The sequence below is a fragment of the Rhinoderma darwinii genome, chromosome 1, assembly GCF_050947455.1.
Source record: "Rhinoderma darwinii isolate aRhiDar2 chromosome 1, aRhiDar2.hap1, whole genome shotgun sequence".
In the NCBI taxonomy this organism is placed as follows: Eukaryota; Metazoa; Chordata; class Amphibia; order Anura; family Rhinodermatidae; genus Rhinoderma; species Rhinoderma darwinii.
Genome location: NC_134687.1, coordinates 38,810,308 through 38,932,301, shown reverse-complemented (window position 1 = coordinate 38,932,301; position 121,994 = coordinate 38,810,308). Strand labels below are relative to the sequence as shown.

Genomic DNA, 121,994 nt, shown 5'->3' with positions numbered 1-121,994 from the left:
ATTCAAAAAGGGATCTGTCATCTATAAAACCAGTAAACCCCTATTGTTCGAAAGATGTTCGAGGAGCTAATCAAGGACTACATACAGGACTATATGACCGAAAATATTTTGAGTAATAGCCAGCACGGGTTTATGATAGACTGAAGTTGTCAAACTAATTTTAAGTTGTTTTTTTTTTTTTTCCTTAGGTGGTAAGTAGAAGCAGCTGTGCACATAGTATTTTCGGACCTGTTGACACCGTCCCTCAGATACTTAAATTGGTAAATTTAAGCTCTACAACTTTTAGCCAGAAAAAAAAAAATCTGTCAAGGACTGTAGCTAGAGTGTTGTGGTCCATGATTTATATTCTGAATAGTCCACTGTTATAAGTGGGCTACCACATGGTTCCGTGCTGGGCCTGCTGTTAAATTTCTAGATGATTTTAAAAGGGATTAATAGCACTCCTATTTTTGCAAATTAAACAAAGTTATGTAATGACTATGAAAGATATTTATACATTACAAGCTGAGACACTGAGTGTTTGGGCATCCTCTTCGCAAATGAAGTTCAATGTGGATGAATGCCAAGTTGTGCACCTGGAAACTAATATTCTGCATGGACCATATGTCCTTGATGGAGTAAAACTAGAAGAGTCACTTGTTGAGAAGGATCTGGGTGTACTTGTAGATCATATACTAAATAACAGCATGCAATGTCAATCTGCTGCTTCTAAAGCTAGCGGGATAATGTTGTGTATAAACAGGACCTAATCTTACTGCTTTACCATGCATTAGATCATCAGAAGTATGCCGTTTAGTTCAGGGACAAGATTCATACAAAGAATGACCTACCTAAAGTTGGGAAAAATTAAATGCACCAAAAGAAAAAAAAATTGTGGAGCATGGTGAACCTGATTTATGGGGTAGGATTATGAGATACTTGAAGAGAGGAGAGCATAATCGAATTACTAGCTTTCCATAGAGTTATGGCCACATGTTACAATATTCTCAAATTGCAATGGTTGTCCTGGAACAAATTTGTATTGTAACTTGGAGGACCATTATATTGTGTACAGTGGGCACCAGTGTACAAGAAGGACATAGCAGAGCTGGAATGAGTTCATACCCACGTAATCTCTATGTATGAATATACAATATTTGACCAAATGCATGTGGACACGCCTCATTATTTATCGCAGGTGTTTTAGCCACCCCCAAGTGCATAAGATCCCAGCCATGCAATCCCCATAACTGGACATTGGTTGTAATGGTACGGGGTGGGGAGACGACAGGTGAGCCCTAATCTACCCGCAACACAGTCCCTGCCTACTTGCACGGCGTACAACTGGGCGACGGTCCCTACACTCGGTAAGTGCAAAGACAGACAACACAAGACAAGGGCACACAGAAGCAAAGGGGAGTAAGGGCAGTTGCCCATGGAAAACCGTGAGCAACAGGCAGTGGTGAACGAGCCAAATCAAACCAGGAGAGTACGTAGTAGCAAAACAGAGCAGGAGAATAGTCGGGCTAGCCAGGGTGAAAAAGTTACAGCGGTCAATCAGGTAAATAGCAGGAATAGCAGAGCAAGGAAACAAGAGAATCACAGGCAAGGAAAATGCTGCAAGTGAGGGTATAAATAGACCAAGGGCGGGAGCTAGAACCGTCAGGGCAGGCTGTGATAGGTTCTCCCTCTCCTCAGCCTGCAAGCCTGAGTGGTAATAGATCGCGTCACTCTAGCAGACCTTGGAGCTGATGAAGGCTGATTAACCCCGGGCGTCAACACAGAACCTGTGTCAGGCAAACCCTTTACATTAGTATTATGAGTCGTACTGAAGAGCTTGGTTTGGGTCAATTCACACAATGCGTATTACGTGCGGTTTTTCCATGTGGCAAAACTCCAGCGTAATACAGTACCAGCATAGCCAATGAGATTCTAGGGAATTTCATGGCCACGCTGCGGTATGTAAATTTGACACGCGGTGCGTGTTTTTGGAACCGCGGCATGTCAATGTATCCCCCGATTCCGCTTGCGAATTCAATCTCCCTAGTTATGCAGAAATACGCTGCAAAATAAGCATAGTGTGCATGTAGCCTGAATTTGGCACTCTCATAGGATGTCACCTTTGCCACAAGTCAATTCCTAAAATGTCATCTGCCCTGGTCATCTGTAAGTGCTCTTATTGTAAAGTGGGATGATTTGGGTGTAACGGTTCAGCCACAAAGTGGTAGGCTACACAACGCCTAAAGCGGTTCGGCTGAGTACTGAAGCATGTGGGGCATAAAAAAAACAAAAAACTATCTTCTGTTGTATCATTAGAACTGTGCGTCAGGTAAAGGATATGGGTTCCACTTGTTTTCTGAAGCGATAAATGACATGTTATTATCTGGCAGTGTGGAGGAATGTGGGTTTGACTGGAGGATGTTACCTCCCTGAATGCATACTGCCTGCTGTAACGTTTGAAGGAGGGATAATGGGCTGGGGCTGTTTTTCAGGGCTGGATCCTGTGTTTCCAGTGAAGGGTAATGTTACAGCATACCAAGACCATTTTTAAACCATTGTAAGCTTCCGAATATTTCACAACACTTTTTGGAAGTGGCTTTCCTGTTCCAGCATAACTGTTCCCAATGTGCAGGGAAAAGGGAGCTCCAGGAACACATGGTGTGATGGTCAGGTGTCCACACGGTTTTTTGCCCATACAGTGTATCAAGTCAGTACAGAGATCTGTCTATACCTAGACCCGTAAATTTACCAAGGGGGCATCCAATATGTCTAAGGGAAAGAAGGTTTTACAATTCGCACAGAAGGGGCTTCTTTACTATAAGTACGGTCAGACTGTAAATCTGGCATTGGCCATTATGGCCCATTCATTGAAAGTGTAACAAAACTCTTGACTACTCTTATTCTTATTATATAAATATATTTGCGTATCACGTATATTTTCTACTCATTTATTATTTGTCTTTGGTTTTACCTTGTATATTCTCATATGCCATTGATGCCTATTTAAACCTAAAACGACCCTATAATTACATCATTATGTTAATAGAACTACCAAAATATGATGAACACCTTTATGTTCTAATCCTGGGATCCTGATTCTCTCATCTTTTGAACCCACTTACCTCCTTGATGACGTGCGCTTGCTCGGTGATGCGGCTTGCGGCGACTCCTGCTCCCTTCGGCTTAGATACATGCACTGCGCATGTCCGGAACTCCTGTCACGCGTCGGGAATCCGGATGTGCGCTCCAGCATGCGGGGCCGGATGTGGGGCATGCCTCGCTTCCGGTCGCGTCATCGGACAAGCGCCGATTCTTGTCTCGGCGCTAATGTGGATTCATTTCATTGCACACACACACTATAAAAGGACCACACACACTATGGGTTTGATGTACCCTCTGAGGAAGCGACCAAAAACAGCGAAACGCGCGTTGGGGTTTTTTCTGTGGACCGTTCAGCACGGACGTATGTTGATACTCTCGTTTTGAAGGGTAAGACTGCATTACCACAACTGCTCACCGTTTATTTACTGATTCTCCCTATGTGACTCCCTTGTGACCTGGTAATATCCACTGTATTTATATATAACTGATAGGACACTGTGGATTATCAGTATATAATCCACTTGGATGAGATACATTACATATCTAACTGTGTGGGTAGCATATATGGTTTTGCCCTATATACCATTTCATTACGTAATACTGTCCTGTGCTGTATGATGTATCACGGTATTAGTACTAGAGTCTCCTTATGAAGTGTTTTTAATTGTATGTTATTTTCTAAAAATAAAATTGATATATTCTTGTATACTCAGACGTTATGCTCTAGTTTTTTTCTTCGGTATAGTTCGTAGAGACATGTCAGAAGTTAAGACCACCAGGATCGCGAAAACAAAGCGGCAGAAGCACCTGGGTGAGTGCTTGTCCACTTAGTTTATGATGGTCTTTCCTTGGAGCGGTGTACGGGCTCAATAAAAAGTCTGAGTCTACAATGCCGATCAGGAACGAAACGGCACAGTGCTCACCCGAGCGATTGTCTTCGCTTTAGCGATTAGTGGGGTACCCAGTGCTCGGACACCCACCGATAAAAACGTATAACATGTCACTGTCATGTTAAAAGTTTTTTTTAAAATGTTTACTTGCCCATTAACCCCTATCCGCACCACAACGTAGTATTGCATCGTGTGGGGGTGATGTTTGGAGCGAGCTCGCCCGCTTCGTATGAAGCGGGTGTCAGCTGTGTATTAGAGCTGACACCAAGGATGAACAGCCAGGAACAGCGACCGCGCTGTTCCTGGACATTTAACCGCTTAGACACTGCGATCAATCACTATTGCAGCATCTAAGATGTTAAAAAGAGCGGGGCACCCCTCTCTGGCAGCATAACCCCCCCACAATGCAATGGGTGGTGCCAATGGTGGTCATGACAACCCAGGGGCCTAATGAAGGCCCCCAGGGCTTCCTTTCTTCATCTGTTAAGCCCTGGAATGGCTTAACAGGAGCTTGTAAAAATTACTATATACTGCAATGCACTAGTATTGCAGTGTATTGTACCAACGATCAAGTCCCCTAGGGGGACTAATAAAATTAGCAAAAAAAAAAGTTTAATATAGTTTTTTGTAGTGTAAAATAAAGCCCAAAAAACCCTCCTTTTCCCATTTTCCCTCTAAAGTGATGTAAAAAAAGAAACAAAATTGGTATCGCTGCATCTGTAAAAGTCTGAACTGTTACAATACACCATTATTTAACCTGCACGGTGAATGCCGTAAAAAATGTAAACCGCCAGAGTCGCTGTATTTTTGGTCACTTCATATGCCACGAAAACTGAAATAAAGTGATCAAAAAGTCTTGTGTAGCCCAAAATAGTACCAATAGAAACGACAGCTCGTCCCGCAAAAAATAACTCCTCGTGCCGCTCAATCGACAGAAAAATAAAAAACTTATTGCTCAGGATGTGGTGACAAAACGCAAGTTTTATTTTTAACAATTAGTTTCTTCCTTGTAAAATTAGTAAAACAAAAACTAGATAAATTTGGTATCACCATAATCGTATTGACCCGCAGAACAAAGTTAACATGCCAGTTTTACTGTACAGTGAAAGCGATAAAAACGAAATCCCTCAAAACATTGCGGAATCCACGTTTTTTTTTTTTCCCTATTCCACCCGACAAATATTTTTTTTCCAGTTTGCCAGTATAATAAATGGGGCTGTGAAAAACTACAACTCGCCCCCCAAAAACCAAGCCCTTATATGGCTCTATCGACAGAAAAATAAAAAGTTATGGCTTATGGAAGGTGGGGAGGAAAACATTAAAATCCAGAAAATGGCTGTGACGGGAAGGGGTTAATAATAAATTTATAAGGGCTCTGCATTGCTGGAGAACTTAATTTGCACCGGGTAAGGCTCCATAATACAAGTGTGGTTACCTTCCGCATCATCAGAATCACCAGGGGTTACAATAGTTTGATGTTACCGAAGTGTCAGGATTCTGAATAGACATCATGTCCTGGCTGGTAGTGATGTCTATTCACTGTCAGGACACTTCAGTAACGTTAATATGTGAGTATGTGACTGCACATAGTGATCTAGTAAGATCACTTTGTGCTGTGTAAATGAATGGAGAGAAGTGTATGATGCTGATTGGTCACTGATTGGTCAGCGTCATACACTTCTCTCCACAACGCTCACTTGGTCAAAAAGTAAAACACGCCCAGTTGGGCATTAGGAAAGTAATTAGCATAAAGCTAATATAGGTCATAACTCTTGTCAAAAATGATTGTTTTTCTAAATAAAAAACAGTGCTGTAATCTACATTACAGCGCCGATCACATCATGTACAAGATAGGCCACTCATAATGTGGTGACAGAGCCTCTTTAACACTCTATGGGCAACTTCTAGATGCCGTTGTTTAAAGTGCCTATGTCTCGTGGCATCATTTTATGGTCCTGACTTCAGATTTTGGTGCCAAAAAGCAGACAACCTCTTGCTAATGCCTACAGAGGTTCTGCTAATCTAATGGAGAAGGGTCCCTAGCTAATCGATAATGGCCGATATACAAAAACACGCAGCACTTCCCACGTGTGTGAACTTCGGGTATGTTAACACAGGGCAGATACGCTGCGGAAAACAGCACTTAAAATAAATATCCGTAGCCATAGGGAGGTTTCCCTCTAACGTCCTGCAGCAGTCACATGGGATGAAACGTCATCCCTGGATGCCGGGCTGGACGGAGAAGCAGAGAGTTCTGGGTAAGTATAATTTTTCTTTTCCGCTGCAAAAATAGCAACGTTTGCTGTTTATTGTGGGTTTTACATCCCCCATTGAATTAAATGGGGAAAACCAGTGATTCCGCAGCACAAATGTAAACATGCGGTTTAAAAAAAAAAACACGCTGCAGACTATCTTATGGACATTTTTTCAGCAGGTTTTTTACACAGCGTGTGGATGAGATTTGTTTCAATCTCATCCACTTTGCTGCTACTGTAATACTTTGCAGATTTTCTGCATTGAAATCCATTGTGGAAAATCCACATTATTTACGCTACGTGTGACGCCGGCCTAAGGATGGCCTAGTAGTCCATTGGTTGAGCTTCTCGTGCATTGTTTTACCTGCAGCAATTTAGCTGAAATCACGCAAGTAGTTTTAAGAGCCGAATACATGAGTGGAGCCTAAAAGAAAGAAACGCATTAAAGAAAGACTGATACACTATTTGGACAAAACTATTGGGACACACCTCGTAATCCTTGAATTCAGGTATTTCATTCAGTCCCATTGCTACAGGTGTAAAATCCAGCACCTCGCCATCCAGTCGCCTTTACAAAAATTTGTGAAAGAATGGGTCGTTCTAAGGAGATCGCTGAATTTTAGCGTGGTCCTGTAATAGGACAACACCGTTGTAACAAGTCAGTTCCTGAATTTTTTGTTCCTCCAAAATATTCCACCATCAACTGTGAGTAGTATTATTGTAAAGTAGAAGCGTTTAGGAACCACAGAAACTCAAAAGTCACAAAGTGAAGACCGACCACGTAAAGTTACAGAGCGGAGTCACGCGTTCTGAGGCGCAAAGTGCATAGAAGTCACCAACGCTCTGCTGACTCAATAACTCCAATTCCAAGCCTCTGGTAATTAACATTCACACAAAAACTGTGCCGGGAGCTTCATGGCACGGGTTTCTATGGCCGAGCAACTACATGAAAGCCTTATATCACCAAGCACAAGGCCAAGCGTCGGATGGAGTGGTGTAAAGCAGCCGCCACTGGACTAGAGCAGTGGAAACGTGTTCTGTGGAGTGATGCATCACGCTTCCCTATCTGGCAGTCTGATGGACGAGTCTGGGTTTGGCGAATGCCAGGAGTAAAGTTTGGTGGAGGAGGGATAATGCTATGGGGTTGGTTTTCAGGGGTTGTCCTTGGCCACTTAGTTCTAGAGAAGGGCAATCTTAAAGGGGCTGTCCAGTCACAGGAAATCAGGATCAATATTTGATAGGTAAGGCTTCATTCACACGACAGGGTTTCCCGTCCGGGTGCCGGCCGTTCATAAATCGGCCGGCACCCGGCTGCATTAGGAATAATAGACCCCTAATGGGGCTATTCACACGAAAAAAATAGGACATGCTCTATTTTCGGCCGGGTACCCGGCTCCCATAGAAGTCTATGGGGCCGGGTAATACACGGCCATCACCGGAATGTGTCCCGAGTGATGGCCGGGTTTTCCGTGGCTTGCGCTCTATCTCCTCCTCACAGCGCAGAGTGCATGTGAGGAGGAGGAGTTGATGCCATTCGGACGAATGGCTACGCTGTACAATGTGGCAGGGCCGGGGTGTACAGCAGGTGGAGGGAGCGCTGCGCTGGCTCCCTTCCCCTGCTTGTTAAAAGCGCCCTGGCCCGGCGACAGCTTCCATGGCGCCGCTAGCAGCTGCTGCTGCTGCGGCTGCTACTACTGTAGCGACGCCACTATAGCAGAGCAGGGAGGTATCTCCCCGCTCTGCTATGTGCTAGCTCCATTTTAGCTCCCGTGTGTTCGGGGATTCCGCTCCTTGACAGAGCGCTTGATGTCTCTCTACATATCTGGGCAGTGACATCAGGGGAAACTCCTGAAGCGGAATCCCCGAACACATGGGGATTCCCCTTCAGGAGTTGCCGCTGATGTCACTGTCCAGATCTGCCCGGCCCGGAACGGATGCAAAACTTTATGCAAACCGGCCGGGCAAAATGGCCGATTTTACCGGCCGACACTCGGGCTCTGGCGGGACCCGGTCGTGTGAATCCCGCCTAAGGGTCCGATTACCGGCACCCCCGCCGATCAGCTGTTATTTATCGGTGGTAAGATATGTGACTGAGAAGAAAACAGCAAAAGTGAGGTGGTATATCATGGTAACTGCACAACAATGTAGTTGCATTAGACAAATCTGTATATTACTACTTCACTTCTTCCGTCAGGTAGATCAGACAGCAGCAGTATATTTATACGAATGTGTTTTGTCTGTGGTTTAAACAGTTAACACATTAGAACGCTTTTTTACCGGTCAGCTGCAATTATTATAAGCTACGCATGACTATAGTGCACACTAGCGGTGGAAATGTAATATGGCAATAAGTCAGAAGTTCCTCCCGCGCATTTTTAGATTGTAGAGCTGTGATCCGCAATCTATGGCTCCCCAGCTGTGGTGAAACTACAACTCCCAGCATGCCATGATAACCTAGAGGGACATTTAAAGTGTCTTATCATATTGTGACAGCATTATCTGAAGAACAGTCGGGGGAAACTTATCAACTTTTCTACACCAGTTTGCTGGCGTGGAAAAGTTGCAACAGAACTTTTTACGCGCACTCACTACTTTTGGGAATAGGGGCATGGCTTACCAAAACCGACAAATCTCTGATCATTTATGCCAGAAAACGAGTGTAAATTAAAGCAGAGATCTGATGCGAGCTCCTAGCTGGCGTAGATTACACTCTGTGTGGCATAGCAAGGTAGAGATCTGTGCCAGGCCCCATGCATTGCCCCCCAAATTAGACAAGCCCCCATCGGACAATTAATAAAAAATGGATACTCACCACACCAATTCTCCCTTCCGTGTCCCCTCAGCCTCTCTCAGCATATACAATGTGCTGACGCTATGTACGGGCAGCGTCTGGACCTTGTATGGGCCGCAGCATGCTGACCCGAAGGGGAGGAGCTAAGAGGAGAGGTAGCGTAAGAATAATTTTTTTACATTTTATGTCCGATGGGGGAAAATGGATGGTTCACAGCCGGGTAAAAGATGCAAAAGATTTATTCAGAGCCGTCCGCCTTTTAAGGGTAAGTTCACACGTAGCGTAAATACTGTGGATTTTCCACAACGGATTTTGTTACGGAAAATCCACAGAATAATACAGTACCAGCAAAGTGGATGAGATTTGAACAAATCTCATCCACACGCTTCGTATATGATAAGCAGAAAAAAAAACGCTCAGAAATTGACCTGCAGTTTTTTAAGTCCGCAGCATGTCAATTGTATTTGCGTAAGTGCTGCTTATTTGTTGCAGGTTTTCCCGATTGAATTCAATGGGGAGGTAAAACACACAACAAATAGCAGATGTTGCATTTTTTTGCAGTGTAAAAGCTGCGATTCTGTGGCAAAAAAACGCAATTTATAAAAAAAAAATCTTATACTCACCCAGAGTTCTTTGTTTCTTCATCCAGGCCGGTCTCCTGGGATGACGTTTCATCCCATGTGACTGCTGCAGCCAATCAAAGGCCACATGGGATGAAACCTCATCCCAGGACTGCAAAGCGTTCTGACGTCGGAGGGACGCGTCGTCATGGTAAGTATCCATTTTTTTCTGTGCAGTTTTCCGCAGTGGATATTCCAGCCTAAAAACTGCACCACAATTTGGTGCGTTTTTTCGGTGGAAATTCCCAGCGGCGCTGTAATGACAGGGGGGTGGGGAAACAGACAGTGAGCCCTAATCTACCCACCACTCAGTCCCTGCCTACTTGCAACGACCCGCCCTAGGCGACGGGGTACAACTGGGCGACGGTCCCTACGCTCAGTAGGTGCACGACAGACAAGGGGACACAAGCAAAGGGAAATGGGGCAGTTGCCCACGGCAACACCGTGAGCAACAAGAGAGGTGAACGAGATCGAGTCAAACCAGGAGTGTACGAGGTACCAAACGCAGAGCAGGAGAGTAGTCAGTAAGCCGGGGTCAATATGAAGCAAGGTCAAATAGCTAGAAGCTGCAGCAAGGCCAGGAAACCAAACGAGAAGAATCACAAGCAAAGGAGGAACAGGAAAGGCAGGTATAAATAGACAGGGCGGGAGCTAGCTGAGTCTGGACAGGCTGCGATAGGCTCTCCCACTCCTAAGCCTGCCATCCTGAGTGGTGGAAGATGGAGTCAGTCTCAGAGACATAGAACCAGGTGCAGACTGATTACCCATGGGCGTATACACAGAAGTTGTGCCTGGCAGATCCTTTACAGGCGCACAGGGTGAATACGTTGTGTGCTCTTACGCAACATATCCACCCTATGTGAACATATCCTAAAAAATCTGTTGCATCTTACTCCAGTGGAGCAATCTTAGTAAATCTGCCCCTAAATGTATGACCAAAATAGGGTGCTAGTGGTGCAGCCTCCGTTCACATGGCTGTGCAGTGTGCATGATGCCTTACTTCTCTGCAGTGGCTGTGGTCTGTAAGTGTCCCTCCATACTATTATGTTCAGCAATTTCACTGGGGACTCCCGGCTGGATTACTGTGAAATCGGTTGCCAGTAGTGTTGAGGCGTCAGGTGCTGGGAAGGAGAGAAGCAGCAGGTGCACTTGTGACAGATATAGCCGCTCGGGGACATTTCTTCTGTATCCATAGACCCTGAATACTGTTAATTTCTACATTTATGTCCTACTCACAAAAGACGGGGGATGCATTCGCTTACAGCTAATCACAAGTATTTAAGTTTCTTTTATGGAACAAAAGGACAAAATAAAGTATTGTAGAAAAAACACACACACAAAGGACAAAAATGTTACACCCAAAACATTCAATTCCCCATTAATTAGTAAATTAAAAGTTCCAGAATTGTTTGTCTTACATCCAGAGATATTTCAATTTTTTGGTTTTTGTTTTCCCAGTAATTTTTGTAAAAGTGACAAGATGAAGTGCAGCCATATTGGTTGTGATCTTTCAATTATCTTCTCAGAAACCGGTGATAAAACGGTCACCTTATTATGTTTTTGATTGAACATGAAGACGCCATTACTTCAGTTACATTACTGTTTTTTTTGGTAATTGGTTTGGCCTCCCGAGTAGTAGCGTCATGTAAACATCAGATAATCGTCGGCAGATGCCGCTGATGTCAACAGGATCTGACCACGATGGAGGTTTGGCATGTTATGTTTTAACATGCCAATCTTTTGTTCAACCAGGAATAATTCGTGCCACAGGTATCTGACTGCTGCTTATCCCCCTCTCCACAGGGCAATAAACACACATTTCTTCTAGTTACAAGAGCAGGATAATGGAGCTTCTTCAACCTCTAGTAATAAATATTATTATTAACCCCTTACCAAAATTTGACATACATTTACGTTATAATCCTCAGGAATGGGGTGTATGGCTCTATATGCTGCAGGTGTTAGCTGTGTATTACAGCTGACACCCATCTCTAACAGCCGAGTTCAGAGATAACTTCGATCCCGGCTGTTTAGTTACAACAGTCAATAGTGTCCGCAGCATCTAAGCCGTTTGACAGAGGGTGGGGGCACCATTTGAGACTCCACGAGCGCTGCTTCCCCTTCATTACTGTCACTGCTGACTCTGAAGCGTTGACACACCGGTAGTGGCAGTACATCCTTCTCTCATTCACTTCAATGGGAGAAGGCTGTAATACTGTAAACCTCCACTACAAGCGTGTCGGCGATTCACGGTACGAGCAGGCAAGGAATGAAAGAGAAATAGCGTTCGTAGGAGCGTCGCGGCCCCTTCAAAACAGCTGATTGGCGGGGGTGCTGGGAGTCAGAGTTTATTTGTGTGCCTAGTCCTAAGAGTGAGGTAAGTCTCCTATTGTACAGGTATAATGTTTAGTGTGGGGACCCACTTAAAAGAGGTAATCTTGTCATGGCTGGTGGACTCGCACAATTTTATCAAAATGAGCGCTAAGAACCCCACATTTATAAGTATAGAAAAATTCTAACTAATGCAATTTAACCCCTTATAGATGCGGCTTATGGGCCTTCAGGATGCGGCAATGTTTTAACATTTTTAAGCATCGCATTTCAAGAGCCATAACTTTTTTATTTTTTCCATCGAAATGTGAGCCATATGAGAGCTTGTTTTTTGTAGAAAGAGTTGTATTTTTTAATGGGAGCATTATATATTCTATTGGATAACTTAATTTTTTATTTTTGGGAGGAGATAGAAAAAACCAGCAATTCCGCCGTTTTTTGTTTTTTTTATGTTGTTCATCGTGTAGTATAAATGACATGTTAACATTATTTTGCGGCGATACAAAATTTATATAGTTGTTTTTATGTTTTATTACTTTTGCACAATAAAAAGACGTAAAGAAAAAATTATTTGTTTTTGTGTCACCATACTCTGAGAGCCGTAACTTTTTGGAATTTTTTTGCCGACATAGCTGTGCTAGGGCTTGTTTTTTGAAGGATAACTTTATGTTTTTATTGGTACCATTTTGGGGAATTTTTGAACAATTTATTTGTGAGGTGGTAAAAGCAAAAAAACAGCAATTTTGGCATTGTTTCTTCTGTGTTTTTTTTTTACAGTGTTCACTGTGCGGGTTAAATAATATAATATTATTATAGTACGGGTCGTTACGTACGTGGCAATACCAATTATTTAAGTGTATTATACGCCTGTCATTATAACACTGACTGGCATCCTATTAGGCCTAATAGATGTGCAATGATGGCAGACCTTGGGGCCATTGTTAGGCCCTGCCATTGCACTGTGGGGAGGGCTTAGGCAACATCTATAGTGATAAACAGCCGGGATCGGGGTTAGAGCGAAGTGTCGGCTGTGTACTACAGCCAGTCCCTGCAAGTGATGGTGCGGGCACAGCTCCTGTTCCCACGCCATCACCATGAAATACTATTACATTAATCCATGGGAACTTCTTAGTTCCTATGGAAAACAGTACGTCATAGGGCGGGACATTGTTAAAATAAAAAAATACATATATATATGTTTATATATTAGCGCCAGCAGTGTGCATATTTTGTGTTTGATTTTCTCACCAATTAGACCAACAGGCAAATTAATTTACATATAGCAGCAGCTTTAAATTGGCATCCCCGACTAGGATTCGAGGAACCATTCATTAGATGCAATTACACATGTTGATTAATTTCCTATACCCTAAGGTCCTTCAAGCCAAAACTAGGATTGTATCCAAAAATAAAACTTTCATCTTCTCCCTTTAGGATCCACCCCTGGTTTTGGCTGAAAAAAAATAAAGCAAAAACTGCACTGTGTGAACAAGGCCATCTAGTAACTTATCCCAGGGAAAACACTGGAGTACGAGTACAATTATTTTGTTTAAGCTTTTGGCTACCTTAAAAACCTCCTTCTGTTCTGTTCTTATAACCATGAAAAAAACAAAAGCTGGAGGTAGTAATTATGGATTAAATACCATGACTACCTTTGATGATGACCTAATCTCATTTTATTCTTTATCCGACTTTCATGACTCATTAGGGATGAAGCTGGAAGTCATGACCGACCGGCAAAATAAGCAATCAACCGAATGACATTAGATTACAGTAATACATTGTGGAGAGTTGTGGCGGTCTAGTTAATGTCTGTGGTTGGCAACTGTGTGATGTCTTACAATTGACAGTTCTCAATGTAGTTGTAAACATTCATCATAATGACCTAAAACAGATGTGAATTTAAAGTGGGAGATTTTAGTATCATAATAGTCAGTGAACAGAAATGTCACCCTATTAACTAAGATCTGAGGACAGAAACCCCAATAGAAAGACAGAAAGGAGAGAGAGAGAGAGAGAGAGAGAGATCAGATAGATAGATAGATAGATAGATAGATAGATAGATAGATAGATAGATAGATAGATAGATAGATAGATAGATACACACACAGATAGATAGATAGATAGATAGATAGATAGATAGATAGATAGATAGATAGATACACACACAGATAGATAGATAGATAGATAGATAGATAGATAGATAGATAGATAGATAGATAGATAGATAGATAGATAGATATGAGATAGATAGATAGATAGATAGATAGATAGAGTGAAATCGATAGAGATAAAACATATAAATACACATAATGTACATGATTGCCCACATTTCATTGTTTTCATACTGTATGTACATATCTACTTTAGCAGGTGACCTTTTCCCCCCAGAGCTGCCTATAGGCACAATCCTAGCGACCCTGACAGTCTGAGCCTTAGTTCATATGAAAAGCAAAGAAAATGTAGTCAAGGAAATGCATCTACCTAAAGTTTACCTCTCAACTTTCAGGTGCTGCAAAGAGGGCCAACAGATGTGGTGCACTTCACGCTGTGCAAATGTATTCCTTGTTAAACCACGCCTCTAACCCCACTCAACCCCGCCCATACACACTCAGTTCAGCCCACACAGTATCATGCTCACATAGTGAGGTCACACATAAAATCCTTGAAGATTCTACTATTTTTCTAGAGTTGTTAAAGGGGTTGTCCACTTTTAATAAACCGTTATTTTAAGTCGGGCCATTTAAATATAAGCTGTTCACAGGTTGATGCGCTGATGAAATTCCTCAGGGACCAGCTGAAATCTGCGGGGAATCCAGGCAGCGTCTGTAAGTCCTCTTCACTGCCCCTACAGGTGAAATTAAGAATTACACCGTGCCTATTGAAATGCATAGACATGCCAAGTACTCCATTGTGGGAAATGCTACTTGAACTCAACTTTAATCACAATTAAAATAGTTTCATATGTTCAACATATACCCAAATTCACCAGAGTATTGTAATAATAATAAACATAAACTCACCACATCAATTAATACTGTGTTCAAACTTTAGGGGGTGCCCCATGACAACAACCCCTGACCATATGCCCAATTAGCTCATATGGTTGTACAAGAGGGGGACCCCTGGCTCCGGTCTACCCCCTATGTGCCAGAATGGAGAGCTGCTCTGTAAGAGCATCTCCTGCTCTGTTGTACCTGGCACGTCCATTTATTTTAATGCCCGCCATGTAATGCTACATCATAGCTGCAGAGGAAATGTATGTGTAGATGCGGTTCCCCAGAAATAACAGCTGATCGCCAGGGGGTTAGAAAACCTTATCTCCTCACCGGCTTCTTTCTGCAACGGCGTTGTCTCCCACAATCGGTATAAACTATATGGTATATTACAGGCTAACACAGGGCAATAATCACTCAAAACATCATCCACAATTATTGCCCAGTGTAAACGATCCATTGCCCAGCGATCGAATGACGAATGATAATTTGCTTGCTCGTCCTTGTATATTAGAAATGTGACTAAATTATTTGATTACTTAGACTCGTGGTCTGTTATATAACGCTGCTGTGACTGAATTAATTTCCATAAATGTTCAATGTTACTCTTCTATATAATGTTGCTATATAATTTGTTTGAACATGTTGAGTGTTGCCTGGGCGTAGAGCCAGCATTGTTCTGGACTAAGTCTTGTGATTTTGATTCTGCCAATGTCTGGGGATGGCCACTCCAGGTTATGAGGGGGAATCAAATAAACAATACGTACTCTGATTTAAAGTGCGCATGCACTGGCTCTTGCCATGTTGCATAATGTGCCAAAGGTATAAATTGGGGACTTTCTCAATGCTGATTAGAAGCTCTTGTACCTGCAACTCGGAGGGACGCCTCTATGCAGTGTGGAGTTTCCCACTTGAGTTCTCCGATCAGCACCGGCTTCCCGGTTGATGACCTGTTAGATGAAGCTTCACTCAGTGGTGATGTAACCTTTATCCTTCGCATGTCTTTACAAAAGTAAGGCATTATTTCACCAAAGAATATTATTGCTTAATTTAAATGTAATAAACTATAACTAATTTACTATAAGTGTGAGTTTCTCTTTTTAAAGGGTATACAAACCCAACTTCTGTAGTAGTTGGCAAAACACCTTGATCGCATCTTTCATGGTGACATAAAAATCATCATTTGTCATCAGCACATTCCTATGTGTGAACAGGTATCTGCCGGTCGCTTGTAACGGACTCTGTATAAGAGGGTGGAAACGAACAAGTGCATGAACGAATGTGTTTACGGAAAAAACTCACAATAAATTTGCCATATGAATGCAAATGAACTAGAGCAGATAGACTTGGTTACGGGCAATTTATCTTTATCTGCCTGTGTAAAAGATTCCGTGGTACGTCAGTGACTCCACTTTGACATGTTCTGCAGGGAGCCCTGTTTGGGAACATCTTGCGACATAAGAAGAGAAAAGTCCTGACCTATATCCTGAACCTTTCACAATCAGGACTGTCACGAAGGGTCTGTGGACCCACTAGGCCGTACCGCCTTGGCGGTAAGACAGCTGGCCAACAGGGCGCAGGTCTGAGTCTATAGGATATATAGGGTACCTGTGGCAGCACGGACAGTAGCTTGGCAGGAACTAGGCAGCAGGTGGACGTCAGGCGTGGAGATGCAGACAAGCGTGGTATCCAGCACAGCACGACTATAGCAAGCCCGGCACTAGATCGGGATACAGGTACAGGAACAGGAAACACTGGGAGCAGGAAACACTAGGGTACTCACGGGTCAAGGTTCGTCCATGAGGTCCGGTGCGCGCACTGCCCCTTTAAGAGCAGGCATGAGCGTGCGTGCGCACCCTACGGGATCCGGCAGAGGTGAGTGGACGTGAGCGCAGGCGTCTCCTGAGGAGGAGGCTGGGGCCAGCGCTTGCCATTACAAGGAAATTACAATTGCTGCTCCAAATTACCACCATAGACTTAAAGTGTAGCTAAACGTTTGACAAACTTCTGACACGTTATAGTGACATGTCAGAAGTTTGGATTGGTGGGGGTCCGAGCACTGAGACCCCCCCCCAATCGCTTAAACAAAGCAGCTGAAGTGTTCGTGTGAGCGCTCAATCAATTCGTGTCTGTTCGGCTTTTTTCCAGAAAGCCGATGTATCGGAGTACAGGCTCATAGACTTTCTATTGAGTCCGTACACCGATACATTTATTTCCGGAAAAAGCCGAACAGACACAAAGCAGCTGAGCGCTCACACGAACGCTTCAGCTGCTTCGTTCTAGTGATTGGTGGGGGTCTCAGTGCTCGGACCCCCACCAATCCAAACTTCTGACATGTCACTATGACATGTCAGAAGTTTGTCAAACGTTTAGCTACACTTTAACTCCTTAACGCCGAAGGACGGATATATCCGTCCTCAGCAGCTGCTAGTTCGCGCAGGAGGACGGATATATCCGTCCTGTGATGGCGCGGGTACTGTCACTGTACCCACGCGATCAGCGGCAGGAGCACGGCTGTTATACACAGCCTGGCTCCTGCTGCAACTGCCGGAATCGAAGCGCGCTCCGATTCCGGCAGTTTAACCCATTAAATGCCGCTGTCAATAGTGATAGCGGCATTTAATGTGTTTGACAGAGGGAGGGAGCTCCCTCTGTCACCCGATCGGCGTCCCCGCAAACAAATCGCGGGTCGCCGTCGGGTTTCCATGACAGCCGGGGGTCTAACAAAGACCCCCAGGTCTGTCTTCAGCATCTGCCTGTTAGGTGATGCCAGAGGCATGACCTAATAGGTTGCCTGTCAGTTTTACACTGACAGGCAATAATGCTTCGGTATACTAAGTATACCAAAGCATTATATATGCGATCAGCAGATCGCATAGTGAAGTGTCCTGATGGGACTAAAAAAAAAAATGACAATCAGTTAAATAAAGTTTGTGAAAAAAAATAAAAATAAATTACAGTCAAAGTCAAATAAAACTACTTTTTTGGCCCAAAAAGTGGTTTTATTTAGTAAAACTGTCAAAACAAATCACACATACACATATATGGTATCCCCACGATCGTAACAACTTGACCAATAAAATTAACACATTAATTAAACTGCCGGATGAACGGCGTCCAAAGAAAACGCAAAAAACAACGGCAAAAGTCTCTCTTTTCTCCCATTCCCCCCATAAAAAATAAAATAAAAGTTAATCTATAAGTCCTATGTACCCCAAAATAGTACTAATGAAAACTACACATTGTCCCGCAAAAATCAAGCCCACATACGACCACATCGACGGAAAAATAAAAACGTTACGGCTGTTGGAATGCGGCGATGCAAAAACAAGTAATTTTTTTCTAAAAGGGTTTTTATTGTGCAAACGTAGGAAAAACATATAAAACCTATACATATTTGGTATCCCCGTAATAGTGCCGACCCATAGAATAAAGTTAACATGTTATTTACGCTGAATAGTAGACGGCGTAAATTTATAACGTGAAAATTAATGCTGGAATAGCTGCTTATTTTCAATTCTCTCCTAAAATAAAGTTAATAAAAGTTAATCAATATGTTATAAGCATCTAAAAATGGTACAATTACAAAATACAACTCGTCCCGCAAAAAACAAGCCCTTATACGGCGATGTCGACGGAATAAAAAAAAAGTTATGACTCTTGGAATGCGACCGTGAAAAAGCAAAAAATAATCCTTGGTCATTAACGTGCAAAATGGCCCGGTCATTAAGGGGTTAATATGTCGTTTTCAATACAGCATTATTTACATTCAGTAGACGTGCAAGATTTACATACGATATCTTCCTATCTTTTCCTATATGATCATGGTAATATTGATTCGGGGGGGGGGGGGTGGAAAATTTCTTAGTATTTGTTGATAAAGGGAAGATTCATATATTACATGACGTGCACAACTCAAAACTGAAATCTGATTGGTTGTCATGGGCTACACTAATACTTTTTATTATGCATCAAGACCGCTAAATGTAAGTCATTAATTTTTTCTCTTCTGTCAGGGTGTTAAAAATTATATTAACCAGGTCCATGCTATATCTGTTTCTGGCAAGGCTGGATGACCACCAGTATGGCTATAATTATGGCTCAAACAATGGTTGTCACCCCAGACTTAATTCTGCTTTTGCGGGGCAGCTACCACTTCGGTGGTGGACAGATCATGAGACACCAGGGAATTAAATCTTAGCAACCAATAGGGAAGGTATGAGGTAAAACCCCCTGTACCTCTTGTAACGTCTATGGCCGGGGGCTGTCGTTCAAACTTACCCTCTGAGGGCCCCGGCCATGGACTTCTGTCTTCGCGGCATCAGCTCCCTCCAGGGAGACGCCGGCACTCACTTCCGGGTCCTCGGACTGTTTCCCGCAGGGAGCGCGCCCGCGTGTGCACTGCCTTAAAGGGCCAGTACGCGTCCAGCTGTCACCCATCAATAATTAGCCCAAATGGCTGATGGACTATAAAAAGGGGCTCTGCCCACTTGTTCCTCGTCTGAGCATTGTTGTATACCTACGTTTGTCTTGCAAATGGTCACCCAGTGTTTTCCAGTTCCCAGTGTTACCCATTCCTGCTGCCTGTACCCTGTATCCCGTCCTATCGTATCTACTGAGAAAGTCAAGTCGTGTCTTCCGCTGCATCCACGGTGCCACCTGCTGAGAAAGTCAAGTTGTGTCTTCTGCTGCATCCACGGTGTCACCTGCTGTGAAAGTCAAGTCGTGCCTCTGCTACTGTCTACATTGCCTCAGGTACCCGTTCCGAACTATAGACAATGTTTTGTGTAACGTCTATGGCCACGGCCCGTCGTTCTGACTTAAATCTCAACGGCCATGGACATCTCACCTGTGTGCAGCGTCGTCCTCCAGTGAGGCGCCGGCACTCACTTCCGGACATCGAGACTGTCTCCGGGGGGCGCGCGCGCCCGCCCGCGCGTGCACGGTCTTAAAGTGCCAGTGCACGCATTTTGCAGGAAGTCTGCAATCTAGCCCAGGATGCCCTGGGCTATAAAAAGGGCTCTGCCCTCTTGCTCTTTGCCAGAGCATTGTTTGTTACCCATAGTTTGTCGTGCTAATGGTCTCCCAGTGTCTTCCAGTGTACCTTGTTCCTGTATCCCGTATCCTGTTTCCGTGCCATCCTGTTCTAGTGCCGTGCTGAGCTGTTGCTGTGCTACAGTCTACGCTTGTTTTGCTACGCCTCACCTGACATCTTCTCGCCGCCTGGTCCTGGACGTGCCTGCCTCGCTACTATCTACGTTGCCTCAAGTATCCTCACTGAACTATTGAACTCTGTACCTTACCTGTTTGGCCAGCTGCCATCCCGCTACGCGGTACGGCCCAGTGGGTCCACACCCCACTTCGTGACATTTTGTACCTTGTTGGCCAGCTGCTACCCCGCTATGCGGTACGGCCCAGTGGGTTCACACCCCGCGCCGTGACAGTACGCTCAGGCCATGGACCCCGCTTGCCAAGTCAAGGGCCTGTCAACCTCCCAAGCCATGCAGGCGGACCTGCAGGATCTGCAAGCATGACAGGATCAACTCTTTGTGGCAGTAGACTCTATGGTACAGCAGCTAGAGGCGCTAGAAACTTCCTTCACCGCTCCTATTCAAGCTCCTCCAATCGACCCTCCTGCTACACCTCCTGGCAGTCCCAGTTCGGACCCTCGGTTCTCGCTGCCATTGCCACCTCGGTTCCATGAAGGCGCAAGTTCGTGCAGGGGGTTTCTGAATCAATTCCAAATCCACTTCAATCTGCACGCCCGAGCATTTCCTTCAGACGGAGCCAGGATCGCCTTCATTATATCTCTACTTGCCGGCAAGGCCCTGGCATAGGCGAATCCAATCTGCGAACGACAGGGACCCGAGACCCGAGACTTCCAGTGGTTCATGCGGTTGGTCCATTCCGTATTTGAGGTGCCTGGACGAGTCTCGTCGGCAGCCACTGCTATCTTTAACCTGCGTCAGGAGGACGCCTCCGTGGGCGAATACACCATCCAGTTCCGGACTCTGGCAGGAGAATTGTCCTGGAACAATGAGGCCTTGGTAGCATCCTTCTGGCATGGCCTATCGCCCGAGATCAAGGACGAACTGGCTGCTCGAGATCTCCCAGCTACCTTGGACGACCTGATTCTACTGGCTACCCGTGTGGACATAAGGCTCAGGGAGAGGTCTCAAGAGATTCTACAGGAGAGACGGCTTCCTAGACTGGTGCCCAAATTCCAGCAACCCCTCTTGCCTTGTTCTTCTGCTGCGCCTGAGGTCCCGATGCAGGTGGATCGGCTTAAACTGTCCGTTCAAGAAAAACAGAGCAGGCGCACCTCTGGACTCTGTCTATATTGCGGCCTCGCTGGCCATGTCGTGCGTCTGTGTTCCCAGAGGCCAAAGAAACCCCAACACCTGGGTTTGGTTGGAGAGACAACCCTGGGCGCTACGACGTTTAAAGGGAATGTGTCGCTAGAAAATTTTTAATTTTTTTTTTTAGTTAAACAGTTAGTATATACATGATTAGACATTGTTATAATTTTTTTAATTTTTTCACAAGTCAGGAAATATTATAAATTAGATACTAATTAATAACATTCCCCTTGTCTGGTCACTAGAGGGAGCAATTCCCAAAATTGCAGCATTGGCATGTGGTAAAGCAACCACATTGCTTTATGCTGCAAAATTTGAGAAGACACACTCGCTCTAGCGTCCTCAAACAATCCCCTCTCCTTTATCCTGGCTAGTGCCAGGAGAAAGGAGGGGATTGAATGTTCAAACCTCCTACACTGTGTGCCACCATTTTTTGAGGGAATACACAGTGTAGTAGGCTTACATACAGTGGTAATCACACACTAAAACACGAACATACACAGACATAACTTACCTGCTCCTGCCGCCGCCGCTCCCTCCGGTCCGTCCGCACATACAGAGATGAAAAAAAAAATGGCATACAGAGATGAAAAAAAAATGGCAGCCCCCACAGTGAAATAAAAGGTAGAAAAAAAAAAGTTAAACACAAACACACAAATAAATCAAATTAATTTTAATAAAACACTAAAATCAACTTGATATATAAAAAAAAAAATTTGCGACACCTGTCCTTTAATAGAGAACTCTCTTCCAAACTGTTTATTCCTGTGACCATCGTCACTAGTGGGAGACCTCATCCAGTCTCTGCCTACCTGGACTCTGGCTCCACAGCCAATTTCATCTGCCAAGGATCTTCTTCAATTGCCCACTGTTTTGCTGGTCTGTTGATCGTTGCCTCGGTAGATGGACTGCCTTTGCCTGAAGCAGTATGGTCTGTGACCAAGCCATTAAGACTTCAAGTGGGAGCTCTTCATTCTGAGCTCATCTCCTTGTATGTCCTGTCCAAGGCCATCAACCCCGTGCTGCTGGGTTTGCCTTGGCTCTGTCAACACGCCCCAGTCCTGGATTGGAACTCCAGAGAGGTTCTCCAGTGGGGCCCCAAGTGTCTCGACCGCTGTCTGGTGCATGTCCATCCGTCCCAGCCTTCTCCGCATCAGTCATTGGCAGGGTTGCCTCCTTGTTACTCTCAGTTCGTTGATGTCTTCAACAAAAAGGAAGCAGAGACATTGCCACCACATCGAGCATACGATTGCCCTATCGACTTGGTTCCTGATTCGTCTCCTCCTCGCGGTAGAGTATACCCTCTCTCCTTGCCAGAGACCCAGTCTATGTCGGCCTACATTAAGGAGAATCTGGAGAGGGGCTTCATACAAAAGTCTTCATCCCTGGCCGGAGCCGAGTTTTTCTTTGTCAAAAAGAAGAATGGATTCATTCGACCCTTCAAAAAATTTGCGCCTTAAAGTTCCATCCAAGAAATTTGCTCCCCGGTATATAGGGCAAAATCATTGAGGTCCTTAACCCTGTCTCCTTCCGGCTGGAGCTACCCCCGTCTTTTCAGATACACAATGTGTTCCATGCCTTCCTCTTGAAAAGCTGCTCCCCGTCCTTGGCTACATCGAGGAAACCTCCGGTCACTGTTCTCACTCCGGATGGGGTAGAATTCGAGGTAGCCAAGATTGTGGACAGCAGGATGGTCCAAGGCTCCCTCCAGTACCTGGGCCATTGGAAAGGATACGGGCCAGAGGAGAGGACTTGGGTACCCGCCCGAAATGTTCACGCCGGTATATTGCTCAGGAAGTTCCATTTTCGGTTCCCCATTTTCGGTTCCACCTAGGAAGGGTCTAGTGGCCCCTCATAAAAGGGGGGGGGGTACTGTAAAGGGTTTGCCAGACACAGGTTCTGTTTCGACGCCCGGGGTTAATCAGCCTTCATCAGCTCCAAGGTCTGCTAGAGTGACGCGATCTGTTACCACTCAGGCTAGCAGGCTGAGGAGAGGGAGAACCTATCACAGCCTGGCCTGACGGTTCTAGCTCCCGCCCTTGGTCTATTTATACCCTCACTTGCAGTTGTTCCTTGCCTGTGATTGTCTTGTTTCCTGGCTCTGCGTTTCCGGCTATTTTCCTGATTGACCGCTGTTTCATATTGACCCTGACTTGACTGACGATTCTCCTGCTCTGATTTTGCTACTACGTACTCTCCTGGTTTGACTCGGCTCGTTCACTCTGCCTGTTGCTCACGGTGTTGCCGTGGGCAACTGCCCCAACTTCCCCCTTCACCCTTCTGTGTGCCCTTGTCTTGTGTTGTCTGTCTTGCACCTATTGAGCGTAGGGACCGTCGCCCAGTTGTACGCCGTCACTTAGGATGGGCCGTGCAAGTAGGCAGGGACTAAGTTGTGGGTAGACTAGGGCTCACCTGTCCGTCTCCCTACCCCGATTCATTACAATCTCGATGATATCTTGATTTTTTTCTCCAGATCTTGTGACTCATCAGGGCCATGTCCGCCAGGTGTTGCTTCGATTAAGGGAGAATCATCTTTACTCCAAGTTGGAGAAGTGCGTGTTCCAAGATAAGTCTCTACCCTTCCTGGGCTATATCATATCTGATCAGGGTCTCAAGCTGGACCCTGAGAAGGTCAAGGCTGTCCTGGAGTGGCCACGTCCCCAAGGCTTAAGGGCCATACAACGCTTCCTGGGATTCGCCAACTTCTACAGACTATTCATTCCCAACATCTCTTCTTTGACAGCCCCCCATCTCCACCCTCAGTAAAAAGGGTATGAATGCCAAGGTATGGACTCCAGAGGCAGAAGTCGCATTTAAAACCTTAAAAAAGGCCTTCATGTCAGCCTCTATTCTTCATCATCCTGATGTATCCCTACAGTTTTCGTTAAAGGTGGACGCCTCCTCTGTTGGTGCTGGTGCACTTTTGTTCAAGAGAAGTTCGAAAGCCAAGATGGTGGTATGTGGTTACTACTCCAAGCTGTTTCCTCCCGCAGAGTGCAACTACTCGATTGGAGATCGGGAGTTACTGGCCATCAAGCTGGCCCTGCAGGAGTGGAGACACCTACTGGAAGGCACAGCTCATCCTATCCTGGTCTTCACGGACCACAAGAACTTGACCTATTTACAGACGGCTCAAGGGCTGAATCCTCGTCAAGCCAGGTGGTCATTGTTTTTTGCACGGTTCCGGTTCGAACTCCACTACTGACCTGCCGACAAGAATCTGAGGGCCGATGCCTTGTCTAGGTCATTAGAGACAGAGGACACTATGGAGTCCCCACAGAATATTATTGATCCTTCCTGCATCTACTCTGTTAACCCTCTGCAGGTTAGAGACATTCCTCCGGGAAGAACTTTTGCACGTCTGACTGACCGAGGAAGAATCATTCGCTGGGGTCACAGTTCCAAGCTGGCAGGTCATGCAGGTGCCCGTAAGACACGAGACCTAATTGCCTGTCAGTTCTGGTGGCCGACGCTGCCCAAAGACGTCATGGACTTTGTTTCCTCCTGTACGGTGTGTACAGCAAACAAAATTGCCCACTCCAGATCAGCTGGTCTGCTCCAACCACTGCCTGTGCCCGATGTCCCCTGGTGGCATATTGCTACGGACTTTGTCACAGATCTGCCTCTCTCTGCGGGATGCAGTGTGATCTGGGTGGTGGTGGATTGTTTTTCTAAATTGGCTCATTTTGTTCCCCTGACTGGCCTGCCTTCTGCTGCTCGACTGGCTGACCTCTTCATACAACACATCTTCCGTCTGCACGGCTTGCCCCTGCATATTGTCTCGGATCGAGGGGTCCAGTTCACCTCAAAGTTCTGGAGAGCACTCTGCGGCCTACTCGGTGCAAAATGTTGCTTCTCCTCAGCTTATCATCCTCAGTCCAATGGAAAAGTCGAAAGGGTTAACCAAATTATGGAGAACTATCTGCGGCACTTTGTCTCCAGACGACATGATGACTGGATGCATCTGCTTTTCTTATAATAACCATACCAGTGAGTCCACCACCTCCGGTCCGTTCTTCATAGTCTACGGCCAACATCCTCAAATATCCCTGCCTGGCTCTACTATGTCCCAGGTGCCTGCAGCTGACTCTACCTTCAGGGACTTTCTGCAGATATGGCAGCAGACACGATCTTCTATTCTGCTGGCGGTGGAACGCATGAAGAGAAAAGCAGACACTAGAAGACGAGAACCTCCCAAGTTTCTTCCAGGTACAAAGGTCTGGCTGTCTTCCAGGAATATCCGGCTGAGGGTGCGATCTTGCAAGTTTGCCCCCAGGTTCCCTGGACCCTTCGGGATTCTGCTACAGATCAATCCTGTGTCGTACAAGCTTCGACACAAGATCCCTAACTCCTTCCATATCTCCTTGCTGAAACCCGTGGTCCTGAACCGCTACTCCAGGACTCCTAGTTCTGCAGATGCTCCTGGCGGTTCATCCGGAACTTTCGAAGTGAGGGAGATTCTGGCAACCAAGAAAGTGGGAGAAAGGACGTTTTATTTGGTGGATTGGAGGGGATTTGGTCCAGAGGAGAGGTCTTGAGAGCCAGAGGAGAACATCGATGCCCCTGTCCTCGTGAATAATTTTCTTTCCCGCTCTGGTCCCAAGAGGAGGGGGCGTAAGAGGGGGGATACTGTAACGTCTATGGCCGGGGGCCGTCGTTCAGACTCACCCTCTGACGTCCCCGGCCATGGACATCTGTCTTCGCAGCGTTAACTCCCTCCAGGGAGACGCCGGCACTCAATTCCCGGTCCTCGGACTGTTTCCCGCAGGGCGCGCGCGCCCTCGCATGCACGGCATTAAAAGACCAGTACACGTCCAGCTGTCACCCATCAATTATTAGCCCAAATGGCTGCTGGACTATAAAAAGGGGCTCTGCCCACTTGTTTCTGGTCTGAGCGTTGTTGTACACCTAAGTTTGTCTTGCAAATGGTCTCCCAGTGTTTTCCAGTTCCCAGTGTTACCCGTTCCTGCTGCCTGTACCCTGTATCCCGTGCTATCGTATCTACTGAGAAAGTCAAGTTGTGTCTTCCGCTGCATCCACGGTGCCACCTGCTGAGAAAGTCAAGTCGTGCCTCCGCTACTGTCTACATTGCCTCAGGTACCGAACTATAGACATTGTATTGTACCTTGTTGGCCAGCTGCTGCCCCGCTACGCGGTACGGCCCAGGCCAGTGGGTCCACACCCCGCGCCGCCTTGACACCTCCCTAGTGCCCCTTCATTTCTCCCGCCAAATCCTAAGAGCTGAGATGACCTTCAAGACATGATAGAACTAGTAATGTTCATGAGACATTACTAGCCATAGCAGCAGCTGACAATAACATAAGGCTCTGTTCACATCTGCATTGGAGGCTTCGTCAGGAGCCTCCATTGTAGATTTCAACATATTTGACGGAAAGAGCACAGCAGGCAGCGCTACTCTTCCCATCAAAACGACAGACACCACGATGGAACTTGATGGACCCCATTAAAAGGCAATGGAGTCCATCGGGCACAGGTGTGAACTTAGGGTATGATTTCAGGTAACACTGCATTTTTTGCTCTGGGTGGGCAACGTATAGCAATCTCTAGGCACTGTTTTTCAGGGAACCATTAACCCTTGAAGGGCACTATTTGGCTCTATGTGGGCACAGCATAGCACTCTCTGGGCAATACAGGATGTGGGCACCATTGGCCCCTAAAGGCACTATTTGACTCTATGTGGGCATAGTATAGCACTGTGTGGACACTGTTTAGCTCTATGTTTACCAAGAATGGTGTACTCTGGGCACAGTTCAGCATTATGTGAGCACTATAAGAGTGCACATAGGTAACCCCCATCCTGAAAAAATCCTATGTACACAACTGCAGCCATCCCAACCTTTTGATTGGACACCACCAGGAAAACGTACCCTCCACCCTTGCTACCCTTGACACAGGGATGGCATATCCCCATTACAGCATACAGGTAAAATAATCTAACCTTTATAATCCCCAGAAAACACCAGGAAATATTTCCTACCCGACTGGGCAACTGGAAGTATCACTTACCCCTACGACAGCGAATATTACTTTGCCCCCTCTACACATCAGGGAATTATAATCCCTGGGGAATATTACCTACCCCAATACCGATATCCACTGGACACCAGGAAATATTACTTCTCTAATCTCACAAAAAACACAGAACTGGGAATATTACCAACCATGAAGTGGACCTCGGAAAATGTTGTAGAAATGTCTGTGATGGAAAATCCGTTCCATACATCTAAATGGAGCTGTTTCTACAGCAAGTGCGTTCATTTTTACAAATCCCCATTCAGATATATGGTACAGTAACAGAAATATTTATGCCATATGGGAACATAACCATCAACCGATCGTCAAGCGTTTACATGGAGCAATTATTGTACTATATGGGGACAAACGAGACCATTTGTCCCCATAGTTTACACCATTGTTGGCAACACATTCTGTTTACACTGGGAGATGTATTGCCGACAACGATGGCTTTTACTGCCGCATAAAAGAAGCGATAACCCGACAAACCATTCTTTTCCTCCAATCATCGCCCCGTGTAAAGGCCCCATGCACACGACCGTGCCCGCAATCACAGCCCGTGATTGCGGGCACGGCCGGCCGCTGACTGACAGCCGCATTTTCGGGCCGTGCTCCCATACAAAGTATGGGAGCACGGCCCGCAAAATGCGAAAGAACGGACATGTTCCATAATTCCCGGAACATTTCCACGGCACTGACACCCTTCCGTAGTGCTACGGAAAGGTGTCAGTGTTCAATGAAAGTGAATGGCTCCGTTTTTGCGGACCACAATTGCGGTCCGCAAAAACGGAGGTTTTTTACGGTCGTGTGCATGGGGCCTTAAGTGTACCAGACACCCCTGAAATATTATATATATATATATATATATATATATATATATATATGTTACTGTGAGCAGGAGTCATCTGGTAATAGAGCTGTGGACAATCCAAGTCATTCGCATCCCCTTTTTTCAGACACGGGCTGTTTTATAGCAACCTGTGACTTCTAATGCGCAGAATACAGGTTGCCGTACCTGGCTCTCTGTATTCTGCTGACGGACTGGCCGAACAGTGGCAGGAATTTAATTTCACCCATCTACTATTGCTTTTCTGCTTGTAAACAGAGCCTTTCAAGCAATAAACCTACATTAGGGAATTGATATTTATGCAAAATTTACAGGGACCGCCACCTACAATCTATGTACAGTTTACCCATATGGTAAATACTGTAACTGAGGTAAAGGGCCCTAACTACCCAGGGGCCCAAATCACTGCTCCAGCAATAACGTATATTATGGAATTGCTATTTATGCAGTTATCTAATATAAGATGCCTTCACTTAAAATTACCACAAAATCATAGGCTGCCATGCCTGCCTGTAACATATACTGTGTAACATGCGGAGAGAGCAAGCCTGTATAATATTACATAAGCTGTGCTCCCAGACAAGACCATAAGGTGAGAGCCCTCCCTCCATGCTGTCTGTATGTGAATGGAATGCACAGCTCTTTATTATGAGGCAGGCATGACATAGAGGAGGAGGTAGATGATAGCACAAGGAAGGAGGGAGGACTGTGGAGGAGGCGGTTACACACGCTGAGGAGGCACCTCCTATCCAGGAACAAGAGAAGCACCTGCAGCGCCGGGCTCACAAGCAAAGGAGGGGGACGCTGCGCTCAGACCCCCCTGCCAGGTCAGTGTGGTGTCGTCTGCTTGGGTCTCTAACCTGGGAGGAGGTCTAGTGCATTCCGCGCCTCGGGGAGGTCGGGTTATTTATGAGGGAGACAGGCGGTATGTAGGTGTATATAGGAGAGTCTGCACGCCGTGTCACAAGGGGCTGCAAGGTTTAGAAGTTGGGGCCTGTGGACAACTTTTTACCTGTATTGTAATGGTGTGTGATGTGGGTCACGGGGGAATATTTGTAACTGAGGAGACTATAGCGAGTCGTGTGTGTTGTAGAATTTTGGTGTTTTGCAAAAATTCTATTTATTTTGTTTTTAACTATAATATAAATATATAGTGTGTACATGCATTATATCTGATGTGTAGGTGAAGAGATCTCCCCATATTAGGCGGAGGCGCAGGTGTAGTTTTCGCACCTGGTCCTGGGACATCCACCGTCCCCTCCTGTGTGTCCTACATTCATAGCACAATTGTGCCCAAAAAAGTATTCAAACGTATGTTGTAACCTTTCTATGGTTGTATGTCTGCCAAGGGATTATTGCGTCTTTGGCAAGTGTTTAGTATTTTTATTGTGTGTGTGTGTGTGTGTGTATATGTGTGTATATATATATATATATATATAATACACCGTAATGGCAGTTGTATCTTAATGTATGGAAAATATTTGAGTATACAGATAGGTGACGTTTATCATCGATCAACATGAGCGCAGCGAGGAGGACTGGGAAGATGAGCACGTCGCTCCATTTAAAGTCCATGGGACTGACTTGTGTTTGGACTGTTTTGACCATTTTTGGGACCGTAAAAAAACATATATCCTAGTGGCTTCCATGTGCTGTCCGTTAAATTTTTGTATTTTTTTGCAGACCCATGCACTAGGGACGGACCGCAAATATGGATAATAGGACACGTTCTAAAAAATGGATGTGTGCACGGCCCTGTGGAAATGAATAGCTCGTTATGTTATCCGGCCAAAAACACCCCAGATAGGACACACACAAACGGGTGTGTGATGCCTTAATAAAAAGGGGAAAATTAGATCTGACTGCATTGGCCATTTTTGCAAAAATAAGTGGAGGAAGTGCAGCCGTGTTCGTTTTTAGCCGCTCAGAAAATGATTTAAAGTTGTCCCTCTGTGAAGAAAACTCAAAGGTGACAACCAATATGGCGGCACTTCCTGTTGTCACTTTTGCAAAAATTGCTGCTGCAAAACTAAAAACAAAAAATGTCTATCTAGAGCTAATATAACGTATGTAAAGTTTGACTATTGCTCTAACATCTGATTTAGACATATACGGACATTTTTAGGTTTTCGGTGAAAATACTGTTTAAAAATGAAGCGTATATTTCAGCTGTGTGGCCCAGACGGCGTGTGTAGTCTGACGTCACAGCATTTCTATAGAAGTCAATGGAGAAAATTGTGCAAGATTTAGGGCCTGTTCACATCAGTGTTGAGGGCTCCTCTCCGATCCGGCCAAAAATTCTATGCTATTGTTTCCAGTGAAGCCATGGACACCCTGATTGAAACCCGCCGGAATCCATTAAAGTCAATGGGATCCGTTGGGCACCGATATTGTCTGTCGTACAATGGAACCCGCGCTCCTGGTATTTTTGTTCCGCTCCTCTGACAGTAGAGCAAGAGGATTAGACTATGCACATGTCTTGTTTGTCATCTGTAACCATGGAGACCTACGGGTCTGCATATGGAGATGTATACACAAAATAATAGGCTATTTTAAACAAAGCTATTTGCAAAGTTGCTTCATTTTATATTTTAGATGCACTGAAGCAATAAAAATAATGGTTGCAAAAATGGCCATATCCTTCAAATGAAACTTGCTACACTTGAAATGCAGCTTTTGGATTATTTTGTGCCTAGGAAGTATGCGCCTACCTTTATGCTAAGTTGATATTATAAAAGATAAAAAATTATACTAAAAGCTTGTAATATTTCTTACCTTCTATCTTATTGTTTTTTTTTCTTTTTGCAGAGTTTTTGAGATTGTGAAGAAATGGCCTAGCGTGACATGACCGGATCACGCTGCCACTGTCACGCTTCCTCTACACTTTGTTACTTCGGCTGACAATGTCACAGCATGAGTTACAGAGGAATGGGGGTCACAACTACCAAGGTAATACCAGCTTACTGCATATACACTTCACCTGCCGGGCACAACATGAACAACCTTGCCAGGTTCTGGAATGTGTTTATAGATCGAGTTTATTTTGACTCGGTTTTTTGCATCTGGTAAAAGTCTATGTTGTCATGTTTGAAGACGTTCGAGGCTTATTTGCTCCTCCAGCTGTTTGTAGCTGCATCCTGTTATTTTTGCAAGGTCATGGTCCCTCTGCAAATACCTTCCCCTTTTAAAGACGCTTCTGTTTTCATCCTTAACCTTCATCACACTGCAGACTTATTCCTGCTGCCAAGATTAGTCTGTAAAGTAGCATGCCAACGTTCTCCGTGCTCCTTCCCGGTCACATGCTTTGTTTCCTTGTTTTGGCTTTTTCTATGATTACTTTTCTCGACCCGTTTTTTTTCTTTTTTTACTTAATGGAACTTTATATTTTCACACAACTTTCACTGTCTTTGAGGTTTAGGGAAGTCGTTGTAAATGATGATCTACACAAATTTTTGCATTTACGTTATCTTTGGACTTCTTTAAGAGGATTTCCCAAAATTTAGTTTTATGACTTGTCCGCAAGACATGTTGTAAAAGTCAGACTGTTGAAGGTTTAGTTGCTGGGATTCCCATCATTTACAACAAATAAAATGTCCAGCCTCCATGCATGCACAGTTCCCCTCAATTATAATGTATGGGCGTAAAAGCGTACCCCCAGCGATCCGCTTAGGATGTTCACCTCATTGTGTAAATTCAAGTTTCTAATCAATCAAATATTTAATAATGAGTACTCTATGCTGTCTATTATGCAGCCCTTTACTTCTGCCCTGCTGATGTCCGTTGCAGGATTAGATAGAGATTCAATAGACTGGAACTTGCTGGTTAATTGCTGTGATTACAGCAAGCAGTGTACAAAAAAAGGGAAGGGGAGAAGTGTCATGTGAGAAGAAACGGTGACCATGACCGGGCTGCTGCTCCAGTGTATCTGTAATATGTCAGACAATGATACCCACTTTTTGTGAGAGAATTCAAGGGAATTTGTCAGCAGTTTTGAAGCCTCATAAGTGCTGATGCTTATAGGGGGGAGGGCATTGTAAACATACTTTGTCTCAGTCACGCAAGACATTTGATTTCCCCCGGCGTGGCGGTCTCAAGAGTCGCTCTGCTCTGAGTGACGGCTGTATCGGTCAATCCGGAGACCCCAAGAGGTGTTGCTCAGAGCAAGGGGCTGAGGCTAGCAATTTGCAGTGCAGGAGCACTTGCACATCAAGTGCCAGCCTTAGGCTCTGTGCACATCACTTTTTTTTTGGCCTACGTTTAACGTATACGCTGGGAAAAGCTTTAGCCACATACACTAACTGTAGGCTGTGATTTGTGCCTCAATAGTGGGATCCGTTGCCATAGTTTAATTTTGTAAGTTAAATGTTTACATCATGAACACACGTGAACCTGTTCATGATGTAAACGTTAAACAGACACCATTATAGATACCATAGACTGTATAACGTATAACCCCTTAATGACCAGGCCATTTTTTTAGTTTTTCCATCGTCGTATTCCAAGAGCTATAACTCTCTTTTTTTTATTTTTGCGTTGACATAGCTGTGTAAGGTCTTGTTTTTTGCGGGACAAGTTGTACTTTTTAATAGCACCATTTTGGGGGACATATTTATTGATTAACTTTTATTAACTTTTTTTGGGGGGGGAATAGAAAAAAACCTGAAATTTCGCCACTCTTTTTCGCGTCTTAAATCAACGGCGTTTACCGTGTGATCTAAATAACACCATAACTTTATTCAGTGGGTTGTTACGATTGCAACGATACCAAATTTGTATAGTTTTTGTATGTTTTACTACTTTTACACAGTAAAAACGCTTTTTTTTCAAAATTATTTGTTTTTGTGTCTCCATATTTGAAGAGCCGTAACGTTTTTATTTTTTCGCCGATGCAGTTGTATGAGGGCTTTTTTTTTTGCGGGAAGTCTTGTAGTTTTTATTGGTACCATTTTTGAGTAGATGCGACTTTTTGATCACTTTTTATCACATTTTTTTTAAAGTCAGTATTCACAGAAAACAGCAATTTTTCCATAGTTTTTTATTACATTTTTTACGGCGTCCACCGTGCGGGTTAAATAATGTTATAGATTTATAGTCGGGGTCGTTACGGACGCGGCGATACCAAATATGTGTAACTTTTTTACTTTATTTTGGTTTTTTAATAGTAAAGCATTTTGTAAGGGGAAAAGCTGGGTTTTTCATTTTTTTTTTTTCACATTTTTTTTTTTCATTAACTTTTATTAAACTTTTTTTTTTACTTTTTTACTAGTCCCACTAGGGGACTATAATATGCGATTCTCCGATCGCTATTGTAATACACTGCAATACTTTTGTATTGCAGTGTATTACTGCCTGTCCGTTTAAAACGGACAGGCATCTGCTAGGTCATGCCTCCGGCATGATCTAGCAGGCAGTCGCTCCAGGCAGACCTGGGGGCCTTTATTAGGCCCCCGGCTGCCATTAGAGACACAGACACTCGGCGATCGTGTCGCCGGGAGAGAGAGGGAGCTCCCTCCCTCCAAAACCACTCAGATGCGGTGCACGCTATTGCGCACCGCATCTGAAGGGTTAAACGGGTGAGATCGATACTAATATCGATCTCACCCGGCAGAGCAGGGACGCCCCCAGCCCTCAGCTGCCTCCAGCAGCTGAGAGCAGGGAGATTTGACAGCTCCATGCTCTGTTTACTTTATCCTGATGCAGTGCCGTAAAAAGGCATATGCACCAGGATAAAGCCCGTTAGTGGCCGCCGTTAAAAGGCGTATTGGCGGTCACTAACGGGTTAATGTATATGTCACGAAGCCTATGACTTGTGTGTTTAAAAGTATACCTATGACGTGTGGCATACATCTCTCATAGGCTCCTATGTTGAAAAAAAACATACAGCGCTGTATACTTTTTCTGCACAATCCCTTGGCTTGGGAAAGTATAGTCTACTATGCTTTTATCAACGTAAACCGGCACAACAGAGGCCAAAAGGACGTGCTTTTAACCTCCGTCGGACTAATGGAGCCCTATGGACACATTTAGTGTGTGCATCTGGAGCTTTCATGACGTACGCGCTAAACGTAGGACCAATGTGTGATGTGCACAGGACCTTAGTGGCACTTGCAACCGTGGCGCTGGGGAATTAAACCTTTCTCTGTTATCCAGCTCGCATGACAAAAGGTATTTTTTTTCGATGCCTGGTTTTAAATTTCAGTTCCAAGTCCTAAGTAGCAACACATTTCGACCCTGCACTGGAAAAATAAATAATAATAATTAAAAAATAAATAAATACGGGGATCTGATTGGCTGCAATAGGCTCAGAAAACTCCACATTTTAGCTACTAGTTTTTATGAGGGGTCCATTGTTATTTTATGGTGACTAAACAGAGGAATCTTCTTGCAATGAAGTCTTTGAGCTGCTGCCTTTACTATGACATATGGACTTTGGAGAAGGGTGGTGACTTTGGTGGTATCGTTGCATACAGCCCCTGCTTTATGACACCCTGCTGCAAAAGCCCGGATCGAACAGTGATTGCAAAATAAATGATGGCAAAAGCAGCACCGTCGTGGCTTTACAAAGAGAGGTGCCCCCTGTGTTAGCCATTCGGTGGGCTTTCGATGCGATCCGGGGCTAATAAAGGCCCCTGGGTCTGCTATGTACGTAAGCCTAATAGGCTGCCTGTCGATTGCCGTAAAAAGTAGTCCCAAAACTAGTGGCGGTATTGCTATTTTTTTTTTCCAAACCCACCCCCCAATGAAAAATTATTCCACCTTTTAAATACATTAAAAAATATACAACTCCTCATACAGCTTTGTGGATGGAAAAATAAAAAAGTTACGGCTTTTGAAATCCAGTGAAGACAAGAAATTTCTGTATCCTTAAGGCCCAAACTAAGTCTTGCTCTGAAGGAGTTAAAGGTACATTTCAGGATTGTATATTTATATAGTCATTGTTATATAGTTATGTTCCAAATATCCTACTTATTAAGGCCCCATGCACATGACCGTAAATACGCCTGTAATTACGGGCCCATAGACTTCTATTGGCCACGGGTACCTTCCCGTTTGCGTACAGGAAGGTGCCCGGTCCGTTGTAAAATATAGAACGTGTCCTATTTCGGGCCATAATTACGGCATGGGCAGGCCCATAGAAGTAATTACGGGAACGTTGCTAGGCTACGTCAGGGGATTTCAATTTTTGAAGAAAGAGAAGCAGCGAAAATGGCGTCTGAGCGATCATGTGACCCTTTTGAGGGGTTTGGACATGATTGTGACATAATTTCCAGCCCCCCTTTTTTTACGGGTCCGTAAATACGAGTGACTATGGACCCATATTTACGGGCATGGGTCTGTAAGTACAGGTTAAAAACGTGTGACAAAGGGCCCGTATTTACGGGAGGGAAAAAACAGTCGTGTGCATGGGGCCTAAGGTGATGTTTGTGGTAGACCTGTAATGTCAGCTGAAGCCTTCACCATCACTGTAGAACCATCCTGAAGATTCCTAAGAAAAGCATTGGCATTTCGCTAGTATAGTCTATCTGATCGTGGGGGTCTTGACCTCTGGGACCCCCGCTGACTTTTAGAATAAGGGGCTACAGCACTGGACTTGAACCACCAGAGCCTGAGGCCCTAAGTAAATCGCAGCGTTTTGTTGAGAAGTGGCTGTCTGCTCCTTATTTCCCCTGAAAATGAGTGGCCAAGACTGGCACCGCGAGAACCGTGGCTTCCTAGCGGCTCTCCACTCTAGCTCAATAAGGGAAGTTTCTAAGTGGTATGGGGGCATATGGAAAGACGTTGGCACTGTCCTAGCATTTGTTTTTAAAATGTAGGTTTTTAATTCATGGTACAAGGCTGCAAATGTTTCCGACACAGATATTTTGACTATTGCAATTGAATGGGTAAATCTGTATCTGAGTTCTCGTAGCCTTGAAGATACACAAATTGTTAATATTATTGCAGACGTTCTCATCCCAGCACCCGGCTCATGTGTCTGTATAGTAAAACACCGGCAGTGATCTACACGTGAGAACATGTCGGAGCGCTATTGCTGGAGAGATCTGAGCCTTTGCCTCCAGCCTCCTGGCTTTGACTTTGTTGACTCCAGTCCCTTCCAGGCGTTTACTTTGGAGTCCTCTGCGCAGCGTGGCGTCTTTCTAGTGATGTTTATGTGTAGTTTGCCTGGAAAGACATAAGTAATCCTCTCTGATGTGTTTATAAGGAACATATACTGTATATTGTATACAAGTCTCTGAGAAATGTGAGAACTACAGTGCTGGTGGTGCGCAGCCGCTTAACTTTCGGTTAAAAAAAAACAAAACGGATCGAGCATGTTGAAATCCATTATGCCCTGACTTAGTTTCCCTCAACAATTAAGGAGGCCCACATACAATTAGATTGTTGTTGGATCCCACCAATATTTAAATAAAATATGGGGAGCTTTACTCTATGCCTAATGTGAAGTAGAGGTTTTGGAACTCTGTATCAGAAAAACTCCAACCCTTATAAATATATTATCTAGAACCGATCATTGCTGACGGCAGCATTCAAGGGGAAAATTAAAAGGGGGGGTGCCCCTTGGATCACGTCACAGGGAATTCCTGTGACGTGATTGAGGGACATACCATATATGGGCAGACAGCCCAGGGTCCATTGAAGGACCGCAGGGCTGTCTTACCATATTTTCTGTTGTTGGGGCATACTTAGGTATGTCCTAACAACTGCCCGTGTACTATCCGTGCACAGGCTAATGTACTGGCATATAGATGTATGCCAGTACATTATAGTTTAAAAATAAAAAGTAAAAAAAAAATACATACTCCTTCTTTTTTATATATATATATATTTTTTTTTTTTTTAAAAGAAGTCTCAATACATAAAATATACACATTCAGTATTGGCGCGGCCGTATTAACCTGCACAACAAATTTTTTGCATCATTTATGATGTGTACGCTGTAAAAAAAAATGCTTCTTTCACTTGTGAGGCACGAGGTGTGATGATGAATTTAACCTCCATGTGCCTCACATTAATAGTAATTAACCCCATCATGTACCTTACACATCCCAATGTTCATTATGACTGAGAAACATGATGGGGTTAATTACTATTAATGTGAGGCAAGTTCAAAATTCATCATCACACCTCGCGCCTCACATCAGAAAACGGAAGAACGTATTTTTTTTCTTATTACTGTTGGCAAAGTATCGTTTTGGTATGGAAAATCGCAATATTACACGAAGTATCGGTCTCGAAGTCCAAATTCTGGTATCGTGACAACCCTAGTTTAATGAACGATTCTTTAGGCCACACCCCTTTTTGCATGCCACGACATTGAATTTATATTTATCCCCTGAGCCTGCTGTATACTACTGTATATAATATACCCCTGACACTGCACACAGTATAATGCCCCCCCATAGCTGCCCTCCACACAGTATAATGCCCTCCACACAGTATAATGGCCCCCATAGCGGTCCCCCACACCTCCCCAATAGTGCCTAATAAAATACATGCTCTCCTAACCCCGTTCCAACGATGAGTGGAGGAGACCCCTCTGTTACTCTGGTCTGTGTGTCTCAGCGCAGACCAGCTCAATGACCTCACTGCCTCGTGCCTGTCTGTGCCGAGCTGTGAGCGTCCAGCGATACATAGTGAATGGTAGAGCAGGGACCTTACGGTCCCCTGCTCTACCATTGGGTTCAACTGTATCTGAGTCCTGAGGATGCAGATACAGTTGAAACCGGGAAAATATATATATATATATATATATATATATATATATATATATATATATAAAATCCTTCGTGTGATACGACTAGGGCAGGGCAAATATATATATATATTTGCACTGCCCTAGTCGTATCCGAACGAGGACATCGTAAATACCTGTGTTTATTTACTTAAGTCATTGTTTTTTGTTTGTGGCTTTTTTTTTGCCCCAGTTTTCAAAATCTACAATGTATTTTTGTTTTAACTCAAACACGAAAATCGTTGCAAAAATGCAACAAAAAAACCCAAAAAACAACTGAGGCCCCATTCACACGAACGTAATCACGGCCCGTAATTACAGGTCCACAGACTTCTATTGGCCACGGGTACCTCCCAGTATGCTTACGGGAAGGTGCCTGGGCCGTTGAAAAATATAGAACGTGTCCTATTTTAGGCTGTAATTCCGGCACGGGCAGGCCCATAGAAGTCTATAGGGCTCCCGTAATTACGGGTGACTACGTGTGTGTAACTCTTTCAGCACCCTGGACAGTGACTTCCGATCACAATATAAATCAAGGTGTAAAAAAAAGAAAGTGCAAGCAGGTCAAAATCCTGAAGGAATTTTGAGTCAGATATTTTTTTTTCTGCCTGCAAAATCCATCGTGTGAACAGGTCCTAAGAATGAGCAGTACAGCATGCATTGTATCTCAACAAGGTGCTTGCACTCTGGGTTTATGGTCTGTGCTCCTGAACAACTCCAGCGACATGTTAATAGTTGGACTTGGTGTGACACGGTCACAGTCTTCTAGGGTGTCTTCAGATGTTGAGGTGCAGTTAATATTCCATCCAAAAACCGCATGCGTTTTTATAGCAATCTGATGTACTTTCGATGTGGTTGAAGTAAAAAAACAAACAAATGCATCGAAAAAAGCACCAAGTCGCAATAAAACGCATACAGTTTTTTTTAAAAGCATCAAACGTAATGTCTGATTACACCCTGAATGACTGCGTCTGGGCTGTACCGTAAATAGTGTAAGTTTTTCTCTAATGTTCCTGTGTTTAGGGTGCATTCTGTTATTTGGCTACAAACAAATCATCAAATTGTGTGAATAGTCTTCTTGCACTAGTGAATCTAGTACGCTGTGTATATGGACCCACTCCTGAATACTGCCAAAAATACTTCTTTGTGAAAGGGGTCTAAAGTAACTTGGTGATGGTAGACGAGCAGGGGCTGAGAAAATAAGTGTGACACTCAACCAAAGTTTCTCGAGTTTTGGGGCCGGTGGACATGCTATTCTTACCCATATTTGTCAATTACTAGCCTTTCATTAGGGTAAGGCCCCATGCCCACTTAAGTTTTTTCCTTCAGGGAGCTATCCGTTGTTGTCACGGATAACACCCTGAACCCATTCATTTCAATGGGGCCATGCACACATCCGTTGTTTTAATGGAACCGTGCGGCTGCTCCGTCAAAAGTAGCGCAGGTCCTACTCCTGCCCGTTTTTGACGGCACAGTCTCGGCCTTCTCATTGAATTTGGTCCGTGAAACAACGGGCTGCACACGGAAGCCATCCGTGTGTGACGGGACCGTCAACAACGGCCGACGGAATTGCCTGAGGCCTAACTCCAAACCAACTTAATCAGGTTTTTTTTTTTTTGGTTTTTTTCTTTTCCCTATCCTGTTCTTTTCTGTATAAAAACATACACCTCCGCTGTATGCCATCCATTGCCCATAGATTCCCATGTTTAAAAAAATTAATTAAAAAAATACATATATATCGCATAAGCTTTTCTTATTGTATGGGTATGATGCCTCTGTCAAATGCCACCAGGTAGGGGCTCCCCCTAGGTGTGGCTGCAGGCATCCAAAATTCTATTATGTAAAGCGTAGCTCCACTGATGAACCACACCGGAGATGCTGCTAGGGAGACAGGTCAGGCCGATTCCAAGCATCTACGCAGGTGGGGTGTCTTTCACTGCAGGGAAGGTTTAAGATTTGGGCCCTGCGGAGACTTTGTCATGTGATGGTTACGGCAAAATGTATTCCCTGTGGGTGTAAAGCTTGCAAAAATGAAAACGTAGTAATTCTTGCGATCGTCTGGAGTAATCTGTGACTTTTTGCCCCATATGAAAACGTGTCGCAGTTGGCAGTAACTCGCAGTGGTGGCGTCTTACACTTCGGACAGGTGATCCGGCGTGCTTTATAAGGGCGGCTATGTTTTAGCTCTATGGCTGTGAAAACGGAAACTAGGAATTTTAAACCTTATCAGATAAAAAGTTCTGTATAAAAATATTTTAGGTAGTCTGCTGATTAATTTGCTAACTATTGAAATTAAGAAAAGTACATCTCAGAAGCAAGCCTTGGTTTACCCAGCCCCGTTTTATGAATTCCTTCGTGACATTGGTAAATACTTGTCAGTTTTGCTGAAAGATGGCTTTCAATAGCAGGTTTGCCATATATTGATTTAGTTCATAGTTCACAATCATTCTTTCCATAATGGAAATCTGCTCTCCATTCACTGACTTGGTGAGCTGCAGTGTAAATAGGAGAGAGCAGCAGCCCAAGCCTCTGAAAACCACATCTTGTCTCCATCAGAGTATGTAAATGATACTCCAATACAGCACCTACATAATGCCATATAGTATCCACATAAAACCGCCACACACGGTTACATAATGCTGGGTAGTGTCAGGACTGCTTTGTAAGAAAGGGTTCATGGTAAGGGGGTTAACGAAGATGCATTCTTGGTAGGCTAAGGTGGTAAAGGGGTTATTTGATAAAATCCCCTGGTGGTCTAGGGCATATTACCTCGTTCCAGTGGCTACTCTCTTCTCTAGCGATCTCTTGCTGTGAGCGGAAGCAGAACATGGTGCGGTTGACCGTGAATTGTGAGCACATACTACGTTTAGTTCAATAAACATTGTGTAAAGGTTTAAGCTGGTCATATAAATTAGATGGATGTTGGCCGAATCTGCCGATTTCGGCAGGACTGGCCAACCATCTATTGTGTATTGAGGTGTCCCGACTCTCCCCCGACCGCAGATGTCGGGGGAGAGCAGAATCGGGCATAGGAGAGAAGGATTGGGCAGATTGAATTACAATATGCCCGATCCTATTGTTCGTAAGGAGAATTGTAAACGTATGAACGCTCGGCCGAGGGGGAGAAATAACTAAGGCCGACTGCTATCTAAAGTGTGTGACCAGCCTAAGACAAGTCTATATGAGTGGAAAAAGCAGTTAACGATCCCAATATACACTGATTTATACTTACAGATTGTTTTTTATTTTCCTATATAGTTTCCTCTTGGTCGAACATGAGTAAAGACTTGCCATCTAACATCAAAAACCTGGAGTTTATCGAGGTCCATGACATTACTGTCGACAGTGATATTCACAATCTTGGCAATTGGAGTCGAAAGAGTTCTCACTCTCATGCTCTTCCAGACTTCGACCATGGCCATTTTGTTTCAATGGGTGAAAGCAACAGCGTCACTTCAGTGGACTCTGGCATCCCTACCCTCGAGATCGCCAACCCGGAACCCGTCCATTGCAGCTCCCGGTCTAACTGTTTGAATGGAGATGAAAGGGTCATTCAAAGCTCCAAAAATATACCCAGTAGTGGTACTCCATCTCTGAGGAACTCTGACCATGATCACATCGTCTGGAAGTCCTCCACGTTTCCGAGATCCGGCTATGACACCGCAAAGCTCTATAGCCCGACTTCTCTTAACAGAAGTGATGATGTCTCTGACTGCAGCGTTTCCAGCCTCAGCACAGACTTTTCCACCACTTTATCGGTGAGCAATGAGGACATTGTGGATTTCTTGGTTACCAGCCACTCAAGTGCAATTGTCAACTTGGAAAATGATGAGACGCATTTTTCAGATGTTACTTTGAACTCTGCAAAGGACAACTTGGATGCAACTCTTAAGGGCAATATGCAGGAGGGGGAAGCCAACAGTAAAATAAGAATATTGGGACCAATCAGTAACTTCTTCAACAGGTAACGCTTATATAATAATCCTTTAACGTTATAATTGTATCCATTTTCCATATCTATTCTCCGTGGAGAATTTAAAAAGGGGCATTCTGTTTGGACCACCCCCATTAGTGCATATTGAGTTAGTTAAGAGGGTTCCTCGATCTGACCCTCCATCTATTACGCTTAGTGAAGAGCAAGGCGATGCTCGCTGTGCAGGACTACTGGTATCTGTGCGTTAGTCAGATACCTATCGCTGTCACTGGATCCTATAAAACGCTGAGTGGTTGAAGGCCCCAGAGTTTGGACCCTTTAGACTGGGTTCCCACGTAGCGTAAACGCTGCGTAATTTCTGCAACGGAATTGTGTCCAGAAATGCCGCAACATTTACAGTAGCAGCATAGTGGATGAGATTTAGAAAATCTCATGCCCACGCTGCGGAAAAAAACCGCAGCGTCAATGTTTATAAATTGACCTGCGGTGTGGAATTTAATTTTGCAGCATGTCCGTTTATACTGCATTTTTGTTTTTCTGTTGTGGGTTTTCCCCATTTGAATTCAATGGGTATGCAAAACCTGCAACAGAAGGCTTGCGACTTTTGCGGCGTAGTTGCAATGATTAGGTTGCAAAAATCGCAACTCGGGGGAAAAAAAATAAAAATCATACTTACCCGGTACGCCCCCTCCTTCCTGCAATCTAGCCTCCTGGGATCCCATGTGACCGCTGCAGCCAATCACAGGCTGCAGCATCACATGGCCTGCAACGTCATCGTAAGAGGCCAGTGCGGACTCCAAAGGAGGGAGAGGGAGCAAGTATAGGCACTTTTTATATAATTTCCGTCCGAAAAACCAGAAGGTGCTGCAGGTTCCAGGTCTGATATGCTGCGTGATTTTTACGCAGAGTATCTGACCCGTGGGAACCCGGCCTTAAGGTCCGCTATTTGCTGTGGTCCTTAATAAAAGGGGCAGAAAAATCTTACTTTTTCTGGCTTTCTTCTATGTTTTACGTCCTTTTATATTGATATCCTCAGATTTTCTTTCGTCATCTAAAGGCTATGAACATGATTCAGATCCTTGTTCGAGTCCATAAAACACCACTACTGATGTTAGCGCTGGTCTAGTAGGATCTTCAGCTTATTCGGCCCAAGCATTATGACTGCTTTTCTCAACCAGGGATGTCCTTGGGACATATTGGTTTGTTTGGCACAGTACCCACATCTGAACCCCTCTGAGAGGAGATGAAATGCGTTGTGCAATGTGCACACACAATACTGAAACCTTGCAGCACTGGAGTATTATCTGATTTTGTCTAACAATCCAAAAATATACTGGTAAGGCTTCGTTCACATCTGCGTCAGGTCTCTGTTGCGACGGAGCTTTCCGTTCGAACGGAGCACTGACTGACCCAAACAGAAACCAGAGGTTTCCATCACCATTGATTTGGGTAATGGTGAGTAAATATACACAAGGCCCGTAAATGTAGCGTATCAACAGCTATCGATTCCGTCAAAATGACGGAACTCTTGCACAACTGAGACCAATTGAAACCATTGGCACCGGATCTGTCACCGCTCCGACAGAAAGCTCAGATGGAACGGAGTCCTGACGCAGATGTGAACAAAGCCTAATATGTTATGCTGTTCTATACGGTCTTCATATGAGACTGACCCTATACACATGCGGCTGTGTGTGTGTGAACGAGGCAAACTGGAAAGCCAGACTGAATGGGACAGTGACTGGTGTTCGTGCTCTGTCTGCGGTTCTGCGCTGTATGTTGCCGCTTAACAAAATAGTATATACTGTGAGATGTGATAATTTTTATGGAGGGTGACGTCACATGCGGCAGATTTTGTTGCAGAAGTCCTTGCACCTGCTGCAGAAACAACCCAATTCAGGTGAATGGAACGGTTTTTCATTCTGCAACAAAATCTGCCGCGTGTGACTGCGCCCCTAGGAGCATCTGGATCAAATTCTCCAGTCTTGAATGGGGCTAAACTGTAATTCCAGATATAGCCCAAGGATAATGGAGGCGCTGTTTTTGGAAGATGTTGCTTGCTCCAGGGTTGTCCAAGTCGTGTATGACCTTACAATGATGCAGTCGCAGTTGTCTAGTACTGGTGCGATCTGGATTTTAGTCCGTCTTTGTTTTATCCTGTGCTTCCCCTGTTAGATCTGGAAACCAAAATAGTTTACAGTCCTTGTGTATATTTACTCACCATTACTCAAATAACTGGAACGCCGTCAAAACGGAAATCGAGTCATGTATTCTCCCTGTCATTTTCCAACACTATCTTGGTGGTAAATATGCCAGTAAGAACTGGCAAAGACTAAAAAAACCCTACTGGTATACCCCCCTCCCCTCCCCCACCCCACTGTCCCAGCACAACTGCATTATTAAAAAATTAATTTTCTTATTAAAAAAATCCATTCTGGTTCCAAGCACCATCCTTCTCTCCCTGACTGCTGAGACTGTAAGTACAGGAGGCTTGTTACACGATGCCAACGCGCCTAGTCTATGTGGGTGATCATGTCGAATCTCCTAATGAATGTTCATGGAAGGATTCTCTGTACCGGAGTTTCTTTTAAACTTTTATAAAAGCATTAATTGCATTACATATTCTGGGAAAGTTGGTTGATAATTTGGAATGGGATGAAGAGTAGGCAGTAGGCATCTGCCTAGGGCGACATTGATAAAGAATGGTGCAAGTTATGTATTTAAAAAAAATTATTATCCGTCTTTCAATTTTTCAGTACAGCAAGTCGGATGTCACAGAATACTGGGCACGATACAGGGGGATTTAGGGCTGTTGGTTGAATGATTCACCGTCTAACGGCTATCCCACTAAACCGGGATGAATCTAGGGGTGAGGACTTCCTAAAACCTTTTGACTTGCTAACTAAGAGAACTTGTCCCATCCATGGTGACAAAATCTTGACATTTTTTTGCATAGGGAGCTGAAAGTGTTCACGTAAGACGTAGGTACACCTGGGATTAGAAAAACATGGCTGCTTTCTTACAAAACAGCGCCCCACCTGCCCATAGGTTGTGTGTGGAATTGCAGCTCAACCCCTTTCACTTCAATGGGGCTGAGCTGCAATACCACACACGACCTGTTGACCGGTGTGGTGCTGTTTTCGGAAGAAGGCAGCCATGTTTTTCTAATTCTGTACAAACCCTTTAACAATAAATTTGGGTTGGCAAAAAATAAATAAAATTTAAGCTCTTTTAATGGCGTCTTAGAATGTGACTTAGGTTGTGCATCCGTAGCCCAGCGTCAGACAGGCACTTTCTGCTCCTCGAGCGACGCAGATCTGGGACTCAGATTATCATAACTCGTAGAATCCCTCTAAAAGTTCATTTGTGAAAGCTCATAAACTGTCAGCACCTAACCCATGACCGTGGCCCTGCTGTAGATGGTGTCATCAGGGACCCCATTATCCCTTGCCGTCCAGCCCCCGTCATGAGTTCTGTTGCTGCCGCCGTCTTGCACCTGGCTGATTTTGCTCCACAACAGACTAATAAATTATAAATTAACTTTAAACCTGATCTGTCACATTAATCTTGGCTCCTAGTGACGGGTATTGTAATCCTATGGTAAAGACCATAAACTATTCATTATATGGGCCGCTATCTCCTTACTGGTCTTTTCCACCATTCCTTTCTTTAATCCCAATGAATACCTGTCCCTCTTAGGCCCCATTCACATGACCGGGATATAGTCATACGGCCGCAGTAAGAACGATAGGCCCCAAATGGGGCTGTTCACATGGCCGGTTTCTTGACAGCCCGGTAAACCAGGCCGTCAAAAAATGGAACAAGCCCTATTTTGGGCTGTTCGCACGGCCCCATACAAGTCTATGAGGCCGTGTAAAGCACGACCGTCACTTGGATGTGATCCAAGTGACAGCTGTAATTTGTGCCGCTCGCTCGCCCTCTCCTCCTCCCCAACAGTGCGAAGTGCATGTGAGGAGGAGGACATTATTTTTGCTTTAGGTAGCGCCACAACATGTTTATTCCTGCTGCGGAAAGTGGACTTAATTGCGGCGTTTTTCAGAGGCGATGTCACCATCTCCCAGCATTGAGAAAAACGCAGCACAATCCGCACCATTCTCTGCAGCAATTCCGTTACGTGTTGACAAGCCTTTACTCGATGGTAGTGCATTTCTCCATATTTAGGGGAGATTTATAAAAAAAAATGGTGCAGTCGCCGATAGCAACCAATCAGATTGCTTCTTTCATTATTAAAACGGCCTCTGTAAAATGAGAGCTTGGACCTGATTGGTTGCTGTAGGCAACTACTCCACTTTTCCTGTGCACTAGTTTTGATAAATCCCTACCGATAAGTATTTTTTTTTTTCTCTGTGAATTAGAATAAATCCAAAGGGGGTGATTGATTAGAACTGGTGCACACAAAGTGGAGCAGCTGCTCATAGCCAACCAATCAGATCCATTTCTCTATTTTTTTTTTTATTTTTTTTTAAATGCGCAATATGGTTGCTATGGGCAACTGCTCAACTTTTCCTATGCAGCAGTTTAGATTAGGCTACATTTACTCCACTTTCGGCAGGTCTATTTGAAACCGTCCTGTTTAAAGATGCCTATGCACTTACATATGTCTCATACAGACTGCCAATAAAAAAAAATATATATATACTGCGTGGTATCTTTTGTAGTAGTGGTAGTACTATTATTAGGCTGTGTTCACATCTGCGTTATGGTGTTTCTTTATACTGCTCTGTCATGAGAGAAAAAAAACGGAAGCGCTGGATCGGTCACATGACTGACACCAGCGCTGCTTGACGGAACCCATTGACTTTAATGGGTTCTATCATGGTCTCTGTTATTTTGGCGGGCAAAATAGTTCAGCATGCAGCGCTATTTTGTCCGGCAGGAACGACAGAATCTGGGACGGAGCCTCTGACACAGATGTGAACAATACCTAGGACTATCTTATTTTTTAGGGGTTCCTCCACAGTAACAAAAATGAAACTTGAAGTTGCTCTGTTTTGGCTTGCTAAACAAGGTTTGTATATCAAGTGGAGTTACAAAACCGGAGTTAAAGCCCCTGTAAGTACTCTTCTTTTACTTTAAAAATTATTCAGTTTTTTTGTAACTGGGATAATGGACAGCAAGATTGGAGGTTTTCTTCAGTGCACAGTTTGCCATATGTATGCACGACTGGAGCCGGAGTTCCAGGGTGAATATCTCTGTGGCAGATGTGAGCATGTTGGTCACCTGGAAGCTCGTATTAGAGATCTGGAGGAGCAAAATGCAACACTGAGGGCGATAGACAATCTTGAGCGGAGCTTGCTGCTCACGGAGAACGCAGTTAGTGGGGTAGAACTGGAGGGTGAAGACGTGGATGAGCAGGATCAGGTAAGTAGCTGGGTTAATGTAGTTAGGGGCAGTAGAAAGGGGTCCAAGAAAAGGAAGGCCAATCCTGTTTCTGATATTCCAAGCAAAATTGCCAGGTTGGGTGATGATGCGAGGGTGTCAGTCTCAGAAATGGCAGCCCTAGTGGATACTGATCTCCCTAACAGCCGGGAGAACAGCCCAGCTAGTAGTCGGTGGGATGGTAATGCAGGTAAAGCAAGACCATTGGTAGTTGTAGGGGATTCTATAATCAGGAAGACGGATAGAATAATCTGTCTCCAAGACCACCTCAACCGAATGGTTTGCGGTCTCCCTGGTGCCAGGGTTCGGCATGTGGTGGAACGGGTGGACAAATTGCTGGGAGGGGCTGGTGATGATCCAGCTGTTGTGGTCCATGTCGGTACCAACGACAGATTAAATGGTAGGTGGAGGAGCCTTAAGAATAATTTTAAAGAACTAGGCTACAAGCTGAAGGGAAGGACCTCCAAGGTTGTATTCTCAGGAATACTGCCTGTGCCATGCGCATCACAGGAAAGACAGCGGGAGCTCAGGGAGTTAAATGCATGGCTTAAAGAGGCTCTGTCACCAGATTTTGCAGCCCCTATCTGCTATTGCAGCAGATAGGCGCTGCAATGTAGATTACAGTAACGTTTTTATTTAAAAAAAACGAGCATTTTTGGCCAAGTTATGACCATTTTCGTATTTATGCAAATGAGGCTTGCAAAAGTACAACTGGGCGTGTTGAAAAGTAAAAGTACAACTGGGCGTGTATTATGTGCGTACATCGGGGCGTGTTTACAACTATTACTAGCTGGGCGTTGTGTATAGAAGTGTCATCCACTTCTCTTCACAACGCCCAGCTTCTGGCAGTGCAGCACTGTGACGTCACTCACAGGTCCTGCATCGTGTCGGCACCAGAGGCTACAGATGATTCTGCAGCAGCATCGGCGTTTGCAGGTAAGTCGATGTAGCTACTTACCTGCAAATGCTGATGCTGCTGCAGAATCAAGTGTAGCCTCTGGTGCCGACACGATGCAGGACCTGTGAGTGACGTCACAGTGCTGCACTGCCAGAAGCTGGGCGTTGTGAAGAGAAGTGGATGACACTTCTATACACAACGCCCAGCTAGTAATAGTTGTAAACACGCCCCGATGTACGCACATAATACACGCCCAGTTGTACTTTTACTTTTCAACACGCCCAGTTGTACTTTTGCAAGCCTCATTTGCATAAATACGAAAATGGTCATAACTTGGCCAAAAATGCTCGTTTTTAAAAAATAAAAACGTTACTGTAATCTACATTGCAGCGCCGATCTGCTGCAATATCAGATAGGGGCTGCAAAATCTGGTGACAGAGCCTCTTTAAGTCTTGGTGTAGAGGAGAAGACTTTGGGTTCCTAGAGCACTGGGCTGACTTTTCATTGGGGTACAAACTGTATTCTGCAGATTTGCACCTAAATGCAAGGGGGTCTGCTGTGCTGGGGGAGAGAATTGTAGCTGGGGTGTTTTTTTTTTTTTTTTTTGGGGGGGTTTTTTCCCCGCGAGCGGTAAAACCGGCTCGCGAGAAAGAGAAGGGACAATCCCTATCTTCGGGCGTTTACGCCTCTGACATCCCATTGACCTCAAGGTCAATGGGAGGCAGAGAAAGCGTATTTCGCGGCGTTTTATGCTCAATGGCCGTGGGTGAAAAACTCTGCTAAAATCGGCGTGCAGGCAGAGGAAAATCTGCTTAAAAATTCCAAACGGAATTTTGAGGCAGATTTTCCTCCTCCAAAAAAACTCTGTGAACATAGCCTAACAGTGATCACAATATAGTTACATTTCACCTATACTGTAAAAAACACAGGCTGGGAGGGCAAAAACACTTAATTTTAAGAAAGCCAATTTCCCCAGGATGAGGGCTGCAATTCAGGATATGGACTGGGAAGAACTAATGTCAAATAATGGGACAAATGATAAATGGGAGATTTTCAAATCTACTTTGGGTAATTATAGTGCAAAATTTATTCCTACAGGTAATAAGTATAAACCACTAAAATGAAACCCCACATGGCTTACACCTTCTGTGAAAGGGGCAATACATGACAAAAAAAGGGCATTTGAAAAATACAAATCTGAGGGTACATCTGCAGCCTATTTAAATTATAAAGAGCTTAATAAAATCTGTAAAAATGTAATAAAATCAGCAAAAATACAAAATGAAAGGCAGGTGGGCAAGGATAGTAAAACAAATCCCCAAAAATTATTAAATTCTATAAATGAAAAAAATCCAACGTCTGAACATGTAGGACCCCTAGATAGTGGTAATGGGGAGTTGGTCACAGGGGATCAAGAGAAGGCAGAGTTACTAAATGGGTTCTTTAGCTCTGTATATACAACTGAAGAAAGAGCAGCTGATGTAGCCGGTGCCGGTGCTGTTAATATATCAGTTGATATACTGAATTGGATGAATGTAGAGATGGTCCAAGCTAAATTAAATAAAATAAACATACACAAGGCCCCGGGACCAGATGGGTTACACCCTAGAGTTCTTAAAGAGCTTAGTTCAGTTATTTCTGTCCCCCTTTTCATAATATTCAGAGAATCTCTAGTGACTGGTATAGTGCCAAGGGACTGGCGCAGGGCAAATGTGGTGCCTATTTTCAATAAGGGCTCTAGGTCTTCCCCGGGTAATTATAGACCAGTAAGCTTAACATCCATTGTGGGGAAAATGTTTGAGTGGCTATTAAGGGACTATATACAGGATTATGTGACAATAAATAGTATTATAAGTGACAGCCAGCACGGTTTTACTAAGGACAGAAGTTGTCAAACTAACAATCTGTTTTTATGAAGAGGTGAGCAGAAGTCTAGACAGAGGGGCCGCTGTGGATTTAGTGTTTTTGGACTTTGCAAAGGCATTTGACACTGTCCCCCATAGACGCCTAATGGGTAAATTAAGGACTATAGGTTTAGAAAGTATAGTTTGTAATTGGATTGAGAATTGGCTCAAGAACCGTATCCAGAGAGTTGTGGTCAATGATTCCTTCTCTGAATGGTCCCCGGTTATAAGTGGTGTACCCCAGGGTTCAGTGCTGGGACCACTATTATTCAACTTATTTATTAATGATATAGAGGATGGGATTAATAGCACTATTTCTATTTTTGCAGATGACACCAAGCTATGTAATATAGTTCAGACTATGGAAGATGTTCATGAATTACAGGCAGATTTAAACAAACTAAGTGTTTGGGCGTCCACTTGGCAAATGAAGTTTAATGTAGATAGATGTAAAGTTATGCATCTGGGTACGAAAAACCTGCATGCATCATATGTCCTAGGGGGAGCTACACTGGGGGAGTCACTTGTTGAGAAGGATCTGGGTGTACTTGTAAATCATAAACTCAATAACAGCATGCAATGTCAATCAGCTGCTTCAAAGGCCAGCAGGATATTGTGGTGTATTAAAAGAGGCATGGACTCGCGGGACAGAGATGTAATATTACCACTTTACAAAGCATTAGTGAGGCCTCATCTAGAATATGCAGTTCAGTTCTGGGCTCCAGTTCATAGAAAGGATGCCCTGGAGTTGGAAAAAATACAAAGAAGAGCAATGAAGCTAATAAGGGGCATGGAGAATCTAAGTTATGAGGAAAGATTAAAAGAACTAAACCTATTTAGCCTTGAAAAGAGACGACTAAGGGGGGACATGATTAACTTATATAAATATATGAATGGCGCTTACAAAAAATATGGTGAAATCCTGTTCCATGTAAAACCCACTCAAAATACAAGGGGGCACTCCCTCCGTCTGGAGAAAAAAGGTTCAACCTGCAGAGGCGACAAGCCTTCTTTACCGTGAGAACTGTGAATTTATGGAATAGTCACCGCAGGAGCCGTCACAGCAGGGACAGTAGATGGCTTTAAAAAAGGGTTAGATAATTTCCTAGAACAAAAAAAAAAATCCGCTCCTATGTGTAGGAATTTTCCCTTCCTTTTTCCCATCCCTTGGTTGAACTTGATGGACATGTGTTTATTTTTTTTTATTTTTTTTTTCAACCATACGGACTATAACTATGTAACTTGCAAATTCAAGGTTGCTTACATCTCTGGGCTGTCGAATTTGAAAGTCATGCCCTTTTGTGTCCACAAGAGTGCGCTAGTGCAGCTGGTAATTTCATAGCAGGCAGTAGTGTGAACAACTAAAGGTTCCTGTAAATAGTTCTGGTGCGCAGTCTTGTGTAGTTGTCACTATATTTCATTGGATAGTCTCATTAACTTTTATCTCTGAGTTAATATACTGACACAGACCAATTACAGCTGTTCACATTTCTAAAATTGTGACCCGCTCCATGGGATGCCGTATTATGGAGGTATTCTCCCCTACAAGCACTGCTGTTCAGGGGGAGAATCTCTGTGATGTGGAGGCTTAGTACTACAGTATGAATGCCCTCTGTTTGGTCTCAAGGGGGGTTTCCTTATGAGTTGCAATACCAAATTACCGGAACCTGAAATTTGTAAAGCCTAAGGTCCAACTATAGAACTCTGTGGAAAGCATTGCATCAGTCTTTCATATGACAACACTTCTTACAAAGTAATTGGTATCCTGTCCTTTTAAGAGTGGAATGGAAATGTAATTCCAGCCCATCCCTGACCTCGTGTTTGCAAACATTCTAAATGTCTTTGATTGTAATAGTTTAGCAAACGTTGCAGGGAGATGAGATGATGACTTGTGTAAAGTGGCGATGCTGCGACCTGCTTCTCGGTTGTATAGTCTGCAATAAAGTGTTCTGGGGGATAGGAGCGTTGCTTTGTGCAAATTGGTACAAATTTGCTCTACGATCCTGCACAGGACTCGCCCTCTTACCCTCTCCTCACATCACAGAACTGTTCGCAAAAACAATGTGTTGATGCCCCTTCTCCTAAAAGTGATAGGAGTGGGCGAGAACAACTAGCATTGGGCCAGTCTGTCTCTAGGTGGATATAATGGTATGTACCAGCAGGGGGCCCCATTCAGATGGTCAGAGTCCTTTTCTTATTTTGAAGGTGTTTTCTCAGTACAGATACTGGTGACCTATTGCTAGAATATGCAATCAATGACCAGGGTGGTTAACCCGCCCACCCCCGTATCCTCGAACGATCACTAAAATAAAATGACCGTTTCGTCTCCACTGTGCTTTGATAGAGCACGTGTGGTCGGACAACCATGTGAACTGTAGAAAAAGCTGTACATTCGACAAGTTACTGGGAGATGTCACTTTCCAAACCTGTAGGACCCCCACCAATTTGACATATGCAGGTGATCTACCATCATCAAAACCTCTTCAATAAACAGTCTGCTGCTTTAAATGTTTGCGGAGAATACTCTAACTCCCATAGTGTGCCGGCATAGGTTGTTGGGGTCAGTTCACACGTTGCGTAAATACCGCAGGTTTTCCACAACTGAATTCGTTGTGGAGAATCCGTAGTATAATACAGTAGCAGCAAAGTGGATGAGAGAAAACAAATCTCATCCACACGCTGCGTAAATAGTGAGTGGGGAAAGCTCAAATTTATCTGCGGTGCGGAATTTTATTCTGCAGCAAGTAAATTTTATTTGCATAAAAGCTGCTTATTGTTGCTGGCTTTCCTTATTGAATTCAATGGGGAGGTAAAGCCCATAACAAATGGCAGTTGCTTTTAATGCGGCGGAATCGCAGCGATTCCGCCACAAAAACGCAACTCCAAATAAAAAATAAAAAATCATAGATATATATCTATCTTTATCTCTCCAGAAGTCTGTGTTCTTCCTCCTGAGATGACGTTTCATTCAATGTCACCGCTGCAGCGGCAGTCACCATACCTCCAAACTTTCAAGTATCACAAAGAGGGACAACAGATGCGGCGTGCGCAGCGGCAATTTTATTTATTTTAATCCACGCCTCTAATCCCACCCAATCCTGCCCACACAGTATCATGCAAAATAGCTGCCACCATACAGTATAATGCCCCCATAGACTCACCCATACAGTATAATCCCCACACAGATGCCCCCAAAGCTGGCCCTAGTCAGTGCCCACATATAAAGTGCCAGTGCCCTTGTAGATGGTGCCCCTATATAGTGCCACAGTGTCCATGTTGATAGTGCGATACACACAAAGGGGAGGACCCCTATAGTTGGTGGGCGTATTGGTTAAATTGAAATAGATTTATTGCCTACCGGCAACAGAAGCCCTGTTTTCCAACTAACACTTAGAAAATAACAAAGTATTTATTTATTGAATTTATGCAAAGAAAAGACAGACTACATATAATTTAAAAATTAGAGTCCATTGCTGACTGCAATCAGCTTAGTGCAAGGTACAGAAAGCCTGGAGCTGACGGCTGCAGCACGCAGCACCAGACCAAACGTTCAATACCAAGAGTCAGCAGGACACGTGTTTAAAATTTCAGACTAGAAGCCCCCCCCGACATGTTTCGCTACGATGTAGCGTCTTCAGGGGTATCGGGGCTAATGACAGCGCGCGGCGAGATGGCCCTGTTTAAATATGTAATGGAGTTGCTCCACACGTTCTATTGATTGGCCGAGGGCCAATCACAGAGGGAGCAGAGAACGAGCCCCCCGTTCTGTGACGGGCATACCACACCACCAATAAGCAGCCACTCTATGTGACCAATGAGGGCATAGCAAAGCGCGCATGCGTATGAGGGCAGAGACGAGTGATAGAGTGATTTGCCGTGGAGCTATTAAGCTCGATGCGCATGCGTAGTGGGAAGAAATAAAGTGATAGACAGATTCCCAGATGTCAGGGGCTGACATAGTAACAATATTAGAGTATTTGTGTGGTGGGAAATGAGTGGAGCTATTTAGTGATGATAACACAGTGGGGGCCCCGATACCCCTGAAGACGCTACATCGTAACGAAACATGTCGGGGGGGCTTCTAGTCTGAAATTTTAAACACGTGTCCTTCTGACTCTTAGGATTGAACGTTTGGTCTGGTGCTGCGTGCTGCAGCCGTCAGCTCCAGGCTTTCTGTACCTTGCACTAAGCTGATTGCAGTCAGCAATGGACTCTAATTTTTAAATTATATGTAGTCTGTCTTTTCTTTGCATAAATTCAATAAATACTTTGTTATTTTCTAAATGTTAGTTGGAAAACAGGGCTTCTGTTGCCGGTAGGCAATAAATCTATTTCATGTTGATAGTGCCACACCCCCTGTAGAAACTCCCTCTAGGAATGGAATCCCCAGCCAGAGCATACGCCTGGGATTCCGCTCCTAGAGGGAAGCCCTGATGTCACTGTCTAGTGTCCATATATGGACAGCGACGTCAGTGGCGGCTACTTGAGCGGAATCCTCGTTGCCGACTCTGGCAGGGGATTCCGCTCCAGGAGGATGCCCCTGACCTCATAGTCCATATATGGACAGTGGCCCCAGGGGTTTCCTCTAGGAGCGGAATCCCCAGTCAGATCATCGGCAACTGGGATTCCGTTCAGAGTTACACTGACGTTACTGTCTATATATGGACAGTGACATCAAGGGCTTCCCCCAAACACAGCGCTTAAAGTAGCACTGTGCCCGGGGAGTACTCCGTGAGCGGAGGAGCTCCCTCTGCTACTCCGCTCTGAACGAATTCTGAAGCAGGGAGCTAATGGTTCCCTGCTTCAGAATTGGGTTCGACTGTATCTGCGTCCTAAGGACGCAGATACAGTTGACAGCGGGACACAGCCTGGAATATGGGCCTGTCCCGCTGAATCTGGGACGGCTGGGAGGTATGGCGGTCACGTGGGATGAAACATCATCCCAGGAGGCTGGCTTGGATGACGTCAGAGGGCCAGCCTCCTGGGATGACGTTTCATCCTATGTGACTACCGCTGCAGCCAATCAGACTGCAGCGGTCTCCTGGGCTGAAACGCCATCCCAGTAGGCCGGCTTGCTAGCAGGCCCGCTAAATGCTCAGCAGTTTTCCCAGTGGTTTGGGATCACTGCTATTGACTATATGAAATTAGAAACGAACGGTTGGCCCATAGTAGAAGCATACAGTGTTTTTTGTTTTGTTTTTTTTGCAGAGTCCTGGAAAAAAAACATTCTGGGCAAGATCCAACACATGCTGTATAATCCACACACCTCACAATATGGTCCCAAGGGGTCTCCATGGACTGCTGTAAAAGGTTTGTCTACACAGCTTTTAACCCAATGTCCATTTTAGGTCCACAATTTCACATTTTGAAGGCTAATTATGAGTCCTTTCTGGACAAATTCAAACATTTATGACAATGTGCCCGGCTGAGGTTTATACTTTCCTCGCAATCCCGTTAGGGACCTAATCAAACATTGCAGTAGTTTATAAATGGATCAGGCCTGGACAAGTCTTATCCACGTGTAGGAGCCAACTTATAAAACTAGGATCCAGCAACGACACTCTGTAGCACCATGCAAATGAAAAACAAACATCAGTCATAAGCACTGCATTATGCATTAGTTGAGGTATTGTGCCTGTCCCTCCCACTTCTCCAGTAGTCAAAGCAGGTCCACCAACTTGTCACTGCTACCTTCCCCACTTCCGTAGTACATAGAAGCTCTTCCTCACACTTTCCCAATAGTCATAGTAGAGGATTCCCACTAGCCCCTTACCAGTAGTCACAATAAGTCAACTCATTACAGCCCTTCCTCCCAGTAGTCCAAGCAGGACCTTACCAACGCCTCCCGCCATGTGGCCTCTGTTAGCTGGAAGATACATGTCACATTCTGAATTGGCCTCTGATAAGTGAGGATGATGCAGGACCACACAACATTGTCATTATTTGAGCACAGTCTGTAACCACTTCTGCCTGGAAAGATTTTTCTAGACTCCATAGTGACGAGGTTTTTGGTCAATCTGCTACAGAATCCATCATCATTAACAATCCTGTGTGGGTTATTCATTTATTGAGTAGATTAAAATGTAAAAAAGTAATGAAGTTCTTTATCTCTACAACTTACCATTAGTACGGAGGTTATTTATGCTGAACTATGAAATGCAGATGATTGACCCGACATGTAAGGTGGCCACTTTTTTTTATATATACATATATGTCACATCTAAGGGATTTATAGTGGGGCAATATTACATTGGGATCACCTCATCTAACTTTTATACAACCTAAAATCTTTAGTTTTACAGCTGCTGCTTGACATTGAGTTTTTGGCCTGTGTTTAATGTATAACCGGGAAAAGCTCTGACCTATACATTAAACATAGGCTGTGACGGCTCGATAAGTGGCATCAGTCACCATAGAGACTATTTTTGTACATTAAATGTATAGATCATTAACTCTCGTGGCCATTTTTATAATGTATACATTAAACGGATACCGTTCTAGTCCACGGATGCCACTAATAGCCATTTGTTTCATTTATACGTCGTCCATAGACTATAATAGCATCTGTTCCATCATGAAAGGCTATTGAAAAGCCCATGACATATACATGAAATGTACAATTGTGACGGGCCATACAGTAGCAATTGTCACCTAGAGGCTCCCATGTTTATAAAAAAAAAACAAAAAAAAACTATTGCGTGCCTCTGTTTTTTTTTGTTTGGATTCCTCTGGATGGAATAGCGTGGTCTACTACTCTATTCCATCTTCAAAACTAATGTATACCACTTTACATTTATCAACATTAAATATCATCTGCCCCCGTCTTGCCCAGGCTGCCAGTTTATCAAGGTTTTTCTGTAATATCTTACTATCAAGCTAAGTTTTAAGTATCCTACAAAGTTTTGCATCTGCAAAAATTTATCCTTTATTTTCAATCCCATCCTCCAAAAAAGATGAATCCGGCTTAAGGCCCCATGAACACGTCCGTAGATTTCGTCCGTAATTACGGACCCATTTATTTCTATGGCCGACGGACACCTTCCCGTATATTTACGGAAGGGTGTCCGTGGCGTAGAAACCTTCCGTATATAATAGGACACATCCTATTTTATTTTTCCGGACTGTGCTCCCATACTTTATAATGGGAAGACGGTCCGCAAATGCAGATGTCTGGACTCGGCCGGCCGTGCCTGTAAACACGGACCGTGATTATGGGCACGATCATGTGCGTGGGGCCTAACACAGATCCTTGTGGTACTCCGCTGCTGACTTTAGCCCTTTTTGAGTTTGTACGATTAATCAATTCTTTACCCATGTGCACCCACCCACTTAGTCCCTGCCTATGTAGCTTCAGTACTAGGCTGTTGTGAGGCACGGTAATAACTTAGGTCATTAGGCACAACCTGTTTTTCATGAATCCATGCTGATTATCCGTTATTAAATATTCACTGCTATATACTTTTTTAGTTCAACTTTTAGGCCACATGCACGCGACCATAGTGGTGTGCACGGCCCGGGATTTGCAGCTCGGACGACTGCAGAGTCACCCGCGGGGCGGCCGCAAATCGCGAGCCGTGTACATTCATTTCAATGAGCCCGGACCGCAAAATGCGGCCGTAATAAGACCTGTCCTATCTTTTTTGCGGTCCAGGCTCCCAGGCAATGCACGCACTGTGGAAACCACGGTCGTGTGCATGGTCCTACAGAAACTAATGGGACCGCAATTCACCTGCAGATTTGTGGGTGAATTGCGGCCGCAAAAACACGTTCGTATGTATGAGGCCTTAGCTTTGTTTTAAATACCAGAGATGTCAGAAAATATTTTTGATGTACCGGAGATGTCAGACTTGCAGGACGGTAGTTATGGGATTTGTAGTATTTGAGCAGGCGCTGAAGTCTCGCCGCAATACTCTAAGTAAAGAAGCAGCGCAGCCGTCAGAACAGGGACCTGTAAATAATACATTATTCAACTTTTTCATAACTATACATGGGACTATTCTACATCCTGTTTGATTGTGCTATGAAGTATTTTTTTATACCACCATATTATCCTATTCGCTTCAGTTAATATACAACTTCCAGGTTTGCAGCCTTTTTTTCTGGGATTGGAGCAGAAGAACAAAAGTAGGGATATGGGTCACTATATCTAATTGTCAATGGCTGTTTTAGCTCTTTAAATACACTATTGAGTTGCTGGTATGTAACCTGAGCAGTTGCAGAACGAGATATCTGTGGGCGTGTTTGTAAATTGGCCGAGCACTGCGGTCCTGTGATTACTATTGTCAACTATGTGCCCTTCCCTGTTGACACAGCAACTGGGACTGTGAAGCCCAGCGCTCCCTCTCGCTCTCTCCCTTTCCCCCGCTGGAGCCTCCAGGCAGCAGAACAAACTAGATGTATAATGCTACTAAATGGATTATTATTTTGCTAAAACCTGGACATGTTGACCCATGAGAAGTAGTGTCTGAATTCTTTCAAGTCCTCGACAGCTGCCGGAGTTTGTTCCACCATGGCTGCACCTCCTTTACTTCTCCTAGTTGACAGGTGAGTTAATAAAAATAACATTTATTTTTCTTTCATTTCTAGATTTTTATTATGAAGTTATTATAATTACCCTGATTTACATCTCGGCTCGCCTTGCTGTATTTATGTAAGGCCCCATGCACACGACCGTAGAAAATCTTCAATTACGAACCCGTTCAGTTCTATTGGCGCCAGACAGCTTTCTGTAGCTCTACTGAAGGGTGTCTCTGCCGTAGAACTGCGCCGTGAATTATGGAGCATGTCCTACTTTTTATATTTTATGGGCCGTGCTCCCATACTTTATGGGAGAACGGCCCGAAAATGCGGAGGTCGCCGGCCGTGCCCCGCGATCGCGGGCCGTGATTACGGGCACGGCCATGTGAATGAGGCCTTAGGCCCCATGCACACGAACGTGTTTTTGCGGCCGCAATTCCCCCAAAAATCCACGGGAGAATTGCGGCCCCATTCTTTTCTATGGGGCCATGCACACGACCGTAGTTTTTACGGTCCGTGCATGGCCCGGGAACCCGCACCGCAGAAAGAACGGGCATGTCCTATTACGGACATCTTCTGCGGTCCGGGCTCATTGAAAACAATGACGGCGGCCATGTGCATGTCGTACGATTTGCGGGCGGCCCGCGGCTGACAGTCCGCTGACAGTCCGCAGCCGCCCGACCCGAAAATCACGGCCGTGCACACGGCTACGGTCGTGTGCATGAGGCCTTACTCTTTCCAAATAATTTTTTTTGGTATTGGAAAGTCTAGTTACGTTTGTTAGTTATAAACGTAAAATTTTACTTCAGTTTTTGCATCTACAATTTTCGATTTTTAGTTTTGATGTAAACATAAATAAGGGACAAGAGAGAAATGTAAAGTGTCGCCTACTTATCGGTGCAGCTGATCCTATGGACGAGTCATGTACGTTTATCTCTCCCTCCGTAGTTTTACCACATTCATATGTGGATATGCTACTTGCCTAGGAAGTTAATCCGAGGATTTGCAATTTTTTTTTTTTTGTACAATTTGTCTTTAATTGTTATAAGGTATTTTTGTCTGCCTTTGCTCTTTTTTTTTTTTTTTTTTTTTTTTTTAACGTTCTTGAAACTTGAACAGAGTCCTACTAATCTGCTGGAGCTTGCATAATCCTATGTGGGGAAGTTCACTTCTATTACAGAAGTTCAAACCGGTCAGCAATAATCACTGACAAAGTTTACTCCAGGTCAAAGTAGTTTGAGGTCTTTCTGTCACAGGGGGTTGTCTTGGGATAGTTATGCAAGTTCAAGGTGCTGCTATAAAGGGCGTTACTTTTATGTCGTTTTGCATTTAAATGTATAGGGTTTTTTTTATTTTATTAGCGGAGTGCTAAATGAGGAGCCTCTATATGTTAATAACACAGAGGGGACTCGCATGTTGACTGCTCTTGGATGTGCAGTCTGGTTATATATCGAACTAGCTTTTATTTATCTGCATATAGAGGCTTGTAGTAAAAGGGTCTGTTATGTTAGCACCAAGTTTGATCGATCAATTTTTATTTTAGGGAAAAACGGTGTTAAAAATAATTGTGGAGATGTAGTTTGAATAATCTTTAGAGCTCACTCACATGACCGCATTATGGCTCCATACAATCTTTGAGTTGTACTATGCACAATGGCACTCCTAGAAGTGTATGGGCCCCAAGGTAGCTCTTTTTACCTCCCAATTTCTGTATTAATCCAACAAAGACAAAATGTAGCGTGCTGCATTGGATACCATGTTGTGGAAGTGTTCCATCGAATCGATGCTTTAGGGGAGAATACCTCTGTAATACAGTGCAATGCATAGGAACATACAGCGGCACAGAGCGTGTTCTTCCATGTGTGTGAGGCTTTATACAGTAGTCTAGCTTTTTTAGTAATTCAACCGCCTTCTCTGCCTGTAGTTTTTTAACCTATTCAAGGGTTGGCCAAGTGGAGCAATTGCCCATATCGGCCACTTCAGATCACCTTCTTTGTTTCCTAACCTACACTAAAAGAAATTACATAAAAGCTGGAATATGATTGGCTACTTTGGGCAAGAGCTCAGCTTTTTGTCTGCAACAGTTTTTGCCCAGTGCTGGCTACAAAAACCTGCAGGGATCAGTGTGCCCCATTGTTCGTAGATCCGTAACTGCGTTGAGTGGTCCAATAATAAATCATTCATCTTGGTTGGTTACGTAAACATTTGATGATTTTCCAAGCGGCAAACTTCATTTATCGGTCTGCGCTGGAAAGGTGACAAAGTTCATTTGTTGTATAACTTAGACTTTTACCCCATGCACTTGTGTTGTAGATGGATCTGGGAGCACATCTGTACTAGGCCATATTTATGCAGACCACTTTTCTTTGTTTTTAACTTGGCCATTCCTCGGACTTAGAGCAGGAATTTATTAAGACTGGCCTTTTAATACTAGGAGCTGACCTTGATTTGCGCCACAATTAACGCCACTTTCTGGTGTACATTATGGTAAATTTGTCAGGCAATGGGTGGCCCATCCCCTACCGCTAAACTCTGCCCGCTTTTTAGTGCCGTGAGCTGCAGATATAGCACAAAAGTCAAAATTGTTCCTTCAAATTGCAACTTTTGTGCCGTTTGCATCTTCTCTACACCTTCATTATGGTGCCAGGGTTTGTCACCCATGCCCAATCCAATCCATGACCCTTGGGCCAACTACCACATACCTTGTTTGCTAACAATGCGCCTTCTCTAGTGAGGGAAGTCCTGCACAGGTTCCCAACGCCAAGTAGCAAAAGGTATTGGAATAGCCAGGCCCAGTCTCTCTAATGGCCTCATAGCTGCCACATGGTCGTCGTCTTTGTTATGTATGTCCTTGAAGGAGAAATACCAAAAATATTAAATATAAAAAGCCTTGCAAATTGTGAAGTAAACAAGCTGTAGCTCCAGTTTGTGGCGGTCGTCAAAATTTCCAGAATTTTAATTGCATCTAGACGACACAACTGGAAGAGCAGACCTCAAACTGTATGAGACTAGAAACCTCTCCCGCAAAGTTCCTATTAATTGTGTGGTGAATATTCAACATAGCTGTAAATCTGTGGTGTTCTAATGTGAGCAATTGTAAAGGAAGCAATTCCAATAATATTTCTCACCAGCTCCTAGGAAAGGTGCTAAATATTAGATGTCCAACCGCCAGGGTCTCCACCGATGGCTAGGCAGGGGGACCCAGATAAGGAGGTGTTGTGTTTAGCTGTGGCCACGTTTCTGCTCCAGGGAGGTATGGAAACAGCTGAGTTATAGGAAAGATGCATTTGATTGAGAGGGGTTTTGGACAACCCCTTATGTACCCCATTATGGGGGGACTATTTTAGCCAAAGTTGGCAGCACGGGACTTTGTGGTTAGTACTGGGTTCGAATCTGACAGCAACCTGAATCCTCCCCCACTGCTTTCTATACTTATCACCTAGGGGGATCCATATTGTGAAGTGGGGTCCAAACTAAACACTTTACATATTTCATATAATTTGCATAATTATGTATAATTTTTTCTTAGTAATCGTTAGCAAATCTCAATCCATATAATGAATGGACGCAGTGTTCTGCATAAATATACGTACAATATATATTTCACGTCACGCTGATGGATATAAGCCCTGTGGATTGTATCTGCTGTAGCTGGAGTAATAGCAGTAGAGCGCTCGCTGTTTCCATACACACGGCTTGTTTTTAGCGCTTGGCTTGGGAGATTATCCACTCTTTACTGAACTTGTATACGTGACTGGAGCTTCACTGGTAACTAAACATGGTATTTACCTTTCTGTTCATTTTCTATTGAGCGTGCTTCCACGTGGAGGTGGGGATTCTGGAAATACTTGTACCATGTGATGAAATACACATCCTCACATAGGGTTCATGCTATAGCTTGTCTGTAGTACAGTATGGTTATAATATATTCAAACATATTATTCATAATGTAAGGATTCGTTTACCCTGATGGTGGTGAAAAGTCGCTGCTTTTTTAGAAATAAGTTGACATTACTGCTATTATAAGGGCATTCCCTGATTAAAGGATGGCAAAATCTCCTAGTAATATCTTGCCGTTGAGTCTTGAAAATCTGAATGCCAACCTATAGCACAGCTGTAGTGGCCGTCATATGACCAAGAAATAGACGTATGTCACTTTTCTTTTACTTGTCTCCTAGGCATTTTGAGCTATGAATTTTATTGCCCATTCACAGCCAAAGTAAAAGTTTGGCCCCATTTACATCACATTTTTGCCATATGTTTGGCATATAAACCTGGAAAAGCTACCGATGTAAAATGTAGGCTGTGACGCATTCTAGGTTTAAAAGGCATTCCGCGCGGGGTATGGTTTTCTACTCTATTTTGGGGTATGGCTTTACTGTTTTTTTTTTGTTTTGTTTCCCCCCCCCCCCCTCTTGGTGACACATACATACATACATACATACATACATACATACATACATACATACATACCACACCCGTCAAAATGCCAGGTTTTTGTCATGTCAAAAAGTCAGTCCAAGATGAATAATTTCAGAACATTTAACCTATAAGCTGTACAATGGTATTGAAGAACAAACTGAAATCTTTTTAGGGTGGAAAAATAAAAAGAACAAAAATAATGTGATTGCATAAGTATGCACACCCTTAGGCTATGTTCACAGGCTTAGTAAAAAATGTCTGAAAATGCGGCGCCGTTTTCAAGGGAAAACGGCTCCTGATTTTCAGTCATTTTTTTAAGTAGCCTTTTTCGCTCCGTTTTTGGAGCGTTTTTTTCAAAACGGCCGAGTAAAAAAAAAAAGTGCCCCTTCTGAACAGTGCAGTTTTTTACCATTGAAATCAATGGGCAGATGTTTGGAGGTGTTCTGCTTTCGATTTTACGGCCCGAAAATCCGCAATGTGAACATGCCCTTAAACGAATACTTTGTTGAATTACCCTTCGACTTTGAGAGCATTCAGCCTTTTTGGGTAGAAGTCTATCAGCATGGCACATCTTGACTTGGCAATCGTTGCCCACTCTTCCTTGCAAAAGCGCTCCAAATCTGTCAGATTGCGAGGGCATCTCCTGTGTACTGCCCTCGGGTCACCCCACAGATTTTCAATGGGATTCAGGTCTGGGCTCTGGCTGGGCCATTCCAAAAATTTGATCTTCTGGTGAAGCCATTCTTTTGTTGATTTGGAGGTTCTGCTTTGGGTCGTTGTCGTTCTGAAAGGTGAAATTCATCTTCAGCTTTTTAGCAGAGGCCTGCAAGTTTTGTGCCAATATTGACTGATATTTGGAATTGTTCATAATTCCCTCCACCTTGACTAAAGCCCCAGTCCCAGCTGCAGAAAAACAGCCCCAAAGTATAATGCTGCCTCCACCACGCTCCATAATGCTGCCTCCACCACGCTCCATAATGCTGCCTCCACCACGCTCCATAATGCTGCCTCCACCACGCTCCATAATGCTGCCTCCACCACGCTCCATAATGCTGCCTCCACCACGCCCCATAATGCTGCCTCCACCACGCCCCACTGTGGGTATGGTGTTCTTTTGGTGATGTACAGTGTTGTCTTTGCGACAAACATACCTCTTGGAATTATGGCCAAAAAGTTCAACCTTGGTCTCCTCAGACCATAACACGTTTTCCCAAATGCTTTTGGCAGAGTTGACGTAGGTCTCTGCAAAACATAGCCGGGCTTTGATGTTTTTCTTTGTTAGAAAAGGCTTCCGTCTTGCCAGCAAACCCCACAGCCCAGATATATAAAGAATATGAGAGATTGTTGTTACATGCACTACACAACCAGTACCTCCCAGAAAGACCTGCAGCTCCTTTATTGTTGCTATAGGTCTCTTGGTAGCTTCCCGGACTAATTTTCGTCATGTCTGCATCAAGTTTTGAGGGACGTCCAGTTCTTGGTAATGTCATTGTTGTACCAAATGTAATCTACTTCTTGATGACTGACTTTGTTCCATGGTATATCCAATGCCTTGGAAATTCTTTGGTACCCTTCTCCTGACTGATGCCTTCAACAATCCGATCCCTTTGACAGAGTTGTCAGTTTGGTGCCCCCCCCCACAACCTCTTTCCCGACATCTCCTTCCCCCTCGCCATGTTTGTTTTCTCTACCAATCGACGTGTTATTTCTTTTCCACATTTCTTTTTATGTAACTCGGGCATAAAAACATTTGTACATTTTACAAGCAATATATTTCTATACAGAACACCAGAATAGTGCTCAGTAAATAAATACAGCCCCAGAACCAAGCTCAGTACATATATACAGCACTAGCACAAATACAGCTCAATTTAGTGCAACCGCTGCCGTATGTGTTTGCACTAAATTGTTTCCAGCTCCCAGCATGGCCTGAACAATGGTAAAGATATGCTGGGAGTTGCTGTTTCACAAAAAAAATCATATCATAATCATACCACCCATCATCTCGCTGCAGATCATACAGTGACTACAGTACTGATTAGAGGCAGAATAAAAATTTACATTCAGTGACTCACCGGTGACGTCTCAGATTCTAGTTCTTTTTCTCCATCTGGTCCAGACCTCTATGATGACTTCTCCCGGTCACAGCCCATTTCTGCAGTTTGCCGCTCAGATGTTTTCAGCTTCTCACTTTTCCAACATTTCTACACCTATGAACAAAGATAAAGTTCTCATTATACCACACACTAGACACCTAATTATAATCGTGCCATACACTGCACCTCTAACTATAATAGCACCATACTCTGTGTCCCACACACACACTGTGTCCCCTGTAGATAGTGCCTGCCATAGAGCCTCCTGTAGATAGTGCCCCCATATAGCCCACCTCTGTATATAGTGCTCCACATATAGCCCCCCTGTAGATATAGCCCACCCCTGTATGTAGTACTCCAGATAGCCCACCCATGTGTATATATAGTGCTCCACATAGGGCCAGGGCCCCCCCGGTAGATAAAACCACCCCCGTAGATAAAAATAACAAACTATTCAATGTCACCTTAATCCTGTTCCCACGCCGTCCGGCAGCAATGGAGGCCTGCTCTCTTCTGCGCAGGTCTCCTGGGGTTGAACTGGGAATGACATTCCCTGTCAATCGGCGCTTTTTAACTACGCAAGCGGCACAAAGTATCGTGCCGCTTCACTCCTAGAAAGGCGCTGAAGGGCCGGGCACAGAACGTACCCGGCCATTTATTGCTTCTAGTTGTACCTGTATCCTATAGACGCAAGTACAATTATAGTGCAGGAGGGGTAGGTGCTGGCGCCCCCCTCGAAGTTGCGCCCCGAGCACATGCCCCAGCTACGCCCATGCGTTTTGATGTGTTGTAAGCTCTTTACAGACCATGGCTTTTCTGTCACATGCAACAAAGATAATGTCTGGAAAATCCTAATAGAACATCTGAACTTTTATATGGGGTTACTCAATCACTTTAAATAATGGCAGCTGTGTACTGACTACTATTTAACATGAGTTTGACTGGATAATTCTAAACACAACCACATCCCCAATTATTAGAGGGTGTTCACACTTATTCAACCACATTATTGTAGTTTTGTTTGTTTTTTATTTATACTCAATGATTTGAGTGTTTTTCAATGGAATTGTACAGATTATGGGTCACGTTAAAGGTGGAAAAAGTTCTGTAATTATTACTCTTGAACTGATATTTTGACGTGACAAAAACCTGGCATTTTAGTGGTGTGTGTGTGTGTGTGTGTGTGTGTGTGTGTGTGTGTGTGTGTTTTAACTATATTTAGCTAAAAGCACAATCTTTTGCCCTGCATCTGTATAATTGACTCTGTATACATTTTAGCATGTACATTGAGAGCTTTGATTTGGTGATTTGTTGTGGGATTCTCCCTTTTTAGACTCATTAGCTCACATTTACGATGACTGGTTTATGTTCGCATGTCAGATTTGCTTATGGCAAATTCGAAGTGTATTTACAAGAGGATCCACGACACAAATCTGAGGCTGACACTGATTTCTGCCATGGATGTGCAGTTGATGTGCTGCAGATCCGCACAAGGATTTGCCCCAGTCAAATGTAGCATAGGGCTAATCCTTGGCCTTTCTACGTGGAGTTTTCTAGAAGAATGAACATGCTTATTCTTGTGGGTTTTTTTTTTTTTGGTTTTTTTTGTGTTTTTTTTTTCCTGCAGTGCGGACAAAAAAAGGTGCAGATTTTTTTTACGGAGCATGTGAAGAGGAAATCCATCCTGAACTCAATGTGTGAACAGGGTTTAAAGGAGATGGTGTAATTTTCACTGTCTGAGAGGCAGAAAAACGGATCTTTACTCGCTATGAGCAGATGTAGATTTGCGACAAAATGTGATCTTTAGGCTTCGTCATCCTGGAGACTACACCCAGTTTTCTTGTGCAAACTTTGCAAGTAATGAAAAGTCGCAAATATGTGTGATTTACAACTTGTTCTGGTCAATGTGGGCCAATAACTTTTATATTTACTAATAACCTCCATTGGTTGTGATACTAATCTGCTGATTGCCGTAGGTCTGGTTGGATTGTTGAAAAGTGCGAGATCAAAGTTTGCGAGAGAAACGATGTAAATGCAGGCTTGTCACCCTCCTCTAATAAGCTATTAGTGTAATAAGCTGTGTGTCAGAGAGCTGTAACGTAAGCCCTTATAAAGGATGATTTATAAGTCTTAAAATTTTCCTAGGTGTGTACTCCATTTCCTGACTTGTGCATCAGATTACATGTGCGATGACTGTGGTTCAACTCTTATTCCAATCGTCCGTGTTTCCCTAAGCTGTAACTAGATTCTTGTGTATGAACATTGATATTGTATATCCCAAAAAGATGTTGCTATTTTTGTGGTGAAAAAGCTGTGATCACGCCGCAAAAAAACGCAAATCACAAAAAAAATTAAAATCTTATACTTACCCAGAATTATGTGCTTCTTTGTCCAGGCCGGCCCTTGGCATGATGTTTCATCCCATGTGACCGCTGCAGCCAATCACAGGCTGCAGCGGCGATCACATGGGATGAAACATCATCCCAGGAGGCTTGTCCGCAGGACGTCAGAGGGTAAGTATGGGCAGCTTCCCCCCCCCCCCCCCCCCCCGCTTGTTTTCCACCGTGGACATTCCAGCCGAAAAACTGCACCACAATTTGGTTAGGTTTTTCGCCCGGAATTCCCTGCAGCCGCCAGGGCAGATACGCTGTGTATTTTTACACAGTGTATCCGCCCTGTGTGAACTTACCCTTAGGGCAGATTCAGACGAACGTTGCGTTTTTGCGCGCGCAAACAACGCAGCGTTTTGCGCGCGCAAAAACCATTTGATAGCTGCGTGTGTCATCCGTGTATGATGCGCGGCTGCGTGATTTTCGCGCAGCCGCCATCATAGAGATGAGGCTAGTCGACGCCCGTAACTGTCCAAGGTGCTGAAAGAGCTAACTGATCGGCAGTAACTCTTTCAGCACCCTCGACAGTGAATGCCGAACACAATATCGAGAAACCTGTTAAAAAAAAAAAAGAAAAAGTTCGTACTTACCGAGAACTTCCCGCCCGCTGCCTTGGTGACGCGCCTCTCGACATCGGGCCCCACCTCCCTGGATGACGCGGCAGTCCATGTGACCGCTGCAGCCTGTGATTGGCTGGAGCTGTCACTTGGACTGAATTGTCATCCCGGGAGGTCAGACTGGAGGAAGAAGCCGGGAGTTATCGGTAAGTCAGAACTTCGTTTTTCTTTTACAGGTTCATGTTTATTGGGATCGGTAGTCACTGTCCATGGTGCTGAAACAGTTTAACTCTTTCAGCACCCTGGACAGTGACTATCTCCTGACGTCGCGTACCGGAAATTTTTTTGCCGGGTTTGGCCAAAACGAGTTCGGCCGAACCCGGTGAAGTTCGGTTCGATTGTCCGGGTTCGCTCATCGCAAAGACACTCCATTTGGATGTTTGGAAACAGAAAAGCACGTGGTGCTTTTCTGTTTACATTCATCCTTTTGACAGCTGGTGCGCTGTTTCAGTCGGTTCGCACGGAAGTGCTTCCGTGCGACCTGCGTGGTTTTCACGCACCCATTGACTTCAATGGGTGCGTGATGCGCAAAATACGCGGAGATATTGAACATGTCGCGCTTTTTGCGCAGCTGACAAACGCTGCGCAAAAAGCACGGACTGTCTGTACTGCCCCATAGACCGAATACACGTTCGTGTGAATCCCCCCTTACAATGAAAAGATATGGTTATAAGGTGCGACGCCTGCGGCCTCATAATAATGTCATAATGAGGGTATAGCGATAACTAGGTTACGATGATACTGATCGGCTCTGATCAAGGCCAAGTGAAGGTTGAAATCCTCAGTCTCTGGTATTTGTTGCAGGTAAGCAGCGATTAGGCTGATTGACATGCTGCGGATTAAACAAACGCACAGCAGGTCAATTTCTGAGCGTTTTTTCTGCAGTATTTAACCTGGGTGTGGATTTTAACAGCGCAATAATACTGAAATGGCACATTTTTTTTATTTTTGTTTTATTTTTTTTAAAATTAATTTATCATTGCGTTATTTTAAGGCCTCATGCACACGACTGTAGCCATGTGACCGGCCGTGATTTTTGGGTCGGCCGGCCAAGGAGTGTCAGCCGTGAGCCGCCTGCAAATTGCGGCTGTGCACATGGCCGCGGTCATTATTTTCAATGATCCCGGAGCTGTGAAACCACGGTCGTGTGCATGGCCCCATAGGAATGAATGGGGCCGTAATTCTCCCGTGGATTTTCGGGGGAGTTGCGGCCGCAAAAGCACGTTCGTGTGCATGGGGCCTTACAGTCCAGGTTACACTTGGGCTGATGGTATGAGCACTTGTCACTTTTGTTAAAGGGAGTCACCAGAAATTTCCATATCAAACTAGCAACAGAGTAATATAGTGTAGGCTCACCTGAATGTAACGTTTCCTTTTTTTCACATGGGTGCCTCCTTTTGAAGAGAGAATCACTTTATTCAATATATGCAAATGAGCATTTTGGAGCAACGAGGGGGTCACCGGTCCTTCTTTCCCCAGTCCTTCGCTCCTTCCCTTTGATTGACATGGGCCCGGCAGTGTAATAGGCGAGTTCATGCCTGACCCCGTAGTGTCCTGATTGTGCGTGACATTGCTTCATAATTGGCACATGCGCAGTACATCCTTGGCGTTTCACTGGTCTAATCGCCAGTACTGTGTGCGTCGATTTATGAAGCTGAGGCGCGTATGTGTTCAGGAGACTAGTCGTTTAGGCGTGAACTCTGCTATTACACTCCTTGGCCCCTGTCAATCAATGAAAGACGGGGATGGACTGGGGAGAGACATAGCATTTTGGTGTAACGGTGACGCACTCGTTGCTCCAAAAATGCTAATTTGCATATACTGAATAAAGGGATTTTCTCTGCAAAGGTGGCACTCGTGTTTAAAAGGTAATAAATGTTATATGAAGGTTAAACCAATACATTTTCCCTAAATGCTATAATAAAGAATGATAATCAATATAGCCCAAAAATACAAAATCATTTATTTAGACACAAACACTTGTAGAAACCATTTTTAAAAACACAGTACAAATAATTGTACAAAAACAGGACCGTGTATTCACAAAAGACCTGGTTTGATATGACAATTTCTGGTGACAGACCTTTTTATCATCAATATTTTCCATTCTAACGATCCTCGCATGTCTAAGGCCTCATTCACACGACAGGGTCCGAGTGTCGGCCGGGAAAATCGGCCATTTTTGGCCGATTTTTTTTTTTTTTTTTTTTTTTTTTTTTTTTTTTTTTTTTTTTTTCCCTCCCCCAGCCGGTTTGCATCCGCTCCGTTCCGGGCCGAGTTGCCGTTTTTACCGGCCGATTTGGACCCGATTTGCATCAGTTTTTTTTCCCTGTCCGTTTTTAAAATCTGATGAATTTCATTTAAATTTGTTGCCACACATAGCCCCTTGTAGATAATGCCACAGCCCCCCTGGTAGGTAATGCCACCCAGCCCCCTGTTGGCGATGCCACCCAGCCCCCTGTAGGCGATGCCACCCTGTCCCCCCTTCCAGGAGAAGTCACTGACTTCAATGTCCATATATGGACAGTGTAGTCACTGACTTCTCCTGAAGAGGAATTCCCTGCCACAGGTCGGGAATTCCGCTTCAGAAGTGAGTGACGTCACTGTGTCCATATATGAACAGTGTAGTCACTCACTTCTCCTGTAGCGGCATCCCCGGCCATAGAGTCGGGGATTCCGCTGCAGAAGTGAGTGACTTCGCTGTGTCCATATATGGACAGTGTAGTCACGCACTTCTCCTGTAGCGGAATCCCCAATCCCCATCCGGGGATTGGAGATTCCGACTCCTACAGCGAGCAATAAAAGACCCTCCTCCTCACATGCACTGTGAGGAGGAGAGAGAGCGACGGTAGACCCGGCCATCACTCGGGACACATTCCGGTGATGGCCGTGTATTACCCGGCCCCATAGACTTCTATGGGAGCCGGGCGGCCGGGCACCCGGCCGAAAATAGAGCATGTCCTATTTTTTGACGGCCGGTTTTCCCGGCCGTCAAAAAATCGGTCGTGTGAATAGCCCCATTAGGGGTCTATTATTCCTAATGCAGCCGGGTGCCGGCCGATTTATGAACGGCCGGGAAACCCTGTCGTGTGAATCCCGCCTAAGGTATGCACTACAATAGTCAGAGTTTCCATGGGCAAAATCTGCAGATTTCTTCCGCAGATCTGCATGTAGGCAAAATTCTGTGCGGAAATTTTCAGCAGCCTATGAATGGGGTTCCAGAAACTCCATTCACGTGTGTTGGATGTGGGTTGTTAGAATTGACACAGGTTTCGGCCTGGAATCCTCAATAAAATCTGTCAAACCCCAACATGTGTGAACGGGGGTATAACCGCTGGGGGCCTTAGACCCTGTTCACATGGAGTATTTTGCAGGTAGATAGTCTGCCTTAGAATTCCTTCAGGAATTTTGAGCCAGATTTTAAACTGCATGTAGTTTTCTGCTTTGTTTGAAACTACTGCAAGGACCGTGACCAAAAAAAGTCGCTCAATCGAGCACCGCAGGATTTTTTTTTTCTTTGCTTCCCATTGACTCAAGAAATAATGTGCTGCTTTTTTCCCCGCGAGCGGCCAAAAGCCGCCCATGAAAAAAACCTCTGCCTCCCATTGAAATGAACGGGGGCTATTTATGGCGCTGATTCAGACGTGGTTTCCGCTGCAAAAAAAACTGGGAACTGACCCTTACATAGAGGTCGGCTTAACACTTGTTCCTATCATGTGTATGGTCACATTTAGATCTGCTTTCTGGTAGATGAGAGATTTCAGTTACATCAAGACTTGCCCGTACATAAAGCAGTTACGAAATGCATGGTTTTACCGCAGTTTGTTGCAGTTTTCGACCATTCGTTCGGAAAGTCTTCAGACCCTTTCAATTTTCTTCACATTTGTTATGTTGAGGCCTTATCCTAAAATAAAAAACAATTCAATTCAAGTTTTTTCCCATCATTCTGCACTCAATACCCCATAAGGACAAAGTGAAAACACCTTTGCTAATTTATTGAAAGGGAAAAACTAAAATATTGCATTGACGTAAGTATTCAGACCCATTACTCAGGTTTTGGTTGAAGGAACTTTAGCAGCGATAAATCTCCAGTTTTCTTGGGTATGATTCACTAAGGTTTGCGCACCTGGATTTGGGGCTTTTCTTCCATTCTTTGCAGATCCTCTCAAGCTCTGTCAGGTTGGATGGTGATGTCGGTGGACAGCCATTTTCAGGTCTCTCCAAAGATGTTTGATTGGGTTGAAGTCAGGGCTCTGCTTGGGCCACTCAAGGATATTCCGACTTGTCCCTAAGCCTCTCCTGTGTTGTCTTGACTGTGTGCTTGTTGGAAGGTCAACTTTCGGCCCAGTCTGAGGTCCAGAGCACTCTGGATCAGGTTCTCAATAAAAATATCCCTGTTTTTTGCGCCATTCATCTTTCCCTCAACCCTGACCACTCTCCCTGTCCCAGCCAATGAAAAACACCCCCACAGCATGATGCTGTCACCACCATACTTCACTGTAGGGATGGTATTGGGCAGGTGATGCGAAGTGCCTGGTTTCCTACAGACATGATGCTTAGATTTCAAGCCAAAAAGTTCATTCTTGGTTTCATCAGACCACAGAATTTTGTTTCTTAGTCTGAGAGTCCTTTAGGTGCTTTTTTGCAAACTCCAGGCGGGCTTTCATGTGTCTCTTTACAGACCGAGGAGAGGCTTCTTTTTGGCCACTCTGCCATAATGCCCAGATTGGCGGAGTTCTGCATTGATGGATGACCTTCTGGAAGTTTCTCCCATCTGCCCACAAGATCATTGGAGCTCATCCAGAGTGACCTTTGGGTTCTTGGTCTCTGCTCTTACCAAGGCTCTTCTCCCCCAATTAATTAGTTTGGTGGGACGGCCATCTCTAGGAAGAGTCCTGGTTCCAAACTACTTCCATTTAAGAATTATGGAGGCCACTATGCTCTTGTTTCTTTTTCTACAGTCAGTTCTTTCCTCCTCATGGCTTGGTTTTTGCTCTGATATGGATTGTCCGCTGTGAGATCAGGGGTGTGTTTTTCCAAATGATGTCCAATCAAATGAATATACCACAGGTGGACTCAAATCAAGGTGTAGAAACATCTCAAAGATCTAGAGAAATGGGAGGCCCTCAGAGCTAAATTTCAAGTGACATCGCAAAGGGGCCTGAATACTCATGTCCAGCCAAAATTAGAATTTTTCATTTTTAATAAATTTGCAAATATTTCTAAAATTCTGTTTTCAATGTCATTATGGGGTGTTAAGTGCAGAATGATGGGGGAAAAACTTGAATTTAATTTTACCACAAGGCCGCAACATAACAAAATGTGAAAAGTGAATGCACTGTACATGTATTTCATGTGTAGAAGACTCATTGCCAATACTGCCATTTTTTTTTTGCCATGCTGTTCCCGGCTATGTGGCATACAACTGCTGTGTACGGGGAAGCCCAATGGATCATTTTCACACACTGACTAGATTATATCAGTCTGGTTGGATAGAATTAGACAGAAATCTGTAAATGTAACCCTAGGGTGTAATCACATAATGTGGTCTAATGTATTTTACCCCAATTTTTACTAAATAGCTGATATAGTGACTTTTATAGTATGGACTGTGACTTGCTCGTCTGTTTTTATGATCGTCCAATCGTTTGCTAGATTGAAGATTTTTTAATTTCTAACATTTTCTGATAGTAATCGCCTAGTTATATAATTTCCCACTTTTTTATTTGTGAATTGCATAAAAACCTATGTTGGAGTCCACGGCTTCCTGTATGTTTCCTCTTATCCCTTTCTTAAAGAACATGTCTGCTTTGGAAAATTCCTTTTCATTAGACCGTTACCAGCAGCGATCAGCTGTAATCTGTGGGAGAAACTAGAAGCAAGTGTTTACTTTCCCTGCAGCGCCACCACAGGGGAAATGAAGCATTACACAGTTCACATTAAAAAGTAAATGGACTGTCCAAGTGATTCATCGACTCCACGTGTCATCTAGAGCAAGAGATGCTTTTTGTAGCCACTCTGACTATACACTTCTTCTCCTGTGCCAACCGTTATCTTGGTTTAATGCAGTCGGTGGCACGACCTGCCCAAATTCCCCTCGCCTTTTGTACTGAAGACTGAATTCCTTAAAGCTCCACCACCTCTTTCCCTGCACTGCTACTAACACAATGAATTCAGCTGCCAAGGAAAGAGGCCAGTTACTTTTAATATTGCGGAGCTCATTAAATCAAGACAACAGGCAGTTTGTGGGGAATACAATAATCGCGATTGGTCGGGTGGGGGTATACACTTTCTGTGCGCAAGAGAATTTTTCGGTTTCGGCCTGAATAACTCTTCAAAGGGCTTTACCATCATGACCAGCGGTTATCGAACCCACTGACCATAAACTGACCACCGTAGGTCTGGTAGCTGTACCAAAATGTCATTTTGCATAGCACCCATTCAAGTGAACTTCTATGAATCTGCACCAAGAAATACTGCAGAGTCCTGCAGGGTCTTTCAGAGCTAAAGCCTTTCTTTGCTGTGTCTCTGCACTTTGGTTAGTATGGAGGGGTCACGACCAATGGACCCCATTCTCCCATGATGTCAATATGCCCTAATAGAGCTCATGGACAGCGGTTGTCCTGGTGGGATGGTGGGACAACACCTTCAAGCCGTTTTATAAAAATACTTAGTTCAATTCCACACGGAATGAAATCTCATACTACTCATTATTGTAGATATTTGTAAAACTATAGGGAGCTGGAACATAATATGTAGCATTAAAGAATAGACCATAACAATGACGTTCTTTTGGTAATTTTCCATCGCGTCATTGTGACGTGGTAGCTGCTGCAATTGTGTCCCCCAGCTGTTTGCAGACCTTGAAATACCGGTTTTCTGACAAAATAAATTTTGGAAATGATACACATATATCTATCTCTATCTCCTATTATACATGAGCTGATACATATCGGATATTCATTGTCCCAAAGGTTTTGTTCAGTACAGTTGGCCAGAAACCTAAATATCCTGTTAACAAACCAGAAGAAAGTGACACTGATATCTAATGGCATTGGAATAATGTTCATGTTTAAAGGGAATTTGCATCTACGTTTTATCTGGTCATATAAACATGTAAGAAAAGGACATTGGTTGAGGTCTGTGAACTCCAATCCCCTCATTCCCAAAACAACGGGGACGTGCCATATTGTAGAGCTGGATTCCTGACCAGAACATTTCTGTCTCGACTTGTATTTATATTTTTGGACATTTCGGCTTCAGTGGGAATTCTGTTACTTTAGAAATTAACACTTTGAATCCTGCCACTGTTAACGCCCGAATACGACCTAGAAGATGACTCAATGTGGAATTTCCCTTTAAGAACTGTTATCTTGAGTTAATTTTATAGTTACATTAAACCAGTATCTTGTAATATCGTTACTGGTAAGTTGAGCGGGGATGGGGATTTATTCTGGTCTTTTAAGCTGGCCATACACATGGGATAAAAGTCAGCCAAAATGGCCGACCATCGTTTAAAATGAACATTTGCGATGGGCGACGGAAGATTTCTGTCTGCCGAACATGTGACTGGCCGGATAGGAAAATTTGGGCCGTGGTAGGACAAAACTGTATTTCATGATCGGCTCAATTTAGACAATCATTTGCCTTGTTGCTCTAGCCCTATTGAGGTTGTTTTTTTAAAAAAACGGACTCCCTGATCGGCCACTTTAGGGTCTCCTGTTTCTGAGCGCATTGCGTCCGGTCATAGTCTTACGTCTATTAGAATAAGGGAGTGAGCCATAGCTTATCTAATAACTTTATCCTGCCTTTTATAGGAACATATTTGCACGGAAGAAGAGCGTCCAAGTGGAAAAACAGGATGACATTGGATGGAAATTATTTGGAAAAGTTCCTCCTCGTGAAACTCAGCAGAGCAATCCCCAGAAATCACAAAAGGTATTTGTCTCCAGTTTTTAGGATTCCTCTTTGCATTTCCTGCTGTGTGTGTGACCTCTGGTCTCATGAAATACAAGGAAGTCAACACCACATGATCCTGTCAGGTACCCCTCCAAGTACAGCAGATCATCCCTGTTTAGTGCGGGTTATGTTTTCCAAAATATTAGCACTTCTGCACATGTGGCTAATGAATATTCTCATCGTAGCTCACAAAAACGTAACGTTATTTCCACCTTTACAAACACATTTTCTTGTTACGCCAGTGCATTTAAAATAAAATACTGAAGATACTTTGCAAATAGTATGAATTAAAAAATTGACCGTTTAGTGTTTGCAGCTCCTATATAGACCTTCTGTGTCTCCATGGTTACAAACTACAAACCCTGTGTAGTCTGATCCTCTTTCATACTCCCTTCCATCTGTCCCCAACTTCTTGGTAACATACAGGGGCGAAACTAGGAAAGACTGGGCCCCATAGCATACTTTTGACTGGGGCCCCCTCTCTGCTGGGTATCGCACAACCCCCCCCCCCTTGTAGATAGTGCCTCCCTATAGATTCCACCACACAGCGCCCCCTATAGATATCCCCATACACAGCCACGTGTAGATAGCGCCATACACCGCCCCCTGTAGATAACGTCTTACAGCCCCAAATCCCCCCTGTAGATAACGCCACACAGACCCCCCTGTAGAGAACGCCACACAGACCCTCCCCCTGTAGATAACGCCATATAGGCCCCCCCCCCCAAAAAAAACTGACTATAGTTTGTCCTACAAAAGAGATGTATCCCCTATCCACATGCTATAGCGGTAGTTACGACACTGGTAACATACATACGGTAGCTTGGCAGGAGATAGGAGATAGATGAAAGCGTATGGATATAGAATTAGACTGCGCAGGGTTTGTTTTGTCTGTCAATAAGGGAGACTCAAAGTTCTGCATAGTGGCTGTAGACCCAAAACGGTAAGAATCTTTTAATCAACACTATTTGTAAGTTGTTTATGGTGCATATGGGCAGGGTTGTCTAGATGGGATTTTAGGCAATGTCCTGTCTTGTACAGCTCCGGACCAGCAACTCCAAACGGATCCACAGACGGGACTCCGCAGACACTAGAGGGAATATTTTATAAGTTTTTCTCAAGGAGCATCGCCTTAAGTCTTCTCCTTAAGGCTATGTTCACACAGAGTTTTTTTGCAGGCGGAATTTCTGCCTCAAATTTCCGTTTGGAAGTTTGAGGCAGATTTTCCTCTCACTGCACGCCGACTTTCGTGGCGTTTTTCGCCTGCGGCCATTGAGTGCCGCGGGCATAAAAGCCGCAAAATACGCTTTCTCTGCCTCCCATTGAAGTCAATGGGAGGTCAGAGGTATAAAGGCCCGAAGATAGAGCATGTCCCTTCTTTCTCCCGCGAGGCGGTTTTACCGCTCGCGGGAGAAAACTGCCCCCGCCTCCCATTGAAATCAATGGGAGGCATTTTCAGGCAGTTTTTGACGAGTTTTGCGGCGTGGTTTCCGTGTCAAAAAACTTGTCTCAAAACTCTGTGTGAACATAGCCTAAGGGGAAACCGTATTCCTAGTGGGAAAAGTCCTCTCGATGTTTTGATAAACTCTAGTCCATAATTTTTAGGAAAATCTTTAAGCAGATAATCTTGTAGCGCTCTATATTCACAACGGTAGAAGATACGGCTGGATAACACAATGTTCATGTTTATGATTTTCTTGGGATTGGTCCTGCACCAAGGGATAACATTTAAAGAACGCTTCATGATGGTTCATGAATAAACTCCAATAAACGGCACGTAGTCTGTGCTGCCTCAATTATTAATGCGTCTATTCCCGGTTCACCTAGCCGCCTGTACGACGCAGCGCTGAGATCTGTTTCCAGATGCCGGTGCTTAAAGTGCTTGTCAAGTTTAGAAAAGCCATTCCTATACACCTTTATCAGTGAATTTTGAGTTAAAGGGGTTTTGAGTTATTTAAAAAATTGGCCACTGTAGAAGGGAAGCAAAAAAAAAAAAAAACCCCATTGTTCAACTCACAGATCCCAGTTATTCCAGCGCCGCTGCGTCGTTCCTTCCCGCCGCTGTCTTTTGACATCGCTGCAGCGATCGCGTTGGTATGTGGGCATGCCATTGCTGCAGCTATGTCAAAACAGCGGCGTGAAGGAACGGAGCGGCGGCGCCGGAATAACGGGGATCCGTGAAATGAGCAATGGTGCATTTTTTTATTTTTAAATGGTTTTTCTAAAACCGACAACCCCTTGACACTAACCAGGTTCTAAACCGCTTCTTGCTGCAGCTTTACGTATCTTATGAGTACATTTGGAAGCTGATGGAGCAGAAAGGAATCCGTAGGCGATTGGATAGTTGGAATATTCCTAAAAGCAGCATTCTGGTTATATGTATATGACCCATTGATGCGGTTTGTCTCAAACTAATTCTTTACATTTGGATGTACAGACGCCACTTCATCTTGTGCTTTTTCCAGGATCTCGCATTCACCACTTGCATACGTCGTCATAACCTGAGGACTCTTTGTATCTTAAAAGGTTAGCTCGCTAGCACAGCTGCCCTAAAGAACAAACACATTGTACACATATTGATCATAAAGGTTACTTGTCAATCACTGTGCGTTCAACCCCGCTCTGTTATTTGCTTTCTGATACTGAGTATACACTAATGTTTGCTAGTATTGTATGTACCATTTGCCTTCTATAAGAAGTAAATGGTCAACAAGGTAAATATACCCTCCAACTGTGTATACAACTCGGCAGAAGGCCTGTATATTAAAGTGAATGTTCACACTTGACCACAATTTATTTATTTTTTTTAATGTAAACTGGCAAATTTCTCAATATATCTTTTATAATGGTTGAAGTTCTGTTTTTTTCTGATTTCCGAGCTCCATAGAGGTAAACATTCTGTATACCTGCAGCCACCACTAGAGGGAGCTCAGGAGATTACTGCATACAGTTTACTGCATACGGTGGTGTATAAACTCCAGCTCCCCTTAGTAGTGGCTACAGGCAGCCCAAATTTTATTTAACCTTTGTTTATGCAGTGAATTTGGAACTCTCTAACGGAAAATCTGAGCTTTGACCATTCTAAAGATATATAAGGAAATTAATTGGCACACCATGTTTTTATTGAAAAGGTGGACTTGCCATTTAAAGTGAACCTATCCGGTCTAGAGATCAAATAAATTCAGCTTTAATAGAGCTCTGTACGCCCCAGACAGAAATACTCCTATGCAGATTTGTAGGATAGGCATTGCAATGTACCTGTTAAAGAGAAGCTCCACGTAAAATTAAAAAATTGGCATGTATTAGTAAGTTAGAAGTTTTGTAATTATGTTCAAAGATGACAACTAAGTTGCCTGTTCTTCCTGTTGTCACTTTTGCAACAAAAAATTGTAAAAAAATGTCCACTACAAAACAAGAAAAAAGTCTATCTCTTCTGGAGAACGTTTAGTTGCGTCCATTCTTGTTGTTGGGGGCTAATGGTTGTGCATTCCTTATAGCCATCATTACTCCATTATATTCAACATAGAAATGACTAGTCTTCTATAAATGTACTAGAATTCCTAAAACCTCCTGGTGAGATTATATATTAGGAATATAAAGTCTTTGCTTCTGGGCTTTTGCTATGATGAGCTTTTGTATTTCCAATGTACGGCACGTCACCTCTCACAGTATGTTAATAATGTGCAGGAGAATCAGCAGAAATGAACTGAAGGAGTCTTAGATGAGGCATAAAAATAGATCTATACAAGTTGCAGACCTGGTTAAGCGAGAGATGAAGAAGCGGCAGGCATCTTTAAATAAAGCTGGTATATTGACGGACACCGATCCTCTAGTAGTTAATAATTGCATTGTGTTTTCTTTTTAATGAGCTGCTTCTTAGTTTCCCACAAATCTTTCATCTGGAATGTCCAAGAATTCTTGGGGTTCTGAGATCCAGTTGTCCTAATAGGTGCTATGCATATTACTATGGACAGACGTACATCAAAGTAATGACCGTGAAACGTGTCTGGACACACATGAAGCATATTAATGTTTCAATACACGGGCTATGACTCCGGATATCTAGTCCCCTGAATGTGTATCGCTGATGGCGCTGTTTTTGGCGCAATTTGAATACATGTAATAAACATCTGACATCGTCATATTTAATATTCACTTTACTGTCTGACCCAATAGTAAGCTTTTTAACATTTAATTATTAAAAGTTGCATTATTTTATTTATTTTTTAAGGCTGGGTCGCTATATGCCCTTTTTAGTAAATTATCTTGGGTTTGGAATCCATTCCCTTCCCAGGCTATTTTTGTTTCCCAGAGTATGTATTGGTATGAACTATAAGGCCTAGGTCACGCAGGTTTTTTTGGTGCTGTTTTTGACACAGCAGCTGCATTGGAAACCGCGCCAAAAAAATGCCGAAATCGCCTCCCATTGATTTCAATCGGAGGCATTTTTTTTCTTTTTTTATTCCCGTGAGCAGAAGAAAACGCTCACCAGGAAGAAAAGTGACATGCTTTTCCTTCAGGCGTTTCAGTCTCTGACCTCCCATTTGGCAGCAATGGGAGTCAGAGAAATCTGTTTTCGCTCCGTTTTTTGCCCGCAGCGCTCAATGGCTGCGGCCAAAAAACGTTGCACGAAGTGCAGGCAGCCTCAAAATTCATGGAGGAATTTTGAGGCAGATTATTCTGCCAGCAAAAAACTGTGAAACAGGGTCTTAAGGGGAGTTCACACAGTTTTTTGACGCGGAAACCGCGCCACAAAACGTGCCAAAAAAACGGCCGAAAATGCCTCCCATTGATTTCATGCCCTATCTTCGGGCGTTTACGCCTCTGACCTCCCATTGACATCAATGAGAGGCAGAGAAGGCGTATTTTGCGGCGGTTTATGCCCGTGGCGCACAATGGCCGCAGGCTAAAAACGCTGCGAAAATCGGCGTGCAGGTAAAGGAAAATCTGCCTCAAAATTCCAAACGGAATTTTGAGGCAGATTTTCCTCCTTCAAAAAACTCAGTGTGAACCCACCCTTAAAGTACAGGCTCCTACATAGAAGGAAAAAAAACAAAAACGCCTTAAATAAAATTGGATTTATTTGATTTAATAGAAACCATATGACAAACTATATTGCATGTGGCCTATTGATAGAATAGGTAATGCACTTTTTTTTACGATTTTTAAAGGTTTCTGAATTTAGGAAAAGGGGGTGAGAGTATGTCATAAAACAATACAAGAACCATTGCTAACCTGACAGATCCCCCGGTGTTTCAGCGCAGCCCCTTCGGTGCTCTCTGCCGGTCTCTGTTTACAGTGCCGCAACATTTACGTGCCCACTGCAGCCAATCACTGGTCTCAGTGGTATATGCCACAAGACCCTTATGGCCAGTGATTGACTGTATACCCACATGAGGGCTGCAGACACCTAATAGCTGCAGCACTGTAAACAGGGAGCGGCGGGGAGCACTGGAGCGGCTGCGCTGGAACGCCGGGGGATCTGTCAGGTGAGTAATGGCTTTTATTATTTAATGGCACCCCTTATTTCCAAACTCCGAAAACCCAGTTAAATTACTACCGTAAATCAAAAATACACTTTTGGGGGGCCCCCTCCAGATGTTTTGACCTGGGTCCTCCACAATCCTTTAATCCGGCCCTCGGTAGGAGCCCTAGTGATGACACCCCACACTCAGACATTTGTGGCATATTATTAAATTGATATGACCAAGGATTAGCTCTGATTTCTGCAACCGATTTGCAGTGTAATGAGAGACGGATCAACACGTGGAGTCAGAGCGTTCGCATCAGTAAGTGACGTCCCTTAAATCCACACTGAAAATTTTCGCTATGTCTGTACAGACTCGCAGTCTCCATTAACATCAATGGGAGGGGGATTTCAGTGCAAGAACTGGCTTGAAATTCTTACCCGTGTGAACAGCGCCCTAGAGTTCTGCTGTGCTTAGTTCTGTGTGAATGAATTGTAGGCTGCAGCATGACTCCCCACACATATGGATAAGAAAAAGTTAGATCCCCCAGAAACCGCAGCACGTGGGCTGTATGTGGAACTGCCATGTCCATGTACAAGAATGGCGTGACTTCTGGGGGGGGGGGTTCAGACCCATTTTCTAATCTTGGACGACCTCTCAGCATTTTATAGACCAAATATAGCAAGGTATTTTATGGAAAGGTGACAACCACAGTGCACTATAATAATAATAATAATAATCTTTATTTATATAGCGCCAACATATTACGCAGCACTTTACAATTTAGAGGGGACATGAAACAGACAATATCAGACATTACATAGTGACAAAGTTCATTTACAATTCAAAACAGAGGAGTGAGGACCCTGCTCGCAAGAGCTTACAATCTATGAGGAAATAAGGGAGACACAGTGTAACAGTGTTTGTTCTGTACATTGGTCCAGCCATTTTTTATACACATGGGGTGGTAACATAAAGCTGCATGAGCCGGTCACCAGCCAGTATCCGTGTATGACGGACATGAAGAGAAGGAGTGTTACGGAATCTTATTCTGATGACTAATCTAAATGGAGGGCCATGGAAAGGAGTCAGATTAGGGAATGTTATAGGCCTGTCTAAATAGATGTGTTTTCAGGGCACATAAGCACAATGCAGGTAGTCACATGGTCCGTCACATGGTCCGTCACATGGTCCGTCACATGCAGCCTCCAGACATTGTTACTTCATATTCCTATAACAAATATAATGCAAAAAAAAAATGTAGCACTAATTCGTAACGTGGGAAAGGGGTAGAGTATAATATAGATGAGAAAAAAAACAGCTTTTAAAATTAGTTTTAATTTGTCTATGTATTTTATCAATCTAAAAAGACACAATATATATAAGTAATGTTTTTTTTTTTGTTTTTTTTAATGCGTAAATCTAACAGTATGGTGGTGTTTTACAGTCTTAATTATATTTACATATGTACTTCCGCAGTATAAATGTGACCAGAAATCTCTATATAACATGTACTATTAAGTGCGTGGTCCGGCTTAGCTTATGTTCTCCTTATTCGCAGCCTGGGAGGAGATTCCCATCAGGTAATGAGATCTCTGGAGACACCTGCCATTGGTGTGTGTCAACGTTATCCTATAGCCAGGCATGTGTGGAGATGCTGGAGCGAGTTGATTGGATGTATTGTATCTGCAGTTGATAAAAATGGCTGTTGCAGGCTGTTCGCCCATCTCCCAGCACTGTGTGCTCGTTGGAAGAAAGCAGCTGCCAGCAGGGATGCACGTGATGGGCCTCTGAGGGCAGCCTGGCATGCAGTTCTCGCTTCTCCAGTCTCCCTTGTTATGGGATTACTAGGATGGTTCAGGTGCGGCTGCTCTTTTAAATGCTGGGGGCTTATTGTGATGCCAGTCCGGATGGGGCAGCAGGTTCGGGGTCTCTGAGGGACTGCAGCTTTCATGGTGAGTGAATGTGCAGCATCACCAGGTCTCTTACTTCCGAGGTGCAACGTTTCCCGTGGGACTCTGTGGATGATGCCCTATCAGCGAAGCGTCGCCTGGTGTGCCCGGTGACCTTGTAGGGTCTACATGCAGGCAGAGAAACCCGGCATGGTGCATTCTCTCTTTTACATTAATGCTTGGTTATTTGCTATGTATTTAGAACTTTCTTGCAGCAATTTTATCCTGAGGTTGCGTTGTGTTTTCTGACAATACATAGACAAATACTGGTCTCCTTTTAATGCATTGGCTTCTTTTATGCTAAAAAGGTTGCCGAGTGCGTGTATACGTGAAGGGGGTTTTTCACTTTTACGATCCATTACAGGAATCTTTCCTTTATAACATGTGCATTACATTGACAGGCCTCTTGTATTATTAATGAAAGTGGAAAGATGCTGATGGTGCTCTGTTCCATGGTGTACTGTCCAACCTGCGTGGTGCTGGATGATTGAGACTCTGTACTAAGGTTCCCCCTGAGCCATTTCTTTCAGAGTTTAATTTAGATATAACTACCTGCCACCAATACTCTTTTTAAAGGAACCGGTCACGTTAAAAATACACTCCAGTCTGCGGGCAGCATGTTATAGAGGAGCTCAGCAGGTGTGTGTATATAATATATATAATATGTATCATTTGTAGCCAAAGATTTAGTATAACTTGTAATTTATTCATTTAAACCTCTGCTTCTTCTGAATTTAGGAGTCCAGTGGGTGGTCCTAATCACGGACCGCGATCTCTGTATTCACACTCCTACGGAGAAGGCTCTCAATCACCGGGTAGGACCGCCCACTGGACTCCTTAACCCAGAATGAGCAGAGGTTTAGATGAATGAATTGAGTTATTCAGAATCTCTTGCTACAAAAGTTTTTATATCCATCTACTCCGCTCCTATTGCTCTATAATATGCTGCCCGCAGATTGGAGTGTATTTTTAATGTGACAAGTTCCCTTTAATGCTGGTTTGTTAGTCTTATGCACACTCCTTCATATACTAGAATCTATATACAGGAGGGCTGAGCCTCTGCCTATCACTAGCCAGGGGATTACTGCGGCACAACAGGCGCCACAACAAAGACCAGCGTGTTCCAAGTTGGCCAGGCCTGATGTGCGACATATATAGTTCCAATAATAGAATAAGGCTGTGTTCACAAACTCTTTCCGTTCATAACCGCAGTCAAAATGTGCAGGATCTGTTGTACGGTGGATACCAATGATGCCCGATGGCCCCATTGACTTATAATGGGGTCCGTCGGGGGGGTTCAGTCATGGTTTCCGTTCCCTAATTACATAGACCTTTTTTTGTTTGTTCTTGGTACCTTGTATTTTGCTTTCCTGTGCTATTCACAAAATCCTATGTTTGAGGATTATTCGTAACTTTGGTAAGTAAGTGGATGGGAGCACCCACAGATCCTGAGAACAGCAGTAACTGGCCTCTCTGTTCCCAGGGTAGAAGTTATTAAAGATGCCGTGTCACCTCTTCTGACATGCCTTTTTTTTTTTTTTTTTTTTTTTTTTTTTTAGTAAATACTTGTATTGTATAACTATTTGGAAAAATGTTTTCTTTCTCTGCATTGTACTGTTCCTCTGTTATTCCTCCTAGAAATTTGACTTGCCAACTGGGCGTTGCCATTCTCCTTGTCAGAGGGAAGTTTCCTTACAGTCTTACTCTCAGCACTGATTGAACATTATCCATCTGTGTAGAGACAACCCCCCCCCCCCTCCACCCAACTGGTAACACCCAGTTTTTAATTTATTCATAAATTTCTAGGAGGAATAACAGTGGAACAGCACAATGTAGAGTAATAAGAAAAGATGCTTCCAAATAATTTTACGTGTAATACAAGTATTTACTAAAATAGGCGTATCAGGAGAGGCGACTGGACATCTCTTAAAGGGGTTTTCCAATAATCCTTATTTATCACCTATCCACATGATTGGTGATTCATGTCTGATCGGTGGAGGGGCCGACCACTGGGTCCCCCACCGATCACAACAACTGGCTTACCTTGCCCTCCCTGGGAGCCCCATAGGAATGGAGCAGTATTGCACTTGCACGACTACCGCTCCATTCATTTCTATAGGGCTGCCGTGCGCTATCGTCCCCTTTTTAATGGAAGGTGCGTAAACGGTCAACCAATTAGCCAACTATAATGTATCTAGTCGATATGCTATGAATGTCTATTGTGGAAAAAGTCCTCCGGTCCTGAGCCCACACAATACGTGGTGTGTACTGGCTGTACAAATAGCGGACACTGGCCTGAAATGGCTGGGATCAAGATAACTCTGGTCCAAGCCATTTACCCCTCCGATACCCAGGTTGATATCGACCACAGCTAGACAAAGGGAGGGGACTCCTTCCCCGCGACTAAATAATGTGCCATCGGGCAAGGCTTAATAGAATACAGATAAAGGCAATACACTGCAATCCATAAGTACTTCATGAGCGATATAAGGATCGCATGGTAAAGTCCCCTAGGCAAAATATATATATATATATATATATATATATATATATATATATATAATTTTATTTATTTATTTATTTTTTAAAGAGAACCCTTCACCTGCCCATACATATAATGGGCAGGGCTGCACAAACCCTGGGGCACTTTACATTTTTTTTTTACGTTATTTAGATATCAGTGTTATATTTGCCGCCCGATATTTAAAGAACCCCCTGAACTGTCAAGGGAGCGTATTACTATGTCTGTGACACTGTCCAATCAGCTACTGTCTGTGTTACAGCTAGAGCTGGAGAGGAGAGAGCGTGTGCGCGCGAACACTCACTCTTCAGCTGTCGGCAGACAAGGACAAGACTTGTACTTGTCTGCTGAACTGGCAACTGGGCGTGTCACTGCTACGGACAGTGGGAGAGGAGAGCGCTCTCCTCTTCAGCTATTGCAATCTTGCGATAGATCACAGTCTTGTACTTGTCTGCCGAACTGGCAAGGGGGCTTGTCACTGCTACGGACAGTGTAAGAGCTAGAGAGAGGAGAGAGAGTATGCGTGCTCTCCTCTTCAGGTCTTGCGAGAGATCAGTCTTGTCCTTGTCTGCCGAGAGCTGAAGAGTGAGAGCGTGCGCGCACACGCTCTCCTCTCTCCAGCTCTTGCTGGAACACTGTCCGTAGGTGATTGGACAGTCTCACAGACATAGTAACACGCCCCATTGACAGTTCAGGGGGTTAGTTAAATATCGGGTGGAAAATATAACGACACCGGTATCTAATAATGGAGGAGGGTTAGAAAGAAATGTAAAGTGCCCCAGGGTTTGTGCAGCCCTGCCCATTACATGCTGCACATGTATGGGCAGGTGAAAAGTTCTCTTTATTTAAAAAACTCTAATTTTATATATAAAAAAAACTAAACTCATTGACCCACAGAAGTTAACATGTCATTGTAACCTCATGGTGAACGTCGTGTGAAAGAAACCCAATGGAATAATTTTTTTATTCTATTTTTTTTTTTCTCCAGTACATTATATTGTATATTAAATCGTACCGTTAAAAACACACTCGTCCTACAAAAAACAAGCCCTCCCTCATACGGCTATTTCGACTGAAAAATGCAAAGTATGGTTCTTAGAAGGCAGGGAGGAAAAAATTTAACATTGTCTATCTCCAAGGGGTTAATATTGGCTTATCCATTACTTACTGACATGCAATTTATCAGTCTGCCTGGATAGGGTTTTTCCTGCTGTAATACATTGATTTATTAGGAGCCACCACTGCTAAACCTATTCAATACGATACAAGATTTGCCTTTGTCATCCTTTTTTATCTTTGTTCAATGTTTCAAATCCAACCAAGGATAAGAATACAAAGTACTGGATACAAGTATTTTAGCATAAGATTGGACTCTCTCCCTATGGTACTATGATCGGTTTTATTATATAGTAGTTCTCTTGCCGTTAGACAGCACTTTGAGCACTGCTACATCTACAGTATGAGTAATGCATTTGCTTGCATCAGTCCCCTATATAGTAGCAAATCTGTTTCCTCCCTATGAATCACATGTATACTGAAAAAGAAAACAAACCCGGCTAGGTTTATTATGATGGGATGATACATTGCCTTTATAAATGTTTGGTGTCGTCTGTTCTGGTTTATCTCCGCGCATTGTTGATGGTTTATCTGAATTTTCTGCCTTTTTGTTGTAAGGAATATGAAGACAGAATTGGGCGAGCTCCAACGTCTCCATCCCCAAAGCAGAATGTGAGGAAGAGTCTGGTGTTTGAACCTCAGTCCACTACAGCCCTTATATTGGAAGACCGGCCCGCGTGAGTACACCATCTTCATGTGTTGTGATGTAAGGACTGCTGTAAACTATTAATGGCCGTAAATCCACTACCAAAAATAAGCAAGTGTGACTACAAGCACTGATTAGGGGAATGGAAGAGTCAACTGAAGTATCAGAAACCATTTGGAGATCAAGGAGGGCTGCAGACTTTGTATTCGGGGATGTTACAAGTTATCTGTTCTCGATTTGCTTGAGATTTTGGTTGTCCTTCTGTAAGGGAAAAAAACTCTTCCCACCCAAACACGAAGGTTTTGAATGGAAGTTTTATAATTCTACTGAGACTTAGGATTCACAGGGAGCCTTTCGTAACTTGGCCATACATTCGATTTTTTTTTTTGGCCTTTTGTATGATAACTTATCAAGCACTGATAAGCCTAGGCCTACACGGAGACCTATTCTTGCTTTTCTTAACCTTTTTTTGGACGGCGCTGTAGAATAAGTGCTGCATGTGTGTCGCGTGTGGCCCTGGAGCGGATGCTTGGCTTTTGACAGCCTAGCTCCTGGTTTAGATTGAAGGCACCTCCGATCCTGGAGACAGCCTAGCTCTTGCTCTAGATTGAAGGCACCTCCGATCCTGGAGACAGCCTAGCTCTTGCTCTAGATTGAAGGCACCTCCGATCCTGGCCGCTTAACAATTTTATTGCCACGGTCATTGGGTTTCCTGGTGATGTGATCGCAGACTAGACAACCTCTTGACTGTCTGTATGTTGAGTCTGCTGTTAGGGCACACTAAAGGTCCTCTTACAAGGCCCGTCCTGGCCGTGTAAACAAGCGCTGATTAAAGAGATCGCTCGCTGATCGGCGCTCGTTTTCTTCTTTCACAAGGAGATAGAACGGGAACGAGTGCTCGTTACTACGATCGCTCGTCCCCATACATTTCTATCATGTCGGCAGCACGTCTACCTGTTTACACAGGGAAATGTGCTGTTGACAACCATAATATTTTAGGCAGCTAAAAGGATAGTCCGCAGATGAACGAGCGTTTGCCTGATAAAAAAAAAAAAAAAAAAACACACAAAAACAGGCCATACTTACTAAATGGGCAAGTTAATACCAGTTCCCAACAGGAGGCAGACTAGCCACAAATGCTACATATGGGGAGAGTGCTCAGGTACCGTATGTTACTGATATCCACTCCCACTAGTCTTGAGGGGAGTGGTTGCTCAGTGTTATCACTGCACACAACCAAAGCTGCAAACAATGTGTCAGTCGCACGACATACCATATTCTGCCGGATCACTGCCTATTAGTCAAGCCCATACTATTAGATCAGGCGCTCTGCCCTGCACGCCACACCAAACCATGGCACACTCTTGTCCCCCAGCATTACGAGCATATTATACCTGACACACTCCACCCCCACTATGTAGTGTTTGTGGTTTGTCTCCTGTTGGAAACTGGTGTTAACCCATTTAGTAAGTACGGCCTGTTTTTTTGGTAATTTGCTTGATAAGTGGCCCATGTAAAAGCTCTTAAGTGTTGCCCGAACAGCCTGTGCCATCGTGTCAAAGATCATAGAATGTATTAGCATGCTTCTGTATGCTATGAAATGAAGTTTAAAGTAAACATGTAAAATAGTAATCCCTTAATTAATGGGATTTAAAAATAAAACTGTAAAAATTATCAAAAAAAAAAGGCTGCAAAAAGTTATGTATGACCGAATAACATAAAGAAGAAAAATATAATTTCTCCCACGCAAAACAAGTCCACGTACAGCCACATCAATGAAGTTAAACCGTAAAACAGTCCCGGTTAATAAGGAGTTAAAGAGGAAATGCCAGCTCTTCTAACATTTTAGTAAGTATTTGTATTCCCCATGAGACCAGGCTGGAGCATCTTTTCTTAGAACTCTGTCTTGTGCTACTCCACTATTGTTCTTCCTGGAAATATATAAATAAATTGACAACCTGGTGTTGCCTTTCCCTTTGTCAGTTTGTAGCGACACGCCTCATTGACACTGTCCAGCTAGTACGGACAGTCAGACTGTGTAGGGACACGGCCTATTTACAACGGAAATGTTAAAACCCAGTTGTCAAATTATTCATACATATTTCCAAGAGGAATAACAGAGGGACGGCACAAATGCAGAGCTAGAAAATTAGCTTTCACACTGTTTTATAGTATTTACTAAAACAGACCTGTCGGGAAAGCTGACCAGTCCTCTTTAACAAATGACTCCGATATTGCAGTGAATGAATTGACTCACTAGAAAATCTCTGGAGCGCTAGTATTTATTTGTTTTATTTCAACTCAATGGAATTTTAAAATTAGTTGTTTTTTTGTTGTTTTTTCTTTATTTTTTTCCTTCGAGTAATATAAAATTCTTGCACATTTATTGCAAATCGCTCATACGTGTTAGGATTATAATGTCTAGCTACAAAAAGTTAGTTTATCCTATAGTCAGCCATAGAAATGAGATTGCTGCCGGCCGACAACTCTTTTTTTCATGACTTCACCTTCTAGCGGGCACACTCTGCCGAGCATAGCATGCTTGTATATTTCAGTGGGGCGAGCGGAATAAGCTGACGCCTCCTCGGGAACAAAGGATCGGGCATGTTAACATCCAATTTCCCAGATTCCCCCCCCCTCTCCCAACATCTGCCAGGTTATTATGCTGGCAATATCTCACTGATCCAATGTGTGGGTGAGACTTCTCCACATCTATGGACGGCTTTAGATTGGGCGTGACCATGAGAGGAACATCTGCTCGCTGCAGGAACACGTGTGAAGTCGGACGCTGGCGCCCTTTCTATCTTTAGTCACGGCACTCCCATCACACCCATTTGCTCGTCTTATTGCAGAGGTTGTTGAACCTGAACACCTCTACATGTCACTGCTTGTATAAAAAAAAATTATGATGTTTGTGGGCCCTGATGATATTTATAGGACTTTACAACCCAAAGACGGTAAAGTACCTGGATGTTGGCATTGTGTTTGTAATACAGGAATATGTGACAAGGACGACTGTATCTGTCTGTTTTTTACCTGTATAACTGCTCCATAAGGGTTACCAACTAATGACTTTTATAGTTTATCGCATCTATCTAATAAGTGTCCACATACTCAGAAATACATTATCGTCTGCGCTTCTATAACCATTCTTCATTATGTTCCACTCACCCCATTTTACGACACATTTTATATCCAAAATTCTACACATAGGAGCTAATATTTTTTTGTTCTAGATAATTTCCTAGAACAAAAAAATATAAGCTCCTATGTGTAGAATTTTTTTTACTTCCCCCATCCCTTGGTTGAACTTGATGGACATGTGTCTTTTTTTTTTTTTTTTTTCCAACCTTACTAACCATGTAACTATGTAACCTCTCTACAGATATTCTGATACTTGGACCCATGCAAAATGTTGAATTATTTTTTTGCCTTTTTAGTCCAGCAGTGGGACAGCCCACCAGTTGGTTACTGGATGAACTTGTTAACAGGCAGGTGCCATATAAAGCTAAGGGGGTTGCACCAGAATCGACAATTATCACTTATCCAAAGTCGATAATTGTCTGATTCCTGGGGGCCCCACTGATTGAGAGTCCTGAAAACCCCTGTTCCTCCTCACTGCACCCCTGGTAGTGAGGAGGAATTTGACTAAATCGGCAGTCGAGCATTCAAGGTCTATGGGACTGATCGAAACAGCCGGGCGCTGTACTCTTCTGTTTTTGTCATTCCCGTAGACTTAGAATATAGCGGCAGTGTGCATTTTTAACAGACGCGTCCTCCTCGCTGCAATCGAGCAGTGAGGAGGAACGGGGGGTTAGGGACCCCAGTTGTTGCGATCAGTGGATAGGTGATAATTGTAGTTTCTGGGAAAACCTTTTTAAGGCCTTGGTACCCATAGACTGCTATGGGCCTATCCTGTACCTCCATCTACTTCCAATTTTTTTATGGAGGCACAACATTTTGTTTTGTATTTTCTCCCAGTATCCGTGAGAAAAACGTGGAATGCTCCATCGTATGCTGTATTACATAGTGAATCCTCCCCTTGAAGCATTGCTTTTAAGAAAGAACACAATGCACCAGCCGGCGGCACAGGGAATGCGTCTGTAATACGTACCTGGAGCCACTCTGCAAACTGCATCAGAATCGGCGCCAAGAAACTATCCAAATCACCCACCGTTGATCTCAATGGGAGGCAGAAGCGTTATTTTTCTTCGGCTGACTTTTGGATTGAAATCTACGTGAGGCAGAAATCCTGCGGCACTTGTTTGGAGCATTTTTTGCCTGCGGTTTTTGCATTACTGTTAATGGCTTAAAAAGTCCCAAAATAGGCAGAAAAAAAAGCGTCCAACAACGCTGGCATTTCAAAATCTGCCACGAAATTCCTGAAGGAATTAGAGGCAGATTTTTTTTTTTTTTTTCTGCCTGTCAAAAAATTGCGAACTACGGCTAATGCAGTACACTAAGATTAAAAAAAAAAGCATGCAAAGCAAATAGCAGGTATTCAGTTGGGTGTAGGAGGGAAGCGGAAGTGGAAAATCCGTGCAGAGGTTACCAGAGGACATGACGGGAGTACTGAAGATTCCTTGGTTATTGTAGGCACATGTTAAAGGGGTTGTCACATCACATAAGGAGCCACGGAGCAGCCAGACTGTTCCCTGCAGCTACTGCAATGTAGTATTACATGGCAGCCATTCAGATGTGCGGATACACATGTAATACGTGGGCGGCTTGAGTTCGTCAGCGTGAGATCCGCCGCTCGTCAGCGTCTCTGGCTCAGAGGAGGATTAGGAGTAGAGGACCCCCCCCCCCCCTCTGACGTGTTTATGGCCTAATAACCTACAATAATGTTTCCACTGCTGGTATAAAGTAAAGTTAATGTTTGACCAATATTTAAAATATTTTCATAAGTGAGTTTGGTGAAGTTGTATTTTTATTTTTGTTAGATATTGATCTGCAGCCCAATTCCTTTTTACCCAGTTAAATGCAATCTCTTCTCATTAAAGGGAATGTATCACCTATATATTTTTTTGCTCATTAAAAGCAGATAGTTAAACACTATTTTTTTTTATCATCTTTTTTTATTTTTTTTTTATTTATTTTTTTAAATTCTTTGTTCTGTACATGATTATGGGGGCAGCCATATTGCTTGAGCGGCTGTAAACAGCATTTAGAGAGATTATTTACAGCACCTACACGGACTATAGGAACCTGTGAATCCACTAAACAATGGCTGAAGTTTCAGCGCAGAATGATCATGAAGCCTGAGCCCTCTTGGTCAATCAGTAGTGCATATAGACTACTAGTCCTGTGGATTTCTTCAGGTGCTCAGGTCACCATTTTTGCATATAAAGTGTCAACAGTTTATGCCCCCTGATCAGACCATTTGGGACGTTCAATGGGTGCAGATTTCTTTAATTCCTTGTCCACCTTTTGTAACTCAGGGCAAAGCCCCACGTGGCGGAATTGCTCTGGAATTCCGCTGCGGACACTCCGCAGCGTTAATCCGCAGCGGACCCGTTTCTCCATTGCCTTCCACTGCTTTTTAGTAGTGTTCGTTTGGTGTCCGCAGCATACAATCGATGTTGCGGACTGCGCAATGAAGTCTGCAGATGTCATGCACATGTTATGTGTGCTGCGGAACGTATTGGTTTTTTGACATGAGATTTCTTCATTCTGGCTGGACCTATGTATTTCTAGGTCTACAGCCAGACTGAGGAAGTCAATGGGGCTCCCGTAATTACGGGTGACTATATGTGTGCATCGGTAATTACGGGTGACTGTGTGTGCACCCGTAATTACGGGAGCGTTGCTAGGCGACGTCAGTAAATAGTCACTGTCCAGGGTGCTGAAAGAGTTAAGCGATCGGCAGTAACTGTTACAGCACCCTGGACAGTGACTACCGATCACAATATACAGCAACCTGTAAAAAAAATAGAAGTTCATACTAAGGCCCCATGCACACGACCGTGCCCGCAATCACGGCCCGCGATTGCGGGCACGGCCGGCCGCTGACTGACAGCCGCATTTTCGGGCCGTGCTCCCATACAAAGTATGGGAGCACGGCCCGCAAAATGCGAAAGAACGGACATGTTCCATAATTCCCGGAACATTTCCACGGCACGGACACACTTCCGTAGTGCTACGGAAAGGTGTCTGTGTTCAATGAAAGTGAACGGCTCCGTTTTTGCGGACCGCAATTGCGGTCCGCAAAAACGGAGGTTTTTTACGCTCGTGTGCATGGGGCCTTACCGAGAACTTTCTGCTTCTTTCTCCAGTCCGGCTTCCCAGGATGATGTTTCAGTCTAAGTGACGGCTGCAGCCAATCACAGGCTGCAGCGGTCACATGGACTGGCGCGTCATCCAGGGAGGTCGGGCTGGATGCCGAAAGAGGGACGCGTCATCAAGACAACGGCCGGTAAGTATGAATTTCTTTGACTTTCACTAGGGAAAGTGCTGTCCCTTCTCTCTATCTTGCACTGATAGAGAGAAGGGAAGTACTTTCACCTCAATACGCAACGGCTAGTCCGCATCAATTTACTGCACATTTTGGGCAGATCCGCAACAGAATCTGCAACGCAGATTCTGTGCGGCATTGATGCGGACAGTTGCGGAAGAAATACACCACGTGGGGCCATGCCCTAAGTTATATCTCCGATTGTAAAATTACAATGCAGCAACTTTGCAGATAGTCTTGATATTTTTCCTAGTATTTTGTGTCTACATCTCCTATGCAGACCTGTGTCTCCATGGTTACAGACTACAAACAAACGCTTTGTAGTCTGATCCTGCAATCGTACTCCCTGACCCTATTTTTTACATACATACATTTGAATGTTCAGCAAGGAGGGAGGGGACAGATGGAATGGAATAAAGCTGCAGGATCCGACTACACTTGCAATGCTGACTACAGTCTGTTACCATGGAGATGCATAGGCCTGCATAGAAGCTGTAGATAAAATGATAGGAAACGTTTACTATTTGCAATGTTAGTTCACTTTTAATTTTCGATACATTGGAGGAAAAAAAAGTTGTGACGGTAGACTTGTTTTTGTCAGGTGGCGTAAAACTTTTTCGATTTTGGTGTGATTGCCTAAGATATATGTTCTTGTTTGATAATTGGTTTTCAAGCTGAGGAATGGCTTTTCCTGCACTACGTCTGCAGACTGAAAGTTACATTAATGGGTCTGGATATGGCCTTGTACACTGAATATAGATTGCTTCTCTGATCTGTATCACTGTGGACGTGACTGGCTTATATGTTGAGGAGTAATGTCTCTACAAGAACTGATCGCATTTGTTTCTGATGTGGTGGTGTAATTTTTCTGAGCTGTATATTCTGTTTTCGAGTCTCTGGACAGGTGTCACATTGCGGCATGTTTTTTTTGAAAAAAAATTGAATGGTTTTTTTTCACCCAAAATGTAAAAATGGCTGCTTAGTAGTAATTTGGAAGTTAGTCATTCTTAATCTACATCAATTAGAAAGTTTTTCTACAAAGAGCGCTCTCTCGCTCTCGCGCCATTTCTCCTGTGGTGGCGCTAAAGGTGAATTAAACTATTGCCGCCAGGTTATTCACAGATTGCAGAGATTATCACTGGCGGTCTCTACAGCGGGACACCCTAAAATAAGTTTATTTTCTGGGGACCCCTCTAGACATAAGTGGTTGCAAAAAGTATTGGATTCAGAACTTTTTGGGTTTGCGGCGTGGAAAATGGCGAGCTGCCATTTTACAGATTTTTAGAAAAAAACAAAAACGGAGAAGATTAAAAAGAAACTAACAAATTCACTCATGTTTAACCCTTAAATATTGGATTGAAATTATTATCTTTTGTATGCATGTTGAGAAATAAATAGACAATAAAAATCTTCATGTAGGTATAGGCATGCAGTTGCATACGTCTGAGGCATATTTTTGGCATATTTCTATTTCAAACGTGCCGGTTGAACATATATGCCCCAAACGTAGTGTGAACTTAGCCAGATGTGTATCTGCGATGTTTGTATATTCTTTAGCAGCCTTCCTGTCAGTCTTACTGATCTGTGTATTAGAAACTACTACCTACTTTAGGTTTAGTTCATATGGACTTTTTTTTTCATTTCTTTTTTTTTATATAGCTATGCTTTTTTCAGTTGTTTTTTTTTTAGGCTGCACTGACCAATAATATGTGTAATCTCCACAGTAACCTTCCGGCCAAACCAGCTGAAGAAGCCCAGAAACACCGACAAGAATATGAAGAAATGGTGGCCCAAGCTAAAAGGAGAGGTAAATATCTGGTCATGTATGGAACAAGCAAAGACAACCAGCCCAGTGTCCTACACATTCCCGCAGTGCTGCAGACAATACACACTACAGTGTAACCCTAGCCAAAATGCTACCAAATAAAGACCCCATCCCTGACCCTTAATTCTGACTGTCTCCTGCCGCAGACCGTACAGGAAGGCATTGTGGAGCTCCTACGCCCCCCCGGGGAAGGAGGTTACTTACCCATGTCGGTTGACCGTACATTGCATATAGCTTGTAGGTAGGTGGTTACCATGATACTTTAACCCCTTAAGGACACAGCCTGTTTTGGCCTTGACACAATTTTTTCAAATGTGACATGTCCCTTTGTGTTAATAATTCTGGAATGCTTTTATGTATCCAGGCGGTTCTGAGATTGTTTTCTCGTGACACAATGTACTTTATGTTAGTGGTAAAATTTGGTCGATATATTCAGTGTTTATTTGTGAAAAAACACAAAATTCTGAGAAAATTTGCAAAAATTAGCATATTTCTAAATTTAAATGTATTTGCTTGTAAGACAGATAGTAATACCACACAAAATAGTTACTAGTTAACATTCCCCATATGTCTACTTTATGTTTGCATCATTTTTTTAAAGTATTTTTATTTTTCTAGGACGTTACAAGGCTTAGAACTTAAGCAGCAATTTCTCATATTTTCAAGAAAATTTCAAAAGGCCATTTTTTCAGAGACCAGTTCAGTTCTGAAGTGGCTTTGAGGGCCTTATATATTAGAAAGTCCCCATAAATCACCCCAGTTTAAAAACTAGAACCCTCAAAGCATTCAAAACAACATTCAGAAAGGCGTTTCATAGGAATTAAAGCAAGGTAGAGGGGAAATTTACCATTTTCATTTTTTTTTGCCAAAATGCATTGGTAATAAAAAAAAAATTCTTTAACACAGAAGGTTTTACCAGAGAAACGCAACTTAATATTTATTACCCAGATTCTGCAGTTTTTAGAAATATATCCCTCATGTGGCCCTAGTGTACTGCGAAGGACTCAGAAGCAAAGGAGCACCTAGTGGATTTTGGGGCCGCCTTTTTTACAATATATTTTAGGCACCATGTCAGGTTTGAAGAGGTCTTGTGGTGCCAAAACAGTGGAAACCCCCCAAAAGTGACCCCATTTTGGTAATTACACCCCTCAAGAAATTTATCTAGGGGTATGGTGAGCATTTTGACCCCACAGTTTCATTACTAAACTTATTGGAAAATGCCTGTAGGTCTGTAAAAATGAAAATCTAAAAAAACGTAGACATTTTCAATTTTTACAAGGAATAAATGAGAAAAAGCACCCCAAAATTTGTAAAGCATCTTCTCCCGATTACGGCAATCCAACATATGTGGTAATAAACTACTGTTTGGACCCACGGCAGGGCTCGCAAGGGAAGGCGCACCATTTCAATTTTGGAGAGCAGATTTTCCCAGAATAGTTTTCAGTGCCATGTCGGGTTTGCAACGCCCTGGAGGGAACAAAACAGCGGAAACCCCCCCCCCCCCCAAAACTGACCCATTTTTGAAACTACACCCCTCAAGGACTATTTCTAGGGGTATAGTTAGCATTTTGACCCCACACGGTTTTGCATAATTCATGAGAATTATGCCGTGAAATTGAAAATCTAAATATTTTTTTTCTAATAAAATGTAGATTTAGCACAGATTTTTTTCAGTTTTACAATAGATAAGGGAGAAAAAGCACCCTAACATTTGTAAAGAAAACTCTTTTGAGCACAGCAATACCCCATATGTGGTAAAATACTGCTGTTTGGACACACGGCGGGGCTTAGAAAGGACGGAGCGCCATTTGACTTTTGGAGCTTAAGTTTTGCTGGAATGGTTTGCGGCGTCATGTCACATTTGCAAAGCCACTGAGGGGCCAAAATAGTGCAAACCCAGCCAAAGTGACCCTATTTGGGAAACTACACCCCTCGTGGAACTTATGTAGTGGTATAGTGAGCATTTTGACCCCACTGTTTTTTTTGCTGAATTTATTGGAATTCGGCAGTGAAAATGAAAATCTACATTCTTTCCACTAAAATGTTGATTTTTTTTTTCATTTTCACAAGGAATAAAGGAGAAAAATCGCCCCAACAATTGTAAACAAATTTCTCCCGAGTGCGGCAATACCCCATATGTGGTAATAAACTACTGCTTGGACACACGGCAGGGCTCAGAATGGCACGAGTGCTACTTGGCATGTAGATTTTGGTTGATGTGGCGCCATGTCGCATTTGCACAGCCCCTGAGGTAGAAGTACAGTAGAAACTCCTGAGAAGTGACTCCATTTTGGAAACTATACCCCTCAGGGTAATCATCTAGGGATGTAGTGAACATTTTGATCCCTCAGGTGTTTCATAGATTGTATTAGCATGAGGCAGTGAAAATGAAAAAAAAAAAATTTTATTCAAAAATGTTGTTTTGCACCCAATTTTCATTTGGCTTTTAGAGCGCAGATTTTGCTTAGTGGTAGTTTTTTTATTTTTTGGGGTTGTGCTGGTATTTCAGTTTATGATGTGGGGGTATATGTAAGCTGTGCAGAGAACATCAGGACATAATAAGAGGGTACATTTTGATGGTATTGTTTATAGTCCACCACCTGGACAACAAGTATTTATTTTGTTCTCCGTAATATTGAAAGAGAATAGATCCGGAGTATATTAAAATATAACTTTACTCTATTTTCTTTAATAACATTATTAGAGTAAAAAACATGTATACGTGTAAATTTCATATGACAGTTTTTACATGCATTTTTTTCATATACGTTCTATGATATGCACTTCAAAAGATTTTTAAGACGGCTAATTGTCCACCTCTGTTTTATTTGTCTTTTCTCTAGAGGTCTCGCCAACATTTTGTTATTTTTCTTTCATTATTGACATTTAGGAATAATATGGAGATTTAGGCTATGTTCACACGGAGTATTTTGGGGGAGGAATATCTGCCTCAAAATTCCGTTTGGAACTTTGAGGCAGATATTCCTCTCCCTGCACGCCGATTTTCGCGGCGATTATCGCGCCATTTTTCGCCCGCGGCCATTGAGCGCCGCGGGCATAAAACAGCGAGAAATCCCCTTTCTCCTGCCTCCCATTGAAGTCAATGGGAGGTCAGAGGCGGAAGCGCCCGAAGATAGGGCATGTCGCTTCTTTTTCCCGCGAGGCAGTTTTACTGCTCGCGGGAAAAAGACGCCGACGCCTCCCATTGAAATCAATGGGAGGCGTTCTCGGGCCGTTTTTGCCGAGTTTTGCGACGCGGTTTCCGCGTCAAAAAACTCGGCAAAGTACCCCGTGTGAACATAGCCTTAGGCTATGTTCACACGGAGTATTTTGCAGGAGGAATATCTGCCTCAAAATTCCGTTTGGAAGTTTGAGGCAGATTTTCCTCTCCCTGCACGCCGATTTTCGCAGAGTTTTTCGCCCGCGGCCATTGAGCGCTGCGGGCATAAAACACAGCGAAATACGCTTTCTCTGCCTCCCATTGAAGTCAATGGGAGGTCAGAGGCGGAAGCGCCCGAAGATAAGGCATGCCGCTTCTTTTTCTCGCGAGGCAGTTTTACTGCTCGTGGGAAAAAGACGCCGAAGCCTCCCATTGAAATCAATGGGAGGCATTTTCGGGCCGTTTTTGCCGAGTTTTGCGACGCGGTTTCCGCATCAAAAAACTCGTCAAAATACTCCGTGTGAACATAGCCTTAGGGACTGTTGCCCTCCTACCCCTTTCTTTTGGTGTTAAAAGTCCTCCATCAATTCTGTCAAATGCCAAGAGAGTGGAAAACCTCTTTCAGATGAAATGTGATGAATGAATGTCCTCCCAATGCGTTTCCTCCTGACAAAACGATTCCTCAGGGGAGATGGATAAACCTGCTTTGTTGACCTAAATTCAGTGGATGCTGCTGAAAGATTATTATGGCTGTCTCTTTTAAAAAGAAGCTTTCTATTGACCTTCCAGTTTGGAATATCGAAAATCGTGCCGTTTCCTAATAAGAGCGTATAATAATGGGGTAAATAAATTATATTCCACAGATATGTGGCCGGTGTCGCACTGATAAATGGCGCCAGATCTTATCCACTTTTGGACACACTGCACATTTTGCATCGCCATATTCTGAGAGCCAGAACTTCTTTTATTTTTTCTCCACCGGAGCTGTGTGAGGTCTTATTTGTTGCGGGACAATCTGTAGTTTTCATTGGTACCATGTGATATTTTTTTTTTATTTAATTTTTTGGCAAGCAAGGTGACCAAAAACCAGCAATTCTGATATTTTTAATTTTTTTTACGGCTTTCGCCATGCGCTATGAATGACAATTTTGCTTTATTCTGTGGGTCGGTACGATTACGGCGATACCATATGTAGATAGTTTTACTTATGTTTTGCAGCGCCTGCACAATAAAATCACTTTTTTGTTTCAAATTATTATTATTTTTGTGTCACCATATTCTGAGAGCCATAACTTTTTTTTATTTTTTCCATCAAAAAAGCTGTGGAAGGGCTTGTTTTTTGTGGGACGGGCTGCATGTTTATGGTATAATTTTGGGGTACATGCAACTTTTTTTTATTCTGTTTTGGGAGGGGTAATGACTAACAAACAGCGATTCTGGAATAGTTAAATTTTTTACGGTGTTCACCGTGCGGGTAAAATAAGGTGATATTTTTATAGTTACGGACGCGGGGGTACCACATATGTGTACTTTTTTTTTTTTTTTTATGTTTTCTGTTTTCTGTTTTTTTCCTGTAATAAAAGACTTATTATGGGAAAAAAGGCTGTTCGTGTTTTTTAACATGAAGCTTTTTTTTTTTACATTTTTACAACATTTCTAACTTGTTAACTTTTTTTTTTTTTTTTTGTCCCACTAGGGGACTTGAAGGCATGAAGCCCTGATTGCTATTCTAATACACTGCACTACCTACATAGTGCAGTGTATTAGAGCTGTCAGCTATTCACTGACAGCAAGCCTATTAGGCTTTGCCACCTGACGGGGCCTAATAGGCTTCCGTACTAGGAAGTGATTGTTAGTCTACGGTTGCCATAGCAACCACCGGAACCCCCGCGTGTGCCGATGGTTGGGTGCGATCTAATCGCTTAGATACGATAGCTGCATCTAAGGGGTTAATCGGCCAGATTGGGGCCTAGCTCCGGTCCTGGCCGTTAGAGCGCGATGTCAGCTGTTACAAACCGCTGACATCAGTCCCCGTGGCAACCATCATGGTTGCCGACAGGCTAGAAGACACTTCGATGCAGCGATCGCTGCATCTAAGGATTTAATCGGCCGGATCGGAGCCTAGCTCCGCTCCTGGCCGTTACAGCGGGGTTTCGGACAGCCGATAACCGGCGGTGTTGGCGCTGGCTCAGCTTCTGAGCCAGCGCCATCACATACACCTTCTCATGGAGCTGTGATTGGTCAGTCTGCTGTGATTGACCAATCACAGCAATCGCCGGCCAGGACCGCTGTGATTGGTCCCCTGTCTTCTTACTGTGCCGATCAACAGTCATAAACAGTTGACGGCACAGTTCTGTCACCCTGTCCTTTGACAGGGTGACAGTTTTTAGCCAGGACGCACCGGTACGTCCCGGTGCCTTAAAGCACTACAATACAGGTGTGTCCTGGTGCGGTAAGGGATTAAATGGTTTTCTATGGTTTTTACGTAAATTGTAGAAGAATCCATGAATGCACCAAACCTATTGTGAGAAGGGTAACTATGAAAATTTCCGCCTCTGAGACAGTCCTCCAGGAATAAACTAGAACCTCGAACCCCCAACCTCGACCTAATAACTATCACAAAGTGTTTCCTTGTGTTTACCCATCCCAGTCGCACGCTGCATTCATTGCTCCTTGGATGGGAGTGGTGGTTGCACAGTGAGATTATTGTATGGAGACTATGAACATTGTCCTGTTTATAGAACAAGGAATTTTAACCCCTTCACAACTTTCCATACGGCTATATACGTTCCAACTGCCGATGCCTCATGTCGAATCCCCGGTGTGTCAAATCGCACTTGCTGGGGATTCTGCTTCTAGACAGAACCCCTGACGTCACTGTCCATTTGGACAGTGACGTTAGGGGATCTCTCGAAGAGCAAAATCCCCTGCTGACACTCTGGCCAGGGATTCCGCTACTGGAGAAGTCCCTGGCATCACTATCCATTTATGGACAGTGACGTCAGGGTTCTACTCCTGGGACCAAATCCCCGCTCTTGCAGGGGATTCCGCTTTCAGAGTTAACCCCTGACGTCAGACATTAGGGGCTCCCTGTAGGAGCGGAATCCCTGGCCAGAGTGATTCCGCTCCGAGCTACAGTGGTGCTATCTGCAGGAAGGGGGTGCCATTTACGTGGGGGGGGGGGGGGTTCCCGCTATCTGCAGGGTGGTGGTGCTATCTGCAGGGAGTGACACTATCTAAAGTGGGCACTGTGGCACTGGCCATTTGGACACTGGCACTATCTTTAGTGGGCACCATGGCACTATGTGGTCATTGGCACAATCTTCAGTTGGCACTGTGGCACTATGTGGGCACTGTCACTATTTACAGTGGGCACTGGTACTATCTACAGGAGTATTATGGCACGATCTACATGGGCACTGTGATGTTTTCCCTAAAACCCTAAATTTAAATTCATCCATTTTTTTAAAAAAATATATTTTTTTAATGTTCATGAAAAACGGATGGCAAATGGCGGATATAATAATGGTCAGACGGCCGGGAAATGGATTCAAATTTTGACACATTGATGCAAAACAGCCATGAAAAACGGACAGTTGATCTGTTAACTGCCCTTTTTTTCACGGTCGTGTTAATATAGCCTTATAGCCCCCTTCACTCTCCCCTCACAGCGATCCAGGTTCACAGAGAGAAGACAACTAAGGGTATGTTCACACACTAGACTAAAAACGTCTCAGAAAATACGGAGCTGTTTTCAAGGGAAAACAGCTCCTGATTTTCAGACGTTTTTGAAGCCACTCGTGATTTTCGCAGCGTTTTTTTTTATGGCCGTTTTTGGAGCTTTTTTCAATAGTCTATGAAAAACCGCTCCAAAAACGTCCCAAGAAGTGTCCTGCACTTTTTCACGGCCGTTTTTTTACGCGGTTGTTTTTCAAAACGGCCATGTAAAAAAACGGGCCCATTGGAACAGAATGCCGTTTTTTCCCATTGATCTCAATGGGCAGATGTTTGGAAGCGTTCTGCTTCCGATTTTTCATCTGTTTTTGGCCCGAAAAACGTCAACACTCTGTGAACATACCCTAATTATTACAGAGCTGCAACACCATATAGAGAGCTATAAATATATATTTAATAATGACGACAAATTTTTGTTTTTTTCACATTTTTAGTGACTTGTCTGCTGATAATAAACATTAAAAACATAGAATTAAGTAATCTAATCTAGAAAACAAAAGCCACCTAAGTCTTGTAAAAATAGTTGATAATATCTTTGCAACCGCTTTGAATATCACGTTTAAAGAAGTGCATATCGGAAATGGAAAATTTGACTTGGACACACAGAATCAATGACCCTTGGTCATGAAAGGATTAATGAGGTGCATTATCTAAGGCTCTGTTCACTTTTGCGTCACGTCAACCTTGACATTGTGCCGGGTCCGTCGTACTACGGATCCAAATGGCTTCTGATGGACCCCATTGAGATTTTCATCTTTTCTGACTGAAAAAAATAGCACTGCATGCTGCGCCATTCTTTCCATCAAAAGTGACAAAACTGTAGACTAAACACCCGAACAGCAGTGTGAACAAGGCCTTATTTTTGTTAATACATCAATTTTAGAGCCAACGTCACATTATCTGTCTATGGTGCCGGATTATCACATTTTTCTTTAATTAATTTTAACAAATGTAGAAAATTATCCTGAAAGTCATAAAAGCTAAATTATAATTTTTAGTTAATAAAAAGGTTAGGAGACTGAGTGAGGAACTGGATAATCTGGGGTTAATGAAGAATAGTCACCAGGGTCTTTGATTAACTTCCTGGCTGAAAACATGTAACCGACAATAAATGAAGATCACGTTCCAACAAATACTGACTCATCCAAGTCTCCAATCAATACAGGCTCTGTAGACACTTGTGCCAGTCGTCCTGTATTATTCATGGCCGGGAGAAGTAGGTGAACGGTGCACGTTTCCTGCATTGTAAGTCGTGCTACAGAACCGTACGGCCCCTCATTCATTGCTTTATGTTCGGACATGACGGATCCATTCTCTGCTCTGTTCAGTAGTGCTGCTTGTTGGGAACTACAGATACTGCCCTGCCCTGAAATCCACTGCCGACATCATCAATTCTTACTGACATTTACATTCTGTGCACACAGATATGAAAAGGTCACTACACGCAATCATCGAATAGGACTATTATGTCATTCTGTATTGACATTTTAAAGGGGTAAAGTTGAATCCTTGATTCTGGTCTGCTCCGTGCCACAATCCAAAAAAGGATGGGTGTTGGATACTGCGTGTCAGGGACAAGCGGGACCCGCTGTCACCGAATCAGTCTGTCCCGCTGACCTGACTGATTCGGGTTTCAGCACAAGATACAGCTTCTATATATCCAGGATACATAGAAGCTGTATCTCCAAAAAGTCAAAATTATTTTTAATAAAAACTAATTACAAAGTTGCACTTAAATAAATGTTTTTATTTTATTTTTTTACGAAAAGTCTTCAAAAGGTTTACATAGCCTTTAATTACTGCACAATGAAAAGCTACACAGTTTCCTAATATGTTTCAATTCTTCCCCGTTTTAAAGATCTCTGGTTGTTGTCAGTGAATTTGAACATATTTGTTCACATCCGGAGCCTGAAAACTCACACAGACTAGGCCCTATTCTGACGACCGTGAAACTCTGGTGTGTGATGTTTTTTTTTAAAAGACCGTTTGAAAGGCCTGGGAAAAATATTTTTGCCCATTTTCCCGGATCCCTGAATAGACTTGTCTATAAATTGGCTGTGAAAAACGGCCGGTCATTTGAATAAAGCTCTATTCACACGACGGGGTCCGAGTGTCGGACGTGTTTCCGTTTTTAGCGGCCGATTTTGACTCGTTTTGCGTCCATTTTAAAATCGGATGAATTTCATTTGTACATTTTTTTATTTTATTTTTTGCCACACACTTCCCTCTGTAGATAATGCCACACACTGCCCTCTGTAGATACTGTCACAGCCCCCCTTGTAGGTAATGCCACACAGCCCCCCTTGTAGGTAATGCCACACAGCCCCCCCCCCCCAGTAGCTAATGCCACACAGCGCCCTTGTAGGTAGTGCGAAGTGAGAACGGCCGAAAATAGGGCATGCACCATTTTTTGATGGCCCAGTTTCCCGCGCCGTCAAAAATCGGTCATGTGATTAGCCTCATTCGGGGGTCTATTGTTCCTACTGCGGCCGTGTGATGGCCGTTTTTTGAACGGCCGTCACACGGCCGGGAAACCCTGTCATGTGAACAGGGCCTAATGCTTCATTCACACGACTGTGTGTGCCGGCCGAGTCCCGTCCGTGATCCGTGGAAAGATAGGGCCTATCTCTCCACAGATCGGAAAGTCAGGTCCATGAAAATGGACCCAATTCACCCACCAAAGTGGATGGGTCCGTGAAAACTATCGGGTGCCACTTGGATGCCGTGAAAAACGGTCCGAGTGGCACTTGGTCGTGTGCAACGGCCATTAATCTGGCTTTCAGTTGAGAAGTGGATACAATGTACTGATACATTGTAGCAAATTATCAACGTTATCCGGAACTTTTCAATATCGTCAGCAGGGCAGGGAATAGGATAACCTAAAAAACAGATATTCTCCTCCTGAAGTGCCCCCCGCTCCAGTGCTGAGATGCTGTTCACTGTCGCTCTGGTTCCGGGAAGCTCCTGCAGCAGTCACGTGCCACTGCAGCCAATCGCTGGCCTCTTACTTTATTGCTAGAGAGTCAAAAACTCTTCTGAGGCATTCGTGAACGTACTAGACAGAATATCGGTATGAGCTTGGTATCTGTGCCAATATTTGTTTAAACACTGACTTGTGGCTGCCAGACTTCATATTTCACATGAGCAGTTCACAGAGGAATTCTCCGTCCCCATAGTTTGCAGCAAACATCGTTCCATCTGAGCTGCTAAATATGTTCTGCTTTCTCTAGATGTTCCCCAAATTACGACTATATATGAATTTTACGTTTGAATCATGCATGTTTATTTTCAGAATTTAAAGAGGCCCAGAGAAAGAAAAAACAACTCAAGGAGAGGTGTAAATTGGAGGAAAGTATTGGAAATGCCGCTTCAATGTGGAGCAATGAGATTCTACCCAACTGGGAATCCACGTAAGTGGAGGCAAAACTATGAAAATGATTGTAAAAAAAAATGCACACGCGTTTCACATTGATATATAAACACGACAATATCTAAGTTTTGTAATGGCCTATTACTAATGTCTTTCTCCACCTATTTTGCCATTAGGTGTTGTTCTCGTAAAGTTCGCGAGATGTGGTGGCAGGGGATACCACCTAGCGTGAGAGGAAAAGTCTGGAGTTTGGCAATTGGCAACGAGTTAAATATCACTCACGGTAAGAATGGAGCTTGTGTCAGTAAGTTAATATTTGTTTTTATTAGAACGTAGTCTAGTGTGAGTATTAATAATTGGCTTTAAAGGGTCTTCCTACATCTATACCTTCTGGATTAAGAGGCATTATCTGTGGTTAAGACCGTTCTGCACCCCAGCACTGTGTTTTTAGATGGTTTTCTACAAAGAATCAATTATTACCTCAAGCACTAACATACTAGTAATGAAAGATGGGAGTAAGAGAGGCATCATAACGGGGGGGGGGGTAATAAGAGATGTGGCATCATCTTTAAAGTTGAACTGGTTAACTGACTTGAATAGTGCGGTCTACCCGATTAGCAGCGACTTTGATATATTTTTGCTTCTTTTCTTGGACCCCCCCCCCATTCCAGAGGTATGGCCCACTGTGTGTTTGCTCCCTATATGCTAATTTGAAGTAGTTAGGCAATGGGGCGGAGCTAACTTCCCTGCTTCTGATTCTGACCAATCCGCGCAAGGCCGCTTGAGAGTAGTTCATGCCCTGTAGGCTATCTACAGCAAATTATCATATAAGGATGCAACACAACAGTGCGCCATATCTCTGGAATAGATTTCAATTTAAACTGAAGCAGGTTCGGCAATCAGAAAGCTCCGGCAATCAGCTGATCACTATGGGAAGTCAGGGTTGCCAACTTGCTATTTTTTTATTTATTTTTTCTATGCAAAAATCAAGGAAGGCCAACGTTTTTTTACAGACATATTGGAAAACTAAAATGAAACCCAAAGATTATTAAGTGGTAAATGTCTCTGGCTGATCATACTGATATGAACACAGGAGTAGCATTTACTATGATCTGTAAAATAATTACAAAAACCTGCACAAATTCTTCCAGCTTCCAAAAAAAACATCAAACTTTTTTTATTTTATTTTACGGCCACTATAAAAGGTCCAAGTTTTCACATTGCCAACTCTGAGAGGAGCGGACTGCAGGGGAAATGTAATATCACACGATAACCATTCAAATGACCATTAATAGAGGGGGCTCCAGAGTAGGGTTCTAACCCCTAAGCCCAAATACCCGAATAAGTGTTGATGCGTCAACCCTTTTAATTAACCGTAAAGTGCTAGTCACTGTTAGAATATATATATATATATATATATATATTCTATTTATTTTGCTGTTTGAGCATGTGAGTCTCATGGCCGATTTTATGCGGTAAGCCAAAAATAAAGTAGTAATTGTTTTATTTTCTAGAGCTGTACGATATCTGTTTATCTCGGGCCAAGGACCGATGGAAATCTATGAGCATGGGAGGGTCTGATGTCGATAATGAAGGTAACGTGTAGATTCAGCTGGTCTGTGAATAGAAGGGGTTAGATGGTGCTCTGCTGCCCCTGTTAACCACATTGCGTGTATAAGTTGTGTTACGGCGGTGTATATGAATACAGCTTCCCGTTGCAAGTGCAAAATAAAAATGATGATACGACATGTAACTTCAACAAATTTGTACTAGTATGGCATTGTAAGTGGCTACTGCACAATCGCATACAAGTGTCATACACCTTTAGACCTAATTCACATCTGCGTTGAAGGCTCCGTTGCAGATTCCGGCGAAAACACCGGAAACAATAGATAAGCATTCTGCTCTATGGTTACCGGTAAAACATGGACAACCTAACAGAACCTAATAAAGTCATTTGGTTCCATTGGCTGCCGTTGGTGTCTGTGGTGTAACCGGCACTTCCGGTTATTCCCTTGTTCTGCTCCTCTGGCAGAGTAGAATGACAGAATACCGAACACAGATGTGAACATAGCCTTAGACCTCAAATTATACTTTTTACTTTTAGTAAATTTTGCTTTAAGTGTTTTTATTTTATAGGAACACCCGTTGTCAGAGCTGTGATACGCTTTGCTGCAGGTATAAGTGAATAGAGACAGGAGGTGACCCAATTCTGTTATACAGTGTGTACTGAGATTGGTCACTGCACCCCTGCCTGAGGGGTAGGAGATCGCATAAGAAGGCGGCCTGTCACTCCCAGCAATGACCTCTCATCTTACGCTGTAATACACAAAGTTATGTGTATTTCCCAACCTGCTGAGACCGCCCCATTGCCTGACCACCATTCACACTATGTCGTAAATGACGCAGATCGGCAATACTTTGTCTATTGCAGTGTAAGATGTGTATACAGTCCCGGCTATGGCTGGAGGTACATGGTGGTACCTGTGGCTTGCCGTTATAGGGTCTGGCTGACCTGTATCTGTGATGTGTGCTTTTATGGTTGACACTTGTCAAGGCATATGTGTCATTTTGAAAAGCCTTTTGACATATTTTAAGGGACTGCAAAAAAAAAAGGTTATGCATTAGTACTTTTTTTATTTATTTTTGTGTGTGTTAGCAGATTTATGCAAATGTATGCTTTAGGGTTGTCACGATACCGGAATTTGGACTTAGATACCGATACTTCGTGTATTGCGATTTCAATACCAAAACTATACTTTTGCCAACAATAAGAATTAAAAAAAAAGTTCTTCCATTTTCTGATGAGGCGCGTGGTGTGATGAATCTTGAACCTCCACGTGCCTCACATTAATAGTAATTAACCCCATCATGTTCCTCAGTCAGAATGGACAACATTGGGTTAATGTGTAAGGTACATGATGGGGTTCATTACTATTAATGTGAGGAACATGGAGGTTCAAAATTCATAACACCTCGTGCCCCACATTAATAAGTGAAAGCGGTTTTTATTTCATTTTATAACCGCGTAAACCTGAATGACGCTATAAATGTGTTATTACGGTCGCGACGATACCGAATATGTGTATTTTATGTATCGAGACTTATTTTAAGGTTTATTGTAATGTGTGTGTTTTTTTTACTTTAATGTACTGGCATATATCTATATGCCAGCACATTAGTCTATATGCCCTAACAGTCCTTCAATGGACTCTGGGCTGTCTGCTCATATATGGTGTGGCCCGCCCTCGATCGGGTCACAGGAATTCCCTGTGACTCGATCCAAAGGGCATCCCCCCCTTCTCATTTTCCTCAGAATGCTGCGGTCCGCTTTGATCACAGAATTCAGGGAGAACAGCGGTGGAGATGAGAGGTTTCTCTCATCTCCGCCGTTACAGCGGGACTGTGGCTGTGTACTACAGCCCTTGCCCCGCTCCTGACAATAAGTGCGCACGTGGTCAGAATGAGGTGATGAGCGGCGGGGCAGCATCGAAGACTGAATGTGGGGGGTGTTTTGCAGTGCGCCCGCCATGTTCTGTCTTCAGTGCAAGCAATCATTAGTGCAGCGCTGGTCGCATCATTTCATGCTGACGGTGCGCACTTGTTGTCAGGACTCCGGAGCAGGACAATCGCAGTGTTACACACCCGGAGCCCCGCTCTCGTACATTCATGTGTTCCTATACTAAGCTGTGCGGCCGCACAGCTTAGTATCGAAATACATGAAATAATGGTATTGAATAGTTTGGGAATGCACGGTATCAAAACAGTATCAAAGTTTCGATGCATCGTGCATCCCTAGTATGTTTTGGATCCATCTGAAAAATTGACCAGAAAGGAGGTGGACTAGTAAATGCATACTGTGTGCATACAATAGTGCATAATTTTTAACAATACGTTTTAAGAACTGTATACCTGAACTGCATAGTCCCGCCTGTGATAAGACGGACACTTGTCTAACCCACCCCGGCCTGTACAATAAAGTACTGTTAAAAACAGAGCTGCACAAGTCAGGAGGTTGGTGCGTGCGTGTGTTTGTGCGCGCTCCAGTGTTCCAAGTAAAAAGTAATATTTCAGATGGTATTGTGTATAGATAATAACATGTTATTCCTCCTAGAAATTTAGGAATGGACAACTGGGTTTTACAATTCTCGTCAAATGGGTGTGTCCCTACAGTCTCTCAGTCAGCACTGATTGGACAATTTTAGACACTGTAGGGACACACCCCCAACTAGTAACTCCCAGTTGTCAATTTATTCATTATTTCTAGGAGGAATAACCGAGGAACGCCACTACCTAGAGTTCTAAGAAAAGATGTTCCACAATTGTTCTAAAATAGACCTGTCCGGAGAGGTGACGGGTCGTTTTTAAAGAGAAGCTTAACATTTATTTTATTTTTTTTACATTTCTGGCATGTCCATGAGAGATGTCAGAAGTTGGCGGTCTGTGAGCTTGGACCCCACATGTTGCTAGATCGGAAGGACCCATGTGTCATGCCCATTCAGCCTTTAGCTCAAGGATTTTTGGGTCTCTGAGCTGTGTCATCGGGTTGTCTTGAAATCAACGGCCATGGAAATTCCTGCTTACGTGGCTGAGACTCGAAGATGGATGCCTGAGGCTAGGTTGCTTGGCGGAGCATCAGAGGCAACCTGCCAAACTTACAGAACGTAGATCACCCTCAATTATATCTTTTGCCGTATCTCAACGATGTGTAGGAAGATGTTGTTAAAGGAGATCGTCAACATTTCTTCCATCCCCATGATTTGAAACAAAGATTTGTTCTCCATTGAATACATCCCATTAAATATGAATATTGGTGTATAGGGAGATCCTGCAGATAACACAGTCCTAGCTGCTCAGTTTGGGGAGAAAGACTCTAATCTATTTGTGGTCAAGCTAGGAGGATAAACATGTAATAGAGAAAACGTCTCATCTTGTCGGAGTTATATTGGGGCAGTGTGGACTTGATTGATGATTATGTGCATTTCTCTGTAGATTCAGGTTTGTCGGCATCGGACAGGGAAGCCAGCCTGGAGCTAATAAAATTAGATATCTCCCGGACATTTCCAAGTCTATGCATATTCCAGAAGGTACGACCTGACATATATTAACCTAAAACTGTTCTTAAGATGATTGCATTTCATCCATTGCAATGGGTAAAATTTGCTGCATAATTCCACAGTAGATAGGGCATGGCTTTTTTTTTTTAAATTAATTAATTTTATTTTATTTTATTTTTTACGCTCCATACGGCTAGGTGGGTGAATCCGCACCAATATAGGACATGCAGTGAGTTACATGCAACGGACACTTGCTACATGAAATCTCACGCATGTGTGAACAGCCCCATTGAAATCAATGGGGCCGTGTGCTGTGCGTTGTTTCACAAGTTTCGACAAGATTCACGTTCATGTGAATGAACCCTAAGGCAACGTGCATTCAGCTGATCTCTTTGGATGTCAGGGACTTGTCTGCGTATTATCTTACGGAGCTGCCTTGCAGGGTTGGGGATTGCGATAATAAATATATATTAGGGAGTTGCTGTTTATTTTACTTTAGTAAATCTATACATAGAAGTTTTTTCTCATTCTCCCCATGACTTAAGTCTTTGGTCCTTTCTGGATTTTATTGTGTATGTTCTTACTATTTATTATGTTGGTTCTTTTTCAGGGTGGTCCCTATCACGATATGCTGCACAGTATTCTAGGGGCCTACACTTGTTACAGACCTGACGTTGGTTATGTAAGTTTCTCATCCACTTCCATACTTGTTCTCAGATCAAACCAAACCCTATGTAACAAATGTTCCAGTTTTATTGTGCGCAACCAAAATACTCCCTGCCATGTAGAATACGTAATATTGATTTGTCAGTAATGTGTGGCGCTGGATGTTCCCTGGCTGTGCACTGATCACATCTCTTGTTCTTTCTCTACGTGTTAGGTACAGGGCATGTCGTTCATCGCTGCTGTGCTGATCCTGAACCTAGATACTGCTGATGCCTTCATTGCTTTCTCAAACCTCTTAAATAAACCTTGTCAGATGGCATTTTTCAGAGTAGACCATGGCCTTGTAAGTACTGGAAAATCACTGGGTTTCTCTAAGGCTCTGTTCACACCGTCTTCCGCTTATAATGAAACCATGACACTATGATGAGTCTGTCTTGGAAAGAGTCCGAACGACACTAATGGATCCAGTTGACTTTAGTGGGGTCTATTGGAGTTCCAGTATCTTTGACGGCAAGAATAGAGCTGTAGACTGCGCTATCCCTGCCATAACAGATACCGGAAAGCTTAAAGGGGTTTTCCCACGAGGGACATTTATGACCTATCCACAGGGCCCCCTAAACCCCGTTCTAGCTTTGTCTGCTATCGCTGACTCCCGGCCACTTCCTGACTTTATGGTCTGGAGTTATGAAAACAGCGTAGCAAGCTGAGCTACGCTGTTTGCGTAACTCCCATAGTAGTGACTAGCCGTTACAGAAGCAGCGCAGCATGCGAGCTACGCTGTTTCCGTAACTACCATTCAGTTCTATGGGGCTTATAAAAACAGTGTAGCTCAGCGAGATTCACTGTTTTCCCCTTCATGGTCGGAAATCAGCCGACACATACAGAGGTAGAACAGGGTTTAGGGGCCCCGTTCTAGAGATAGGTGTGGGACCCGCATCTATCTTACGTTTATGACATATCCTGTGGATGTCATAAATGTCCCTCGTGGAAAACCCCTTTTAACAGAATCCTATATGCAAGTGTGAACAGGACATAATGTTTTCCCACTTCTCTGCTCACATAAAGGGATTGTCTTGTGATTATAATCCTTTTTTGCAATTAAAACCGGCCTGGCGAAACCCATGATGAACAGCTGATAGCGCCTGGGAAGCTGTAGCTGGCCTTACATTTAGTATTACATTCCGACCATGTTCATAGCGGAAAGTCCCGGGTGGAGACACTCGCCTCTTTGTCTGTATTGCTTAATAGGGAAGAGTAATAAAATATAGGAAATACTTTTCTTCCTTGTGTCCTAGGCATCCTCCATTGCTAGTGCACGTGAGGCAGGAATTATGCTGGTATTCCTTCAGAGAGCGTGTAATAAAATGTTTCACTAGCAAAAACACATTGTGTGGGCGTCCTGAATGAATCCTCAACGAGTCGAGTGTGATCAAGCAGCCGCTTCCCCACAAATCTATTTAGAGGTGCTCCGCTCTGACTAATAGAGGGGGTGTTGAGTTTGGGACGTCTGTTAACTCCATGTTTCCTAATAGGGCATAAAGTATGGGAAAGTAGTCGAAGTAGACAACCACTTTACAAGAAGCTGAAGTTATTTGCTCAATAGTAAAATATCACTACCTTATATCAATCTTTCCCCTCTCTGCACCCCGTTTCTTTTGCAGATGTTAACTTACTTTGCAGCATTTGAAGTATTTTTTGAAGAAAATTTGACGAGATTATTTGCCCATTTCAAGAAAAATAATCTGACCCCAGATCTCTACCTAATAGACTGGTAAGTGATACATGAATGTATAATATTTGTGAATTCCCTGTTAAGAGCACTTAAAGGATTAGTGGTGATCAGTCAGATTTGTTTTCATTTGTGATCTTTACTGGCAAAATAATGATTGGAATTGACTGATTTATATCCTTCTGCCATCTGCTGGTCAAAATGAGTACTGCACCATTTTTCTGCAAGACTATAGACATCATGCCTTAGTTACTATAGGCTAAGGTGGCAGATTAATGCAAAGGCCGTTACTTTTTATAAGATTTGACATCATCCAGAACTAGTGTGATATACATGAGGTGGTATTTTATCATGTGAATGGCATTTGTTTGTTTTCCTTTAGGATTTTCACCCTATACAGCAAGTCTCTACCACTGGATTTGGCGTGCCGGGTGTGGGACGTGTTCTGCCGTGATGGAGAGGAGTTTCTTTTCAGAACTGCCTTGGGAATACTTAGACTTTTTGAAGACATTTTATTTAGGATGGACTTCATTCACATTGCCCAGTTTCTGACCAAGCTTCCAGAGGACTTAACTGCTGACGATTTATTTGCCTCTATTGCGGCGATTCAGATGCAGAGCCGGAATAAGAAGTGGGCTCAGGTATGGCAGAGACTGGTTGCTTTCTAACACTGAAAACCTGTTTTACCATCCATTTAAAAAAAAGGTTGAATTTTAAGCTACGGCTTCTTCTTAAAGGGCTCGTCTTGACTTTTATATGGGGATTGAGTTAATAGAGGGGGTCCTTCATAATAGAACACAATCCGTTAGCTAGAACAGAGTGTGGCAACAAAAAGCGACTCTCTCTGGGGGACATGGCCTGTCAGTGCACCATGTGGTCAACCCATTCCATGGACACCATGTAATGCATTTTGGTCCCTGTGGCGGCACTGCTGGGGGATTGAACACGACCGATCAGGCTACTCTACAGATAAGAGCTCATTTCTGGGGGATCCCTGCACCAAGACTCCTTGTGATCCATTTTTTTTTCTCGTGGCCGCGGTTCCGGTCCGCTCTGCCGGTCTTGGTTCAATTCAGCTGCGGTGATGAATTCACGTCAACACGCGTGACTGCTGCAGCGGTCATGTGTACAGCTCAGTCAACGAAGACCGGTGGGAAGTACTGGAGCGGCAAGCGATTTAAAAAGCAAGTCATGCTTCTTCTGTTAAGCGTCGGTTCCCATCGAGCACTCCTACATAATTTTGAAGTTTTGGCACAGCTCAATTTATTAAATGTTAAATACTACAGAAATCCCCAGGTTAAAATTTCTTGCATGCTTTAAACAGGTTGCTCATCTAGGACAACACCCTTTTTTGTGGCCGCTCTCTAGTGGTGCAGGGGCTTTGTAGTATTACGTGATGTCCATTGAAATTAGTGGGTTGTCATGTAATACATGGACGTGCAGAGTCCTCCTCCAGAGTCAGACTTCTAGAGGAGGTTCCTGAGTGTGCAACCCAACCCCCCCCCCCCCCTTGTATACAGAGCAGCTGTATCCGACAACTCAGCGGCACTGACTGGTTCAGTGCAGGCGGGTGATGCGTGTCTCGAGCTGTTACCGATCACATCAAAGATCATAACTTAGATGTGATCGATGACAGGTGGATCCTACGTGTTAGACACACGACCTGCTGACACTGAACCCGTCAGTGCCGCTGACTTGTCAGGTACAGGTTTCAGTGCTAGATACAGCTGCTCTGTATACAGGATACAAAGCTGCTGTATCTCAAAAAATATTTTTACTTTTTGAGATAAAGTATTTCGAAAGTTGCATCAAACATTCTTATTTAAAAAAACAAAAAACTATTTCAAAGGTGTGTGTAAATAGCCATTAAGAACTAATGCTGCAATTATTAATTTATATTCAGATCTATATGCTGGGGATCACCAATATTTCTCAAGGAAAGTCGCTCCTGACCTGTAACAAAGCTCCCAACCTGCTGAAATGATTGATACCGATTTTTGTGTTTCTTATATTCCAGATTCTGTCCGCTTTACAGAAAGATACACGTGACACGGAGAACAGGAGCCCCGCTCTAAAACACTGAATAATCACTCAGGATGGAACATTTAAGGATTTTGTTTTCAACCCAGAGAGAACATAAATCCACTTCAGGACTAAGTGTAACACTGGAATTGGCCTTAAGACATTTAAGCCAGTACTTGCTGATCAGCTTCATTCTAGAAACGCTCTTATTCACCAGAAAGTTGTGCTCATCACTGAAACAACATTTCTGGAAGGGACCAGGCTTGGCAAATATTGTCTTGAATGTGAGGCCGGGCCTCAGCCTGTGCAGTAGTGTTTGGTGTTTTTTAGGTTTCCTTTTTCCATAGCAAAGTACAACATGGGCATCTTAAAGTGATAGTCTACCTTTCAAAACCATGTCGTTTTAAGCCCAAAATTCTGTGCTGATTTCATAAGTTTGATATCTTTATAGCGGTCGGAGCTCCTTTTTTCTAAAACAGAACTCCTTGCATAGTCCTAGAATTAAATGATAACATTCTGGCTGCCTGCAGTCACCACTAGGGGGAGTTTTAAGAGCTTACTGCATACTATTCATACATAGAACTCAATATTAAGACCGTATACAGTAATCTCCCTCTAGTGGCGGCTGCAGGCAGCCAGAATTTATGTAAATGTCTATGCAGAAGATTTGGAGCTCTGCATCAGAAAAGTGCTCCGACCATTATAAAGATATATCAAGAAGTTAATCAACTCTTTTGGACCTATTTATATTAAAAATTGGGTGGACATTCTCTTTAAACATTTTTCACGAAGACCATGATTTTTAGTAGGCATAATGGCAGCTGAATTCTACTAAAGAAAACTGGGTAGCGTTCATTAGAAAAAAGTATATTTTTTTGTTACAATTTGTAAAAGGAAAAAAAAAATATAACAAATTAGTGCCCCCAACTGATTGTAGTTTCCAGACAACAGACTTGAGATACTCAAGTTAGTTGTACAAGATTAGTCTAGAGTGGACCTTTGACTCTCCAGCGGTTCTAAAACTGTAACTCCCAGCATGCCCTGGTATGATTCAACCATAGAGCGACAGGTCGCAGGATTTTCAAATACCATGGACACCTCTGCACTTCACTATCTGGAGGGTTTGGGCTGTATAGCTGAGCAGTTAGGACTCTCTTGAGAGGCGTCTAAATTCTGAAATTTTCAATGCATCCCCATTGGACCAAAAAAAATAATTCTATTTGTTATGGAACTCCTCCTAAATTTACTTTTTGAAAAATCTGATATTGCAGAGATGGGAAACGGCATGGCGTGATTGCGGTCCGGCTATTTTAACCTCTCTGGCAAAACATCATCTGAAATGCGGAGTTAGCAACACGGCTGTCTAAACTAAGAATACACAAGACCTAACAACGAACTGGCTTTTGTATGAGGTTGCTAGGCAGTGTTTTTGTAGCAACCAATCTGTCTTTGATTAGTCAGGTCTTCAGCTGAGGGCGGGGTTAGTGTTAAAAGGGAAAGCTTGTCAAAGTGATCTTCATCTCATTTGTGAGGCCTGTATTCTTGGACCACTCATTGTTTCCACACTGATAGAAAGATCAAACCCCACTGACACTGCTAAGAGATTTGTTAGGCCCCATGCACGCGACTAGATTTTGTCCGTAATTACGGACCCATTCGTTTCTATGGCCGACTGACACCTCCCCATATATTTACGGGAAAGTGTCCTATTTTTTGCTTTTTACAGACCGCGCTCTCACTTTTTATGGGGGAGTGGCCCACAAATGCGGGTAAATCATCCGCATATATAGAGCGGTGCATCCACAAAAAAATACCCACAAATGATATGCTAATCTGGTAAAGCCCAGCAACGCTTCCATAATTAGACGGCTACTAGTGCACATCTGTAGCCGTCCATAATTACGGAAGCGCCCATAGACTTCTATGGGGAGTCCATGCCGTAGTTATGGACAAGAGTAGGACCGGTTCTATATTTTACGGATAATTTTTACGGAACGGACAAAATCTGTAAAAATACGGAAAGGTGTCTGTAGCCCATGGAAATGAATGGGTCCGTAATTACGGATGAAAAATAAGGTCCAGTGCCTGGGGCCTAACTGAATATCTGCCATCTTCTGTCTCTAACAGCCATAATATCCAGATTTTTCTTTAAGTTTTAAGAACGTAAGCGGAGATCTACTAAAAAAAAAAAAAAAAAACCTGTTCTGGCAGCTCAGATATGAGTCACGAGGAATCTCCAACACAATTTTCTAAAATCGCGATTTTTGTAAAGTCCCAGTGACCAAAATCTGGGAAGCACCAAATGGGTTCAGGCAGTCTGTAGAGTGCGGAGGCCCCTTCATTTTGGAAAGCGATGGGGATCCAAGCTCATGAACCCCATGTATGTATGTAGGAGTTGTAGATCCTTCTGACATATCGGACTATTTTAGGTGGATCTCTATTGCATCAATTGTCCCTGCTGGTATAAATTATCTGCATATAATATCCTATATAAGGAAATTTTCAACTTTGTCCAAAATTTTGGAATTTTTTTTCTTCTGTTAATGCGTATGAATGGTACAAAATCACGGCTCTTCTGATGGTTCTGACAAGTTGTAATGTTCTAACTCTACTGTTCATATTGTGTAAAACCTGAACATGTATTTATAATAACGGTACTTTTATGGACCTCCATTGGCACTTACCAAAGATGTACACGTGTATAAATGTCATTGGCACTGGTATAGACGGCACTACTGCAAAGCTAAAAATAACTTCGGTTTTTCAAGCCATTGGAGACACCAAACTGTTTTTTTTTGTTCGTTTTTTTTAAATGTTTTATCTAGTTCTGATTTTCCGGTGTTCTGTGTTGGAGCGCTGTTTCTCTTATGTAGGTTCTGCTGACAGTGACTGGTTCAGTACAATTCGGATCCTGTAGGGGTTGTTAATTAATGCACCGGGTTTATATATGGGATATGGTTGGATACGGTGAAGTAACATTGGTACGATGGGACTAAATGCCTGCGAGACTGCTCTGCATACGGATAAGTCAATTGGGTCTTCCAGTCAGTCCACCATTATTGCCGTCTTTGTCTTGACACTGGAATTTTTAACTGACCATACTGTAAATCTGATGGATAAATGGGACCTGCAAAGCCACAGATCATATATCACATTTGTCCAATACATTTGTTTGCATGGTGGTTCTAAAATGGTACAAGTGGCACATCCGAGTCATTGCTTATGTGTTGATGTAGAGCCGTGTTATGTTCTGAACGTGTTACCTGTATGTTCATGACTGTAGATGGAGTCTTGTTCCGTCTCTACAGTAGCGTCATGCAGCATAGGCTTCACCGGGACTGGTCCAGAGGCCTGTTTCTCCAGGTACCGGTGACTGACCCAGGAGCTACAAAGCCAAGGCGGGCATTACTCACACTAGATAGACCATTTATAAGATGCACTAAAGGAGAATTGCGTTGGCATCCGCTAAATGATCAAGAAGGGCTCACATGTCGTCTTCACTTTTCATTACGCCAACATGCTACCCCTTTCTGTGCTTTTGATTGGTTCAGGGGGCTCAGGCCCCCTAATTTTGTATGTAATGCGTCAAATATATTGGGCCTCAAATCTGCTGACTAATAACTTGCGATAATTGAAGTTCTCCCACTGTGACTGATCCTCTTAAAGTGCCTCACGTGACAGTGACGTTCCGTAGATCCTAGTAAAGGGATTGTCCTCTTCGTCACAAATATTTGGCTCGCGTTGTGAGCAGATTCTACTTTATGTTCAATGACTTGGACAGGACTCTTTTTGCAGGCATGGATGTAGGAGTATTTTATCCAAAATGTATAGGAGTTTTCCCACAAATTTAGAATTTCAATGCTAGACAGGGTTTGTACGGACTGTTCTTTTCTGAGACGAGATATTACATTTATAAACTTATAATAGCGCCACCTAGTGTTTTCAGCAATCCTGACTATTAGTAATTATTGTTCAGAGGTTTACACACATTTGCCGTTTCTCTGCTCGGTGTGTTCAATAGTGGGGAGGGATCCCTACTGGAGAGCAGGCTGTCCCATAGTATTCATTCGTGTCCATCTCTGAGCATTTGTTCACACCTCATTTTTTGCAGGCAGAAAAACCTGCCTGCACTGACGCGTTTTTCGGCTGCCGCCATTGAGCGCCGCGGGCAAAAAAAGTAGCAAAAAACCGCTTCCTTCACCTCCCATTGAAATTAATGGGAGGGGATTTCGGATGTTTTTGGCGCAGTTTACGACACTGTTTCCGTGTCCTACTTTGTGTGAACTAGACTGTGGACGCACTATAGGGGGGAGAAGAGTGCTGAAGCACTAGGTGGCGCAATAATGTTTCTAAATTTAATATCTCCAGATTATTTTTTTTGACTGTCCATACAAAACATGTTTTTAGAATGAGGAGCTTTATTTAACTAAACCTAGTATTTGTGGGATAACCCCTTTAATACTCGGCACTCTTCTGAGATCCACTGGAGAAGCAAAAGAGCCGATGAGGAGCTTCAGATATGCAGGACGTGTACTTGTCCAACGCTTTAGGATTGTCCATCAATATTACACTTTTACGGCTTTTGGATGGGGAACCCATCCTGCTCCTGGTTCTCCTGTAGAAAAGCCTTTGCTTGCATGGTCACCTCACTATTGAGATCTAGGACTCCAGGTCTGTTAATCATGTGGAAACCCCCTTTAAGACAGATGTGTTTTTTTTTTGTTTTTTTTGTGTGTGGCGGTTAACACACGGCTGGTTTATGTGAACAAACAAGATTGTAATCCTGTATGTGAAAGAAGCACTTTAATTGTTATACGTTCATGTCGTCATGTTTGTTTGTTTGTTTTTGGCGTCAAATTCCTGAGTGATGAAATCTGCGTATCACCGAAGTTCACAGTATGTTTAACTACAGAAGGGTCGAATGGAGGGCTGAGTACCTACTTTAATGAAATTTGAGAATTATAAGATTCATTTGGAGAAGTCTTTAAATGGAATCTGTATTTATCATCCGTAAAAATCTGATTTAATGGGTCATCTAAAGCTCTTGCCCAGTTAAGATTCGTGGATATTCCCCTTAAAATCTCCACATTTTGAATAGGGTTGCTTTTTTCTTCAAAGAAACAGCGCCTCATCTGTATGTGGTCTGCGTCTGGTATTGCAGCTCATCCCCATTTAAGTAAATAGGACTGGGCTGCAATACCAGATAAAGTCCATAGACAAGTGTGGCGCTGTTTCTAAACGATGTGCACAATGTAGTGGTGACTGTGTAAAAACCATTAAGATGGCTGTTGTGGTCATCTGCACTAGTTTATAGACTTGAAGCCCGATGTGTCGCCCTGCAGTCAATTATACATTCAATGATCGGAGCTGGAGTGGGTAGAAATATAGTTATCAATGGAGCGTTAATACGAAATGGCCTGTGGTCGGACCACCATCCCAAACATTCATTATGGGACAGACGTCTCATGCACAGGGATAGTCTGCAGTAATGGGGGGACAGTTAGCCTAAAGTAAAACACTGGTACTCCATAATCGGGTCATATGGGGGGGCTCCACAATCTCACTCCCACGGCCTATTTCCATCTATTGATGTGACTCACATTTTGATATGTGCTTTTTAAAGTCATGGCGGGGTATACATAGTGTAGTATAGAGCACAGGTACGAAAAGTGATGTATGGTCTGACACATATGCTCAAATTTTCTAATGAGGATCATTGATCCCTATTTTTGTAGCTGCTGCCCCATGACATATCGCTCGCGTGTTCCTCTGTATAAAACATGCAATGACTTCTGTACGTCTCTCAATGATTTACTATAGATTTTAGAATTGACGTTCTCCTCGTCTCCCCTTCCACTAACCTCATGTGGGGTGGTCTGTCTTCACTTTTTGCTGTTTTTAGGTTGTGCATACTAAAGAATGGGTTATAGAATTATTTTGTGTGTATATGTTGCTTTTTGTATATGTCAGAAAAAAACAGCAGTTCTATTAGCAATGCAATATTCCATTTGCACAATGTTGGGGGGGATTAGAGGGTCCTTGTGTACGGAAACCCAGAGGAAAGTGTCCTTGCTGCCCAAAGCAACCAATCGGTGTATGTGTTTTGGTTTTTTTTCAGTGCAGTGAAACCCGATTTGGTCTGTGTGGGCAACAAAGCCACGAGCCCGGTGTAAATTTGGACACGTTGCCCGGCACAC

At 43.5% G+C, this 121,994-nt stretch overlaps 1 protein-coding gene and 1 long non-coding RNA gene across 5 annotated transcripts; one reads left to right on the top strand and one right to left on the bottom strand.

Moving 5' to 3' along the window:
* Window positions 1-13,621: 13,621 nt before the first annotated feature.
* LOC142726411 (uncharacterized) lies at window positions 13,622-14,565 on the bottom strand. Its single transcript, XR_012876900.1, has 2 exons — window positions 14,464-14,565; window positions 13,622-13,853 (listed from the first exon to the last, which is right to left on the bottom strand). It is a non-coding gene; the product is annotated as an uncharacterized LOC142726411 (long non-coding RNA).
* Window positions 14,566-28,879: 14,314 nt separating this feature from the next.
* TBC1D14 (TBC1 domain family member 14) lies at window positions 28,880-121,341 on the top strand. 4 transcript variants are annotated; one of them, XM_075857763.1, is made up of 15 exons: window positions 28,880-29,033; window positions 31,015-31,155; window positions 41,198-41,903; window positions 75,935-76,055; window positions 87,692-87,810; window positions 95,958-96,040; window positions 106,246-106,363; window positions 106,500-106,606; window positions 107,838-107,918; window positions 111,316-111,410; window positions 111,991-112,062; window positions 112,261-112,389; window positions 113,708-113,817; window positions 114,158-114,416; window positions 115,793-121,341. In XM_075857763.1, the coding sequence occupies exons 2-15, from the start codon at window positions 31,110-31,112 to the stop codon at window positions 115,856-115,858; spliced, it is 2,112 nt and encodes a 703-aa protein (XP_075713878.1). In that variant the 5' UTR covers window positions 28,880-29,033; window positions 31,015-31,109; the 3' UTR covers window positions 115,859-121,341. The 4 variants fall into 4 exon arrangements, with proteins under 4 accessions (XP_075713878.1, XP_075713887.1, XP_075713896.1 ...); XM_075857772.1 differs by lacking the exon at window positions 28,880-29,033 and adding an exon at window positions 29,147-29,231; XM_075857781.1 differs by lacking the exons at window positions 28,880-29,033; window positions 31,015-31,155; window positions 41,198-41,903 and adding an exon at window positions 58,396-58,619.
* The last annotated feature ends 653 nt before the right edge of the window (window positions 121,342-121,994 follow it).

What these genes read in the sequence shown, in the direction of transcription:
- TBC1D14 (XM_075857763.1), top strand. Translation starts at nt 31,110, where the DNA reads ATGTCACAGCATGAGTTACAGAGGAATGGGGGTCACAACTACCAAG. An exon ending in ATCAGTAACTTCTTCAACAG is followed by an intron (nt 41,904 to 75,934) that starts GTAACGCTTATA and finishes TGCCTTTTATAG; the next exon opens with GAACATATTTGCACGGAAGA. An exon ending in ATCCCCAGAAATCACAAAAG is followed by an intron (nt 76,056 to 87,691) that starts GTATTTGTCTCC and finishes TTTTGTTGTAAG; the next exon opens with GAATATGAAGACAGAATTGG.